Source organism: Crocuta crocuta, unplaced genomic scaffold, assembly GCF_008692635.1.
Source record: "Crocuta crocuta isolate KB4526 unplaced genomic scaffold, BGI_CrCroc_1.0 scaffold130, whole genome shotgun sequence".
In the NCBI taxonomy this organism is placed as follows: Eukaryota; Metazoa; Chordata; class Mammalia; order Carnivora; family Hyaenidae; genus Crocuta; species Crocuta crocuta.
In genome coordinates this window covers 5,170,671-5,294,228 of record NW_027527920.1, presented here as the reverse complement: position 1 = coordinate 5,294,228, position 123,558 = coordinate 5,170,671, and the positions used below count along the sequence as shown (strand labels likewise).

The 123,558-nt window shown below is 38.7% G+C and overlaps 1 protein-coding gene and 1 pseudogene across 3 annotated transcripts; one reads left to right on the top strand and one right to left on the bottom strand.

Annotated features, from left to right (window-relative positions):
* Nucleotides 1-8,394: 8,394 nt before the first annotated feature.
* Nucleotides 8,395-118,957, top strand: GLCE (glucuronic acid epimerase). Of its 3 annotated transcripts, none has more exons than XM_077746459.1 (4): nt 8,395-8,542; nt 107,602-108,198; nt 111,604-111,849; nt 117,452-118,957. In XM_077746459.1, the coding sequence occupies exons 2-4, from the start codon at nt 107,616-107,618 to the stop codon at nt 118,474-118,476; spliced, it is 1,854 nt and encodes a 617-aa protein (XP_077602585.1). In that variant the 5' UTR covers nt 8,395-8,542; nt 107,602-107,615; the 3' UTR covers nt 118,477-118,957. The 3 variants fall into 3 exon arrangements, with proteins under 3 accessions (XP_077602585.1, XP_077602592.1, XP_077602601.1); XM_077746466.1 differs by lacking the exon at nt 8,395-8,542 and adding an exon at nt 10,437-10,599; XM_077746475.1 differs by lacking the exon at nt 8,395-8,542 and adding an exon at nt 79,333-79,357.
* LOC144218653 (peptidyl-prolyl cis-trans isomerase A pseudogene) lies at nt 56,054-56,537 on the bottom strand (annotated as a pseudogene).
* Nucleotides 118,958-123,558: the final 4,601 nt, after the last annotated feature.

The window sequence follows — 123,558 nt, the reverse complement described above, 5'->3', positions numbered from 1 at the left end:
CCGCCCATAGTGACCACCCACTTGGAATATGCATGAGGTTGGTCCTTTCCTTGGCCCCTTTTTATGATCAAATCAGAGAATGGAATCGACTGATCTCAGAAAAACATCCTAACATGGCTCTTAGGATAAAGCTCCAAATCCTTTTCACAGCACGTAAGAACCTGCGTGGTATATAGACTCCTACTTAACTCTTTAGACTCTTTCTACACCTTGGAGGAAAGCCAGATTGAAACTTCATCAGACCTTTGGTTGAAATACCATGTCATCTTAGCATGCTTTTGCTTGTTCTATTTATCAATCCCTTCCATCCTGCTAACTCCTATGCCTGCTGTAAGTCTCCTTTTAAGAGTTGCTTCTTCTAGGAAGCCTTCCCTGACTCCTAGGAACCTAGTTAAGACTGGGATTAGGTTCCCTGATACATGATCTCACAGCACCCAATAGTTTTCACAGCACTTATCGTGATTGTGTTTGGTTGTTTCATGGAAGTATACTTCACTGAGTAGTCTTCACAGCTGTCTTATCTATTATTATGTACCAAGTACCTGGCAGAGTGCTGGGCTCATAGCAAATGTCTGTGGAATGTATATATGACCAATCGTAAGGACAGTGTCTCTAAGTCAAAACTCCATCAAGAGTTCCCTTACTATTTGGTAATAAAAAACTGATTAGTTCTGCTCTGCTGGGTGGTCACTTACTATTGAGGTCATCTCATCTTAGGCAGACTCTGTACTTGGATTCTGCCCTCACTGTCTCATACCTTGGCTCTCCCCACTTCAGTCTAACCTGGGAGATCCTCCTGGATTAATCTTTCCCAAATACCGGTTTGACCAGATCACTCTTCTACTTAAAAGCCTCTAAAGTAGAGTTGGCTACAGAATAAAGCTCAGACTTGGCCTGGCCTTCAAGCCTGTCTGTAATCTGATTCTGACCTATATTTCTGTGTCAGCTTACTTTCTAAAGAGAATTGTTTGTTCCACCAGATGCTTTTACTCTCTGCCTCTAAGCTTTTGTTTACATTATCTGTTCCATCCAGAAGCCCCACCCCCCCAATCTCTTCTGTTAGCAAACTTCTATCCATTCTGATAGTATAGATCATACCCCACTTTCCCTCTATAATAGCCCCTAGNTTGGTCCATGTGATCAATGAGTCCATGATAGACTCTAAGTATGACTTTAGGTAAAATATCATTAATGACCTTTGTCTCTTCTGATTGTTCTTCTAACCTGTTGATTTCATTCTGAATTAGGTGGAGTAGGTGACAGTAAGTTTCATGGGGTAGNAATATATTATTATTATTATTATTGGTCCATGTGATCAATGAGTCCATGATAGACTCTAAGTATGACTTTAGGTAAAATATCATTAATGACCTTTGTCTCTTCTGATTGTTCTTCTAACCTGTTGATTTCATTCTGAATTAGGTGGAGTAGGTGACAGTAAGTTTCATGGGGTAGCCCCAGAAACTCAAGGTTTACCTCCTATTATCTTAACAACTGCAGAGAAAACAAACTTCTCTTTCTTAAAAGTTCTAACAAAAGGCCCAGAGAAGGATGGGTCTTGTGCCCATCCTGCAAAGCTACTGCTGTGGTTCTCTGATTAACCAGGTCTGAGTCCCATGTCTACTCCACGGGTGGGGTCCACCTCATAGACCTGCAGGCATAAAGAATGACAATTGTGTGGCTCCCCAAAGGAAAACTGAGATGTGGTTACCAGAAGAAGGAAGAATGGGGGTCAGGCAGACAAATATAGCCTAGATTCATTCTACCCCTCCAAATGTGAGGGGTCTCTCCTGGTTCCAAATTCCTGTTGCTCTTTTTGTGTGCCCTATTCATTTATTTATTTCCCCATGGTCACTAGATGGTTGCCAGAGTCCCAAACACCATGACTCAATGCTAGTATTCCAAGCAGAAGGAAGAAGGGAGCCGTTGGAGAAAGGACTTTTCCAGAGAAAGGAAAGCTTCCTGAGAGGCCATCCAAGAAATTTGGATCACTTGGCAAGGAGGCAGGGAAAATGAATATCTGGCAAAGGGGAGTGGAATAGCTGAGGTTGGATTAGCCCAAACGTGTTTCATTCCTGGGGCTGAGCACATTGCTGAACAAAAATGGGGTTTTGTTAGAAGGAAGGAAGGAAGGAAGGAAGGGGTGAGGTCCTTGCCATTGGCTAGGTCACCAAGAGTGGCTGCCTGGATATATATATTTTTTTAATCAACTTATCTGCTAGTGATTGGGAACTTACTATATGCAAGGCATTGTATATATATATATTTTTTAACATTTGTTTATTATGGAAAGAAAGAGAAGGAGTGGGAGATGGGCAGAGAGAGGGAGACACAGAATCCGAAGCAGGCTCCAAGCTCTGAACTGTCAGCACAGAATCTGACTCAGGGCTCAAACTCATGAACCGTGAGATTGTGATCTGAGCCGAAGTCAGACGCTTAACTGACTGAGCCACCCAGGCCCTCCAAGGTGCTGTATATTTCTGATTCTCATCTAGTCCATTTGACATTTTCTGTTTAATGGCAGGAACTATGGCTTATACTTTGCATCTTCACAATGCCTTGCACTTAGTAGCTATTCAATCAAGCATTGGCTGATATTTAAAATTTGATGGTGAGGGGTTGAGAGAAGAGTATAGAATTCAGTCTTTCTGGGATCTTGTTTGAAGACTTAATTTTTGCCCTCACTGCTAATGGAAATGGAAGAGCACCACAACTGTGTTACAGTCATTTGTATTATGGAGATGCAAATGAATCTCAAATACTTCTTCTTGGCCATAAGTTCTCTCTTAGCCAGCTTGTAAATTACTTGACTTCGTATGTATCGCCCATCTATATAGTTCTTACACATGTAAGATGAATTTAGACAGGCAGTGTATGTAATTTGGCTAACTGGTCTCCTTCTTCTATGGCTTTTCCTCGTTTTTTAATAGGGAAATTGCTCTCCCCTTGAATCTTAATGCACAATGTTAAGACTTCAGAAACACAGTTTTTTATTCAGAAAGAATTTCAATCTTCTTGCTGTCAAACACACTCTGCTTTCACATGGGCACTTAATGGTGTCAGGATGTCAATTTAATTTTGACAGGGCCCCGATAGATGGGATTTTCAGCTCTTCGTACTCAGTTAACATGGATGGGCAAGAGGATGTTTGAGGGGTTTCTTTCCCCGTTTTCATGGAAACGTATACTTTCCCATAAGATTGGATAACAGTAGTATGTTTGTGAAGCACTCTGTGCTTTTGAGAGTGCAAAGTTTCCCTACTGTTCAAGACCTACTATTAGCTGCCTCCAAATGACACTACAGTTGGTGTTGTCACTGATTGCTGTGATGCTCAAAATAGTCTGAAGGCGCTGGGATCTTTGTTCCCACCAAGAAATGGTTTCTTCCACTTTCTTTTGGATCAACACCACTTGAATTGTAGATGTAGCAAGTATGGCTACAAATTCACTGTTCTTTACTTATTAGGTAACATTAGAGCAAGATGCTTGGCAGGATGTGAGTTTTTAGATTTTTGTCCGGGAATAGGAGAAGATCAAATGACTCTAACCTTCTTGTATTAGCTATCTATTGCTGCGTAACAAATGATGTCAAAAAATGAACTGGCTTAAAGCGATAGGCATGTATTATCTCACAGAGTCTCTGTATGGAATCTGGGAGAGGTGGGTGCTTCTGGCTGGGAGTCTCTTGAGGTTATATCAAGGTGTTAGCTGGGGCTGCAGGCATCTGAAGGCTTCACTGGGACTGGGGTTTCCAAAATGGCTCACTCAACATAGCTATTGGCTTGTGGCCCACGTTTCTTGCCATGTGAGCCTCTGTTTGAATGTCCTTATGGCATGGCAGCTGGCTTCCTCCAGAGTGAGCAGTTAAAGAGAGAGGCCACAGAGGAAGCTGCAATGCCTTTTACAACCTCATCTCAGAAGTCACACACTGTCATTTCTGCCATATTTTCAATGTTTATTTATTTTTGAGAGAGAGAGACAGAGCATGAGCTGGGGTGGGGTGAGGGTGGGGCAGAGAGAGAGGGAGACAAAATCCGAAGCAGGCTCCAGCGTTTGAGCTGTCAGCACAGAGCCCGATGTGGGGCTCGAACCCCCAAACCATGAGATCATGACCTGAGCTGAAGTCAGATGCTTAACAACATAGCCACCCAGTGCCCCTCTTCTACCATATTTTCTTTGTTAGGAGTGAATCATTAGGTCTAGCCCATACTCAGGGGGAGGGGAATTAGGCTCCACCTCTTGAAGGGAGGTGTATCAAAGAATTTGTAGACATGTTTAATTTATTTTGTATATATACTTTAAGTTTATTTTGAGAGAGAGGGTGCCTGCTCTCAAGTGAGAGCAACGGAGGAGCAGAGAGAGGGTGACAGAGAATCCCATGCGGGCTCTGCGCTGTCAGTGCAGACCCCAACATGGGACTCGATCTCATGCACTGTGAGATCATGACCTGATCGAGAGTCAGACATTTAACTGACTGAGCCACCCAGGCGCCCCTGTAGACATATTCTATAACCGCTACAACTTTCTTGATTTTCTCCCTTTGTGACTGAGTATCTAAAAAAAACAAACCAAACTCAGAGGTTTAGTACATGGTCAGCGAATGAACAGATAAATATGGCTCCTTTATTCTTGGGGCAATTTATACAGAGTTTCAGCCTCCAACCTAACCATATAGGTGCTCCCCCCAAAGCTCCACAGAGATGGAGTGGAAGTTGGGTCTGAGAGAGCCAGATTTCTTCTTCCAGCTTCTCAAACAATGCTGTCTTCTACGCCCCTCAAGAATATGCAGTAGCCAAGAGCTAGCTTTTCCCAGGGCACATTTAGAGAGTGGGATGCCAGTAAGGGTGGGCTCTGAACAGAGCCAGGGAGTGTTTGGTTGTACTCACCTGGGCTAATTATAGGTCAGATACAGGCAGCAGATGGTAAGAGCTGAGTGAGAAGCTAGCTGGTTCTGCTCTACTGCTGGTTGGCAGAGACCAGCCACAGATGGTAAGAGTGTTACTGGGAACAGACTCCGGTCCTGGGATCAGGCAAGCGCCAGAGCCCTGCTGGAATCACCTGCAGGAACACCCAGAGATGTGAGGAGTCATGGGCAGAATCCTAGGCTTGGATCTCAAACCCGGACACCACGGTGGTTGTGGCTCCTTGGCAGCTCTTAGTGTACAACACGAGGAAGGGAGCGCTCGGGACCAGATGGACAGGTTGAGAGACAGAGCGTGACTGTCAGGCCACAGAGCGAAGTGCCATGTCATAGAGACAGATGGTGAGAGGGGTGGCCCTCGCTGCAGTGGCTTAATGCCTTTTCAGTCCTCAACCTGCCCGTGTGTCCTTCACATAGGGCCTCTTCGAGAGCCTCTACTTCCAAAGCATCTGAATTTAGAAGTCAAATGTCTGTGTTCCAACCTGTAGTCCAGGCTAAGGGTGTTTCACAGCTTTTATCTTCTCTCACATTTAGAGAAGGGTGCCTGGGTCACTCAGTCTGCTAAGCATCCAACTTTGGCTCAGGTCATGATCTCGTAGTTCGTGGGTTCGAGCCCCGCATCGGGTTCTGTGCAGGCAGCTCAGAGCCTGGAGCCTGTTTCAGATTCTGTGTCTCCCTCTCTCTCTGTCCCTCCCCTGCTCATGCTCTGTCTCTCTCTGTTTCAAAAAAAAAAAAAAAAATAGAGAAACCCAGGTTTCTGATACACTAACTGATAAGGGAATCATATGATGGGATAAATTGTGCAACTGGGCATTGGGGAGAAGATACCACATAGCAAGAGAGTCAAGAAGAGTTTTCTTTCCAGAATATTCCTGCCATTAGAATACCAGTGCAAGAGAAGAGGGATTAGGAAACAGAAAACATACAGGTTTATAGTATACTTCAAGATATAGATGTACTATATAAGTCATTAGCCTCCTAAAGAAATTCAGAGGCTCTGTAGGTACCACCCTTAGGCACAGGGGGGAGGGGCCTGCCTTTAAGGGGGTCTGCTCTGGTGCCTTCTCCGGCTGCGTACCTACATACTGAACAGGAGTCAATCGGGCCAAAGGACTGTGTCCATTTGGAGCGGATTTCACCTCTTTGTATGTTTCTCCGGGTACCCAGAAGCCAAAAGTCCCTGCCCAAATGGCTGTGAGCCTACTTTCAGGGCCTGGGTGGGCTTCTCCCCTCAATCTTCTGATATATACTCCTGGACCTGTAGAGTGGCCAAGAAACGACAGTTTTGTAGAGGGAAAAGTGGACATGTGGGCTGGAGTATGGGGCTCAACTGGCTGTGGGCAGTAAAGTGGGAAGGCTGCTCTGTGTGGAAACCAGCTCTCTCTGTTCTTGTAGGGAGCTCTAAGTCCCAGAATTCTAGGTTCAAACCTAGTTTTTCAAGTTCTATTGGAAGTATATTTTCAAGGTAAAAGGACATACATGTATTTTAAACTTCACAGTTAGTTAGCTTGTTTTATAACTTTAATGTATTGATACATTTGATATGTGGGCCTTTGAATGTAGCCTTTTTGTGGACCCTACAAATTTTAGGGTTGGTTCTGGCTCCCCATTTAATAAGAAATCAAGTTAAATCAGCTTGGCCTGGTTTGGAAGGCCTTTTTTTTTTTTTTTGGCATTGTTCATTTATTTATTTTGATATGGGGGGAGGGACAGAGAGAGAGGGAGAGAGAAAATGCTAAGTAGGCTCTGCACTGTTATCTCAGCACCAGAGGCGGGGCTCGATCTCAGGAACTGTGAGATCATGACCTGAGCTGGATGTTCTACCAACTGAGCCAGCCAGGTGCCCTGCCAAGCTACTGTTTTAAGATCCAGCCTCATAGTCATGTAGTCATGCCTCTTCCCACTGGCCTCTTCAAAGTGCTTTTATCTGAGCCACTTATTAGCATTCAAAGTGTACAACTATGAGTGGCCGTTTTTCTTATTATGTTTAAGATATGGCTATAAGACAAGGAAACACCAATACATAGCCATTTTTCAGACCAGGAAAGGGGACACCCCCACCCCCCCAAAGTCAGAGGAGTAGCTAGGGAATCAGAAGAATGTAGTTAGGCATCAAAGGAGGAGATGGCCAGCATTGTCAAAAGCTGCAGAGAGGCCATTGAGAAAGGTGCTGCCAAACAGAACATTAGAAAAGAGGTCTTTTGTGACCATTGAGAGAACAGCAGATTGTGTGGGTGAAAGCAACATTGTGGTGGGAAAAATTAAGAGAAGAGAAAGTGGAGACAGCAAACATATTTTAAGGTCTCTGAAGAAATGTGATTCTGAGAAGAGATAGAGTACCTTTAGAGTGTGGAAGAGGCAGGGTGGTTTTGTTCTGTTCAAAAGTTGGAGGAGACTGAGTGTGCTTGTAGGAGAAAGGAGCCAGATTAGAGGGGGAAATTGATAATGGGGAAAGAAAGGATGGATGATTCAACAAAATCTGGGAATGGCTGAGATCCAGTACACAGGTGCAGGGGTTAACCTTGATGAGGAGAAAGGGCACTTCTTGCTATGGGTATGGGAAGGAGGTCAGGAAGATGAAGGCTACAGAACACGCATAATAATGGAGTGATTGGACTTATGGGTGCAGAGATTGGCTGTCATTGTAGAGAAAAGGCTAAGGAAGAAAGCGTGGATTTTCTGGGGCGGGTCCAGACTTCAAATATTCAAATGTCGCATTCTTCGTTCATTCCTTTCATTTATTCAGTGTCCTGTCTGTATAGACACTGGGGTCAACAGTGATAGAACTTTTCACGTAATTTTGGATTTTGTTATACTGGGATTCAAGTGAGATTTACTTTTTACTTTTCTAGAAGGCTTGAAGTAGAAATAAATGATCGAATCACAAGAGTCCTTTGTCAGACCAGATGTCCCAACTTGGGGTTTGGAAAACACGGGCATCTCAACAATGGCGCCCTGTTTGAGACTGAGAGGGAGGAGAGGCGAGATGGGGGGCTAAGGGGGTTTACACCCAGGTAACCCCAGGAGGGTGCGCTTTCAACCGGGAAGGTGAGACCCTTCCGCACTTCGGGCCGCGCTGTAACCAAGGGTAACGGCTTCTAAGCCTACACCGGTGTGAAGACCTGCTTCTTCCCCGAACCAGATGCGTCTACGGAGGCTGAGCCGGACCAGACAGAAGCCAGGCTTGCCATCCAAGACAGCGTCCAGTGATCTGCCACCGCCTCTGACTAGGTAAGGTCGCTGCTACTTTTGCCCCCAGTTAATTATGAGGGGCGGGGGAGGGGAGAAGCGGTGGGCGGGACGAGTCGCCTTTTCTATTTTACAATTGGTCCCAAAGGGCTCCGAGTCCCGCCTCCCGCGCCGCCGCTGATAGGCGCTCCGGGCTGTCACTCGGGCCGCCGCGGCCGCCCCTAGCCGTGGCTGGGATCTCGCGGGAAGAGCGGTGGGCACGGCTGTGGCTTGGTCTCCCGGCTGCGCGCGAAGCGGGAGGGCTCTCCTCACACAAGCGCTTCCTCGCGGAGAGGTTTGAGCTGCGGCAGCCGCAGGCCTGGGCCGCCCCTTCCCTGCCGCCGCCTTCTCCTCCTCAGGGCTCCTCGGTCCGCTCGCCCTCCGGCGCCCCCAGGTAAGGAAGCCCGGAGCGCGTCTCGGCTGCCGAGCGGTCGGGGAGCGGGGACTCGGAGCAGCCGGAGCGGGCGGGCTCCGNGGTCCTCTTACCGCGGTCGCAGGCTCTTTGGGTGCAGAGGATTCAGTTTAGCAGGTCCTAGGTCTCCGAAGGGGCAGATCATTAGGGGGTTTTCAGGGGTCCTTTGAGCGGGAGTGTTTCGCATCCCTGGGTGGAGAAGCAGCGTATTAGGGTTCCGGGGAGGGGGGTTCTGTTTATCCGGGTCTCCCGGCGAGAGGGCGATGTGTCGGCGTCCTGCAGGGGTCGGGCCGCCTTGGTGGGCTGCCGGGGGCGTAAGGGTGCTCGGCGGAGCCCGGTGTCTTTTCTCGGGTTTCTGTTTTGCCCAGAGGGGGGCGGTAACTTGGCATGTTCTCCGGTCTTTCCGGGGGGCGACCGGGCGGGTTAGCGGGTCTCCGCGGGGTGATCTCGAACGGAGGGCGCGGCTCAGCGGGCGCCTGGGTGGGCTCGGGGGGCTCCCCGGTGACGCCCCGAGCCGGCCCGCCGGACAAGTCTGTGGCCGGCCAGCATCCTGGAACGGGTCTCTTTCCTGGACGAGATGGTGCTCCGTGGGAAGATCGATCGGGGTCGTTTCTTAGTTGGAGAAACCGTGGGTTTGTTCTGCAGTTTGCTTTTTCCCTGCCCCGGGATCCCCGTGGGGGCGTGCTGGTCTCGCTGCCCCAGGAGCGTGAGAGTGGCCGCGCCTTAGGTGCGGTGTAGACTGTAGGTGGTTTTCGGAGGCGAGTGTCCTCAGGTGGAGCGCGCCCGGCGCGGAAGATGGGGAAGGCCGTGTGCTTTTGGCCTCACTTTCCTCGAGTCCGCTCTGCTGATCCTGCGTTATTAGATCTGTTCCTGAAGTCTTGCCTGCGTGCTCGGCAGAGTCCAGTAGTGCTGGGAAGTACGTGTGTCCCGGCTTCTCTCTGCCCTCCGAAAACCGTTCGTGGAGAGGGAGAGCTTTTAAGTTTGAGTTCCAAACACCGTATTGGAATTTGAAGTCCCAGAGCGAGAGCTCTGCGTCATTTGAGACCTGAAGGATGGCTGGCTCACAGGTCTTTTAGAGAATCCTGCTGAACGGTTTCAGTGTAAAGCTTGAGTCCGTCTGGACTCTAATGGAGAGTTCTTGGGAACTAGCCCAGTCTTTGGTGAAATTCAAATCAAATGGCCTGTATGTATGTGTATGTGTGCTTTTTTTTTTTTTTTAAATAAATGTATAGCTTGGAAAGTCTGTGCATCTGCTTGACATTTCTTCAGGTTAGATAGCTACTTCATCACAGAGGCCTGTAAATGAAGCCTGATGTGGCAGGCGGTGGAGCCCATATTCACAAGAATTATGTAATTTTGGGTAAACAGACAAATTTGACTTGGACAAAGCAAAGACTTTTGCCTGCCTTAGTCTTTTTCTTAGTGTCAGTTTTTTTTTTTTTAGATTGACATATCTTTTTATCTTGGAAGCAGAAAGATTAGGGGCAGTGTACTTAATCCTTGAGTTTTGCCATCATGTTTTAAAAAGGAGGGAATCCTGCATAGCAATATTTAACTCTTTGAAGAGTTTCCGATGTTTTGTTTGTTTGTTTGTTTTTTGCTTTAGTTCTAATTCAAACCCAAATGCCTCCTTGACTTTTATGGCTGTCAAAACTGATCAGTTGAGCAGGTATCTGGGTGGAACTATAGTTAAAAAACCCTAAGCAGACCATTTTTTCCCCCTTCATTATTTTTGATAAAGACAAATGATAAATTAAGCAGATTTCAGTAACTTTGAAAAAAGGGCAGCTTTCATGATTTCAAAGTAAACCTATTAATCAGTCAACAAATCTTTATCTGCTAGGTGTCACAGCATTGGAGGTACCGTGATGCCAGCTCACATATAACCCATGTGGAGCGAGAGACAGCAAATAAAATGAATACATAAAATAACTGAGATGCTGATAATGAAGAAACATTGGAGTTCAGCTCACTTTTTAAAATAACCTCTGAGTAATAATCTAATACATGTCTGTTGTCATAACCAGAAACCAAGTAAGGTATGATCTATCTTCCGAATTACTAAAGAAAGATTGAATTATCAGTAGAGTTTGAGTGTTAAATATATTTTGACTCTTCGAGGCTTAGCACCTTTTGTTATATAAGCATAAAGAAGTCTGTAAGGAGACACATCAAACTTTTAAGTATTTGGGGGATTCTCTTTTTAAGTGTTTGTTTGTTTATTTTTGAGAGAGAAAGAGAAAGAGATCCCAGTCTGTGCTGACTGCACAGAGCCCCATGCAGGGCCCAAACTCTCAAACCGAGATCATGACCTGAGTTGAAATCAAGAGTCAGACCCTTAACTGCCTGGGCCACCCACGTGCCCCTTTGGGCATTCTTTAATAAGAAAGCATTGCAGAGGCATGGAAGAGAGCTGTAAAAAGTATAATTTTATACTTTTGTTATTATTTGAATCTATTTCAATGAGTGGACATTAACAAGTGAAAATTAAAGAAATTAAAACCTTTTGGTCAACTATGCAAATTTTGAAATGTACAGTATTAATAAGGCATTTTGTCAGTGTTGCCACTCCCATTGTGTATACTAGCGAAGGAAAAAATGTATTTCAAGAATCTAAAATTATAGGGGGTGGGGAGCACAACAGAGTAAGCAGAGCATTACTGGGCTCTAAATAAAATGTTAACACATGTTAAAGATGTTGGATATTTAATGGTATAAAAATAAATTAGGTACGCCTGGGTGGCTCAGTTAAGCAGCCAACTCTGAATTTCGGCTCTGATCATGGTCTGATGGTTCATGAGTTTGAGCCCCACATGGGGCTCTGCGCTGACAGTGCCGAGCCTGCTTGGGATTCTCTCTCCTCTCTCTCTTTGCCCCTACCTATACCTGTCTCTCTTCCTCTTTCTCTCAAATAAATAAACTTAAAAAAATAAAACAATTTAAGGCCTTTCTTTTTTAAAATTTAATTATTTCCAAGTTTGAGAAGGGAAGTTTTTAAACTCCTTGGACAAGAATGCGTTGTATTCCTGTGGTGGGGATGGAGATGTTCATATTGTGGCACAGATTTCAGGAAGAGATTTCTTTTGTCGAACCTATGCACACATCTAATAGATTTGTTTCTCTTCTGAGGCCTATGAAACGAAAATAATTTTATGGTTCATTATTACTGTAATTTATTATTGCTATTTATATTTCATTACTATAATGGGTCACTGTTCAAAATTCTGGAATTATCAATGTAATACACTAAAGCAGTTTTTAGAAAGGAAATCATAAGAGATGATTTCCAATCTCCACTGTGCTACTAGCCATATGACCTTGGGTAATTTCTTAGCTCTTAGGGCCTTAGTTTCCATATATATAAAATTAAAGAGAAGTCCCGGTCAATAATCAGTGTAAATTCCAATTCCAAGGATTCTTTTGCATTAGTTTTGATGTTGCCTGTCAGCAGTATTCTGTTTACAGAAAGAAATGGATGCCTCAAGAAAGAGTAGCCGGTTCTCAGGATACAACTAGATCCATGTAATTTTTATATATGATACCTAATTTTAGAGACTTCTTTCTGTTTAAGATATATAGGAACTATTTAATTCCAGAATATACATTCATGAAGGTAAATGATTTTCTTTTAATGCTTTAGCTTTATCTCTTAAAGCATTATTTTTCTTTCATTTCTGATTTCTGGTTCTGTAATAGAGTATCTGTGTGATAAGGTAATGTACTTATTTAACTTTGGGTGTAGGATGAGGTCTCTGGTGGTTGACCCCCTTGAATCCATCCTTTACCCACCTGCCAAGGTGACTTCTGAAATGCAAATCTGTTCAATGCTTCTTTCTTCAAATGCATGCTTCTCCTTTACCTACAGCACACATTTAATTCTAACTCTTTATCGTTACTAGGCCTTTCATCATCTGGCTCATTTCCTGCTTTTCCCCCGCCGTAAATCTGAGGCTCCAACTGTACTAATCCAGTCAATTCACTGAAAGAGTCATACTGTTGCCTGACTCAGAGCCTTCTCATATATTCTCCCCACTGTTTAGAATGCCTTGCTTTTTCCTGCCTTGCTGACAAAGTCTACTGCTTTTCCAAGATACAACTTAAGCACTATCTGCTTTTTAAGTCTTCTGGTCGTCCCTCTTCCTTACCCCACCGAGTTATGCACTCTCTCTGTCTCGTTCATTCATTCTCTTACGTTCAGTAGTATGCTGTAATTATTTATGTCTGTCGCGGGGTCCTCCTGGACTCAAAGCCAAATTTATATTTGTCTTATATTTTATGCAGTTGGCTCTCATTACAGGGTTGAACTCTGGGCCATGATTGATCATTTTCATAATGTCCGAGTTAAGCCCAAATCTCAGTCTTGTCCTATTTTTCTAAACTTTGGGGTTTTCTGAATTATCTTATTCTCTTACCCCTATGACCACAAACTGATACTAGATCTATAGTTCTTATCCTCATATTTAAGAAGACTGCCGGTACTATAGGAGTTAAGGGTTCCTCCGTTAAACGTGCAGATTCGGCGGCAACCACTAATCCCTGTAACTAAAATTGGTAGGAAAGTTATAAACTGGTTTGGGTATTTCAGATCTTGATATCAGTGATGTGGTAGGTATTTTTTACCTCCCTGGCTGCTTTCTGTGTGGGACATGATTGTTGTCAGTGCAGGTGTGTCTTCATATTGTCTGTTTATTGGCTGAAGATTTAATACTTGCTCAGGGTCATTATCTACTAAGCAGCATGCTATAACTAGATTCAGGTCTGTTGGACTCCACGTTCTGTGCTTTTCCAAATACCATGCTGCTTTTTGAAGTGACTGCTTACTCAGCGTATTCAAATTATTCAAAGATATTTTATTCATTTTATAAATCGAAGAAATAGGTTGTCATGTTTATTCATTCAGTTTTTTCAAAAAAGCCAAAGTAGGGAGAATTTGAGATTGGACTTCTGAGATCATTTAATCCCGCCCTTCACATAGCATAGGAGGGAACTGACACAAGCAAGAGTAGTTGAATGACTTGCTCAAGATCACACAGCTGATTGGTTAAGATTTTCTTTGTTAAGCTAGCTGTGCACATAGGTGTAATAAAACCATTACTTGAAAGGAATGCTGGGTGCCTGTTTCCCCTGCATTCCCCCCCGCCCCCAAAAAAAAACCTGGAGTGGCTTTTAGAAAAAGTGATGTTGAGGATCTCAGAGTCTTAAGGACCCAGCTCAGAGAAAATAGGGACTTTGGATCATGACACATGGAGACGCCTCAGTGCCTTAACTCACGTAGTTCCCTAGTCTTTGTTTCTGTCCTCCCTCCTTTTTTCTTTTTAAAAATCTACCCTCAGTTTACTCATCTTATGCCTGAAGAAGTTGTTATTGGCATCAGCCTTACCAGTCACCATTTAAATACCATCCATTGGGCAACTATAGAGATACGAAAAAAGCAAAAAATCCAGTCCCTGCCCTGAAGAGGCTTGGGTTATTTGGGAGTGGGAGACAGTATGTATTTAATTGCAAGGCAGTAGGTGAAGATGTCATGAGTGAAACAGCTGTAGGAGCTCAGAAGATTAGATCAGGGTGGCTTGGGCTAGGGTTACAGAACTTTCTGTGTAAAAGACATTTGACTTAAGTTAATCTTTTAAAAATATTTACCTATTTATTTATTTAATGTTAATTTATTTTGAGAGAGAGAGAGTGCCAGTGTGCGGGAGAGGGGCAGAGAGCAAGGGAGAGAGAGAATCTCAAGCAGGCCCCGCGTTGTCAGCTCAGAGCCGGACTCGGAGCTCTAACTCTACGAACTGTGACATCACGACCTGAGCGGAAATCAAGAGTCACCAGCTCTAGCCACTGAGCCAGCCAGGTGCCCCGATTTAAGTTAATCTTTAAGTGAGGAGTTGGAGTAAAACTCCTTAAACTCTCATCGTTTTTGTTTTGTCTGTTTGTAATCTGACCCTTGCTCACCTCCCTGCAGTCACAGTTGGGCTTCTGTCTGTTTCAGGGGGCCTGGAACATGCTCTTCCACACATCCATGTCTCTCTCCCTTCCTTCAAGTCTTAGTTAAAATATCACCCCTTCTGGGGCGCCTGCGTGGCTCAGTCGGTTAAGCGTCCGACTTCGGCTCAGGTCGTGATCTTGCGGTTTGTGGGTTTGAGCCCCGCATCAGGCTCTGTGCTGACACCTAGCTGGAGTCAGGTGTCCAGCTGGAGCCTGTTTCAGATTCTGTGCCTCTCTCTCTCTCTCTCTCTGTCAGAAATAAATAAAACATTTAAAAAAATTAAAAAAAAATAACACCCCTTCTGTGAGGTCTGGACTGGCCACCTTGTTTAAAATTACTGCATCCCTTCCACACATTCTCTTCCTATTTCTCTTTCCTGCTTTGTTTCTTTATTTTGTTCTTTCTGCTATCCAGGGTACTCTATGTTTTTTATTGTCTTTCTACCCCTACTATACTAGAAGATCCATGAGGGCGGGGAGTTTTTCTCATTTTATTCGGTGCTGTCTCTCCAGCGCCCAGAACAGAACCTGTTACAAAGTAGGTGCTCAAATTTTTGTTCAATAGATAGGATAATTGAACTTCAAAGCAGGAATTTGAAAATGATTTAACTTTTCCTCCTTCCTTTGTTCCTCTTTCCTGGCTGGCTTAAGGAAGAGGAATTTTCCATTTTCTAAAAAAAGCTTATGGGACTTCAAGAAAGTCATATATAGTAAACTGTAGAAATTCTTAACAGCTTAATGAACTTCTGCATGTGTAAACATGTAGTCACCAAACCGAGCAGGATATAGCACACTTCCAGGACCTTAGGAACCTTCCTCATGTTCTCTCCTGGTCAGTATTTCCCAAAGGTAACCATTATTCAGACTTCTCTCATAACAGATTAGTTTTGTTTATTCCTGAACTTCATACAGATTGAATCAGCCTGGTTTCCTTTCTTCAGCATTATGTCTGTGAGATTCATCCATGTTTGTTTGGTTTTTTTTTAACAGTTGCTCATTCCTTTTTATTGCAGTATAGTATTCCGTTGGTTACATATACTTTTTCTATTCTTTTGATACATTTGGCCCATTTCCAGTTTGTAACTCTTAGGAACAAAGCTGCTGTGAACAACTTTGTACTGTGAACAACTTTGTACTGTCTTTTGGTGGCTATAACGTTAAAGTCCTTGGCTGAATAGTTAGGAGTTNATATATATATATATATATATATATATATATACACACATATATATGTATATAGAGAGAGAAAGAGAAAGATACACATAATTCTTAATCTTAGATGATCATGTTAGATGATCATTAAATGATTGAAAATAAATTAGTAACTAATCATGTACTGTGAGATTATCTCGAACTTGTTAAAAATGTTGGAGAACTGTTTCTGGTCCACACTTGTTTCTTATATCTGACATAAAACATAGCTTTATCCAGGCTTTACACAGTTCTCTTTCATCTGGGTTTGCCTTTTTTTAAGCCATATTCCTTATTACTTGCTCTCCCTCCTCCAGAAAATGGACAATAGGTCATTTTTTTCTGATATTTGGTTCTACTGTATATTTTTCAAACATCCTGTACACTTTGAAATCAGTTTTGCTAATGCATTCGTAATGTGGGTAAAAATGCTTTGAGTCTGTTTTTTTATTTTTGTCATGTATTAGTTATGTCAAGCAAAGGCTTTCTTTGATGGTCTTAAGTAATTCTAGAAATGGCTTTAGTTGGTGAATAATGCAAATAAGAGCTCCTACAATGATAGACGAGATCTTGAGAAATATTTTTCTAATTCTGGAAAAGTTCACAGTTTTCTTTTGAAATGATTTCTAGGCTGACTTGAAAGACTAATAGGAAACATGGTGGATGGGATACCTTGTAGGGATTGGGGTGAGAGAACACTCTAGGTAGGGAACTGCATTTGCACAGAGCGCAGAGAGCAAGCCAGCAGGGCAGATTTGAGGATCTGCAGGTCATTCAGGAAGGCTGGTGCAGTGGTTTTCAAACTCTAATGTGCATGCGAATCTTCTCACTTGCTTACAGGTGATGGAAAGGTTGCTGGCTCAACTTGCCCACAGTTGGGTTAGGATGTAGAAAGCAGTGAGAAGGAAGGAGTGGGGAGTGAAAGCAGGGACCATCCCATGAGTCTTAACCAGTGTAAGGAATTTGGCCTTAAGGCAGTGGTAACCCACTGAGGGGTGCAAAGAGTGATAGTAAACTTGTGAGTTAAGTGGGCAGTAGTGTTGGAAATAATTTTAGGGGTACGCTTCATCTTCATTTGCAACTATACAGATTAATGTCTGAGAAATGATAATTTATTCATCAATAACTACTTTTCCCAGTAGCAGACTCCGCTTATTTAAAGGAAAAGTTTGGTTATATTTATTAGTTTAGATGTTGTATGTTCATTTAAGCAGTTCTTTCTTCCAGGGATATTATTTATCCTAATAACTATCATTATAATTTAACTCATAATTACATTATTAATCTTGTTTGATGGGATTTAATTTTCATATTGTGTACCATATGATAGTCTGATATTTTCTTTTATTTTTTTATTTTTATGAAAAATTTTTTTTTAACATTTATTCATTTTTGAGAGAGAGCATACAAGCTGGGGAGAGGCAGAGAGAGACACACACAGAATTTGAAGCAGGCTCCAGGCTCTGAGCTGTCAGCACAGAGCCTGATGCAGGACTCGGACTCTCGAACTGCTAGATCATGACCTGAGCCAAAGTTGGACACTTAACCAGCTGAGCCACCCAGGTGCCCCTTCTTTTATTTTTTAATTGTATTGATTTAAAAATGAGCTAGCTGCTAGTGCTTCTTGTACTTATGGTAGTGCTTACTCTATGGTAAGAATGATTTTAAGATACACGGTAATTTGAGTTACTCTTTATTGGTTTCCCTAAATGTCATTAATTAGAAGGTTTTGACCTAATTTATTTCAACTTTTTTTTTTTTTTTTTTAAATTCAGTTGCTTAAATACTGTATCAATTTGGGGCTCCTGGGTGGCTGGGTTGGTTAAGCATCCAACTCTTGATTTCAGCTTGAAGTCGTGGTCTCACAATTTGTGAGATTGAGCCCCTCATTGGGCTCTCGCTGACAGCACGTTGCCTGCTTGGGATTCTCTGTCCCTGTCTCTGTCTCTGTCTCTCTCCATCTCCCTCTCCTTCTCCCTCCTCTCTCTCTACCTCTTCCCCCAGCCCCCTCTCTCAAAATAAATAAGCTTAAAAAACCAAAAATAAATAAATACTACATCAGTTTTTCAGTATTATAAATTTAAGAATAAAGGCATGTGTTTATGTTCTATAGGTTAATATTGTATTTTTCCCCGATTTTATAAGTTCTAGGTACTTATTTTAAAAACTTGGAGAAATACAAAAGACAAAAATTTAAGCTCAGCCCAAATGTAAACATTACTAACGTTATGTTGTACATTCTTTTTCTTCTTCTGATGAATACATTTATTCATAGTGTGCTGTTTATTCTCTACCAAGCATTATATCATGAAGATTTTCCTACTTTGTTAAAATGATTTCAAAACCTAAATTTTAATGATAGCACAGTGTTCTATTGAATGGGTATGTAGTGATTTAACCATTCCTAATTATTGAAAAACTTTTCCTCTGCTAATGACATTGAAGAAAATATTTGCATAAATTGTTCTACATACTTATTTTCTTAGGGCAGGAATAAAAATTTTTAGTCAAAAATAAGACCTTAAAAAAATTAGATATTGCTGTATTGCTTTCTCGAAAGGGTCTGCCAATTTATATGCCAGTATTCAGCTTTTCTAATTTGGTAAGCAGAAATGATCTTAACTTTAATTTGTGTTTTTTATTATATTTGAAGTTGAACATTCAGCATTGTAAATTGTTTTTAAAACAATTACATATTAAAATATTTTAAAAATATCTTTAAAAGAAAGTCTCATGCATTATTTTGTAAGGTAAAATATTTTAACTGGAATTAATAGACAATTTTTGAATAGTTTTTACAAAAACATACAAAATTCAAAGACCCAAAGAGTTGCCTGAGAGGCAACCAGTGTTAATCACTTTATTATATATACTTCCAGAGGTGTAATAGATCGTGTGTGTGTGTGTGTTTATATGTGTATGCCAGAACATTAGACGAATTATGGAGAACATTCATTAAAATACTGTCTAGTTCAGATGTGGTATTGTGTACTAAATTGTGTACTAAAAATTAGAAAGGGTCTAAAAATGATTAGTATCTGGCTACTAGCCCAGGAGGAAGAAAAGCAGGGTCTGGCAGCATTTGGCAGTAATTTTCTATAAGACAAGTGGCCTTAGCTCTTTTTATTATTGGATCGATTCTTTGACAATAGCACTTCTGTTTATTGTACCAGTTCTGTAGTACTGTTCCAAAAAGGAAAGCCAAGTTTTTGAAAATTAGACAGTTAATACCTGAAAGAAACTCTAAAGTACAAAACCTATTTGGAGATATTTAGGGGAAAGATACTTTATTTTTTTTAGGTATTTTAGGATTTCTTTGTTTGAGAGTTCAAGTTTTAGCAGAATTTTCATGACTTTGTTGCTTAACATTAGAAGTTTGAACTTGAATAATTACAAATAAAATTTTATCATTTTCCTAAACTCTTATTTACTTAATTCAGAAATCAATTATCCATGACAGAAATATATTTTTAAAAAGGGTTTCAACGGGCCACCTGGGTGGCTCAGTCAGTTAAGCGCCTGACTTTGGCTCAGGTCATGATCTCATGGTTCGTGGGTTTGAGCCCCGCGTCAGGCTCTCTGCTGACAGCCAACTCAGAGCCTGGAACCTGTTTCGGATTCTGTATCTCCCTCTCTCTTTGACCCTCCACTGCTCATGCTGTCTCTCTCTCTCTCTCAGAAATAAATTTAAAAAAAACATAAAAAAATAAAAATAAAAAGGGTTTCATGCTAATGGTACTATTTAGTGGTAATTGGTCTCATACATCAAAGATCTTGAGCTTGACTTGAATGTTACTGCTAAATATGTGATTCGAGCAGTAAGAATCAGGTTTTTAAAAAAAATTTTTTAAACATTTATTTATTTTTGAAAGAGAGAGACAGAGCACAAGTGGGATAGGGTAAGAAAGAGAGAGAGACACAGACTCTGAATCAGATTCCAGGCTCTGAGCTGTCAGCATAGAGCCGGGCGTGGGGTTTGAACGGATGAACTGCAAGATCGCGACCTGAGCCGAAGTCAGATGCTTAACCGAATGAGCCACCCAGGTGCCCCAGGAATCAGAATCTGAGGTTTTTGTTTTTTTTTAATGTTTTATTTATTTCTAGGAGAGAGAGAGAGAGACGGCGTGAGCAGGGGAGGGTCAGAGAGAGGGAGTCACAGACTGAAACAGGCTCCAGGCTCTGAGCCGGCAGTCAGCACAGAGCCCGATGCGGGACTCGAACCCACGAACCGCGAGATCATGACCTAAGCGAAAGTCGGATGCTTAACTGACTAAGCCACCCAGGCGCCCCAGAATCAGAGGTTTTAATTAGATTGTACAGAGCTTTAATGCTTTAAGCATAAAAATATTTGTTTTTAGGATAGATTTCTTTTAAGGCTCTTGTTTCCAAAAATAAAATTTGGGGATGGCTATTGTTTACTGAATACTAATTCTTTGTGTAGCCTAGGATAAGTAGGGGTATTATGAGAATTCCTATTTGTTGGAATCCATATCTTCTATTTCAGATTAATTATAAGGCTGTAAACGCTGCTAAAGGTGAGCACCTAATAGTGGTTGGTGTTATTTGAGGAATTTAAAGAACGAATTTATCAGAAGTGAGAAAAGATCTTAATTTTTAAAAAATGTTTAATTTTGAAGTAGTTATGTATTCCCAGGAGAATTGCAAAGCTAGTACAGAAGATTCCCCTACACCTTTTACTTAGTGTACCCTCATTGACATCTTTATATAACCATGATTATTAAAACCAAGAAATACATCCTGATTTTTAAAAGAAAATTCAACGAAAAATTTCTCTATCTACTATATGTAAAAGAGTGTTTTAGCTGCGGAAGTATATACAGTGTTGGAAAACAAGTAAAGGTTGCAGATAATAATAAACTGATGAACTAGGTGTCATTCCTGAACAAATTCTCAGATTAAAAAAAATTTTGTATATATGTTTATTTTTGAGAGAGAGTGCAAGCTGGGGAGGGCCAGGGAGAGAGAGGGGGGACAGGATCTGAAGTGGGTTCTGTGCTGACAGCAGCGAGTTGATGCAAGGCTCGAACTCACAAACCATGAGATCATGACCTGAGCCAAAGTCAGATGCTCAACTGACCGAACCACCCAGGCGCCCCAGATTCTCAGATTTTTGAACGCACGTGTTGTTGATACTTAAAGAAGAAGGTGCTGATCACTGGGAGCCAGCATGGGTTCCCAGAGAACAAGTCATGCCTCACGCTTCACTTCCTTTCTTACAGGATGAGTAAACTGGTAGGTACATCAGGAGGTACTCTGCCATCCATAGTAGATCTAGAATTATAGCTACATTTATTGGATTTTTAATTTTGTGCTGGGCCCTGGGTTAAATGGTTTTACATAGATTGCCTCATTTAGTTCTGTTTTACAAATGAGGTAAGGGACCCCCAAGGTTATACAGATAGTATTTGACAGCCTTTTATGATATCTTTATAGACAAGTTAGAGAACTGTAATCTGAATACTTGCATAGGTAGGTGGATTTGTGATTGATTAATGGGCTGATGTTAAAATTAAACTGTAGTTCATTCTTAGTGGTGTCCCTCAGGATGCTGCCTCCCCCCATGTCCTATTTAAAATGTTTATCCACGGGGCGCCTGGGTGGCCCAGTCGGTTGAGCGGCCAACTTCGGCTCAGGTCACGATCTCACCGTTTGTGGGTTTGAGCCCCGCGTTGGGCTCTGTGCTGACAGCTCGGAGCCTGGAGCCTGCTTCAGATTCTGTGTCTCCCTCTCTCTCTGTCCCTCCCCCACTCATGCTGTGTTTCTGTCTCAATAATAAATAAACATTAAAAGTAAATTTTTAAAGATGTTTATCCAGTGCTCTCAAAATTATGTGACAGAATCAGGATCCTCCCTTTACTAATTTCTAATAATGAGACACTACCTAAGAAAATATTTGTTGTAATAATTTTATATTTGATATGTCTAGTTCATAGGGACAAACAAAGCCTTATAATTGATTTTTTAAAAAAATCTGACCCAAATACAGTGTTGAAGACTTGGAGTGTTAACAGGTGGGATTTTTTTATATGTTTGTTTGAAGTAGGTGTATGCTTAGGTGGGTCTCTTTATTTGTCTGAAGTTGATGAGTCAGTGGTTTATTATACTGCCCCAAAGGTTCACACTCAACTTAAATAGCATTATTTTGAAGCAGATTGTCTAAAACAAAGTTGATTATCCTTCTATTCTGCCTTTAGCTGAGTTCTCAGTTCTATTTGCCACATTTTGAGGAGGATGCTAGTAGTATATTCGGAGGAGGGTGATCAGAATGAAGCAGTGTCTGAAACAGATACTTGCAAAATAATTGAAATATTTGAGATTTTCAGCCAGGAAAAAAGAAGACTTTAGTGGGGTATATGGGAATGCTTTTCAAATTGGTAATCGAATGATCTTTAATATTCTTCCTGACTCAGATCTGTGGTTCTGGTAAACACATGAAGGAATGGCATATGGAAGAAGGAGTAAACATATCTTTTGTATCCCCAGGGGATAGAACTAGGAACAGTGAATGGAAATTAGACAAAGGGACATGTTGGTACATAATGAAGGTATTCTTAACAATTGAAATGAAAAAGGGGGGACAATTTCTCATTATGGTGTTAAAAAGCATGTATTGAGTAATATTTAATGAAGTATTCTCTAAGGACTTTTTCAACTCTGATTTTTTTTAAAATTTTACTTTAAAGTAATCTCTATACCCAATATGGGGCTCAAACCTGCAGTCCTGAGAACAAGAGTCACATGTTCTACCAACTGAGCCACCAAGTACCCCCAATCTTTTTTTTCCATTTATTAATTGGTTATCATTCCCCATAGTAAAATTTTCACTTGGGTAAATCACTTATTCTCAGCACCTTACGGTCTTATATAGTATCAAGGGTTAGTAATAACAAGTTTAAACAACAGCAGAGCATTTTTCACTTGCTAGGTTGTTAAAGATTAAAAAGTTCAATAATACCCAACCATGGCAAGGATGTATAGAATTGCTCACTTATACACTCTAGGCAGGAATGTAAATTTGTGCAGTTTCTTTGAAAGGAAAAATTGGTTTTAGCTATTAAAATGGTTAAATTTTATTTTACTCTATTTTTTAAAAATTTTTAATGTTTTTTATTTATTTCTGAGAGAGAGAGCGTGAGCAGGGTAGAGTCAGAGAGAGAGGGAGACACAGAACCCAAAAGAGGCTCCAGGCTCTGAGCGAGCTGTCAGCACAGAGCCCGACACGGGGCTCGAACCCGCGTGAGATCATGACCTGAGCCGAAGTTGGATGCTTAACCGACTGAGCCACCCAGGCGCCCCTTATTTGTTTTATTTAAAATTGTTTTTAAAATCTTTATTTATTTTTGAGACAGAGAGAGTGAGAGAGTGAGTTGGGGAGGAACAGAGAGAGAGGGAGACATAGAGTCCAAAGCAGGTTCCAGGCTCTCAGCTGATGGCTGGGCTCAGACTCATGAACTGCGAGATCATGACCTAAACCAAAGTCAGACGTATAACTGACTGAGCCACCCAGGTGCCCCCTCAATAATTTTAAAGAATTTGTCTTTAAATATTTAAGCCCTAAATTATTATTATTATTATTATTATTATTTATTTTTTAAGAGAGAGCGAGCGAGCAAGCAAGCAAGTAGGGGAAGAACAGAGGGGAAGGGAGAGAGAATCCCAAGAGCCCAACACGGCATGGTCCCACGACCCTGAGATCATGACCTGAGCTGATCGGATATTTACTCGACCGAGCCACCCAGGCACCCCCTAAATGATTCTTAGTACAGGTTAAATAAATAATTGTACAGGCATACAGTGGGATGTCACACAGCCATCAAAAGAAAGAAAAAAGGCTCTGCATGAGTTCGTCTCTAATACATTATTGAGTGAAGAATGTAAGTTGCAGGACAATATTTACGGTATGCTGACGTTACCATAAAAAAGTAAGCTGTGAAAAAAACGTAAGTTGTGTGTAGGTGGGTATATATGCAAATACATATGCACATGTTAATAAACACATTTATGCTTCTATGTTAAAGACTCCTCTGGAAGGATACATAAGAAAATGAGAAGTAGTTTCTTCTGGAGAGGGGCTAGGAGATTGGAAGTCTGAGATCTCAGTAAGACATTGGTTTGCTTAAGTAACTTTACACTTTTATACTGCGTGTGTGTGTGTGTGTGTGTGTAGGTCGAGTGTATTGTAAAAATTTTTTTTAGTTTGAAGCAATTACAGATTCCTAGGAAGTTCTGAAGTTAGCACAGAGAGGTCCCATGTACCCTCATCCAATTCCCATCAGTGGTCACATCTCATATAACTATAGGGCAATATCAAACCCAGGAGATTGGCATTGCAACAACACACAGATTCTGTTCAGATTTCATCAGTTTTACATGTATTCATTTGGGTGTGTATATAATTCTTTGAAGTTTTATCACGTGTAGATTTGTGTAATCAATGTTACAACTGAGATACAGAACTGTCTTATCACCAAAAAGATCCTTGTGATCCTTTATAATCCTATTCATCCCCTTAACTTCTGGCAACCACTAGTCTGGACTCCATTTTTGAACTTTGCCATTTCCAGATGGTACATAAATGGAATCAAAAAGTGTGTAACCTTTGAGACTGACTTCTTTTACTCAGCATAATTCCCTTGAAATCCATCCAAGTTGTTGGATAATAATTCCTTTTTATTGCTGAACAAAATCCAATGGTATGGATGTACCAGAGTTTGTTTAATCTTCACCCATTGTTGGACGTTTGGGCAGTTGCTAATTTTGTCTATTACACATCACAGCTGTGACCAACATTTCTGTGTAAGAAATGAGGTTTCATTTCTCTGGCATAAATGTCTAGGCGGGTGAATTACTGGGCATTATGGTAAATATTTAAGAAAGTGTAAAGTATATTTTAAGAAGCTGTCAGCCCATTTTCCAGAGTGGTATACTGTTTTAGATTCCCACGAGCATTGTATGAGAGGCCTAGTTTTCTCTGTCTTCCTTGGCATGTGGTATTGTCACTACTTTTTACTTGAGGTGTTCTAATAGGGTTATATAGTGGTAACTCTTCATGGTATTAATTTGCATTTCCTTGATGACTCATGATGTTGAACATATATGTGCTATCTATATGCTCTTTGGTGAAATGTCTCCTGTTTTCTCATTTTTTAATTGAATTTTTTGTTTTACTTTTGAATTTTGAGGGTTCTTTATTTTAGGTAAGAATCCTTTGTTACCGAAGTGGTTTGCAAATTCTGTATTTGTTTCATCTAACTTGTCAAATTTACTGGCATAAAGCTTTCATGTTCTCCTATTGTCCTTCTAATACCTATAGAATCTATAAGTTGTCACTTCTTTCATTCCTGATATTGGTTGTGTCTTTCTCTGTTCCCCTCATCAGTCAGGCTAGATGTTTATTAATTTTATTGCTGTTCTCAGAGAAACCAGTGGATTCAGTTCTAGATCACTGCAATAAAGAGAATATTGCACTAAAGTGTGTCAGGTGAATTTTTTGGTTTCCCAGTGTGTATGAAAGTTACGTTTTCACTATACTGTAGTCTATTAAGTATATAGTAGCATTGTGTCTAAAAGAACAGTGTACATACCTTAATTTAAAAATACTTTATTGCGGGGTACCTGGGTGACTCAATCGGTTGAGCGTCCGACTTCAGCTCAGGTCATGATCTCACGGTTAGTGGGTTCGAGCCCCATGTCCGGCTCTGTGCTGACAACTCAGAGCCTGGAGCCTGTTTCAGATTCTGTGTCTCTCTCTCTGCCTCTCCCCCACTCATGCCGTGTTTCAATAATAATAAAGATTAAAAAATAAATAAAAATACTTTATTGCTAAGCTTGCTAACCATCATCTGAGCTTTCAGTGTTGCAATCACTAATCATAGATCACCATAACAAATAGAATAATAAAAAAAAGTTTGAAATATTGTGAGAATGACCAAAATGTGACACAAACATAAAGTGAGACAGTACTAGTGGAAAAATGGCACTGATGGATTTGCCTCATCACCACATTTTCACAAACCCTCAATTTGTAAAAAACACCATTATCTGTGGAGTGTAAAAAAGTGAGGCGCAATAAGAGGTATGCCTGTACGCGTAATGTTTGATGTGATTGTATTTAATTAAGTCTGTAATCCTGGTATTTGTTTTTCATTTGCCCTATCTGTTCTTTGTTCCTCTTTTCTGTCTTCTTTTGGATTAGTTGAACATTTTCTATGATTCTCTTTTATTACATTAGTTGCCTTTTTAGCTGTAACTGCCTGTTTGATTGTTTTAGTGGTTGCTTAGGGTTTATAGTATATAAATGTTTATAGTATACATCTTTAATTTCTCTACTTTCAAAGTTGATATCATTCTCTGTATAGTAATATGAACCATAGGAAAGTATACTTTCATTTCTCGTCTTAGTCTTTATTCTGTTGTGATACATTTTACTTTTACATGTATAAACCCTTAGTACATTGTTATTGTTAGTATTTTTATTTAAAGTCAGCTATCTTTTAAAGAGATTTTAATAATATATATGTCCCCTTGAAATGATCATTTCTGGTGTTCTTCATTCCTTTATGTATATCCGTATTAGTATCTGGATGTTCCTTTTGGATAAGTGATTTCCTTTAAAATTTAAAAAATGTAGGTCTGCTTGTGATGAATTCTTTCTACTTTTGAAAGTCTGAAAAAGTCTTTATTTTGCTTTCATATATGAAGAGAATTTTGCTGGGTATAGAATTCTGTGTTGACATTTTTTTCTTTCAGTGCTTTAAAGATGTTCCAGTGTTTTCTCACTGGCATTGTTTCTGTGAATATGATGTTGTCCTTATCCTCACTCTTCTATACATAACGTGTCTGTTTTTCCTCTGGCTGCTTTTAAGATTTTCTCTTTATCGTTAGTTTTGGGCAGTTTGATGACATGCCTTCATGTAGTTTTCTTAAATTTTTTTTTGTGGTTGGATTTTGTTGAGGTTGTTTATAAAGCCCTTTTTGATCTTTACTGTCGTCATAAATTTTACTTTTGTATATGTTATAAAAAGCTTAGCTAGGCTTATAATTTTCTTTGGAAAATTTCAGCCATTACTTCTGTAAAACTTTATATAAATTTTTTTAAGTTTATTTATTTTGAGCGAGAGTGGGCATGAGTGAGAGTAAGAGCGAGAGCGAGAGAGAGAGAGAGGAAGAGAGAGAGAGAGAAAGAAAGAGAGAATCCCAAGCAGGCTCTACAACATCAGCACAGAGCCTGATGTGGGGCTTAAGTCCATCAACTGTGATATCATGACCTGAGCTGCAGTTAGACACTCAACTGACTGAGCCACCCAGGCACCCCTATTTCTTCTTCTTCTTCTTTTTTTAATACTTTATTGTCAAGTTGGTCTCCATATAACACCCTGTTCTCATCCCCACAAGTGCCTTCCTCCATGCCCATCCCCCCATCCATTAGTCCTCAGTTTTTGTCAGCATTCAAGAATCTCTCATGGTNTTGCTACACATGGCCAGATTTCATTCTTTCTCGTTGCCATGTAGTATTCCATGGTATAGATAAACCACATCTTCTTGATCCATTCGTCCGTTGATGGACACTTAGGCTCTTTCCATGTTTTGGCTGTTGTTGAGAGTGCTGCTATGAACATTATAAAAAGCTTAGCTAGGCTTATAATTTTCTTTGGAAAATTTCAGTTCATAGGGGTACATGTACCCCTATGCATCAGCACTCCTGTATCCCTTGGGTAGATTCCTAGCAGTGCTATTGCTGGGTCATAGGGAAGTTCTTTTGTTCATTTTTTGAGGAACCTCCACACTGTTTTCCAGAGGGGCTGCACCAGTTTACATTCCCACCAACAGTGTAGGAGAGCAGGCACCCCTATTTCTATAAAGTTTTAAAATATACATTCTTCTTCCTTTTGGGGGACTCCAGTTACCTATAGGTTCAGCTGCTTATAGTTCACTTTTTAAAAAAAAAAATCTTTTTCTCTCTTTTTTTCTTATATAGCTTCTGTTGCTGGGCCTTCCAGTTCACTAATCTTTTGCATTGTCTACTCTGTGCTAATACTAATTTCCTCTAATGTATTTCATCCCAGTCATTGTAGTTTTCATCTCTAAAATGTCAATTAAAGGGGTGCCTGGGTGGCTCAGTTGATTGAGTGTACAACTTTGGCTCAGATCATGATCTTGCAGTTTGGGAGTTCTAGCCCCACATTGGGCTCACTGCTGTCAGACTGTCAGCACAGAGCCTGCTTCAGATCCTCTGTTCCCTTCTCTGTACCCCTCCCCTGCTCATGCTCTCCCCCAAATAAATACTAACAGAAAATTCCATTAAAAAATATCTTCTTTGTCCATTACTTTTTTACATGTGGAATATGGTTATAATGACTATTTTAATGTCCTTCCATGCTAATTCTAATTTTGTGTCTATTCTGATTCTTGTAAGAAGTAATTGTGGTAAAATTTGCATAACATAAAATCTAACCATATAAATATGTACAAATAAGTGAAATTTAATACATTAGCAGTGTTGTGCAACCATTACCACTGTTTCCAGAACATCTTATGACCTCAAAAGGGAACTTTGTACCCATTAAATCATTCCCCATTTCTTCCTATTCCCTTAGCAACCATTAATCTATTTTCTTGTCTCCGTGAATTTGCCAATTCTGGATATTTCAAGTAATGGAATCATGCAATATGTACTCTTTTATATCTTCTTTTGCTTAGCATATTTTCAGGGTTTATCCGTGTCATAGCATGTCTCACCCCTTTACTCCTTTTTATGGCTGAATAATATTTGTATGGATATAACACATTTTATCCATTCATTCATTGACGGGCATTTGGGTTGTCTCCACTTTTAGAGACATGTATTTCATGTATGAATGAAATTACTATGTAATGTGGAAATTAATTATATGATTAACTTTTTTTTTTTAAGGTTTTAAGTAATCTCTCCACCCTACGTGGAGCTCAAACTCATGATCCCAAGATCAAGAGCTACACACTCCACTGACCGAGCCAGCCACGTGCTCCCTGATTAACTTCTTGAGGGATTACTGTATTGTTTTCCATAGTGACTATAACATTTTATGAAAACTCCAACATCTTTGCTGTTATTTCTTGTTTTGTTTTTTTAAATTCTAGCAATTTGTCAATCCTAGTGGGTAGAAAGTGGCATTTCACTGTGGCTTAGATTTGCATTTTCCTAATGACTAGTGATGCAGAGAATCTCTTCATGTGCTTAATTGTCATTTGTGTATCTTCTTTGGAGAAATATCTAGTCAAGCCTTTTGCCCAGTTTTTAATTGGGTTTGTCTTTTTGTAGTTGAGCATAAACAATTTTTGTATATTCTGGGTACTTTTGTCAGACATATGATTTGCAAATATTTTCTCCCATTCTGTAGGTTTTCTTTTCACTCTTGATAATAATTTTTTTAAGTTTATTTTGAGAGAGAGAGAGGGAGAACGGGGTGGGGGGGGGGCCAGAGAGGAAGAGGGAGAGAGAGAATCCCAAGCAGGTTCTGGGCTGTCAGCACAAGCCCTATGTGGGGCTCAGTCTCATGAACCATGAGACCATGACCTGAGCTGAAATCAAGAGTTGGATGTTGAATCAACTGAGCCACCCAGGTGCACCTCTTGATATTTCTTGATGCACAGGGGCACCTGGGAGGCTCAGTTGGTTAAGTGCCTGGCCCTTGATTTCGACTCAGGTTATGATCTCACAGTTCGTGGGTTTGAACCCCATATGAAAGCTCTGTGCTGACAGTGCAGAGCCTGCTTAAGATTCTCTCTCTCTCTGGCCGTCCCCAACTGGTGTGCATGCTCTCTCTCTCCAAATAAATAAACTTAAAAAAATATTTTTTGATGCACAAAATTTTTAATTTTAGTAGAGTTCAGTTGATCTGTTTTTTCTTTTGTGGCTCATGCTTTTGGTGTCATCTAAGAAACCATTCCAAATCTGAGATTATGAAGATATGATTCTATATTTTCTTGGGAGTTTTATGGTTTTAGCTCTTATGTTTAAGTCTTTTCTCCATTTTAAGTTAATTTTTGTATATAGTATAATTATATATTACAGTATAATTTTTATATGTGGAGGGTCCAGATTCTTCTTTTTTATGTGGCTATGCTGTTACCCAGCACCATTTGTTGAAGAGACTTTTCTTTCCTTACTGGTGGTTTTGGCATTCTTGCCACCAAAATCAGTTTATCATAGCCTGAATGGGTTTACTTCTGGACTCTGAATTCTCTTATATTGATCTGTAGCTGTGTGTTTATGCCAGTACTTCATGATTACTGTAGCTTTTTGTAGTACATTTTGAAGTAGGGAAGTGTGAGTTCTTCAACTTTGTTTTGCTTTTTTCAAGATTAGTTTGGTTCTTTGGAATCCCTTGCAATTCTGTATGAATTTTAGGATCACTTTTCTCATTTCTGCAAAAACAACCATGGATATTTTGATTGTTATTGTATTGAGTCTGTAGATCGCTTTGAGGAATGTTGCCATCTTAATTAACAATTTTAAGTCTTCCTGCTTATGCACATGTGATGTCTTTGCATTTATTGAGGTCTTCTTTAATTTTTTTGCAGCAGTCTTTTGTCCATTACAGTGTACATGCCTTGTACTTCCTTGGTTAAATTTAATCCTAAGTGTGGTTTTTTTTTTAATTTTTTTAAAAAATGTTTTATTTATTTCTGAGAGAGAGAGAGAGACAGCATGAGCAGGGGAGGATCAGAGAGAGAGGGAGGTACAGAATCTGAAACAGGCTTCAGGCTCTGAGCTGGCAGTCAGCACAGAGCCCGACGTGGGGCTTGAACCCACGAACCATGAGATCATGACCTGAGCCGATGTCGGATGCTTAACCGACTGAGCCACCCAGGCACCCCTAAGTGTTTTGTTTTTTTTTTTAAGTTTATTTTGAGAGAAAGAGAGGGAGTGCACGTGAGTGCAAGTGGCAGGGCAGAAAAAGAGAGAATCCCAAGCATGCTCTGTGCTGTCTGCTGATGTGGGGGCTCGAACTCACAAACTGTGAGAGATATTCACCTGAGCCGAAACCAAGAGTTGGATGCTTAGCTGACAGCTACCTAGACTCCTCTATTCATAAGTGTTTTATTCTTTTTGATGCTATTGTAAGTGAAATTGTTTTCTTAATCGTCTTTTCAGATTGTTCATTGCTAATGCATAGAAATACAACTGACTTTTATTTAATACTATACTCTGCAACCTTACTAAATTTGTTTATTAGCTGTAATAATTTTTCTTGTAGAGTCTTTAAGATTTTCTATGTATAAGATCACGTCATCTGCAAATAGGGATAGTTTTACTTCTTTCTTTCCAGTTTGGTTGCCTTTTATATGTTTTGCCTTGCTTAATTGCTCTGGCTAGAACTTATGACACAGTGTTTGGTAGGAGAAAGCTTTTTTGTTTCTAGTTTGCTGAGCATTTTTTTTTTTTTAATTGTGAAAGGGTGTTAGATTTTGTCATGCCTTTTTTCCATTAATTGAGATGATCATGTTTTCTTTCATTATAGTAATAAGGTATATTACACTGATTTATTTTCATATGTTGAACTACTTTTGCAAGCCTGGAATAAGTACTACTTGCTCAAAGTCTTTTTAATATACTGCTGGATTAAGTTTATTAGTATTTTGTTAAAGACTGGCATCTCTGTTTAAAAAGGGATATACATCTGTAATTTTCTTATGGTATCTTTGGCTTTGTTATCATTGCCTTGATAACACTTGATTTAAAGTGTTCCTTCAAATTTTTTTGCAGGCGTTTGAGAAGGATTTGGTGTTGATTCTTTGTTGGGAGGCTTTTGATTACTGATACAGTCTCCTGTTAACAGATGTTAAGATTTTTCATTTATTTTTGAGTCAGTTTGGTAGATCATGTCTTAGGAATTTGTTCATTGCATCTAGACTATCTAATTTGTACTCAGTTGTTCGTAGTGTTCTTTTATGATCCTTTTTATTTCTTTAAGGTGTAGTAATGTCTCACATTGATTTCTAATTTTAGTTGTTTGAGTCTTCTCTCTTATTTTCTTAATCTAACTAAAAGTTTGTCATTTTGTTTATCTTTTCAAGGACCAACTTTTGGTTTCATTGGTTCTCTCCATTGTCTTTCTGTTCTCTGTTTAATTTACCTCTGGGACTCTAATCTTTATTATTTTCTTTCTTTTACTAGTTCTTCTTTTTCTAGTTCCTAAAGGTGTAACGTTAGATTATTGATTTGAAAACTTTTTTTTTTTTTTACGGTAGGTATTTACGATAAATGTAAGTTAGTTGTTTGAGCCTGTTTAAGAGTTTGTTTTTTAATTTCCACATATCTGTAAGGTTTCCTTCTGTTAATTGAATTCTAATATTATGTTACTGTGTGCTGAGAATATACTTTGTATGATTTCAGTCTTTTAAATTTAATGAGACTTATTTTTGTATTTAGCCTAACATATGGTTAATCCTGAATGTGTTCCATGTGGGTTTGAGGAAAATATTCCATTGCATTGTTTTGCTGTTAAGTGGAATGTTGTGTATATACATGTTAGGTCTAGTTGGCTTATAGTCTTCTTAAGTCTTCAGTTTCCTTACTGATTATCTGCCTGGTTTTTCTATTGAAAGTGAGATATTGAAGTATCCAGTTATTATTATAGACTGTTTTTCCCGTTAGTTCTATTAGTTTTTGCTTTATATATTTTGAGGATCTTTTGTTAGGTGCATATGTTTATATCTGATATATTTTCTCTTTTTTTAAAATATAATTTATTGTCAAATTGATTTCCCAGTGCTCATCCCAATAAGTGCCTTCCTCAATGCCCATATGTTTGATATAATTTCATACTGATTTACCTTTTGTCGATGTATAGTGCCCTTCTTTGTCTCTTATAACTATTTTTGACTTTGTCTGTTTTGTTTGATATAAATATAGCCACTTCAGCTCTCTTTTGGTTGGTTAGTTTGCATAGAGTATCTTTTTTCATTTTTTTTCTTTCAGCCTGTTTGTGTCTTTGGATCCAAAATGAGTCTCTTGTAGGTAACATATAATTGAATCATCTTTTAAAATCCATTCTACCAGTCTCTGCTTTTTAATGGAAGAATTAAACCATTTACATTTAAAGTAACTGTTCAGTGGTCTTCTTTTTAATAAAAATATATCCTTTTTGTTCCTCAGTTCCTCCATTACTGCCTTCTTTTGTGTTTAGTTTATTATACTGTTTTGATTCCCTCTCATTTCCTTTTCCTTCTTACTCTTTTAGAGAAGGATTCAGGGAAGCACTGGTGAAGGGAGAGTCAGATGGTGGTTAGAGCAAGAATCATTTTAACCAGTTGAGCTGGTGAAGAACATCCCAAGTAGAATATCCTGGAGGCATAGAAGGTACCCAGTGTTGGAGAAAGCAGAAATTGCAGTGCAGTTTTGGAATTTAAGTGCATTCCTGTTTGATATTGTTAAAGAACAAAAATTCAACTGAGTAAATTTGAGGGTCTAATTGGCTTTATTAAGCAATTTATGAATGGGCAACATCTCATCTAGCAAGTAGAGGGGATCCCAGAGGGTTTGTACAAAATGGAAGTTTTTTATAGGAAGGAAGGTAGGGCAAGAAAGTTAAGCAAAAGAAAAGAAAAGATTATTCCAGGCAAAGTCACCTTCCCTTAGGTGGAAGGACAAGGGGTATTATTAGATGGATTTTCTTCTCTGTCTTTGGGGGATAGAGAGGGCAAGTGACAGATGACCTCACTGGTGCTTATCAAAAACTTCCTGATTGACAGGTTAAGACTTCTGTTTCTGTGGGAGGCTGAAACTGCAGTGAGGTTAGGTATTAAAGTCCTCGTTTGGTTACTTGCCTTGGCCCAAGTAATGCCATTTTGGGCTTTTTGTTTTCTTCTTAACAGTGTCTTTGTAGACTTACTTCTTTTCAGTGGCACTTAGAATTAATAAGCATTCTCTGTATTTTGGCATCCAGAAATTTTTCATAAAAATGAATGTCAGCCCTAATACTAACATTAGTAGGACACTGGTTTAATATTTCCTGGGACTGATCCTGAACCATTAACAATGATTTTTATTGCAGCCTCCCAATCACTTCCTCAATTTAGTTGTAGCTGTGGGCAAACTGTGCAGAATAATGAATGACACCTCCCCCCCACCCTTGCAAACTCTGCCTCCCTCAAAGTCTTTCAAGAATATCCAAGTCAGAGAAAAATATTAATTATAAAAAATAAGCATAGAGTTCCATTTCCTTCCCATTATTCTATATATTTTTTCATTTTATATTAATATATCTAAATTACCTGCTAATGGAATAAGTTCCCTTAAAATCTTTTTAAAAATCCAAGAGCTCATTTTGGTTCTCACACACCTTTCATAATTCATCAACTAGATGTATTATCTCAATGTCTGTTTCGCTTTGGCTTCTTTCAGCTTTGAGAATCAGACAGTCCATTTCAAACAGCCTTATGCAGTAAGGCAGTTATTAGCATAACATAACTGGAAGACTAGGGGACAGTAGTATTCAGGGCAGTGTTGGTCAGTACCTTTGTGAAGACACCAAGAATTTAGATTCTTTGCATTGTTCTACTCTAGGCTCCATAACACTGGCCTTACGCCAAGGCAGGATTTTCTTTGTAGTTGTATGATGGTTGCCAGAAAAGAACCATATGTTCTACAAGGAAGAAAAGTCTGGCTTGTGTAGAGACTGCTTTTAGGCAACAAGCTTGAGCGATGGAAACCTGAGTAATGTAAAAGTGCCCACCCTCATCACCGAGCTGATACAAACAGGCAGTGCACATAGGCTCATGAAGTTGCCCACCTCGAAATAACCATAGATCNTAAAAAAAAAAAAAAAAAAAAAAAAAAAGGAAAATCCTGTCTGTTCCTATATCCTTTACTCTGCCCTATAAATGTGGCCCCTTGCACTGCCTTGTCTCAGTCTCCTTTGCTGTCTGCCCTACCTGCCCTTGCAGTGTAAATTTGTATATGTTTTATTCTGCCTTGGGTGAATGAATTCTTCATCTGTGCTCCTAGCCTCCACCAGATCAGAGCATCCCACATTTGGTGCTCCCTCCATCCGATCGAACACCCCACAGCTTCCTCTGAACAGAAAGGACAGACTTAACCAGAAGCTACAGAAAGCCTTTTTTTATATCTCATTGGCATGATTCCTCGTCATTTCTGAATCAATTTCTGGCAGCAAGGATAGGGATAAGCCCACCCTTGAGCTGAAGTCGGCTTTTCTGGTTGCTGCCACTTAGAGTTGTAGAATGGAGATTGGAACAGTCACAGTGTCTGCTTTGGTTGTGTCCTAGTGCTCTGAGGTTTCTTATCCATTCTTTTTCTATTATACTCTCATAATGAGCCTAAATAAGCTTGGTCATATTTTATTGATTTAATTGCTCTTGTTCAGAGTTTTCTATCATATAAAGCAACATAGCAATTATTAAGCATTCCTTTCTTTAAAAAGAGAATGTGGAAATAGCAAAAAGAGTAGAGATAGTTGGCAATTTTGAATCTGTTATCTCCTTGTAACCAATAAATTTTAACCTCTTTCACCTCCAGATAATTCACTTAGCTGCCATTTACATAGAGACTTCAGTGATTTGATTTGTATCTCCTTTCTTTCTCTCTTCAAAAATTGCCTGGAGCATTGTGATAAAGTGGACAGTGAGTTGGGTTATGATTAGGGTTCTAATTAATTCTAGCTTCACTGCTTTCCACTTATATGGGATCATGGGCAAATCATTTCAGCTCTGAGACCTTCAACAGTCTTCTTTGTAAGCTGAAGTATCTTCTCACTAAGTTCTTAGGGGAGTCAAAGTGATGTGAAAGAAATGTGGAAAGTATAGAGTGACACAATTTTAAATTGTCTTAATTTTTACGCTAATTAAAGAGTGGGTACATTTAAAGGTAGGAAACCTAAATAACAAAGGAGATTCTGGTCCTGAAAAGTAAACAATTGATCTTCGATTTGAAGTATTCAAGATCTATCAGTAGAAGAGAAGGATGTGTGTAGCTTTTTTGAAATTAGATGTTCAGTGAGTAAAAGACGTTTTATCAAAAGACAGCTATTTGAATGCTTGATTCTGTTAAGTGTATCCTAGTAGCAACTTTTCAGGTATTCCCTACAATTTTTTTAATTCAAAATTTTGCCCTGGTTTTTTGGGTAAAGCTGTTTTTAAAGATAGCAGGTGTAGAGTAAATATAAAATATAGTGCTTTACGTGGCTTGCAGAGTATGATGGATACATTTGCTTATTTATTCATTCCAGTTATTGACTTTTCTCATATGCACTTTGTTTTCCTTTCTTGGGACGTTATTCTTTTGAAGAAACCTACGGTTTCACGTAGAAATGTGGGTGGAGTTTGATTGTTATTGCCAAAGGAGATGTTGCGTTTCATTGCTGAGAACCTGATAAGCAAAAGTTCATATTTGGAGTTGAATGAAATGAAGATAATGGTGAGGAATTTGACTTTTAAAATACAACTTAATATATTCATCATGCCTTATGTTAATGTACATATGGAATATGAATGTGTTAATAAACTTTGTTAAATGTGGGTGCCTGGGTAGCTCAGTTGGTTAAGCGGCTGACTTCAGCTCATGTCATGATCTCACGGTTTGTGAGTTTGAGCCCTGCATAAGGGTCTATGTTGACAGCTAAGAGCCTGCAGCCTGCTTCTGATTCTGTGTCTTCCTCTCTCTATCCTTCCCCTGCTTGCGCTCTGTCTCCCTCTTTCATTCAAAAATAAATAAATGTTAAAAAATTAAAAAAAATAAACCATGTTAAATGTTTCTATATTTTATTGCAGTGAAATGTGAAACAAAACATACATACTTCTTGACTTGACATCATTTACCTTTTTGTTCTGACCTAGTTGCTGCTTGCTGTCTTTCATGCTGGGTTTGGGGCAGTCTCTTTTCTGAATGAGAAGACAGTTCTACAGTTTTGTCTTTTTCTTTTATATGGGAGATAAAATACAGGTTTTGAAAGGAGAAGGGAACTAACATATGTTGTGTTACTATGTACAAGCATACCAAGTGCCTAATATTTATGTCACTTTATTCTTCCTTCAACCTGGTGGGAGAGGATTAATGGTCCCCATTTTACAAAGAAAAACATTGAAATTTAGAGGCTAAGTGAACTCAGAATTACTCTGGAGAAATCGGTCCCACTCTCCCTCCCTGTCTCACTCTTCCCCTCATTACATTTTTCATGATTGCTTTCATGTAATTATTATATATATATATATTTTTTTTTTTGGAGGAAGATTAGATTCTTCTTGCAAATGAAGAAAAGCATAACCTGAGTGTATGAAGAATAAGAAAATGAGGGGCACCTGGGTAGCCCAGTTGGTTGAGCATCCAGCTTTGGCTCAGGTCGTTATCTGAAGGTTCATGAGTTAGAGCCCCGCTTTGACCTCTGTGCTGACAGCTCAGAGCCTGGAGCCTGCTTCAGAGTCTGTGTCTCCCTCTCTCTCTGCCCCTCCTCCCACTCGCACTCTGTCTCTATCAAAAATAAACATTAAAAAAGTTATTAAAGAATAAGAAAATGAGAACATGTATTCTACATTAAAGGACAGAATCTTAAAGGATTTTTTTTTAAACATTAATTCATTTTTAATGGTTAAACCAACTTAGCTATTCTCAAAAACACCACTTGGTCACAATGCATTATACTTTTCATGTATTGTTGGGTTTGATTTATGGAAATGTTAAGAATTCTTGTGTCTATATTCATGAGAGATTTGGTCTATAGTTTTCTTAGAATCTTTGTTTGGTTTTGATGTCAGGATAGTGCTAGCCTTGTAGAATGAGCTGAGAAGTATTTCCTCTTCAATTTTCAGGATGTTTTTTAGGTTTGGTATGTGTTCCTTATATATTTGGTAGAATTGACCAATGAAGCCAGGGGGCCTGGAGTTCTGTTTATGGAAAGATTTTAAACTACAGTTTCAGTTTGTTTAACTGATTGAGGATTTACTTTTTTTTTTTTAACTGAGCTTTGGTAGGTTGTCTTTTAAGGAATTTGTCTATTTCATCTGAATTGTTAAACTTACTGACCTAGAGTTGTTGATAACATTCCTTTATTCTCCTTTTAATGTCTGTAAATTCACTTTCTCATTTCTCATATTGATGTTTGCCTCTTTCCTTTTTTTCCCCCCTGATTAGTCTGGCTAGAGTTTTATCAGTTTTACTTAAAGAGCCAGCTTTTGCTTTCGTGGACTTAAAAATTAAAAACAAACTGTGTTTTAGAGCAATTTTAAGTTCCCAGCAAAGTTGAGTGGAAAGTACAGTTTTTCTATATACTTCCTGCTTCCCACACATGCACAACCTCTCCCACTACAGTATTCCTTACAGGAGGGGTTTATTTGTTACAGTCAATGAATCTATACATTGGCACATCATTATAACTCAAAGCTCATAGTTTACATTAGGATTCCCTCTTGGTGTTATATGTTCTGTGGGTTTGGATAAATGTTTAATAATGTGTATTCACCATTATAGCATTATATAGAGTAGTTTCACTGCCCTAAAAATCGTGTTCCACCTGTTCATTTCTCCCTCCCGATCTGGCAATCATTGATTTTTACTGACTAAGTAGTTTTACCTTTTCCGGAGTGTCCTATAGTATATAGCCTTTTCACATTGGCTTCCTTCACTTAGTAATATGCATTTACGTTTCCTCCATGTCTTTTCATGACTTGATCACTCTTTTTTAAGTCCTGAATAATACTCCATTGATGTTACACAGTTTATCCATTCAGCTACTGAAGGACGTCTTGGTTGCTTTCAAGTCTTGACAATTATAAGTAAGGTTTATATAAATATTCATGTCCAGGTTTTTGTGTAGAGATGTTTTCAACTCATTTGGGTCAATACCAGGGAGCCTGATTGCTGGATTGTGTAAGAATATGTTTCGTTTTATAAGAAACTGCCAAACTGTCCCTACCATTTTGCATTTTTTACTAATCTGGAAAAACTAGCCTTTGGTTTTACTGACTTTTTATCACCACTCTCCATCCCCTGTCATCCTCGTTTTCTGTTTTGTTTTCCTTTTTTTTTTATTATTATTATTTATTTCTGAGAGAGAGAGACAACCTGAGCAGTGGAGGGTCAGAGAGAGAGGGAGACACAGAATCTGAAACAGGCTCCAGGCTCTGAGCTGGCTGTCAGCACAGAGCCCGACACGGCACTCGAACCCACCAACCATGAGATCATGACCTGAGCTGAAGTTGGACGCTTAACCGACTGAGCCACCCAGGTGCCCCTGTTTTGTTTTCCTTATTCATTCCCCCGTCCTGATCTTCTGCTTACTTTTGTTTTTTGTTTTTAACAGAAAAAGAACACTTTATTTACGGTTTATGTTTAATTTGCTCTTTCTAATTTCTTAAGGTGAAGTTTAGGCCATTGATTTCAGACTTTCTTTTTTAAGATATAGACCATCATTTAGTTTCCAGATGTTTGGAGATTTTAAAGATGTTCTGATTTTAATTTCTAATTTAATTCCATTTTGATAATAGAATATATTTTGTATAATTTAAAATCCTAAAAACTTACTGAGAAGGTTTTATGGCTCAGAATGTAGTCTGTCTTGGGTAATGGTTCAGTGTATACTTGAATATATATTCTGTTGTTGGTGGTTGAATGTTGTATAAAATCAGTTAAATTGTTTGATAGTACTGTTCAAGTCTTCTATGTCCTTATTCATTTTCTATCTAGTTCTGTCAGGTTTTGAGACATGAGTGTTGAAATCATTGACAATGGATATATCTGTTCTTCATTGTAATTCTGTCAGTTTTTGCTTTATGTATTTTGAAGCTGTTTAGGGTTCTTCTATCTTCTTGATTAAATCGATTTCCTTTATCATTATGAAATGATTCTATTTATCTTTGATAATGGTCTTAGCTGTGAAATATACTTTCTCTCATATTAAGGTAGATATTTCAACTCTTTATTAGTGGTAGCCTGGTATATTTTTATAATTCTTTAATTTTAACCTTTATGTTTTTATATTTAAAGTGGGTTTCTTTTTAGATAGCATTTTATACAATCTGACAGTCACTTCCTTTCAATCAGGTGTTCAGACGATTTACATATATTACTGAACTTATATTTGCCATCTTGCTATTTGTTTCCTGTTTATCCCATCTCTTCTTTGTTTATTACATTTTCTCTCTACTACTGCTTACACTACTACTGTAACTCCTTTTATTTTTATCTTTTTCAGTGGTTGCTGTATGGTTATAATAAGCATCTTTAACTTACCACAGTCTTCTTACAAATAATAATCTATCACTTCATGTATAATGTGTGACTTTAAGCATGGTTCATTTTTTCCCTTAACCTGTCATTTTTCCAAATATTATATATTTTGCTTCTATATATTTTACAGTCTTCATGATAAATTATTATTTTTTTAAATTAAAGTAAAATATTTATTGACATATTTACCCATGTTAGTACTCTTCATTCCTTTGTATAGATTTATGTTTTTGTTTATGGTCAATTTTTCTTTTCTTTCTCAACATAATTTTTTAATGTTTATTTTTTGAGAGAGGGAGACAGAGGATCCAAAGTGGGCTCTGTGCTGACAGCACAGAGCCTGATATGCGGCTTGAACTCACAAACCATGAGATCATGATCTGAGCCGAAGTTGCATGCTTAACTGACTGAGCCACCCAAGCACCCCCTTCTCAACATTTTTTTATTGTGCGAGTCTGCTGGTGACAAATTCTCTAGGCTTTAATTTGTCTAAAAAAGTATTTTATCAACATTTCAGAAAGATCTTTTTTCTGGCTGCTGAATTTTGGTGTGTTGAGAGTCTCCAGGACTGCCTTCCGGTTTGGTGGTTCATTAGGAGAACTCTCAGAACTGGGCATATAGTTTACTATGATTTATTACAGTGAAAGGATGCAAAGCCAAATTAGCAAAGGGAAAAGGTGCATGACCAAAGTCTGGAGAAAACAAAACACAAGCTTCCAAGAGTCTTCTCCCAGTGGAGTCACACAGGAAATGTTTAATTCTCTTAACAGTGAATTTTGATAGGACATGAATAATGTTGTCTAACAGAGAAACCCATTAGAGACTCAGTGTCCAAAGTTTTTATGGAGAGTTTAGTGACATAAGGATCCTAGCATGCACCAAAGTACCAGACCCCCAGGAGGAAAGCAGGTGTTCAGCATAGATCATATTGTTTACACGAACACTGTAGGCACAGTAAACCACCTGTATTAGTGAATGTTTTCTAAGGAGAACAGTCTTGAGCTTGCTGAGCTAACTCTTCTGCATACTAAGTCCCCTTGTTTTTATCTTTTTTCTTTAAAGATTTTATATTGTTGTCTTTTGGCTTGTGTACCTTCCTAGCATTGTGGTGATTCTTCTCTTTGTTCCATTATATGTAATGTACCGTTTATTTTCTAGCTGCTTTTAAGGTTTTCGTCACTATTTTCAGTAATTGGCTTATGATGTGCTTTATGTGTATGTGTGAATGTGCGTTTGTGTTTATCCTCTGGGATTCCTTCGACCTCTTGGAACTGTGAGTTTGAGATATTCAACAAACTGAAAATTTCTCAGCCATTATTTTTTCCAACATTGCTCCACCTTTTTTGTTTTCATGCTTCAGTTTAAACATATATTAAACTGCTGATCTGTTCCTTGGGGAGGGGAATATCTTTGTTCCTGTTTTCCTTTTTTGAACAGTTTTATTCTCTGGTCCTCAGGTTTAAATACTAATCTTTCATTTGCAATGGCTAATCTATAAATCCCTCCCAATGACATTTTTATTTCAGATATTGTGTTTTTCATCTCCAAAAGTTGCATTTGATTCATTTTTATAGATTTCCTTGTCTCATTATATTCAGATTTTCTATTATGTCGTTGAGCAAGTATATTTATTATAGCTATTCTAAGATCTTCATCTCCTAATTTGATAGTCTCTTTTATTTCTGGTTTTGTTAATACTGACAATGGTTTTCTAGTTCATGGGTCACATTTTGCTTACTCATAAGCCTAATTTTTATGCTGTATTACATAATAGTTTTTGATTGTGGTCATCATTGTTGTATGTTGTTTGCTGGATTTTGTTGTATTACATTAAAGAATGTTGGGATTTTTATGGTAAATTGCTAAGTTACTTGCAGGTAAGTTTGGTCCTTTCATGGCTTATTTTTAAGCAGTTTCAGGGCAAACCCAGAATTGCCTTTACTGTAGGACTAATTTAACCTCATTTTTAAGGCATGACCCTTTAAGGGTCACTGTTGGCTTCTGTGTTCCACAAGATTTCTCCACTTTGCATAGGGGGAACTTTAACAATTTTTGGCCCTTTGTGAGTTCTGAGAATTTTTAATCTAACCACTTCCTGGTAATTTTCTTTCCTTAGGCTGATTCTGATTTTGCCTGACCTCTTGGGATTTCACTTTCTACATGTACAAATTGTATTCAGCCAAAGACCCAGTAGATTCCCCATGCAGTTTCTTGGATCTCTTTCTTTGTGTAGATCTTTCCTCTAAGCTAGTTGGTACTGCCACACAAAATTCTAGCCACCTTGGTCTCTCCAAACTTTGATCTGTGTCTTTTTAACTCAGCAGTAGTGCTGGATTCTTTTGGGGTTACCCTTCTCTGTCCCATTGCCTGGAAATTACCTCCAGGGAGAAAGCTAGAGGTTTCTCTCATTTATTGCCCTTTTAGAGCAGTAGTCTGGTAGCATAGTCTGTGTTGCCTTTGTTCAGTGCTTGAAAACAGTTCAAATTGGAAATCTCTCTATAAACACTAAACTTTTCCATTTACATTATAAACTTTTCCTTTTTCTAAGGCAGTTTCATTTCAGAATACGTGCAAAATGTCAAGCCTCTCTTTTTATTCAGAAGATAGTCATGATGAATGTGATCAGGATTTCAGACTTTAAATTCTGCTAAGATGCTTGTTAAAGCCGCAGAATCTTCCACTGTGCCTCGACTGACTGAATGCATGCATGCATGCATGCATGAATGAATGTATGAATGAATATATGTCGCACAGTATATATCTCACAGTATAAAGGGGCACCTTTAATAAAAAATTTAAGGAGGCATTCTCAGGTACCAGTCCTGCACTTCCCATTGCTTTCTTGAATATTGTGCTCTAGGTACGCGGCTTGTCTTACTCTATTTCAGGCTTTGCAAGCGATAATCCAGACAAAGATCCATTTTCTTTACTTAGTGTATTGGTCCCAAATCACTATTATCACATATTTCCTTTAGAGTAGTTACAAGTCTTTTTTTTTTTAACATACATAGTTAAATTATTTTAACTTCTCTCCAAACATTTACTTTCTTGAAGGAACTGGAAATAAAGTCTGATTAACATGTCAGTCCTTAGGTATTGGCTGAAATAGAAGAAAGAGAAGAGTATTTGTGGTAGCAAATACTGTTTCACAGAACCAAATCATCTGTAGTTAAGTCTTAACTATTATTAGGTTAGTCTGTCCTGGCTCTCGAAAGGAATGGCTCTCCCTACCTAGGCCAGGTTCTATTAATTCCTGTGTGCTATTGCCTACTGGGCTTGCAGCCATATTTGTAGTTTGCGAGTCCCAAGTATGCCTGACGTGGCTTCAGAAATGAATCTAGATTTCTACTAGGAGAACTTTTAAAAAAATGTTTGTTTATTTATTTTGAGAGAGAGCATGAACAGGGGAAGGGCAGAGAGAGGGAGAGAGAGACTCCCAAGCAGGCTCCGTGCTTTCAGCGCAGAGCTTGATGCAGGCTTGATTTCACATACAGTGAGATAATGACTTGAGCCGAAATCAAGAGTTGGATGCCCAGCCAACTGAGCTACCCAGGTGTTCCCTAGAAGAACTTTTAATATGGGCCAGAGACACACAGTTAGGTTCTGGTGATGGGAAGAGCAAAGCTTTTAATCTTACACAGAGTGTACTCTTTTCTGAGTTGACTCTTGACCCACTTTTGGATTGGTTTAGGTGTAGCTGGAATGATAAAGGAATCCCTGTCTCTCCTCATCTTAAAATATTAGCAGATACCAGGAAGAAGTCCAGATGAAATGAGTCATGGAACCTTTTTGTTGATCTAAATCTGAGTTAAGCTGTGGGGGAGAAGGGCAAAAAGAATTCATTCTTCCTATTTTCATTCCAGATTTCCTGGGTTATTCAGATAGGGACCTACTATGAGTTCTAGCCATAATTGATTTTTACCTGGAATGGCCCTGTGAAACATCTACCTCTGGTTAAATTGGTGTTAAGTATGTGTTTGATAGTTGAACTATTCTAAAACCTTGATCTTGTGTGCAGAGAATAATCATTAATCTCATGTTACTGCTTTGGATACTGAGTTTTCTTTACTTGATTTTTATTGATCCTTGGGCTTTTTTTCCTTTTTTTTTCCCTGTAAGAATGTTAGCACATTTGTATCATCTGCAAAACATTTTATAATAGGTTGGAATGTGAGAATACCCAATCCTGAAGGAAGATGCTTTTACAGTAAAGTTTTGTAGACTTGGGCAGTAGTACCTTTAATCACTGGGTGAGGTAATACGTTGTGACAGAAAACAGTAGACTTGGATTTGAAAGAATTTGGTTATAGTCCAGGTTGAACCACTTTAAATAGCTTTGTGCCCCTGAGCAAGGCAGTTAATCTCATTAAAACTCAAAGTTTTCCATCTGTAAGGTATGTGTAAAGTACGGAGGTGGGGCGGGGGAGTGAGCTAATATCTGCCTGCTTGTTGTACACATTAGTGTGAAGACCATCGTGGAGATGGGAAATGTGTAAAACATTATACAAATACAAATGTAAAAGTATAAAGTTATTTTAGCTCAGTCAAGTCCTTTTCTTTGAGAATCTGTAAGTCTAGTTTCATTTAAATATTTCTTTTACCACAGATAGTTTAGAAAAATGAAAATGTAGATTGGAGTACAGATGGAAAACCCATGGTATTATATTAGGCAAAGGTTATAAATTACCTATGAAGAAATTTATAAAATCTTTGGTTTTTGTACGAGTAAAATTTGAAATTTTTACTTAATGTCTCCTTTAATCCTAGACTTTGCGAAATCTTAACAGTTACATTATGTGAAATACTGTGTGTGGATTTTCTATGGAAAATTAGTTTTAAAAATCAGTCTGGATTCTCCTTGTTGTTGAAGATCATTCTGCACCACTCTTCCCCACATAATTAGTGTGTATCAGGGGAATGCAAACTAAAGTGAGCCCAGTATGAATATAATTAGGGAGTTAAAGCTGCCAGAACTTACATCACAATGATTGAAATCTGAATGTAATATTTTGGTACCTTTGAAATTTTTGAGATTATTTCCCTATATTAGAATGGATCTGCGAGAGAATCCCCTTTTTTGGTTCAGCCATTCATTAAGCAAAAATATTAATACAGTGTCTACTATTGTCAGGCACTCTTCTACAACAGTGTACAACACTACAAAAATTCGTGTTCGTATGGAGCTTACATTCTAGTGAAGGGAGACAGAAGATGACAGATGAAATACATTGTATGGCCGATAGTAATAAGTACTGTAGAGAACAATAAAGGGTGGAAAGGGGAGGAGGAATGTTGGGAGGCATGGGGATTGGAAAAGATCACCACTGGTAGGCAAGTGGATGGTTTGAAGCAGAGACCATCATTTAGGAGACTATTGCAATAATTTGTGCGTGCTTGGTAGCAGTGGAGATGGTGAGAAATGGTTGGATTCTATTTTAAAAGAAGCCAACAGTTTTGGATAAGAACTAAGCTGATGGGTAAGAACTAAGAGGGAGAGAGAAGCAAGGCTAACAGTAGATGTTTGGCCTGAGCTAGTAAAAGCTTATTGTTATCATTTACTAAGATGGAAGACTGTGGAAGAGGAGCAGGTTTTGTGGGTTAGGTCGTGGTGAGGTTAATTAGGAGTTTGGTTTTGAACATACTAAGAAATGTATATTGAATGTCCAAGTAAACAATGTTGAGTAGGCAGTTTAGATGTATTGGAGGACAGTTATGGAGAAAGAATAACAGTAAATAATTGGGGGAGTCATCAGTTTGTAGATAGTACTTAAAGTCCTCAGACTGGAGGAGACCATGTAGGGAGTGAATGTAGATAGAAGTACTGTACTATTCTGTACTCAATTCCAGAGTGTGGGTTTTTTCCCCCACACCAAGCAATTCTTGGATATCAGCTGGATGTCCTACAAGTTGATTCTCAACCGACGGAGCCACCCAGGCACCCTTCACCTACAAGTCGATTCTATCTGTCTGGAGGTAGCATCAGATTCCACAGATTAAGGGCTTAGTCCTACAAAATTACCTTCCCTTTCAGATGCCAGTTGCATGTCCGGGTTGCTAACCTGTGATTCTGANGTCCCCACCAACATTCTTGAGTTTGGTTAATTTATGCTAGAGTGACTAACAGAACTTAAAGAAACACTTTACTTACAGATTACTGGTTTATTATAAAAGGATCTAACTCAGGAACAGCCAGATGGAAGAAAATGCAGAAGGCAAGGTATGAAGAAGGGGTGCAAAGCTTTGGTGCCCTTGAGGAACACACCACTCTTTGCAGATGTCCTGTGTGTTCACCAACCTGGAAGCTCTCTGAAACCCCTCCTAGTCTGTGTATTATGGAGGCTTCATTACATAGGCACAATTGATTAAATCATTGGCTGTTGGTGATTGATTCAGCCTCCAGCCCCTTGCCTCTCTCGTTGTCCCAGATGTCAAGTGGGTGAGACTGAAGTTCCAACCCTCAGATTTTTGTGTTTGGTTCTCCTGGTAGCCAACTCCCTACTCTAGGTGCTTTCTAAAAGTCACCTCATTAACACAACAAAAGATACCTTTATCGTTCTTGTGTCTTAGGAAATTCCAAAGTTCCAGTTGTTTTAGGAGCTTTGTGCCAGAAATAGAGCATATATTTCTTATTATAAATTATAGCATCACATTAGAGAGAAGAGGTCCAAGGACAAGCCTAGAACATTATGTATTTAGTGGGTAGAGAATAGAGAAATTCTCTATTGCAAAGAGAATGTGAAACATGAAAACCAGGACAGTGGGGTGCCCTGTTTCTTTTTTTTTTTTTAATGTTTTACTTATTTCTGAGAGAGAGACAGCGTGAGCAAGGGAGGGTCAGAGAGAGAGGGAGACACAGAATCTGAAGCAGGCTCCAGGCTCTGAGCTGGCTGTCAGCACAGAGCCCGACGCGGGGCTCAAACCCACGAACTGAGATCATGACCTGAGCCGAAGTCGGACGCCCAACTGACTGAGCCACCCAGGCGCCCGTGGGGTGCCCTGTTTCTTAATGGAGGAGTTTTTGTTAGTATCAGCTGCTGGCCACACATAGAAGGACTGAGACTTAATCATTGTATTAGCAGTGTGGGAGTCATTATCGACTTTATTAAGGCCAAGTTAAACAAATAAGTGGAGAAAAAAGCCTGATTGACAGGGATTCAAAAGGAGATGAGAGGGTGAGTATTGACAACACTTTTGAATTTTATTATAAAAGGGGAGCTATGCACACATGGTGTGTGAGTTAAGGGAGGGGGTTTATTTTTATTTTTGTTTTTAAATATGGGATGGGAATGATCCAGTAGAGATGGAATATTTGACAATGCGGTAGAGAGAAGAGGTAATTGCTGGAGCAGTTTCCTTGTATAGGTGGAAAGGATTGGAGATCTAGTATACAGATGGAAAGATTGGCCCTGGCCAAGTCCTGTCTTAGAGCATGGACCATTTAGTCATAACAAGTGGTATTATTCCGTAATGAAATGATGTTCTGTAATCTAGTGGAGGTTGAGAGTTTACTAGTTTACTAGTATAGCTTTAGCATACAATACTAGAGACCTCTTCTCGTCTTATGCTACCTGTAAATGCTTGTACATTTTTGAAGTCGGAGGATTAATGATCATCTCTTCCCTCTATGTTCCTGGTTTAACAGATTACCTGTAGTTTCTCAAATTGACCACTTATATTTCATGCATGTAACTCACGTTCCTCTCTTTTAAAGAACTTCATTGCCTGTGCAATTCCAAAAATAAACCCTTTCTTATGTCCTCACTGTACTCTGCATATTTGTACTTCTGTCAGAGTGTTTAAAACCCTTTCTTAATGCTTACTTACATGTCTCTCCTCCATTACTAGATTGTTGATACCTTGGTCCTACTCATTATTCAACCCTTGGTTCCTTCAGTACAGTGTTTTTGCTCTTCGCTCTGTGCCTGCATAATAAATTACCTCAAAATTTACCAGCTCAGAACCACATTTACTATCTTACTGTGGGTCAAGAATATAGGAATGGCTTAGGTGGGTCTCTTAGAAGGCTACAATTGGTGTTTTGACTGGGCCTGCAGTCTCATCCAAAAGTTTACTTCCTAGCTCTCTCACATGGTTATTGGCAGGATTTATTTTCTCCTTGGACTATTATTGGTCAGAGACCTCCCTTGGTCCCTTGTGACATGGACCTTTCCGTTGAGTGTCTCCCTCGGAGCAGGAAAGGAGGAGGGCAAGAAAGAGTGCCCAGCAGAAGAGAATATTAACAAGAAGGACATCATAATATTTTAACCTAATCAAAGAAGTTATATCCCATCATTTTTGCCATTCTTTAGAAGGAAGTCACTAGGCCCAGCCCACACTCAGAGGGAATTACACAGTTGTGTGAGTACCACATGCAGGTATCATTGGAAGTCCATTTTAGAAGTCTTTCACCCAGTCCCCAGTCCCTCGTTCTTTGAAGTGCTTAACACGTCGAGTGGATCAGTCTTCTCGAGCAGCCTCATGATTGGTGGCATACATTTTTTTTCCTTAAATAGTTTATTGTCAAGTTGGTTTACATATAACACCCAGTGCTCATCCCAACAAGTGCCCTTCTCCATGCCCATCACTCCCCTTCCTCTCTCCCCCACCCCCCTCAGCCCTGTTTGTTCTCAGTATTCAAAAGTCTCTCATGGTTTGCCTCCCTCCCTCTCACCATTTTTCCCCTTCTTCTCCCGCATCATCCTCCGTTAACTTCCTCCTAATCCACCTAATGTGGATTAGGATTTTCACTTTTCACTGATGTTAACTCATTTCAAAAAAGCAAAGCATCAAGGGCACCGGAAACACGGGTTGGGAGAACTGCTGAGGAGCAGCTGTTGCTGGACAGCGTCAGGCTGAGTCCTCACCTTCAGCCAGCCCTCTTACAAATGTATGTCACCACCGCATGTACCCCAGTGTTCATAGCAGCACTCTCAACAATAGCCAAAACATGGAATTACCTCTGTGACCTAAACAAAACCAGGAATACTGTTGAGGAAAATCAGAATACATGTATATAATTTAATGGGAATTCAAGGAGTAGCCTAATAGCAGGTGGTGTTTTGAGATAATTCAAGCTTCCCAGTCACTCCCAGTCCATATACTATTTTATGACCTGAATAGACATAATGGTGTATCAAAATCTGAGCAATTGAAGTATAGCTAAATTTTATCCCTACTATAAATTAATCTTTCTTTACAAAAATAAGCTCTTAACAGGCTGGGAAAAGTATCAGATCATGGACTTGGATTTTTTGGGGGATGGGGGAGTTTAAAATTGAGGCAATTTAATCTTCAGAAGAGACCTAAGGAATCTCATCACAGATAGACTCATAACATGTTTGCTATTAGCAAGAACTTATCCAGTCTTACCTTATTACTGATGAAGCAATTGGCTACCCAGTCAGTGATGTACCCCAGCTGCTGTAGCAGGGCCAGTGCCAGATCTCCGGCCTCAGATTTCCTTCGGTGCACCATACTACACGCCACGCCGCTGATAATCATCCTGGAACCACTTAGGGGTCTTTAAGAATACTTATGCCTGCCCCATGCCCAGACATTCTGAGTTAACTGGTATGGGGTATAACTTGAGCACTGGGGATATTTGAAAGCTCCAAGTTTGGGAACCTGCTCCACAAGGAATTAGTGTGCTGAAGGACTTGGAACCAGAATGAAATCAATAGTACAGACTTCCGTCTGTTCTGATCCTTAATCATATATTTGGCTAGGCTTTATCTGTGCAGTAAGAAAAATTCTTTACATTGAGAAATAGCCAAGAGTTCTGCTGAACAAAGGCTTTCTTAATAAAGCTGTCTTTTTACTCACTGGTGTGTGTTCTATAAATGAGATAGCCTGTAAAAAAATTCTTCCTGATCATGAAATAGGAGAATGGTTCTTTGACACTGATCAGGCAAGGAGAAAGTCTTCTGCCATCTGTGTCGTGGCACGCTCTGCCGTTGTTTTAACTAGATAAAATTCTAATTACTGTTAAACAGATTGTTTATGAGGGTTTTTAAAAATATTTTAGAGCAAGTGTATAAATATAAAGAGGCAAAGAAATGGTTCCAGATTTAAAAACAAAAGGCTTTTCCTTTGAAGGTAAGTTAATCAGGATTTGACATACTGGTTCTTTAATAACACATTTCTGTATAAGCCCTTGGTACTGCATGTTGCAAGGAATGTGAAATTTGCAGTTTTATTAGAACCATTTAGTGGGGGAGTCATGTACTCTTTGGTAGGATGCTGACTGAACATTGTAACTAGAAAATAGAATTTGTGATTAGTGAACAACACATTTTGTTTTAAGGTATCCTTTCCTTTAAACAAGATATTTTCTTCATCATGACGGATATGAGCAGCATGAATGAAAGTTAATAGGAGACTGTGATCAGATTGGAACATTTAAAGATTTTAGATCTTTTATTGAAGTAGGGTCAGGGTGGTGGCAAGAGGACAGGGTGCTATAGAGAGGTTAATGGGGGTGTATTTTTTATAGCTTNAGAGAGTGAATCTTAAGCAAGCTCCATGCTCAGCACAGAGCCTAAAGTGGGGCTTGATCCCATGACCCTGGGATCATGACTTGAGCTAAAAGCAAGAGTCGGATGCTCGGGGCACCTGGGTAGCTCAGTTGGTTGAATGTTCGACTTTGAATCGGGTCCTGAGCTCACATTATGTGGGTTGAAGCCCCATGTCGGGCTCTATGCTGACAGCTCAGAACCTGGAGCCGGAGGTAGGATTCTTTTCCTTGTGGTTGTAAGGCTGACATCTCAGGTGCCTTGCTGGCTGTCATATGAGGACCCTTATCAGCCTCTAAAGATCACCCACATTCCTTGGCTTGTGGAATTGTTTCCTCTCTTTTCAGAGCCAGCAACAAGGGTCATCTGTTTGACACTTCCAGCATTTCCTCCTCCTCCTTCTGTCTCATCTCTCTGATTCCACCTTTTGTCTTCCTCTTCCACTTTTAAAGGACTCTTGTGATTGATTAGATTGGACCCACTTGGATAATTTAGGACAATTTCCCCATCTTAATGTACATACTCTTAATTATAACTGAAAGCTTTTTTTTTTTTTTCTTTGCCGTGTAAGGAAAGCTGTGCTGGGGGTAGGAGAGAAAGGAGCAGTGGCCCTTTGAAGAGCCATTCTGTCTGTCAGAAGAGGCTAGGTCACTGGAGTCAAGGAAACCAAATGTCAGTAGCTGTTGAAAGTCTTCATTTGTCCAACAAATAATTTTTGATTTCTTACATTGTGCCAGGCGTTGCAGTAGGCGCCAGGACTATTGTGACGAAAAGACGACACTTTCCCTGCCCTGCCCATATGTGTACAGCATGTCCTTGTAAAAACAAGCAAAACAGATACAGCAGTGCTTTATGAAGGATTCTTCGTGTATTTCTTGTTTTTTTTTTTTTTTTAAATATTTTATTTATTTCTAGGAGAGAGAGAGAGAGACAGCGTGAGCAGGGGAGGGTCAGAGAGAGAGGGAGTCACAGACTGAAACAGGCTCCAGGCTCTGAGCTGGCAGTCAGCACAAAGCCCGACGCGGGGCCCGAACCACGAACCGCGAGATCATGACCTAAGCGAAAGTCGGACGCTTAACCGACTAAGCCACCCAGGCGCCCCCGTGTATTTCTTGTTTATGTAAGTTCTTTGAAAGCAGGTCCTAGTGTCTCTTGCTGTGGTCCTTTCCTCATCCCACACCAGAGCAGTGTTTCCCTGATACTGTTCACAAAGGCTTACTTCGGTTTTCCTTTGCATTGTTGGGAACCTGACTTATCTCTCTTTTCTGATATTTTCTACTCCAGAAGCAGTGAGGAATTTTGAGTTCATCAATCCAGACTCACATGACAATTTAAGATTTAATCAGATACCTGCTGAAGAATTTTTTTAAAAGGCCTTAAGAATTCTCAGCTGCTCCATCTTTTCTGAGTTAAAACTCCAAAGTGCTAAAGGTAGCTTTACAGATGCTGTCATCATATAAATTGACACTTTTGCTTTTTTCCCCCCCTGGTTTCAACAGCCAGAAGTACTTACCCAATTAGGAGAAAATCAGCAGTGCTTTAAGTCCTATATTCATCAATAGACAGTGAAGAATTGCCAACCCAGAAGCACATTAAAATAAACTTCTCAATATGGCTTTTCCGTGGATGGATAGCCTTTTAAAATAATGAAAGAAAAATAAATAAATGAATAAGATATATTAAAATCGTGAAAGAGATTGTTTACTACTCCTAGAGCTCTGTCTTCTTCATGAACAACTTCCTGTTGTGCTCCCACTATGTGCTGAGTGTCCGTCTAATTTTTGTGAAAAACCACAGGATTCTTACCAATTGTTCAAAGACTTTTAAAGCCAGTTCTTAATTTTTTCAGTGATGGTTGGGGTTATTCTATGCTATATAATTTCCCAAAGCAGCGATGAGGAACTTTAGTAATGATGGATTGGAATAAACATTAAGTATGTGAGATTTATAGATAATATACCATTATTAATTTTAAACTTGATCATCACAGAACTTTTTATCAGAACTATTGGCAAGTGGTTAAAATATATTGTTACACAGGTTTGGACTACAGAGTGTAAATGTCATATGGGGCCTTAGGGCATCTTCATTTCTATCTGAGCTTTCCAACCTGAATTCCTTCGTGATTCTTTGGTAATTTAATATTATTTATGGATGATTTCTTATTCATATGACTCTTCATGTCTCCAAACAAGTAGCTAAGTATATTTATACAAAATTTCATTTCTGATAACAGAAATTTTGGAACAGTGGATAGAAAATTTATTTCATTTGTTTATGTTGAGATGGCTATTGTCCTATTAAGTTTAGGTGATATTGATATGGGTCAAGGAACGTGATAGCTACTTTTATTTAGACGTAGTTTAATGCACTGTAATCTTTTTTTTTTTAATTTTAAACGTTTTTATTTATTTTTGAGAGAGAGAGAGCGTGAGCAGGGGAGGGTCAGAGAGAGAGGGAGACACAATCCGAAGCAGGCTCCAGGCTTTGAGCTAGCTGTCAGCACAGAGCCGAACGCCGGGCTCTAACCCACGAACCATGAGATCATGACCTGAGTGAAGTTGGACACTTAACCGACCAAGCCACCCAGGCGCCCCAAATGCACTATAATCTTAAGTGTTAATAGATAACGTTGATTTCTGTGGGCTTTTTTTTTTTTTTTTTNTTTTTTGGGGGTTTTTTTTTTTTTTTTTTTTTTTATGCTTCAGTGTCTTGGAAAGTGTAGTATCCGTTTGGATTTAGTTCATACACAAAAATTATTAAATGGAAATTTGAAGAGGGCTGGAAGTATTAACAGTACAATAATGAAAATGACTGAAGTTCTCTTGATATTTGTAAAAAGGGGGGAACCCTCCGTGGTTTTGGACATTAACATAAAGGAGTGACTTAAATACTTGCTTTGCCACAGAGATGAAATTTACTGACTTACTGAAAGCTTTTGACAGGTACATTTGCATCTTTAGAAGTCAGACTTGAATTACTAAAGCAGCCTTTGTTTAGTAAATTGAACATTTACTGAGAAGATTACATGGAGGAATAAGCGGACTGATGTGCTGTAGGCGCTGTGTCAGTGGGTGTTAAAACTAAACTGGCCTCAGTGAACTATTACAGCGACTGCACACAAATGGCTTCAGTTTGAAAGGATATGGTTCCAGATGTAAGTCATATATATTTTTCCAAATGTGTTTCTGGGGAAAATTAACCGAAGTTCTTGAAGCAGGCCATTTCACTTCTAATTGAATGTAATATTAGGGAAACAAAAAGCCTTAAGGCAAAAACTGTTGCTCACAGAAGTTTTTTTGTTTTCCACTTGAAATTAGTGCAGTTGGAGATTGGCTTTTAAAGAAAAATCTCCAGTTCTTTTAAAACAAAGTATAAAGTAAAATTTATACTTTAAAATACTATATTTTTAAAATTTCATACTTTAAAATTGTTACATTTACTAGCACAATCAAGGACAATTGTATCCTTTAAAACAAGTAGTCAGTGAGTTTTATTTAAATAAAATAGTTGCCAGAATATGATTTTTAAAATAACACCTGAGATAAACCTAGGGATCAAATAGATTAAATAATAATAGAGGTGTTTTCCGGAAAGGTAGGACCTTTTTACTTAGATTTTTAAATTTAAACCAATTGTTGTAGTGTGTAGATTTGAATGTTTTGTGCTATGTGTATGTATGGTATATGGAAGCTTATAGTAGTACTAAATTAGTTGAGGTAAAACTCTTGCAGAAGAATAGAATTCTGAAATATTATGTTACTTGATTTGTGTCCTTTCTTCACCTTCTTATTCAAACAAAGCAATTTTCCCTGATAACAAAGGTGGAAACAAATGATTATGTTTTACTCTCTCATTTTTAAAATGTTCTCAATACATTGGAAGTAGAACTAATCACATTTTTTTCCCTTCCTGGAATTCTCTGGCTATAAATCAATATTCTTTTTTTTTTATAATTAACTTTTTTTTAGAGAGAGAGAGAACATTGAGCAGGGGAAAGGGAGAAAGGTGAGAGAGAGAGAGAGAGAGAGAGAGAATCTCAAAACAGGCTCCGCATTCAGCGCTGAGCCTGTTGTAGGTCTCCATCCCATGACCCTGGAATCATGACCTAAGCTGAAATCAAGAGTTGGTTGCTCAACTGACTGAGGCACCCAGGGGTCCCATAAATCAGTGTTCTCTTTAAAAAATTAAGGAAAGCTCTGGGGCGCCTGGGTGGCTTAGTCGGTTAAGCGTCCGACTTTTGCTTAGGTCATGATCTCACGGTTCGTGGGTTCGAGCCCCGCGTCGGGCTCTGTGCTGACTGCCAGCTCAGAGCCTGGAGTCTGTTTCAGTCTGTATCTCCCTCTCTCTCTGACCCTGCCCTGCTCACGCTGCCGCTCTCTCTCTCTCCTAGAAATAAATAAAACATTAAGAAAAAATTTTAAAAAAATTAAGGAAAGCTCTTTTATGATGTCATTAAGTGCATGCTAGGATTTACTCTTCAGTTAGGTGAGATTGTGATTGTTGGCAGATTAGACTCTTTTGCAGGTGATGCACTGACTAGAGGAACTGACTTCTAGGCTCTTGATCCCCTAGTGATTCTACATGTTAGGACTGAGCTGAGAAATTTGTCATTCGTTCTATCTTAAAAGTAGCCAGAATTAACAAGAGGATATTTACAGACTGTAAAATCCAAACTAAATATCCTGGAAAAATCCTCATGACTTAAAGCTTGCTGTTCGTTTAAGTATGAGAAATTAATTTTTTAAGTGAACATGCAGTACAATTTATTTTGTGAACAGAAGATGAATTTTAACGTGTATAGATTCATGTAGCTGTCATCACAACCTGTATCCAGACGGTTCTACTAGTTCATAAAACTCCCTCATGCTTTCCCTTTGTGGTTGTACTCTCCCTATGCCACCCATAACCCCTGGCAACCACTTTGTCATTTTAGTTTTGTCTTTTCAAATATGGCCACTAAATGGGATCATAGAGTATTTAGCTCTTTGACACTGTTACACATGCATTTACTCAGCATAGTGCCTTAAGATTTCACGTGAACTAAGTTGTTTTGTATATCATTATTTCATTATTTTTATTGCTGAGTAGTAGCTAATTGTATTGATGTACCACTTTGCCTTAATTCATTGAAGGACTTTGAGTTGTTTCAAGTTTGTAGCTATTTTGAATAGAGATGTTATAAACATTTGTGTGCAGGCTTTTATGAATGTGAGTTTTCATTTCTCTTGGGTAAATACATAGTGGTGGGATTGTTGGTAATTGTATAATTTAACTTCACAAGAAACTGCCAGTTTCTAAATTGGTTGTGCCACTTTGTAGTCCCATCAGCAGTGTGTGATAGTTCTCGCTGTTCTGCCTGTTTGCCAGCGCTTGGTATGACCATAAACTTCACTCTGCAGTCCACCTAAACTTGGACAGGAGTAAGGAAAATATGGGACCTGTAGAACTGCAGCAAGAGCCCAAGGATTACAGGATATTTCAAACAGGTAGGGGTGAAAGGGTCCTCTCCTGAGTGACTGGAAGGAATGTCTGGGAGTTAAGGTAAAACGTAAGTGAGATTGATTAGATTTGTCCACGGTCAACAGTGGTGATCTTGCTGGTCCTGCCATTCCCGGACCCAAAGCGCTCCGTGGCTTCCACGATACTCATGCCCTCTTTCACCTTGCCAAAGACCTCATGCTTGCCGTCCAACCACTCAGTCTTGGCAGTGCAGATGAGAAACTGGGAACCGTTTGTGGTGGGTCCAGCATTTGCCATGGACAGGATGCCAGGACCTGGATGCTTCAGGATGAAATTCTCATCATCACATTTCTCTCCATAGATGGACTTGTCGCCAGTGCCATTATGGTGTGTGAAGTCACCACCCTGGCATGTAAATCTTGTGAAAGCGGGAACCTTTATAACCACATCCTTTCTTCCCAGTGCTCAGGGTACAGAAGTTTTCTCCTGTCTTTAGAACTTTGCAAACAGCTCAAAGGACACAGGGCTGGAGGGCTCACCATCCGCAGTGATATCGAAGAATGAAGAACACAGCAGGGTTGACCATGACTGGGCAAGTGCAGGGAGCTCTGGGGCTGCGGGGGCTGCAAGCAGTCATTCTTTTTAATTATGGCCATTCTAATATATTTGGAATGATATCTGATAATGGTTTTAAATTTCATTTTCCTAATAGTTAATGATGTCAAGCATTTTGTTATGGGTTTTTTGTTTGTTTTTTGCTATACATGTATTCTCTTTGGGGTCTGTCCATGTCTTTTGCCCATCTTTTAAAGTAATAGAAACTTTGGGGATAATTTTAGATTTATAGAAAAGTTGCAAAGATAATACAGAGAATCTTCTGTATTTCCCTCACCCACCTTCCTGTAATGATAACATCTTACAAAACCAAAATGAAGTACATTTATCAAAATGAAGAAGTCAAATTTGGTACCTTATTGTTAACCAAATTCCAAATTCTAAGCTCAGATTTTGCCAGATTTTTCCACTAGTCTCCTTTTTCTGTTCCAAGGATTCCACATTGCATTTGTTATGCCTCCTTAGTCTCCTATGGACTCTGGCAGTTTCTCAGTCTTTCCTTGTTTTCATGACCTTAATAGTTTTGAGTACTAATACTAGTCAGGTATTTTGGAGAATGTCCCTCAATTTGTGTTTATCTGATGTTGCCTTGTGATTAGACCAAGGCAGTGGCTTTAGGGAAGAATATCAAAGGTACGATAGTGAAGTTCCCTTCTCATCACATCATATTAGGAAGTATCTGATAATATCACTTGACTAAGGTAGTGTTTGCTAGGTTTCTCCACTCTAAACTTATTTTTTGTCTTTCCATCATCTGTTCTTTAGAAGTGAGTCACTAATTCTAGCCTGCACTCAAGGGGCTGTTTTGTATGGACGAGGGTCTGTCTACCTATATTATTAGGAATTCTTCCATAAGGAAGTTTGTCCCTTTCATTCATGCAGTCATTCAGTCATTTATGTCATTATGTACACTTATTTTATACATTGGCTTATAATCCAAACTATGTTATTTATTTTGTTGCTACAATTATTTCGTTGTTGACCCCTGTGCCCCTTTGGCATGTTTTGAGCACTGGCTTGATTTCTGGCATTACAAGGTGCTCTAAATTCATCCTGTATTGTCCCCACCCAACTCCTAGAATCAGTTATTTCTCTGAGCTCTGGTTTCTGGTATTGGAGAATGGTGTTTAGAGACCAGTGTCTTGACTTCTAGGTGTACTCCTTGCTGTTGGGGTGTCACTCTTTCTAGGCCTTTTCAGAGGATGGAGGTAGGAATTCTACATCTGTATACTAATTGACACTTCTGTACACATCTTTGTTTCTGTCTTTATCCATTTGTATTACACATTAAGCAGTATATATGTTAGGTTCATACCAATATCTGTGACACTGATCCAGTACCATAGGGTTCATTCTAGCTTTCTCATTTTAGCTTATCTGTAACTTCTCTGAGAACGAGAAACCTGGCCTATTATTCGTTCTACCCCAGTATACATGTAAAAATCAAATTCAGAATTAACCAGTACTCCCATGAGAAATAAATTTACCAACTAGACTACAGTGTTTATGTATAGGCCCTTTTGTATTTAGTGTTAAAGTTTCCACTTAAAACATTGTTTTCCAAAGTTACTTAAATCAGCTCATTTTCCTCCTAAGCTCTTCAGTGGGGTTTTGCCATTCGTTTGCAGTACTGTCCGACTGCATTCTATCTTGAAATTTCCTTAACATCTTTGTTGATTTTTAAAAATTTGCATACATTAAAGTTCGCCTTTTGCAATGTACAGTTCTGTGGGTTTGGGCAAATGCACAGGGTCATTATCCACTTATCCCAGTACCATACAGTTTCATCACTCTGAATATTCTTCTGTTAAAAGGTTCTTGATCTAGTTACAACTTGTGTATGTGTGGATATGGAGGACAGAAGCGTTCCTCACACCAGCATGCAATTCTCAGACATCAGGCTGGGCGACCTACAATTCAACTAAATTCTGACACCGTCTATCCAGAGATAGCATCAGATTCCACAGGTTAAGGACTCTGCCCACCCCACACCTCCGTGCACACACCTGTTGCAAGTCCAGGTTGACACCAGTGATTCTGACCCACCAGCTATAGATCAGAGGCTCCAATGACCCGCTCCTATGGGTTTGATTAATTTGCTAGAGCAGCTCACAGAACCCAAAGAAATATTTTACTTACTAGATTATTGGTTTATTAAAAAATATAACTCTGGAACAGCCAGATGGAGGAGATGCCTAGAGCAAGATATGGGAAAAGGGCGGAAAGCTTCTATGCCCTTTAGGAGCACACCACTCTCTCCAAATGCTCTTGTACTCGCCAATCTAGAAGTTCTTTGAAACCCTTCCTGTTGTGTTTTTATGGAGGCTTCATTACATAGGTATGATTAATTAGGTCATTGGCCCTTAGCAGTTGATTCAGCCTCCAGACCCTATCCCTTTCCTCGAGTTCCGGAGGTGGGGGGTGGAACTGAAATTTCCAACCCCCTGATCACATGGTTGGTTCTTTGGAAATCAGCCTCTGTCCTTCTTAGTTACTTTATATAAGTCACCTCATTAACATAAACCCAGTTGTGATGGAAAGGGGCCTGTTATGAATAACAAGAGACCAAATACAACAAAGGAGGTTCCTGTTGCTCTTACTGGCTCAGGAAGTTGCAAGGGTTTTTGGAACAGTGAACCAGGAACCATGGATGAAGCCAAAATACATTCGAGAGATATACTTTGGTCATCTGAATGGCCAAATGTTTGTATTTCTTATAAAACGCAAAATTGCACTAAGTTCTGACACCATCTGCCCGGAGATAATAGCAGACTTTGCAGGTTAAGGGCTCAGTCCCGTAGGACTGCCCAGCCCACAACTCCGTTCACACACCTGCTTTGTAAGTCACTCATTCCCGCATCCTCCATTCCCTGACAATCACTAATCTCTTTTCTTTTCATATTGTTTTGCCTTTTCCAGTGTGGCGTATAAATGCAGTCATGTAACTTTTTGATCTGACTTCTTTCACTTAGCAAAGTGCATTTAAAATTTTCCATGTCACATGAATCAGATGGTTCACTCCTTTTTATTGCTGCAGCCTATTCTGTTGTGTGCATTTACCACAGTTGTTTTATCCATTCATCTTGTTGAAACAACTTTCTAGGCCCAAGATAGAGCTGCTCCAGGTGCCACATCAGCAACCCTGTGAAAGCTCCTCTTGACCAGAAACCCGGTATCTCTAGTCAGCCAATCCATAAACACCAGGCCACCTCTGGGCCTTCTCACCCTACATGAGGTTGACTGTGTGGCCCTAGCCAGGCAGATATTTTCTATTTTTCTCTTCCTTGTTCTTTATTCTTTATTCTATAAAAGCTTCCTGCCTTCTGCCCCATTTTTCAGTTGTTGGAAGGGAGACTGTCTATCTCATAAAGTGTTGTATCACCTAAATTATTTCCTTTAATCGTTTTCTTTTTAAACAACCCATTGAAGGACATATTGGTTCCTTCAGTTTTTGGTGATTGTGAGTAAAGCTTCCATTAAACAATTGTTAGTACAGATTTTTGTGTGAATATGCTTTCAGTTGACTTGAGTAAATGTCTAGGTGTTTGATTGCTGGGTTGTATAAGTATAAATTTAACTTTGTAAGAAATCACCAAACTGTTTTTCAAAGTGGTTGTGCCATTTTTCATTCCCACCAGCAGTGCGTGTGAGTTCCTATTGTTCTCCATTTTTGGCAGCATTTTGTGTTAGTGTTTTTATTTTAACCATTCTGATCAGTGTGTTTTTTGTTCATATTTAAATTGGATTGTTTCCTTACTGCTGCATTTTGAGAGTTCTTTATTATTCTGGGCACAAATTCTTTGTTGCATGTGCAATTTACAAACATTATCTTCCTGTGTGTATAGCTTGTGTTTATATTATGTTAAAAAATTTTCTAGAGCCAAAGTTTTAAATTTTGATAAAGTCCGATTTATCCCTTCTTGCTTAATGGGTTGTATTTTGTCATCATGTCTGACAATCTTTACCTAGCCTTAGGTCACAAAAATTTTGTCCTGTTTTTTTTTTTTGGTGGGGGGGGAAGGTAAAAAGTTTTATAGTATTATATTTTACATTTAGGTTTATGATCCATTTCAGTTAATTTCTATATGAAGTAAGAGGTTTAGGTAAAAATTAATTCTTTGTTTTACATTTGGATGCCCAGTTGGTCCAGCACAGTGTGTCCTTTTCTTGTATTATTTTTGCACCTTTATCAAAATCAGGCGTGTTTGTGCGGAGCTGTGTGTGGACACTATTCTGATCCATTGGATTGCATGGTTCCTCCAACTTTTTTCTTTTATTAAATTTGTTTTTAATAGTTTTGGCTATTTTAGATTTTTTTTTTTGTCTTTCCATATTAGTTTTAAAATCAGCTTATCTACAACAACAAAAAATCCTGGGATTTTGATTGGAATTGCATTAAATCTGTAGACCAATTTGGGAGAGAATTGACATCTTTACTATTTTGAGTCTTCCAGTCTGTGAACTCAGTATATCCTTTTATTTACTTGCATCTTCTTTGACTTACTTCATTGGCATTTTGTAGCATACAGGTCCTGTTCATGTTTTATCAGCTTTTAAGTATTTTGTATCTAATAAACTTGTATTTTAAGTACTTAATAAAATATTAAGTATTTTGTTTCTATGAAACTATTTTAAATAGCANTTAGTTCCAGGAGGGGTTTGTTTGTTTGTTTGTTTGTTTGTATTCCTTGGAATTTTCTAGGTAGACAGTAATGTCTTTTGCAAATAGGGACAGTTTTTCTTTCTTGCTAGTCTTCTCAGTCTAGAGTTAGTCTGTTTTTCAAATATTTGGTAGATTTCATTAGTGAAGACATCTGGGCCTGGAGAATTTCTTTTTTTTGAAAGTTATTAAGTACAAATTCAATTTATCTAATAGTTAAAGCCTGTGCAGCCTATCCATGTCATTGTATGTGAATGTTAGTAGTTTGTGGTTTCAGGGAGTTATGTGCATAGAGTTGCTCACAGTATTTCCTTGTTCTTCTATAAATGTTTGTATGGTCTATTGCAAAATCTCCCCATTTGTACTTGTACTGGTACTGAGAATTTATGTCTTCTCCCTTTTTGTCTTTGTCATTCTTGCTTGTATTGATCTTTCAAAGAGCCAGTTTAGGTTTTATTGATTTTTTTATATTAATTTCTTTTCAATTTCAATTTCATTGATTCCTGCTCTTTATTATCTCCTTCCTTCTACTTGTTAGTTTGCTCTTCTAGTCTCTTAAACTGAGAGCTTAGATTGTTTAGATTTTCTTTTTTCTAATGTATTTTGATGCTATAACTTATCCTCTAAGGACTGCGTTAGCTGCATCCCACAAATTTTTTTACATCTTACTTTTGTTGAATTCAAAATATTTTCTGTTTCACCTCTGACCCATGGATTACTTACAAGTGTGTTTTGAAATTTCCTCCTCTTGGGAGAATATCTTGTTATCTTTCTGTTATTGATATTTAATCTAATTTTATTTATTACAGATAACATCCTTTGTATGATTTTAATTTTTTAATTTTGTAAAGGTTTGTTTTGTGATCCAGTGTATTACTTTTCTGTTGCTGCTTTCAGAAATTACTGCAAACAGTGGCTTAAACAGGACAAGTTTATTGTCTTACAGTTCTGAAGCAAGTTTCACTGGGCTAAATGCCAGGTGTCAGCAAGACTGTCATTTTTTTCTGAAAGCCCTGTGGGATAATTTGTTTCCCTGTTCTTTCCACCTTCTAAAGGTGCTCACTTTTCCTTGGCTTATGGCCCCTTTCAGGAGTGGCTCACTACTTAATGGTATTGTATTTAAAGAATGCTTCTTTCTACTATTTTTTCTGATTTTCTCGTAATTGACGTGTTTGGATCTTTTACATTTAATGTAATTATTGATATGTTTGAATTCACATCTACCATTTTCTTATTCTTTCTTTCCATTGGTTACCCTGCTTTTATTTATCAATTTTCCCTTTCCTGCCTTCTTTTAGAGTGTTTGGTGTGTGTGCGTGCATACATGTGCGTGTGTGTGTGTGTGTTCTGGTTAGGTATTCCGTGATAATTCATTGATTGTTTTTAATTATATCTTTCTATAGTTTGTTTTTAGTGATTCCTCTGGAAGTTACAATGTGCTTAACTTTTCACACACTACTTAGCATCGAGATTTTGCTACTTTATGTGGCACATAGAAACTGGACCATCATACAGTCCCTTTACTATACCCCCCACTTTATGCTGTAGTTGTGTTATATACTGTATGTATGACATACATTGAAAGCTCCACCACAGAGTGTTATACTTCGTGCTTTCAACTGTCAAACATATTTAAAGAACTCAGGAGGATAAGAATAGTCTATTATATTTAATTCAATGTTTAGCAGTTATATTGCTCTTCCTTACTGATGTTTCAAAATTTCCTTATGGTGTTATTTACCATCTGTTGGAAGAATTTCCTTTAGCAATTCTTTTAAAGCACTCCTGCTGTCAAAACATTCTCTAAGTTTTCCTTCATCTAAGAATGTCTTTATTTGACTTTCATCTCTGAAGGATATTTTTGCTGGTTATGGAATTCTGGGTGGACAGTTCTTTTCTTTCAGCACTTTAAAAATGTTCTACTTCCTTCTGGTCTGCATGATTTCTGAAAATAGATTCGCAGTCGTTTGAACACTTCCCCCCTCTAAGTAATGTTAAATTTTTCTGGCTGCTTTCAAGACTTTTTGTCTAAAGTTTTCTATATGTGGCTGCTCATGGACTTCTTGGTGTTTATTCTGTTTGGGGAGTTTGCTGAGCTTCTTGAAACCCTAAGTTTTTGTCTTTCAACAAATTCAAGAAATATTGTAGTCCTCTCTTATTGGGATTTTTTAAAAGTTTATTTATTTTTGAGAGTGTGTGCATAGGCAAGGAATGGGGGTTAGAAATGGAGAGAGAGAATGCCAGGCAGAGCCCAACACAGGGCTTGCTCTCACGAACTGTGGTATCATGACCTGAGCTGAAATCAAGAGTCAGACACTTAACCGTCTGAGCCACTGAGGCACGCTTTGTGTTGTTGGGATTCTAGTGTCACAAATGTGAGATCTGAGGCAGTCTTCCCTTTTTTTAAAAATCTTTTTCTCTACTGTTCACAGAGGGTAATTTCTGTTCATCTGTATTCATTGACTACATCTTTTGTCATTGCTTTTCTACTGTTGAGCTCATCTAGTGAGCTTTTAATTTTGGCTATTGATATTTTTTCACTTATGAGATTTGAATTTGGTTCTCTTTTTATATCTTCTGTTTCTTTTTTGAGACTTCCTATTTTTCCATTTGTTTCAAGAATGTTTGCTTTTACTTGGTGAAGCATTCTATGATGGGTTGCTCTAATATCTTCTGTATCTTCCTCAGTTCTAGCATCTGTGTTTTCTTGGTGTAGGCATCGTTTCCCATACAAGTTGAGGTTTTTCCTGGTTCTTCATTTGCCAAGTAATTTTGGACTATATCCTGGACGGTTTGACTCTTATGTTATGAGACTTTGGGTCTTGTTCATTTCCTGTGCAGAAATGTTGACATATTTGTTTTAGTAGGCAAATAGCCCAGTTAAGACTACAAGTTCCTGTGGGTTGTGGCTACAACATTAGTTTGATTTTCAAAGCCTTTGCCATGCTCTTTGGATCTGTCCCACATGTGCACCACACATGGGTCAGTCTGGAACTTGGGTAGTGGTCTATATCATAGTTAGGTCGCAAAGTCTATGCTTGTTTGGGTCAGATCTGCACGTGTGCTGCTTGAGGTGAGCCTGGGAGATCATAAACAACTTTGAAGCATTGCTTTTCTAAACTCCTCCTTCTCTGGGTTCTCCCAGTCATTTCTGATTCTTCAGGACTCCCCTTTTCTCTGACCAGAAAGGTGGAGCTTTATTTTTTCTTCTCTAATGTGCAGTCCCTACAGCTGTGCCCATATCCAGGGCCAAGTGGCAGAACAACAGAGAAAGCAACAGGGAACCACCACATCCTCTTTGGACCACAGCTCCTCTAATCAGAGGGAGGTTTTCCCTTCCTCAGAGTTTTAGGGTCCCAGTGGGCCTCCATTGCCATAACTGCTACAGGAAGTGGAGCTTGAGGGAATGGGGGAGGGATTTCCTCACTTTTTTTTTGAGTTAGAAGATCCTTTTTCCTTTCCTAGAGCCAGCACCACAGAGCTTCTGTCTATACTGATGCCCACTTCTAGTTTTGGGGTTGTATTCAGTTCAGGCTGGAGGATACTCAAACTGGAGGGTTACATACTGGAAAATGTTGTTTCAGTGGTACTTCAAGTTCTGGTCTTCTTACCCAATCTTTGTGCTCCTGTTTAGTTTTCAGAGTTCTAAGGTAGCTGTTCCAAAGGGTACCTGGGTGGTTTAGTTGGTTAAGTGTCCAACTTCAGCTCAGGTCATGATCTCACAGTTTGTGAGTTTGAGCCCCATGTTGGGCTCTGTGCTGACAGCTCAGGGCCTGGAGCCTGCTCCACATTCTGTGTCTCCCTCTCTCTCTACCCCTTCCCTACTCACACTCTGTGTCTTTCTCTTTCAAAAGTAAAATAATAATAATAATAATAATAAAGTTGTTTATGTATTCTATCCAGGTCTTGTTACTACCTTCACTCAGAGAGATAGGTTGGAGTATCATAACTCATTTTATTGAACTAGAAGCTGACTTAAAAGCTTTAAATTTTGTTTCTCTAGGAATTTGACAGAAAATTGAAGTTTTGATCAAATGTATTTTGAGTTTGAAACCAGACATATAATAGAGTTTAGATTCTTTTGTTTAATTAAGGTAAGGTTGCTTGGGAAAATTAATCAAACCCGCACTATACATTTTGAAATTTATTTCATGTGTGTTCTCTATTAACATATTTTTTCAGTCTACCTGAGATTCCAAACTCAAAGCATTTTCATGTTTTTTTTTTTTAACCGTGTAAATAATTGATGTTACACTTCTAGATTTAAGAGTACATAATAACTTCTAGGAGTAAGGGAACAGGTGATTATTTGTTTACTGAGCATATTGTATATTGATAATTGAATCTGTTTGCCTGGTGGCAGGACTCAGCAAACTGTGGTCTACAGGCCACTCACCTATTTTGGTAAATAAAATCTTACTGGAACACAGTCACACGCATTCATTACGTGTTGTCTGTGGCTGTCTTAGCGCAGCAGTGGCAGAGTTCATGAGTTTCAGCAGTGTCCTAATCGCCTGCAAGCCTAAAATCTAGCCCTTTAAGAAGAGTTGGTTGACCTTTGGCTTAGAAAACTGAATCAGAGCATCTCAGCCTGCTATGTAATTATATGTGAGAGGATAGACAACTTTAGTTATTGGTAAGTGTTGTCGTGTATAAAAACTAATTAGAGGTTATTTTTTTAGAAAGGGGTGTTAATTTTCTGAAGTAATTGATTTTAAAAATAATTCTGTAAGCAGTTAAATTTTGCTTAGATTTTTAAAAAATTGAAATTTATGAAAGGTCAAGCTACTTCCTGCTCTGAAAGAAAAAAAGGTACACAAATGTTTTAAATTCTGTTTTCCTTCTTAGTAGATTTAAACAGAACTAGTAACATTTTGGAAGTAATCATTACGTGTTTTAATATCTGTCCTAGTAACGGAAGTATTTTAGAGTATATAAATTTTTAAATGAAATAAAACTGATTCTGATATAAAATTGTGTTTTAGTGGTTAAAGTTGGAATTACATTTCTCTGAAATTTATACTGGATCACTTATACCTGTTTGTGATTCCTAAAATTATGAGTATTTTTAAAACGTAAGATAGAAGGAGAAATTAAAATTTGGGCCTACACAGTTTATAAAATGTTTTCCAGGCTGCTTAGGAATTTCTTGGTGAAAGAAAGACGTATATATTTTTTAATGTTTATTTTATTATTTTTGAGAGAGAGAGAATGCGTGGACAGGAGGGAGGGGTGGGGGAGGGACAGAAGATCCAAAGCAGGCTTTATGCAGAGAGCCCGATGTGAGGCTTGAACTCTTGAACTATGAGATCATGATCTGAGCCGAAGTTAGACACTTAACTGACTGAGTCACCCAGGTACCCCAGAAAAGCATTTTTTTCCTTATAGATGGACATATATATAAATTTGAATTTCCAAGCAATATCAAACAAAGGAATGTTCCTCTTCTGGAAACAAAAATCTGAAAAATAAATTCTTTTGTTGCTATTTTCTAGGTAATGTTAACAAAACATTTTTCTAAAATCTTTATATCATAAGAAGTCTTTGATTTGAAAAATAGTCTCTTTTATAACATGCATAAAGCTGAGATACATTTGGTTTTCTAATAGACTTGTGTGAGGTATCTTTGTTTATGTTCTTACAAAGTGAATTTTAAACATTTAAAAATTTACTTTTTAAAGGGAGGAATCTAGAATTTTATCTGAAAGAATGTATTTTGCATTATTTTATATCATTTTATACTTAAATCAGTATAGACTTAGAATTAGCATACCTATATATTTGAATTATGAAAGATGGATAAAATTAAGCAACAGAAGAATTGATAGGACTCTTGGTAGCTTGAATATGTGAATGAGGTGATCGTAGTATTATGCATGTTTAGTTGTGATCTAAATTGAATGGGTTTTGGAAAGTACCTATCTGATTCATAGACTGAGACTTATGAATAAGAATTCCCTTTTAAATGATGGATGATATAAGAAGGTACTGCTAAAGCTTTTTGCCTCTCAAAATCATGTCTAAAGAGGTCTTTTTAAAAAAATTTTTTAATGTTTATTGATTTTTTGAGAGAGAGACAACATTAGCAGGGCAGAGAGAGGGAGACATAGAATCTGAAGCAGGCTCTAGGCTCTGAGCTGTCCACACACAGCCTGATATGGGGCTCGAACTCACCAACCATGAGATCATGACCTGAGCTGAAGTTGGAAGCTTAACCCACTGAGCCACCCAGGTGCCCCTTGAGATGTCTTTTTTTAAACTTCTCCGATTTATGTTTTGTCATAGTCCTTCCATACAAGCTTAGATTTTTCTAGGTCAACGTAGAATATTTCATTTTAAAAATCAAATACTGAGCCATTGTTAATTTGACAGTATGACTGCAATTAGATACATGTGTTGAAGACAGAGATAGAATTTCTTCTTTACATTGAATATGCTGCATGTTTTTTAGAGCATATATGTCTGGATAAGAAAGGTTGGGTGGACAAGTTAGGAATTTTTTCTGAATGTTAATATCTGAGTCCATTTGGGCTTCTATAACAAAATAATGTAAACTGGGTAGCTAATAAACTATAGAAATTTATTTCTCACAGTCCTGGAAGCTAGGACGTTCAAGATCTGTGCTAGCAGATTTAGTTTCTAGTGAGGACTTTCTTTCTGGTCCATAGACCTCTGCCTTTTCCCTCTGTTCTCCTCACATAATGGAAGGGGTAAGGAGGCTCTCTTGGACCACTTGTCTAAAGGCACTCATCTCATTCACAAGGGCTCTGCCCACATAACCTAATCACCTCCCAAACGTCCCTCCACCAAGTATCATCACATTGAGGGATAGGATTTCAACATGAATTTCCAGGAGATGCAAACATTCAGATTTTTAATTTTGTAGATCCTGATCAGTGTCATCATGTATAGCCTTTAGAGCAATAAAGTAATTTGGAAATAAACCTTTAAGGTTTATCATTACAGTAGATAATGCAAAAAATGTTACTTTATTTGATCATTATGGGATTTTCTTCAACTTGTTATTTTAGAATAATTTTAGATGTAAAAATAAGTTCTAAAGATAGTATATAGCTTTTGTATATTTTTCACTCAGCTTTCCCTAATGTTAACATCTTATGTAACCTTGGTACAATGATCAAAATTAAGTAATCAACATAGCCTACTAAACTGTGGACTTTATTGGATTTCAGCAGTATTTCCACAGATGTTCTTTTTCCAGGATCCCACATTGCATTTATTTGTCATATTTCCTTTATCTCCTCTAATCCTTTGACAGTTCCTCAGTCTTTCCTTATCTTTCAGTCATACTTTGGAAGATGATTAGTCAGGTACTTTGTAGAATGTCATTCAGTTTGGTTTTCTCTGGTGTTGTCTCGTTGTTAAAGTTAACTTCTAGATTTTGGAAAAGAATATAAAGAGGGGTGTACAAAGAGAATTCAAAGAATCAGAGAGGTGATGTGTCCTTTTCAGCATATATCAGAGATTATGTGATGTCAACATGTCTCTTTACTGGTGATGTTATTAACCTTTATCACCTGATTAGGAGGTGTCTGCCTTATTTCTCCACTGTACAGTGACTGCTTTTTCCTTAATAAATATTTTGGTGAAAATACTTTGAAGTTACACAAATATCCTGTTTCTTTTTGGGTTTATGGCCACTAATTTTGGCGTTGATTGGTGGATCTTGCCTGAAGCAATTACTAGTCTGATTTTTGTTTTATTTATTTCTTCTTTTTTTTTTAAATGTTTATTTATTTCTAGGAGACAGAGAGAGAGAGACAGCGTGAGCAGGGGAGGGTCAGAGAGAGAGGGAGTCACAGACTGAAATAGGCTCCAGGCTCTGAGCTGGCAGTCAGCACAGAGCCTGACGCGGGGCTCGAACCCACGAACCATGAGATCATGACCTAAGCGAAAGTTGGACGCTTAACCAACTAAGCCACCTAGGCACCCCTGTTTTATTTATTTCTGAGAGAGAGACAGAGACAGCGTGAGCAGGCAAAGGTCAGAGAGAGAGAGAGGGAGACACAGAATCCGAAACAGGCTCCAGGCTCTGAGCTGGCAGTCAGCACAGAGCCCAGTGCAGGCCTTGAACCCGCGAACTGTGAGATCATGACCTGAGCTCAAGACCTGAGCTAAAGTCGGAGGCTTAACCGACTGAGCCACCCAGGCGCCCCTAGTCTGATTTTTTTTTTTAAGTTCACTTATTTATATTGAGAGAGAGAAAAAGAGAAGATGTGAGCGCAATGTGAATGGGGGAGGGGCAGAGAGAGAAGGAGAGGCAGAATCCCAAACAGGCCTCAGGCCTCATCTCTGTCAGCATAGAGTCCGACATGGGGCGTGGTCTCACCAGTCATGAGCAAAAATCAAGAGCCCTAAACAACTAAGAGCCACAGGTGCCCCTGATTTATCTTAAGTAGGCATGGAGCTTGAACAAACCGTGAGATCAAGATTTGAGCTGAGATCAAGTGTTGGATGGTTAACTGGGGCACACAGGTGCCCCTATTTTGATGTTTTGATGGTGATTTTCTATTCCACTTCTTTCTTCTACTTTTATTAATTATAATTCTTCTGTAAGAAAAAGTTTTCCTTCCCCACATTAACTTATTTTGTTTAATCATTTATATCTATACACAGTCATGGATTTTTATTTTATTCTCTGGATTAGAATCAGTACTAGTGTTTATTTCTTTTGTTACATTGTTTCAGTTGTGGCCACTGGGAGCCCTTTGAAGTTTGGGGCTTTGTCCTGTCGACACCTCTTTCTCTCCCGCAGGCCCCCCACCCCCCAGCCATTTCTTATCTCTACAAGATGCTCTAGGCTGTCTTCTGTTTTTCCTGCCCCAGGCCTGAAATGGCTCACATCCCCAAGGAGCCCAGGTCTATCTCATTGGAAAATAGTATTTAAAAACCAACATTTGGGTGCTAGGTGTGCTCATTGCTGCTGAGGCATTAACTGCTTCTAGGCCTTTCAGACCTAGAAAATGCGTGCATGTATACTAACCCACACATGTACACACATCTATGTTTATTTCTTTATGTACTATCTGTATGTATATAAAACACTATTTGATGCTGATACTTCCAACTCCAAGCTCGCACCATAGGGATTATTCTAGCATTTCCTTTTGCTTATTTGTAATTTATTTTGCCCACAGTGAGAAGCATGACTCTCATTATCTGCAGTTTAATTATGTATTTGCTATCCATGTATGTAGTAGTTTCAGAATTGCTCAGCCATATACTTCTGAGAAACAAATTTACTAAATAGAATACAGTGTTGTGTACAGTTCTTTTTATCTTTATTCTCACAGAATCTAGCCCAAATGCTCTTTTCCAAAGCTAGGTCAGGTCTTTTCTCCCGTATCCCCTTCATTCGGCTTTGTCATTCATTTGTAATTCAGTTAGGTCCAGTTTTTCACAGTTTGTTTCCATCTTTAGTTTCCCTGACACTCTGGTGTGTTTTTAAAAAAATTTGTCTTCAATAAAATTCACTCCTTGTGTTGTACAGCTCTATGGAAGAATCATATACCTCCCCATAAGAGTTCCATCATCCACAGAATGTTCTTCTGTTGCCCTTTTATAATCAATCCTTTTTCCCAGCCCCATTCCCAAACCTAGCAAGCACTTAATGTGTTTTCCATGCTTTTAGTTAGTTAGCTTTTTCCAGAATGTCATATAAATGGGATCATATAATATGTAGCCTCTTAGGACTGGCTTCTTTCACTTAACAAAATGCATTTGATATTCATCTCTTGTTATGCCCAGATCTCCGTATCCTCACCGACCAGAGATCACCAGGGAGACCGAGTCACGCACGCAAAGGCAAAGGGCTTTATTACGAGCTCGAGCTCGGGCTCACAGACTTCACCAGTGCTGTGGATCCGTGCTGAGAGCCCCGAACAAGGGCAGAGTAGGGTTTTTATGGGGTTTGAGATGGGGGAGTTACAAAAGTTGTGACATGGGAACAGTGATCCAGTCATAATTATACAACATCATTGACAGCGGGTTTGACCATACACATTGTCTAGAGTATTCGTTACTTTTGGTGGGATCCAATTACAACATTTAGAGTACCTTTAAATTCAACCAATCACAGAGCGAGCCTAGGGTCTTATTCGGTGACTAACAGGTTAACTTTAACATTAGGTGACAGGGTCCTATCTATAGTTTCTATCTCCAGGCCTCTCCCTTAACAATGTGGAGGGTGGTCGCTGGCCTTTCCTGATTGGGTGTTGCAAGAGTGGTTACTCCTGCCTTGGGCAATGTGTAACTACCTGATAGTTTCGGGGAAGCTGAAACTCAGGCCTTCTAGTTTAGAGGGCAAACTTAAAGCCTGTCATAGAGTCAGTTTGGTTTAGACGTTTAGACTTGTGGCCTTATACTATCTGTTGCAGAAATCACTAGTTTCTTTCTTTTTATTGCTTAGTAGCATTCCCTTGCATTACCAGAAGGGCTTATCCATGTTCCTGTTGAGGGACCTCTCGGTTGTCTCCAGTTTTGGGCCATTGCAAATAAAGCTACATTTACATGAGAGTGGTTTTTGTTTTTCTTTTCACTTGGTAAATACCTAGAAGTGGGATTATGGACTTTATTGTAACTGTATATTCAACTTCCTTAGAAACTGACCAGGTTCTTTCCAAGCAGCTATCCAGTTTTGCATTCCCACCAGCAGAGGATGTGAGTTCCTGCTGCTCCGATTGCAACCTTATCAGCACGTTGTATTGTCAGTCCATTTTTGTCTTGTGTCTGTTCTAATATCTGCGTAGCGGTTTTAATTTGCGTTTCCCAAATGACTAATAATGTTAATATGCCGCCCATGTTTGTGAATGGGTAGCTGGTCCCATGTGTTTCTCTTGATTTTCTCCTTTTATGATCAACCAGGTGGATAGTCTTTTGCAACATAGTTTTCTATTTTTATAATAAATACACATTTCCATTATGAGTTTTGGCTTTCTGAACTTTTTACTGTGGAACAAATGTAAATTTTTGTGTAGCTGAGTATTTGAATGATAATTTCACTGTTGTCTAAAGCTGGATTGTTTTATAAGAATCTCATAGATTACGTCTGTGACTATATAGACATGCAAGACAGGGTACAACGTAATAAATTCTGCGAGTGCTAAAGGTTGGCTTTGGATTGACAAATGTCACTGTAGGAAAAGAAATCTTAGGTCTTTGGCCAGATTTTTTCCCCTTTGACTATCAAATGAACAAACAAACCTGATACTTCCTTGGGATGTCTGTCATAACCCCTTTGTTATGTTCTTATGACTAATCATTTAATACTAGGTGAAAGAGATTAGGAATGAATGTTTTTAAATTTGCCCCAATTTACATAAACATTTAAATTGACAGCTTAAAAATAACTTGTGGCTTCATTGAGCTGAATGAATAAAAATGTGTGGAATACTCGTCACCTACGTTCTTGCATTTCAAAGACTACTGCTGAAAAAAGCTGTAATTCAGTAAATGAGTTTCTTAGTTTAAATTTAGCTTCTAATAGAATGAAGTAAAAAATATAAAGTTTTAGTGAGTGATTTTTACCCTATTGGAGCTTTATATTTACTGTTTCTGTTTTGCAAAGGCCTATATTTAATCTATTAGACTAATATGCAGGGATGCCAGGTTATTTAAATAGATTTTTCTGTTTGCTGTATAAAGTCCTTTTAAGAATACATAAAATGTATGCTTAAGTGGGGAAAATACTGTATAAGCCTTAAACGATAATATTGCTGTCAATCACTTGGTTAATTATGAGGATTCTTTTGATATGGATTTTATGAGTTATCCCCAGTTTCAGCAGGAGAAGGCCATTTTAACCAGTATTTTATTTACATGTTCAAATTATGAAAATAATGTTATTATTAGGACTCATCACAAATGGGAAGATGACTTTTTTTGTCTGCTTTAGAATGAGCCTTTTAAAAAGTATATTTTGAGAGAGAAAAAGAGCACAACCCAGAGAGGGGCAGAGAGAGACTCCCAAGCTGTCAGTATGGAGCCCCGTGTGAGACTCGATCCCACCAACTGTGAGATCATGACCTGAGCCAAAATCAAGAGTTGGATACTCAACTGACTGAACCACCCAGCATCACTAGAATGAGCCTGTCTCTTTAAATATTGTTTGATAGTGTGATTACATTATTAATAATTCTAGTGGCTGAACCCAGGGTGGTGGTGGTTAGTATGATCATGACAGTCTAAATTTAAACCAGCAATTTTTAAAATTAATTTGAGAGAGCATGCATGAGCACACATGAGCAGGGGAGGGGCAGAGAGAGAGGGAGAGAGAGCATCCCAAATAGGCTTCGTGTTGGAGGCTCAAACCACTGAGCCACTCAGGTGCCCATAAGCCAGCAACTTTTAAATTTGAAAATGCAAACCTTTCTATAGTGGTTGCTCTCGTCACTGAATATAACTTACATTGACCTGCCTTTTCAGACTTTGTAAATAAGTTCTGGATAAGAAAAAGTAGCCTTGTGAAAGACAGGAAAAAGTGCTATGTGTTTATGTTATAAATATATTTTATTTCCATCTTCCAGTTTCCATGGAACAGCAGGGAAAAAAGAGGAAGAAGGGGAGGTTGTTTTCTAATATTTTGATAGTAGCTTCTTCCTCTTTACAGATTAGGAAGGTGAACTTTGTGACTTCAGTTGAGTATGCTTTAGAGCCCAGGAACTGGCAGCCACAAGCAGCTGTGCATGTATGACAGTTGACACTATCAGTTTTAGCATCCATCACCATTTCAGGAGCCTGGGTGATTCAGTTGGTTGAGCCTTTGACTTTGCCGCAGTTCATGATCTTGCAGTTTGTGGGTTCAAGCTTAGGATTCTCTTCCTGTCTCTCTGTCTTCCCCTTACTCTCACTTTCTCTTTCAAGATAAGTAAAAAAAGAGAGAGAGAGAAATCACCATTTCTGAATTTGGGGAATTGAGGAAGTGTGGATCTTCACTTTTTAAAAAAAAATTTTAATGCTTATTTATTTTTGAGAAAGAGAGACAGAACACAAGCAGAGAAGGAGCAGAGAGAGAGACACACAGAATCTGAAGGAGGCTCTAGGCTCAGAGCTGTCAGCGCAGATCTCGATATGGGACTTAAACCTACAAACCGTGAGATTATGAAGTCAGACGCTGAAGTCGGTCTGAGCTGAAGTCAGACGCTTATCCTACTGAGCCACCGAGTAGGAACCGAGGTGCCTCCAACAACTTCTTTTTTTTAATGTTTATTTATTTTAAGAGAGAGAGAGTGGGCGCAGAAAGGGGAGGGGCAGAGAGAGAGAGGGAGAGAAAGAATCCCAGGCAGGCTCTGTGATGTCAGCACAGAACTCACAAACTGTGAGATCATGACCTGAAGCTGAAATCAAGTCAGTAGCTTAACCAACTAAGCCACCCAGGCACCCCTGTAGTTTGACTTCTTCTGAGCAGCTGTTTTTTAGTTGACTCCAAATCAGGTGCTTTAATTTACATGTTATTTAACTTAGTCCTCACAGTTAGCCTACATGGTATGTATGATTACCCACATTTTAACAAATAAAGAAAATGTATCCAGGGTAACATAGCTATAGTGGCAGAGTCAGATTTTGAACCTTGGTTTTTGAGCTGAAAGTCTATGCTTATCCATTATATTGCCTCTCCTAAAAAGAGGAAAATAATGAAAATTTCTAGAAAATCTCTCTAAACATTTAAGTCTCTGGGAGAGAAACTAATACTTAGGTAAGACTGGGCTTACCTCAGCCTTGGTAGTGTTTTCTTCAAACTTAATTAAGGGACTTCACTTTTGGAAGACATATTTTATACATGTTATATGAGGGAACTGCCAGCAGAATACATATTAGTGCTAAAGATATGATTCAGTCTCCAGTTTATGTCTCAAAAAGGATTCCAGTGATGTTACAGATAACCTTCTTGAAGATAAAAATCATGCATGAATCAGAAATAATACATGTATGAATTGCTTAGTAGTAAAAAAAAAATTCTTTTCAAAACTTTACAAAAACAAACTGTTGTATAGCTTGCAAATAATGCTTTAGACTGGTCAGTATTTTCATTTTATAGCAGATCAATAAATTCCATTTGTGCAGTGATTAAGCTGTCTTTATCTTAATGGTATTTTACCCTGTAGTGGTGTTACACTGTCAAAATTAACGACTATATGTAGAATTGTTGTCAGTTGGAAGTTTTTCTTAACATTTTCATTGTATTAGTGATCTTATTGTACATTTAATGTAAATCCATCTATAGGCCAGTCATTATGTAGTATTTATTTCTAGCATATTAAAATTCTCAAATCAGTAAGTATAGAAAATATTTCAAATATGATAAAATTGTACGGGAACTTGTTTTAGTGTATATAATCAAACTACAGACCTTTTGTTAAGAGTGCTAAATATATAGTTGACATTTGACATTTGGTAAGGAGAAAGTCCAGAATTCCTTATTTCTTTTGTTAATATTTTAGGGCAGAGTATATTATAATATTGAGTAGGATGATGTAAAAGCATTACCTGAGTCTGTTTGTTTACTTATTATTTACTTCTTTGTTTCGGTGTTACATGAAGATTAATACAGGCGGAGGTTGAAAAGGAAGGTACACTCTTAGAAATCAGCACAGTTGAGTTCTAAAGTTGGTATAGTTGATACTAATTGTGACTTTGGACAGAGCATTAAACTTCTCCAGATCTTAAATTCTTTTGTCTGTACAGTAATTAGACTGTGGGTTCTTCTTTAAAATTAAAAAAATTTTTTTTAATGTTTACTTAGTTTTTGAGAGAGAGAGAGACAGAGAGTGAGGGTGAGCCTGGGAGGGGCCGGGAGGGAGGGAGACTCAGAATCTGAAGCAGGCTCCAGGCTCTGAGCTGTCAGCCCAGAACCTGATGCGGGGCTTGAACTCACGAACCGTGAGATCGTGATCTGAGCCGGAGTTGGATGCTTAACCGACTGAGCCACCCAGGTGCCCCTAGACTGTGGTTTCTAAGATTAAGCCCACATCTGTGATTCTTAGGCCAGAAATTTTGTCTGTACTAAAGCTAATATAAATGGTATAGTTGGTCTACTTTTCTTTTCTGGTTCCAACCAATAAATAGGGATTTTTGTTTTGTTTTTGTTTTCAGAATGAGCAGCCCAGCACAACTATGCTGGTGAATTTAAGTGCTTATAATACTCTATATACTTACAGTAATACAGTACACGTTAAAAAAAATAGGCTTCTTGCCACTAGAAATAAAAGACTATAAAATTAGCCAAATATATTTTAAGCTTTTTTTTTTTCTTCCATTTTTGCAGGAAGGAGGTAGGGAAGGGTTAGATTATTTGGACCTCTCTATGCTTAGCATAATGTGGAGTAAGCCCTTAGTACTGGGAACGCCTGAAGTACACTAGGCGTCTTTGCATTAGCTCTCATGGAATTCCCTGTCTTCTTATTCAAGATGTGTGTTCTTTACCACAGAGTCCAGCATCTACATATGGTCTGATATTCTAAATAATTTGGTTGTTAAAATGGTTATAAGGCTTTAAATAGTAGTTTTAATGTCTTTATGTCCAAGTGCTTAGTAGGTGTTCAGTAAACACTTGTTTGGATAATCATGTATAAGGAATAATAATGTTTTGTGGAATGATAAAGGTTTTGAAACTTTGGTAGACATTAGGTTGAAACTATATGAACAACTTCCTGTGAAGTTTAAAATTTTGAACTTTGACTTTTTTAATTATTAAAAATTCTTTCACTTTTTTTAAAGCGGTGGATTATGGTGAATTTACTAACATTTATTGAGTACTTCCTTCGTGCCTGGCATTGATCACAACCCTTTACATGCATTAACTCATTAATCCTACTCTATGAAGTAGTTTCTTTCTTTCTTTCTTTCTTTCTTTCTTTCTTTCTTTCTCTCTCTCTCTCTCTCTTTCTTTCTTTCCTTCCTTTCTCTCTCTCTCTTTCTTTCTTTCTTTCTTTCTTTCTTTCTTTCTTTCTTTCTTTCTTTCTCTCTCTCTCTCTCTCTTTCTTTCTTTCCTTCCTTTCTCTCTCTCTCTTTCTTTCTTTCTTTCTTTCCTTCCTTTCTCTCTCTCTTTCTTTCTTTCTTTCTTTCTTTCTTTCTTTCTTTTCTTTCTTTCTTTCTTTCTTTCATCTATGTTGAGACAGCATGTGAGAGTGGGAGAAGGGGCAGAGAGAGGAGAGAGAGAGAGAGTCCAAGCAGGCTCCATGCTGTCAGTGCTGAGCCCTATGCAGCAAGACTTGATCTCACGATCTCACGAATCAGGAGATCATGACCTGAGCTGAAATCGATAGTTGGTTGCTTAACCAACAGAACCACCCAGGCGCCCCTGAAGTAGTTACTCTTTAAGCCCGTATGGTGTATGAGGAAACTGATATGTTAAATAGTTAAATAACTTTATTAAAATACAGAGTTAATAAGTGACAGGCCAGGATTCAAACCCAGAAGGAACAATTAGAAGCATACATACTTAATTACTATGCTAGACAGCTTCCCAGTGTTATATATGTGAAGTTTCAGAATTTTGTTGGACTTCAGGCTTTAAATTCATCAAACCTCACACACCCCCATTTCAGTTTTTTGTTATAGTGATTAGACTATCTTGTGATCATGACATTTTCTGTTGCTAAACTTCTTATCTTTAGATAAGTTGGATAAGAATTAGGTCTTTGACACAAGTAACACTTTCCTTCCAAACTATTAACATTTTAGAACTGTTTTGTGAGTAATAAACTTGATTTTGGCAAAATGCCAAACACTGCTATTGTTGGAACTGTCAAACTAGATAGAATTTTGAATACTGTATTAAGATAAATAGACATTGAACAGAATATTTTTATAAAGATCTCATAAATCTGGTCTGTATAAATCCTGTCTGTCTCCAAATGTATAATGCAGAAGATAGGAAAATCTGAGGCAATAATATAGCCAATCAGTCCCTTTAAATGTAGCATTTTTTCTTTATCCATAGTTTTTATTGCACAACAGTATAGAAATAATGGTCTTCAAAGTAAGGCTAAATTGCCAAGCAGGAAAGTTTATACTTCAAGGAATCCCAACTCCTTAGTAAAAATACAAACATGGCTGCATGGAAACTTTATAAGGCCTTCATGTTCATGTGTCTTCCTAGTCTGTAAATCAGGACTTTAAATATAGATTTCCTGTCTTCAGCCAGAGTAAGCGTGCCAACTAATGAGTATATTCTTGAATGCATGTCAATAGGAAAAAAAATACACACACCTCTCATATAAAATTATTCCTTACTTAAATCAATGATGATTGATTGTTTAAATGTAATTTGAGTTGGTAGACCATGTGTGACCAAGAAATAAATTTGTTTTGCTAAATTCATTAAAAGTATTGAGAATATTTGTTACTTCCCCCAGGCCTTGGTTATCCCGACTAGCCTAATTTGTATGTTCGACAATAAGGGTATCCAATTAATCATTAAGGGTCCCCTATTTATATCTAAATGTATCTTGGAGAGAAAATATCAGCATTAGTGAAGTGTTAGTGAAGCTCTGGAACAACACATCTCACTAGTCCTGAATATTAAATGCTCGTTCTAGAGCTGATACTAGACTAGGTATGTCCTAGGAAATTTCTGAAAACACAGCCAGTGGATACCTTAATCAGGGCAGCCAGCAGCTTATTTTTTCTAGGACATTTAAGAAAATGGGATAATTCTTTCTTTTCTTCTTTCCTTTCCTCCCTTCCCCTTCCCCAGCCTCCTAACCTCTTCCCCCCTTTCCACAAAGACTTTGGGCCAAACATAAGTCTTGTAAGAAGCAATCTTCTATGAAGAATGCAGAATGCAGACAATAAAAGTTAGAGCCAAAATTAATAAAGTAGAAAACAAAAATACAGAAGGGAGAGAATCAACACAATCACTACTTAAAAAAAATTTTTTTAAATGTTTTATTTCTTTTTTTTTTTTTAATATTTTTTTATTTATTTCTAGGAGAGAGAGAGAGACAGCGTGAGCAGGGGAGGGTCAGAGAGAGAGGGAGACACAGACTCTGAAACAGGCTCCAGGCTCTGAGCTGGCAGTCAGCACAGAGCCCGATGCAGGGCTCAAACCCATGAACCATGAGATCATGACCTGAGCCGAAGTTGGATGCTCAACTGACTGAAGGACCCAGGTGCCCCTTGACTGATGTATTTTATAATTGGAAGTTGGTACCTCTTAATCCTCTTCACCTATTTTGCCCTCCCCCCCTCCTCTCTCCCCTCTGGCAACCACCCATTTGTTTTCTGTATCTATAAGTCTGATTTTGTTTTGTTATCTTTGCTCATTTAATTTTTTAGATTGTACATATAAGTGAAATAATATTTGTCTTTGACACATTTCACTTCATATGATATTTTCTAGGTCTATCCATGTTGTCACAGTGAAAAGATTTAATTCTTTGTTTATGGCTGAATAATACTCCACTTTATGTGTATACCACATCTTTTTTATTCCTTCATGTATCAGTGGACATTTAGGTTGCTTCCATATCTTGGCTATTATAAATAATGCTGCAGTGAACATAGTACTGCATGTGTCTTTTTGAATTTTTATTTTCATTTTGGGTGGGAAATACCCAGCAGTGGAATTGCTGGATCTTACAGTATTTTGACTTTTAAATTTTTGAGAAACCTCCATACTGTTTTCCAAACTGACTACACCAGTTCACATTTCCACCAGCAGGGAATGAGGGCCTCTTTTCTCTACATCCTCATGGACACTTGTTACTCTTGTTTTTGTTTCTGATTTTGTTTTTGTTTGTTTATTTTTTTAATTAGCCATTCAGACACCTGTGAAGTGATATTTTATTGTGGTTTTGATTTGCATTTTCCTGGTGATTAGCATTTTTTTATATGTCTGTGGGCCGTCTGTATGTCTTCTTTGGAAATAGGTCTATTCAGGTCCTTTGCCCGGTTTTTAATCAGATTGTTCGCTTTTTTCATATGGATTCTTTATATATTTTGGATTTAACCCCTTATTAGAATACTTTGCAAATATCTTCTTCCATTCAGTAGGTTGCCTTTACGGTTTGTCGATGCTTTCCATAACTCTGCAAAAGCTTTTTAGTTTGTGGTAGCCCCAGTTTATTTTTGCTTTTGTTGCCCTAGCTTGAAGAACAGATGCAAAAAAATATTAGTAAGACTGATGTTCAGGAGTTTATTGTCAGTATTTTCTTTTAGGAGTTTTATGGTTTTGGGTCTACATTTAGGTCTTTAATCCATTTGAGTTTATTGCTGTATATGATGTAAGAAAGTGGTCCAGTTTCGTTCTTTTGCTTGTACCTGTCCAGTTTTCCCAACACCATTTATTGAAAAGATTGTCTTTTCCCCATTGTATATTCTTGCCTCCTTTGTTGAAGATTAATTGACCACGTAAGCATGAGTTTGTTTCTGGGCTCTCAGTTCTGTCCCATTGATTTATGTGTCTGTTTTTGTGCCAGTATTGTACTGTTTTGATTACTATAGTTTTATAGTATAGTTTGAAATGTGGGTGTGAGACCTCCAGCTTTTTTGTTTCTCAAGATTGCTTTGCTGTTTGGGTTTTTTGTTTTTTGTGGTTCCATAACAATATTTAGGATTATTTGTTATAGTTCTGTGAAAAATTCTATTGGAATTTGGATAGGAATTGCATTGAATTTGTAGATTGCTTTGAGTAGTATGGACATTTTAACAATACTAATTCTTCCAATCCATGAACATGGTTTATCTTTCCATTTGTTTGCATCATTTTTAAAGTTTTTTAAAATGTTGATTTATTTTGAGAGAGAGAGAGACAGAGCGTGAGCAGGAGAGGAGCAGAGAGAGAGATGGAACACAGAATCTGAAGCATGTTCCAGGCTCCGAGCTGTCAGCACAGAGCCTTATGAGGGGCTGGAACTCACAAACCACAAGATTATGACCTGAGCCGAAGTTGGATGCTTGACCAACTGAGCCATCCAGGCGCCCCTATTTGTGTCATTTTTAATGTCTTTCATCAGTGTCTTATAGTTTTCAGAGTGTAGGCCTTCCTCCTCCTTGGTTAAATTTATTGCTAGGTATTGTATCTTTCTGATGCAAGTATAAATAGGATTGTTCTGATGATTTGTTATTAATGTCTAGAACACAATGTGTTTCTGTATATTTTGTATCATGCAACTTTTCTGAATTTACGTATTAGCTTTTTATTTTTTTGGTGGAGTCTTTAGGGTTTTCTATATACAGTATCATGTCATTTGCAGGTAGTGAAAGTTTTACTTCTTTACCAATTTGGTGGATGCCTTTTATATCTTTTACTTGTCTGATTGCTGTGGCTAGGACTTCCATTATTAGGTTGAATAAAAGTGGCAAGAATAGGCATCCTTGTCTTGGTTTTGATCTTTAAGGAAAAGCTTTCAGCTTTCTTACATTGAGTATAGTATTAGCTGTAGGTTTGTCATATATAGCCTTTATTACGTTGAGTTATGTTCCCTTTATACCTACTTTGTTGAAAATTTTTGTCATGAATGGGTGCTGAATTTTGTCAGATGGGTGTTTTGCATCTATTGAGATGATTATATGGTTTTTATCCTTCATTTGTTAACATGGTGTATCGCATTGATTGATTTGTAGGTACTGAACCATCTTGCAACTCTGGAATAAATCCCACTTGATGGTGGTGAATGAGCTTTTTAGTGTATTGTTGCGTTTGGTTTGCTAATACCTTGTTGAGGATTTTTGCATCTCTGTTTATCAGGAATATTGACCTATAATTTTCTTTTCTTTTCTTTTCTTTTCTTTTCTTTTCTTTTCTTTTCTTTTCTTTTCTTTTTTGATGTGGTATTTTTGGTTTTGGTGCCAGGGTAATGCTGGCCTCATAGAATGAATTTGGTAGCATTTCTTTCTCTTTCATTTTTTAAAGAATAGTTTGAAAAAGAGAGGCATTTATTCTTTAAATGTTTGGTATAATTCACCTGTGAGGCCACCTGGTCCTGGACTTTTGTTTATTTCAATTTCATAACCAGTAATCTCAGATTTTCTGTTTCTTCGCGATTCCGTCTGGGAAGATTGTATGTTTATCATTATGTAATGCCTTTATTTGGCTTTTGTTACAGTGTTTGTTTGAAAGTCTGTTTTGTCTCATGTAAGTATTACTCCCCCAGCTTTTTCTTTTCTTTTCTTTTCTTTTCTTTTCTTTTCTTTTCTTTTCTTTTCTTTTCTTTTCTTTTCTTTTCTTTTCTTTTCTTTCTTTTCTTTTCTTTTCTTTTCTTTTCTTTTCTTTTCTTTGCATGGAGTATACATTAAAATTAAGAAATTCTATTCACTGAGGCACCTGGGTGGTTGGTTATCTGTCCCAACTTTATTTCAGCTCTCATCTTGATCCTTAGGATCATGAGTTCAAGCCCCACAGTGGGCTCTCTGCTACGTGTGAAGCCTACTTTAAAAAAAAAAAAAAGTAATTCTGTTCACTAAAATACAGTTAAGAGTGAAAAGGCAGACCACAGAGTGGGAAAAAGGTATTTGCCCTTGGAAAAAAATGCAATATTGCAGAATACTCAGCCAGAATATATTAAAAACTCCTATACCGCAGTAGGAAGACAGATAACCTATTAGAAAAATGGGCAAAACACTTACATGGTCAGTTCACAGCAGAAAGTCTTCAGAAAGCAGACAGACATATTAAAAGATCCTCAATCTCATTAGTCATTTGCAGTGTACAGATTAAACTTGTGATGTGACACCGCTGCCAATCCTACAGGATGGCTAGAATTCAAGGACTGATGCTCTCAAATGTGATGAGGATGTATTGGATTTGCAACTCATTTTCCACAGCTGGTAGGACGATACATTGCTTTAACCACTCTGGTTAATACTTTTTTTTTTTTTTCTCTCACTAAAGCTGAACTTAATCATACTTGTACCACATGACCTTACAATTTTACTCTTAGGTATATATCCAACAGAAATTATAACATATGTTCTCCGAAACACACATGTAAGAGTGTTCACAGAACAGTATCCATACAGCCCCAGACTGGAATCCATCCAAATATTCAGAACCAGCATACTGGATAACCAAATGGAATACCATACAGCAGTGAGAATAAGTGAGCTATTGTAGTACCAGGCACACGGATGGGCCTCAGGAACATAATGTTCGGGAGAAAAAGCCAGTCACAAAAGACTACACATTGTGATTCCAGATATATAAAGTTTAAAAACAAGCAAAACTGATTTATTGTGTTAGAAGTCAGGAGAATTATTACTTTGGGGGAAAGATGTGACAGGGAAATAATAGGGGATCTTCTGTGTAGCTGGTTAAGGAAGTTCTATTCCGATAGTTTGCTATAAGCATTTAATAAAATCATGACTAGATAAATTTTATCAAATGCTTTTATTTGATAAAAGCTATTGACATGGTATGATTTTCCTCTTTTTTTCTTCTAATTTGAATTCTGAATGTTAAACCAGACTTGTGTTCTTGTACTATATTTCTTGATCTGGGTATTGGTTACAGAGGTGCATTAACTTCATGAAAATTAAGCAATACACTAGTATATTACACTGTGATAAAAGCTTTATTTAATATTTTTAATTGGGGCACCTGGGTGGCTCATTCGGTTAAGCGTCTGACTTTGGCTCAGGTCATGATCTCACAGTTCGTGGGTTCGAGCCCCGCATCGGGCTCTGTGCTGACAGCCAGCTCAGAGCCTGGAGCCTGTTTCAGATTCTGTGCCTCCCTCTCTCTCTGACCCTCCCCTGCTCATGCTGTCTCTCTTTCTCTCTCACAAATAAATAAAACCTGAAAAAATAAATAAATAAAAAATTAAAAAAATAAAATTTTTAATTTAAAAAATGAAATAGCACTTGGAGAGTTAGCCAGAAATGTACATGTTCAGTTTATAAGGTAAGAAGAGATAAAAAAAATTTGCATTTCCATGGAAGATTATCCTTCTCAGTCATGCTTGAGTTTGAACGTAGTTTGTAGGAGCACGTCAATGGCTCAGTCGGTTAAGTATCAGACTTCGGCTCAGGTTATGATCTCAGGGTTTGTGGGTTCCAGCCCCACGTTGGACTCTGTGCTGATAGCTTGGAGCCTAGAATCTGCTTTGGATTCTGTGTGCCTGCCTCTCTCTGCCCCTCTCCTCTTGTTCTCCCCCCCTTTTCAAAAATGGATAAACATTAAAAAAAAATAGAATGTACTTTGTAGAATAATAACATTTTATGAGGTAGTTTAGTAATTAACACATGCCTCCATGAAGTCAGCTACAAATACAAGTGAGGCTTTTTAAGTTGTAGCAAAACAATGGCATAATAATCAAATGGAACTTATTAATGGTAAGAATTGACTTCTCAACTTCACTTCTTTCTTAGTTGTGGTTTTTCACATACTGGGTAAAAGTCAGTCCAGGATAATGATCTCTGACAGAAGGGAAATGAATGGGGGTGAGCCTGCACAGTGTTTCTAAGCCACAGTGTCAATAGAGGGACGCTAAACAGCCCAGGAGTCACAGGATTGGGTTTGGGGTTTAGAGATGATAAGCTAAAATTTTAGGGCAAAATACTGGAAAGGAAAGAACTATAGAAATGGAGAACTCCAGGGACCTGGAGAGTGTGCCTTCAAGTCTTTGGCTGTCAATCTGTGTATACATGTAAAGTAACTGCTCAGCACTAGGGAGAGAACAACTGGAGGGAGGTGGAGGAAGAGCCCTCAGAGATCACAGAGTAAGCTGGCCACAGTAGCCAGAGTGGGAGGCCTCCTCATAGGCATGGGGTAAAGTCTTAAGGACACTGCTCTAGACCAGAAGCTACAGTAGTAGCCCTTCCTTATCCTTGGTTTTATTTTCTGTGGTTTCAGTTACCCGTGGTCACTTGTGGTCCAAAAGCAGGTGGTTCTCTGATTTATCATCAGAAGGTCAGTAGTAACCTAATGCTACATCACAGTGCCTGTGTCAGTCACCTCACTTAGTCTCATCACATAGGCATTTTATCATCTAGCATCATCACAAGAAGTGTGAGTATAGTACGATAAGGTATTTTCGTACCTTAGAGAGACTACATTCCTGTAACCTTTATTACAGGATATAGTCACAATTGTCCTATTTTATTATTGTTAATTTTTTACTGGGCCTAATTTATAGATTAAAGTTTACTAGAAGTATATGTGTTTAGGAGAAAGCATATATAGGTTTCAATACTAAGTGCAATTTCAGGCGTCTACTGGGTGTCTTAGAAAGTATCTCCCACAGATGAAGGGGGACTATTGTACTCTGGTCCCATGTAACAAAATTTAAAAAGTAAACCTTGAAACTATCAAACTGTTTCCAAACCATTAAACTACACCCAGATCAAATCTCAAAAACATAGGAATTCGGAAAAATCCATACCATATGATTAAGCAGTCCCACTTCTGGGTATTTATCTAAAGTAATTGAAATCAGGACTTTGAAGAGAGATTTGCACTTCTGCGTTCATTTAAGTATTATTCACAGGTGCCAAGAGGTGGAAGCAACCCAGGTGTCTGTCCATCAGTAGATGAATGAATAAAGAGAATGATGATATGTGTGTACAATAGAATATTATTTGGCCTTTAAGGAGGAATTCTGTCATGCAGCAACATAAATGAACCTGAGGACATTATGCAAAGTGATAGAAGCCAGTCCCAGAAAGACATATTACTGCATGATTCCTCTTATATGAGGTATCTAAAAGTAGTCAAACTCATAAAAACAGGAAGTAGAGTAGTGATTGCCAGGGGCTGGAGCTCGGGGAAAATGGGGAATTGCTATTTAATGGGTGTAATGTTTCAGTGATGGAAGTTGAAAAAATTCTAGAAATCTGCTGTACGACAACATTGTGCTTATGTTGTATTATATGCTTAAAAGTTTGTTGTGGCTAAAATAAATTGCATGAATTCATTTGTGAACTCGTATTTTCTATAAATACCATTTTCTGCTTTTAAAGAACACCCATATAGTGAAGATGAAGCATGAAAGATAAACGTATCCATAACAAATCTGAAAAAAATTCATTACCCAACAATTCTTAATGTCTTGCATTCTATTACAAAATTACCAGACACGCAAAGCAGAAAATATGACCCATAACCAGAACAGAAATCAACCCATAGGAAGAAGGAAAGAGGACGCGTATGATGAAATTAGCAGACAAGGACATTCAGGCAGTGATTATAACTGTACTCCATATGTTCAAGGAGTAGAGGAAAACAAACATGTCAGTGTGAGAAGTGGGAGTTGTTTTTTAAAAGAGAGACCCAAATAGAACTTCCGGAGATGAAAAATAAAATTTCCGAGGTGGAAAATACAGCAGATGAGATTAACAGAGTAGACATTGCAGGAGAAAAAGTTTAGTTAAAACCTGAAAACATAGCAATAGCAACTATCTAAAATGAAATACCAGCAGAAAAAAATAATTGGAAAAAAACACATCAGTGAGCTGTGGAAAAACGTTAAGCAATTTAACACAAATATAACAAGTTTTAGAAGGAGATGGGGAGACAGAAAAAAATATTTCAAAAAATAGTAGGCAAATATTTACCAAGTTTGATGAAAACTATAAATACACAGATTATAGAAGTTCACAAATTTCTAAGCAGAAGGACCAGGCACAATAATTAAATTGTTGAAACCAGTGACAAAAATCTTGAAAGAAATCTTAAAAGCAGCCAGAGGAAAATATACCACCTTAAATAACAGATGAACAAATAAAATAAAAACCACTACAGACTTGTCAGAAGCTGTGCATGCAGAAATGACATCGTTGAAGTGGAAGAAGAAAAACAAAAACTCAACCTGGAACTCTGTACCTGGCAAAAAGGATGTTTCCAAATTGAAGGCAAAATAGAGTTTTTTAGGTAAACAGAGCTGAGAGAATTTGTCACCAGCAGGCTTCTACTTTAAGAAATGTTAAGAGTAGTTCTTCAGGCGGAAAGAAAATGATATTACATGGAAATTTGCATCCACAAAAAGAAATGAAGAGTATAGGAAATGGTAGATACGTGTGTGGATATAAAAGTCTTTTCCCCCTTATAAATTCTTAAAGTTAATTGTGTAAAACAAGAATAACAACACATCATGGTGTTTATAAGTAGAGGTTAAAAACAAAAAGAGGTAGAGCTAAAAATGGTAAGAGCTAAAATGAAATCATAAATACTCACTGAAAGATGGCAGTACAGAAAGAAAAAAGAGGACAAAGATGAGACAAATAGAGGGCGCCTGGTGGCTCAGTCAGTTAGGCATCCAACTCTTGGTTTCAGCTCAGATAAGGTCCTGCGTGGGTTTGAGCCCCACATTGAGCTCTGCATAATCATGCAGAGCCTGCTTGGGATTCTCTCTCTGTCTCTGTCTCTGTCTCTCTCTCTCTCTACCTCTACCTCTCTCTCTCTTCCCCTTCCCCACTTGCAGTGTCTTTGTCTGTCTCTAAATAAATAAACTTAACCAAGAAATGCAGAAAAAAAGATGAGACTAAATAGGGAAATAGCAAAACAGAGTTAAATCCATCCATATGGGTGATCGCATTAAATGGTCTACATGCTCCATGGAGTTAAAAGAGATTACCTGATTAGATGGACTCAATTACATGCTGTCTGTAAGAAAGCCATTTTGAATAGAAAGATACTGATTAAAAGTAAAGAGATAGGAAAAATATACCATGTAGACAGTAATCCCAAGAAAGCTGGAGTTCCTATATTAATATTGGATAATGTAGATTTCAGAACAAGAAATATGAAAATTATTTCATAATGTAAAAGGAGTCAGTTCGTCAAAAGAGTATAACAGTCCTAGGTCTGTAGGCATCTAATGGCAGGAGTTTAAAATAGGTGAAGGAAAAGCAGTACAACGGAAAGGAGAAGTAGACAAAAGCCCAATTATAGTTGCAAACTTCAGCAGTCTCAGTAATACATGTTTGAACTATCGTCTACCACGAGAGACATGATTTATCGCTGTTTTTGTTTTAATGTTTTCTTTGATTTGAGATTTGCTGTCTTGTTAACCAAAAAGATTATGCCTACCAAACCTGATTATCAGAATAGTATTAAGGTGCAGATTCTATATAATTATCCACAACCAGGGAACCTGTAAAAATCATTACTTATTGAGACTTCTGAATTGCTAGGCGTATTAGTTTTCTATTTCTGTTATAACAAATTACCACTCGTGGCTTAAAATAACACAAATTTATTAATTATCATATAGTTCTGGACATCAGAAGTCCAAAGTGGATTTCACTGGACTAAAATCAAGGTATCGGCAGAACTGCATTCCTCTTGAGGCTCTAGGAAGTATCTATTACTTGCATTTCTAGCTTCTAGAGACTGCATTCTGTGGCTCAGGGCTTCTTTCTAAAGTAAAAAAGCTTGTATTTCAGACGGAATACTTGATATATAGATAATTCAAACAAGACAGTGAAAGTAAATTTTTGAAAAAGGAAACAAATGGTCAAGAATTCAGATCCACTTTGCAGTTCTGACAAAAATCAGTTTTTTCCTAGTGCTCTATTTGGGTGTGGATAAGTGGACGGAGAGACAGATTTTATTATACTTTAGATTTTGAAGACAAAATATCTAAATGGTTCCAACCAGATGGGTTTTGTTTTTGCTACCCACCGTTTCTTTTCCAGTCATTCCTAAAAAATCATGCATGCATTAAGTGAATCTGTGGAGTATTCGTTGAGCTCTTGAAACTCAGAGCAAGTGCCCCCATTTCATATTTATGTTACTAGTGTTCTCTGTTCTTTAGCTCTTGAAAGACCTTTTCAATGTCTTTATATATGCCTTCTGAGCTTTTCTTATTTAGGATATATTGGTGTTTCTGTATTTCATACAAACTTTTGAATGGAATGAAACAGGCTATTGTCTGAGTGATCATAGTTCCCTTTTATTTGCATAAAAATAACATAATTCTAATTATTCAAGCTAGAGGACAGCTTCCCATATGTGTCTAGTATGTGGGTATATCAAGCCAATAGTATCAATCTGGTAGGAGAGTATGGTTGAATAGTCATTAATGCTTTATTAACAGTCAGTAGCTGATCCAGGTGTAATATTATATTCTAAATAATCAGTGATATTTCAGAGCACCTGGATGGCCCAATTAAGTGTCCAACTTCAGCTCAGGTCATGATCTCACCGCTCGTGATTTAGAGCCCTGGATCTGGCTCTGTGCTGACAAGCTCAGAGCCCAGAACTTGCTTCACATTCTGTGTCTCTCTCTGTCTCTCTCTGCCCCTCCCCAGCTTGTTCTTTCTTTCTCTCTCTCTCTCTCTCAAATACACATTTTAAAAAAAGATGCTAAAAGTAATCAATGATATTTCTAGGCAGTAGCACCTTAGAGGAGGTAACATAATATTGTGCTATATTACAAAATGTTTTTCCAGGTAAAGATTTTGATTCATTACTTGGTACTTTGGGATTGGTGTGAGTGCATGAATGAAAACTGTGTGTTTGTGTGCGTGTGTAAACTCATGTGCCCATTTTCCTTCCTTCCTCTTGGGCTTACTTGTGAAAGTAGAAATTGCTCAGTTGTACTTTTATTCTGCCAGTCGTCTTAAAGATTTCAAAATCATTTTTAAATTAACGTGTTGCCTTTTACATGTCATTGTTGCAGAGTTTGGGATCCTTTACACTTCCCAAACTGGTTACTTCTCCTTACACAAATAAATAACTCTCAGAATTTTAGGAGGAGATAGCAAAGTAGAATTTGAGGTGGGAATTATAGTCATAGGAATTTACCCAAATGTATTTCAGGAATAATTAGGCTATTACATGGAAAGAAAACAAAACCAGTATCGTCCTAGGCACTTTGGCAGGGAGAAGAATCTGTTCACACATGGTTTTTCCCCTCAAGGAGTTGTCTGTCTTTTTCTTCCTCCCTCCCTCCCTCCCTCCCTTCCTTCCTAACTTTATTTTCTGATGTAAGTGCAACAGCAAAGGTATATAAGAAATTCATCCTTAGAGAGTTACAAGCTTTAGTCTGAAATCATAGATGACTTGAGAGCGCTCCTGTTTTGATGGAGGATATGCTGCAGTAGACATTAAGGAATGAGGCAGAGAATATACAAATGAGAAATAGTTTTCTAACAACGTGAAGAAATAACATATTTGACATTATTAAAGATTGTAGAATATCCATACTGGGACATTTTAGGGTAATTCTCATTTTCCTGGAGAGACCGTATGAAGAATAGTGGCTTAGAATTTTATGAATCCTCTTAAGGAGTTCTTATAGAAAAGTATGTCCAGGCTGGACTTCTTTCTCTTCAGGGTGCTCTGTAACCTCAAAGAGTGTAGGTCTAGAGTATATGAAAAGCATGTAAAAGACCCCATATGACCCCCAGAAGTCTTGAAACCCTCCTTAGCTACTTTTTGTGACAAATGTGACAAATGTGGAGAATAAGAAATAAAAGTTTCATTGACCTTGCTTGTTCTGTCTTATAAAGTCCCCTTGTTTCATTTCTGCATTCAGACTGTGTAAATTTGTACCAAGAAACTGCCAGAAGAATTTAATTTTCAGTCAGGAAGTAGTTGTCAGTAACAAACGTGAACACCTTTTCCCTTCCCTACCCTGGGCGGTAAATAGTAGGGGGGTGGAAAACATCAATCCATATTATGTCTTCAAATTGAGTGTATAATACTAAGCTTTTAAAATTCACTCTGACTCTGGGGCACCTGGGTGGCTGAGTCTCTTAAGCATCCAACTCTTAATTTCTTGATTTCACCTCGGCTCATGATCTTACAGTTCATAGGTTTGAGCCCTGCATCAGGCTCTGTGATGTCAGCGTGGAGCCTGCTTGGAAATTCTCTCTCTCTCTCTCTCTCTCTCTCTCTCTCTCTCTCTCTCTCCCTCCTTCTCCTCCTNTCTCTCTCTCTCCTCTTTTCTCTCTCTCCTCTTCTCTCTCTCCTCTCTCTCTCTCTCTCCCCTCTCTCTCTCTCTCCTCTCTCTCTCTCTGCTCCCACCCTGCTCTTTCTCTCTCAGAACATACATACATACTTACATAAATTCACTCTGCTTCCTAGAGACAGAGTTTGGCACTAACAGTGACCTCTATCCTTATTACAAATGTGCATCACAGGGGACGCTAGAAGACCTATATTGAGGTGTTGGGGGGCCATCGCTACTTTATGATTGGCTGAAGAGCAAAGGGAAAGTTTGTGTATCATCTTCATTTCTCATTCTTGAATCAGTATTTGCCACCCTTTGAAACCTAAAGCTCATAAGATGTTGGATAATACTTTAAATTCTGTTCTGAAGGAGTAATATTTTAGAAACATAAAACAATGTGTGCAGTATACAGTAGGCTTTGTTGTCAGAAGAAAAATATATGTACATTTCTATGAAATATGCATAATAAACATATACATATGTGAAGAAAAGGATTTTGATTTGGGGAAAAATATTCTAGAAGACATAATTTTCTTTGTGAAATATTCATAATTCAGGTTTCACTGTCATGAATGATACCAGTGCCAAGATCTGAGGCTTTATATAAATGTCAGTGAAAAGTTAGCTTCAACCCTTAGAAAATGTACAGAAATGTATTTCTGTGCATTAAGAAATACTATTTTGGGTAAATTTCATTTCTACTTCAGCCACTTTATGTATTTAGGTAAATGGATTTCTTTTTGCTAATTTACATTCATCTCAGATTTTAAAACCACCAGAAAGTATCCATACCCTTTGCTCAGCATGCAGTAAGATCTTAAGTAGGAGTTAAATGAAAGTTCCTACAGTGCTAAAGTTAATTCGATTTGGTAACCTTCCTATTTGCTTAGGAAATTGTACATTTGGGAAATCTTAGCTTAAATTTTACTTAATTCACATTTATTGCTGATAAAATGTACTTTCCTTGCTAACATATCATTCTGTTTGTTTCTTGATTGCTGTTCTTATCAACTTTCATGAGATAATAAAAATAACAAACTTAGAGATGTTCTTTTCAGGGGGAGAGACATGTATTTATCTCATTGCTTAATTGGGAAAATGGTGACTTACCATACAATAGATGTTTAACAAATACATGTTGATTAAATGAACTGATACAGATAGATGAAGCTTTTATACAGATAGATGAAGCTTATTCTTAAAAAAGAGGTATCACTTCATCCATTGGCATTTTTCTTTGCCTGCTATGCGGGGGGAACCAAATCAAGTGTTCATTTAATCTTACAACTACTTTATAAAGTAGAAGGTATTATCTCAGCTTTACAGATGAGAGAATTGAGATTACCTGGTCCAAATTGTCCAGATTACCACTATTGAAATTTTAGGAGTATCAGGCTCAAAAACTCATTCCCCCCCCAATACAGTTTTTCCTTTTGTTTATGGCTTTATTTTATAAGTTACTTCTGTATATTCATAGCATTAATTACTCAAAAGAAATGCATTTATTCTTTTTTAAAAATCTTTTTTTTAATGTTTATTTGGGAGAGAAAGAGACAGCATGATGGGGGAGCTGTGTGTGGGGGGGGAGAATATCCCAAGCAGAGCAAAAAGTCTGATGTGAGGCTCAATCTCATGAACTGTGAGATCACGACCTGAGCTAAAATTAAGAGTCAAACACTTAACTGCCACCCAGACACCCTTTGAAATGCATTTATTCTTGACTTATTTTATAAATTACAAGTTTTAAAATGAAAATTTATTGGGGCGCCTGGGTGGCTTAGTCGGTTAAGCGTCCGACTTTTGCTTAGGTCATGATCTCGCGGTTCGTGGGTTCGAGCCCCACATCGGGCTCTGTGCTGACAGCTTGGAGCCTGGAGCCTGCTTCAGATTCTGCGTCTCCCTCTCTCTCTGACCCTCCCCTGCTCACGCTGTCTCTCTCTCTCTCCTAGAAATAAAATAAATAAATAAAAAAAATAAAATGAAAATTTATTGAGATATAATTTACATGCAATAAAATATACTCCTTTTAAGCTTTTTTAAAATGTTGATTTATTTTTGAGAGAGAGGAGATACAGAGCCGAGAGTGGGGGAAGGGCAGAGAGAGAGGGAGACGCAGAATCTGAAGCAGGCTCCAGGCTCCAAGCTGTCAGCACAGAGCCCGATGTGGGGCTCGAACCCACAAACTGCTCATGACCTGAGCTGAAGTTGGATGCTTAACTGACCAAGCCACCCAGGTGCCCCAGAAATGCACTCCTTTTAAAGTATACAGTTAGATGAGTTTTGACAGATGTATACAGCCACAGCGTACACTGTACCAGAACAATAAAGATCTAGAACATTTCCATTACCCCTCCCCTCAAAGTTCCTAGTGCCCCTTAATCCCTTCTTACCACTACTGATCTGATTTTTATCCCTGTAATTTTGTCTTTTTCCAGAATGTCATATAAATGGAATCATGTATTAAGTAACCTTTTGTGTCTGGCTTCTTTCACTTAGTAAGATGCTTTTAAAGAATCATCCATGGAACACCTGGATGACTCAGTTGGTTAAGCATCTGACTCTGGATTTCGGCTCATGATCTCATGGTTTGTGAGTTCAAGCCCCATATCTAGCTCTGTGCTGACAGTTTGGAGCCTGCTTGGGATTCTCTCTGCGCTGCCCCTCCCCTGCTCTTTCTCTTTCTTTCAAAATAAATAAACTTTAAAAAAATAAAGATTCATTCATGTTGTTGCAGGTATCAGGTATTCATTTATTACTGAGTTGTATTCCATTATATGGGTGAACAACAGTTTATTTATCCAGTCACCAGCTGAGAGACATTTGGGTTTCCAGTTTTAGAATGTTATGAATAAATGCTATAAACATTCATGTTCATAACCTGTTTAGTTTTAAAATTTCTGTGTTACTATGACATTATCTTGTGTGACGTGGCTTTCTCTTGATGATTACTTCATAGGTTACTTAGTCGGAGATAACATAAAATAGGAGATACCTCATTGGAGGGCCCTGAGCCCTCTATTAGAAATTAGGGGATGAGGGGCACCTGGGTGGCTCAGTCCGTTAAGTGTCTGACTTCAGCTCAAGTCATGATCTCACAGTTTGTGGGTTTGAGCCCCACATTGGGCTCTGTGCTGACCGCTCAGAGCCTGGAGCCTGTTTCGGATTCTGTGTCTCCCTCTTTCTCTCTGCCTCTCCCCCACTCATGCTCTGTTTCTCTCTGTCTCAATAAAAAATTTAAAAACCTAAAAATAAAAAGAAATTAAGGGATGAAGAAAGTTGACTGTTTTCAAAATTTGAAGGGTACTCTGATATTTGGGACATATTCTTTTTAATGTAGCATGCTGTAGTAGTATAAAGATAAATAATATGAAATGAAATATAATGAAAATATAGTAAAATGGCAAATTGATTACCAGTCCTTTAATCTGGTTTCACTTCCATCTGTGTATCTCTTATTAGACTTTGGGCAAATTGTGACTTTGAACAAATTAGTAATCACTCTGCAAGAAGGAAGATGGAACTAAGGTTTCCACATCGTTTAGATGTGTACGTTAGCTCGTGTCGTCCTCAAGACACCCTAGGAGGTACCTGGGAGGTGTGTCAGTGCTAGTCCTGTTGCACTGATGAGGAAACAGTGATCCACAGGGATGACATGACCGACAGCAGACGCAGAGCCAGTAAGTAGGTGAGTCAAACAGTTGACTCCATATCAGTTTCCTTATCTGGAAAATGACGATAATACCCTTTTTGTAGTTGTGAGAATTAAATGTGAATATTAATAAGGACTCAGAACTGTCAGTCTCTTCCTCTCCTTCCCTTTTTAAAAAAAATTTAATTTTTTTTTTTTGAGAGAGAGAGAGACAGAGAATGAGTGGGAGAGGAGAAGAGAGAGAGGGAGACACAGAATCTGAAGCAGGATTCAGGCTCTCAGCTGTCCGCACAGAGCTGGACGTGGGGCTCGAACCCATGAATCGTGAGATCATGACCTGAGCTGAAGTCAGACACCTAACCAATTGAGCCATCCAGGCGGCCCTCTCCTTCCCTTCTTATAAAGATCCCTCTTTCCCTGTCTTCTGCCCTGCACTTCTGTAAACTGTTTATTCAGAGAAATCTAAAATATGGGTGCTAATCTTACAGGGTCTTTTTAATTGCAAAAGATTATATAATATCAGAAGGCCAGTCTTTTGGATGTTTCTTTTTATTATAAACATTAGAAAAACACTAACTCAGTTAGTAAATAGAATTCACAGTCTAGCCCAACATCCTGGCAGATTGTTCTTACATGATCCCTTTAGCACATTCCCTCAATGATTTTTTCCACAGGGACAATATTCTGCATCACTTGTGAAGTAGCTCAAAACTGCATTCTGGGGGCACCTGGGTGGCCAGCTCAGTTAGTTGAGCATCTAATCAACTTGAGTTGAGTTGATCTCACAAGTTGAGTTGATCTTGATCCCAGGGTCATGATCCCAGGGTCATGGGATTGAGGCTCCATGCATGGAGCCTGCTTAGGATATTCTCCCCTGCCCCCCACTCCCTCCCTCCCTCCCTCTCTCTCCTCACCCTCTCTGTCTCCCTCTCCCCTCTCTCCCCCTCTACCTCCCTGTCTCTCCCCCCTCTCCCTCCCTCTCTCTCTCCCTCCCTCTCTCCCCCTTACTCTCTCCCCCACCTTCCTCTCTCTTTCCTTCTTTCTCCCCTTCTTGCATGTTCTCTCTCTCTCTAATTATATGTATATAATTGTTATATAACTGCATTCTACTACTTCTGTAGACAATTACCTCAATAATTAATCACATTTAAAAACCACCTGGGGTCAGTGTCCACATGATTTCGTCCACATACTTTCTGCATGGCCAAGACTCTGTCTTTATACTTTGTAATTGTTTAAATTCGCTAAAAGCAAGCAACTTGATGAACTTTTCCCCTTCTGTCATTCCTGTTTTGCAGGATTGCATCAAACTTGATAAAAAGTTATCAGCAGCTATTCTATAGAACTTCTTAGGTTAGTTCCACCAATTTGTACTGTAAAATCCCCCTATGCATGAACCATGCAGAGTAAACACATCATTAGGTTTTCTTTCTCTTGCTTTCCTAATGAGGAGAGAAATGTTACACAGCTGGAGAAGCCTGGGACTTCTTTCTGATCTGATTTATTTACATAACATATGCTGAGTTTGACACATTGCTCAGAAGCAGCAGTTTTTTTAGTTAAATATTATACAGTACTTCAAAGAACATTTTAGCTACACTATAACTGTTCAGCTTTTCTGGATACAAAAGATGCTCTTTGCTCCTTAAAAAACATTACTGCCCTAGTTCTTTATATTATTGCTTTCAGTGTTAGGGAGAATTAGGCTGAATACATTTAGAACCTCTTTTCAGAAACAATTTTTAGTTTCAGAAGTTGCTGCATAGTGCCAGTAGTTTAAGATGTCTGCACAAACTAAGGGCAAATTATTCTACTCTTCATCTAGTTGGTGAGAAAGTAAATAGTGATTTGGAGGCAGATAATACGCTCTTGAGGTGTGATATGAAGAACCGAACACTTTGAAGCCAGATAAATCTAGGTTTAAATCCCACTGTGTGCTTGCTAATAGTTTGTCTTCAGTAGAGTTTTTCCAGCTATATGCAGGTGATAACAAGAACTCCTCCCTAGGGTTTGATTTCAGTAACTGAGGTATGTATAGCACCTGGCATATAGTAAAATGCTCTTTAAATGTTTCCCTGTAGCCTTTTCCCTACCCCCTCAAAAATCAGCAAACTTCCTTTATCATTCAAATATAGTTTGGTGTTTGTTTGTGTTTTAAGCCTAAGGATGATCCATGAAGGTTTGAAGATAGGTGAGGTGGCATGGCGGACCTACCCATCAGTAATCACTAGTGGTAATTCTTAGCACAAGCTGTAGACTGTGGGAAGACTAGGTTGCCATGTAGGTTACACAAGCCAGTAGGTTAGATTGAAAATATATACAACCGTAAACACTGTGACTAGTTATATGCCATCAGTGTGTCTGATTAAGGCACTTCCCAATTTAATATTTGTGGCTTACTTCTTATAAGTGGGTAAGACTTTCTGCTGAGAGAGATGCTCTTTTGCCCTTTTTCTGCCTTTCCTCCTCTTTCTGGGCTACCACACAGCCATGATGGCCAATAAAACTTAACATTTCTACTTTTCTGTACTCTATAACTTCTTATATTAATGCTAGTTATGCTTCTTATATACTGCCACCTTGGGGTTTTTACGGCACCAGAACGTTATTCTCAGAGCCTCAAATTACCAGAACGGTATTCTCAGAGCCTCAAATTAACATGGACTGATGAAACTGTTACTAAGCTCTGTTCCGATTTCTCTAGAGAAAGGTTTTGCTTGGACAAGTTATCCTAGTACATCATAGTAATTATTAGCCAAGTTGAGGTATCGTAATGCATTTGTAAGCTGTTGCTGGATTTGTGGGGGAAATGGGGATCCTATTTTCATGGGCTTAATTATTCTAATCCATGTGGAGAGCAGGTAGCTTTATTGGATGATACATACATGAATATTCATAATTGTGACTCATTTCTATTCTGATATTAATATGTCATGTAATTATACTGTTAGATTTGAAGAAAATTCAAAATTCTGGTAGTTTCATTTAGAAATACTATTAAATTTTTAGAATAACTTTTCCTAAAATTTTATTTTACCGATGCAAATAATTGATTGAAGATCAAATTTCAACTCTGTCTAGAATAAGATCTATTGATGGCCGAGTTCAATTCACAATCAGGTGATTGAAATTAGAATATAAATTAGATATTAATTTATATTCTAGTATATATTCATTAATTTATATAACTAGTAAATAGCTCAGAAATACCTTATGACCTGTGAGAGCACAGGATTTGGAGTCAGACAGACAAACTTGAGTTCAGATTTCAAGTGAGCCATCAAATAGTCACGTAACTGAGGGTAAATTATTTAACGTCACAAGACCCATTTGTTTCACCATCTGTAAAATAATAAAGACCACAGTGTTTCAGTGTGTTTAAGTTCGCATCTTTCTTGGCTTTGTCCTTGTCCTCTTTAGTGAATCTCTTGTGGGCTATGATACACTAGGCCCGTCATCTAAAATGTGAATCATGTAATATAGGCAGGCATCCCTCATTTTGCATTTTGCTTTATTGTGCTTTGCATATTTTGCAGTTTTGTGTTTTTTGTTTGTTTTTCACAAATTGGAGGTTTGTGGCAACCCTGTGTCCAATAAGTCTGTGGGTCCCAGCAGCATTTGCTCACTTCTTGTCTCTGTGTCACATTTTGGTAACTCTTGCAATATTTTAAATGTTGTCAGTTTATTATGGCAATCTGTGATCTTTGGTCTTATTATTATAATTGTTTTGGGGCTCTGTGAACCCTGCCCATATAAGACAGCAAACTTAATCAGTAAATGTTGCATGTGTTCTGGCTGTTCTATGGACTAGCCATTCTTTCTTCTTCTCCTTGGGCCTCCCTATTCCCTAAGACACAACAGTATCAAAATTAGGTCAGTTAAAACCTTGCAGTGGCCTCTAAGTGTTCAAGTGAAAGTAAGAGTCACACATCTCTCATTTAATAGAAAGCTGGAAATGATTAAGCTCAGTAAGGAAGACCTATTGAAGGCAGAGATAGGCTAAAAGCTAGACCTCTTGTGCCAAGCAGTTAGCCAAGTAATGAATGCAAAGGAAAAGTTCTTAAAGGAAGTAAACAGTGCTACTCCAATGAATATAGGAGTGATAAGAAAGTGAAAGAGCCTTATTGCTGATATGGAGAAAGTTTTAGTGGTCTGAAAAAAAGATAAACCAGCCACAACATTTCCTTAAGCCAAAGCCTAATCCAGAGAAAGACCCTTCAATTCTACATAGGCTGATTAGTGAGGAGGCTGCAGCAGAAAAGTGTGGGCAGCCTAGTAGAGGTTGGTTCATGAGGTACCAGAAAGGTCTCCATAACATAAAAGTGCAAGGTGAAGCAGCAGGTGCTGATACAGAAGCTGCAGCAAGTTATCCAGAATATTAGCTAAGATAATTAATGAAGTTGGCTATCCTAAACAATAGGTTTTCCATGTAGACGAAACAGCCTTATTTATATTAGAAGAAGATGCCATCTGAGACTTTCATAGCTAGAGAGGAAAAGTCAGTGCTTGGCTTCAAAGCTTCAAGGGACAGGCTGGCTGACTGGTCAGGGGATGATGCAGCTGAAGTTGAAGGTGACCTGAAGTTGAAGCCAGTGGTCATTTGCCATTATGAAAACCCTAGAGCCCTTAAGAATTAAGCTAAACATACTCCACCTGTGCTCCATGTTGAACAGTAAAGCCTGGATGACAGCACATCTGTTTACAACACAATTTACTGAATTTTATATTTAAGCCCACTGTTGAGACCTACTACTTGCGGGGAAAAAGATGCCTTTCAAAATATAACTTCATTGACAGTGGCACCTGGTCACCCAAGAGCTCTGATGGAAGTGTACAACGAGATTAACATTGTTTTCATGCTTGCTAACACAACTATTCTACAGCCCATGGGTCAAGGGGTAATTTCAACTTGTACATCTTATTATTTTAAGAAATACATTTCAAAAGGCTATAGCTGCCGTAGTGATTCCTCTGATGAGCTGGACAGAGTAAATTGTAAGACTTCTGGAAAGAATTTAGCATTCTAAATGCCATTAAGAGCATTCATGATTTTTGGGAAAAGTTCAAAATACCAACACTAACAGAAGTTTGGAAGTAGTGGATTCCAGTGCACGTGGAGGACTTTGAGGGGTTCTGGGCTTCCGTGGAGGAAGTAACTACAGACGTGGTAGAAATAGTGGATCCTGAAGATGGGACTGAATGGCCGCAGTCTCATGATAGAACTTAACAGATGCGGAGTCGCTTCTTACGGGTGAGCAAAGAAGGTGGTTTCTCGAGATGGAATATACTTCTGGGTAAAGAAGCCGTGAAGACTGTTGAAATGACAACAAAAGATTTAGAGTATGACATAAAGTTAATTGATAGAGCAGCGGCAGGGTTTGAGGGGAATGACTCCAACTTGGAAAGGAGTTCTCCTGTGGGGAAAAGGCTATAACACAACATCACAGGCTACAGAGAAATCATTCGTGAAAGGAAGAGTTAGTCGATGGAGTAGACTTCACTGTTGTCTTACTTTAAGAAATTGTTACAGCCACCCTACCCTTGAGCACCCACCACCCTGATCAGCCAGCAGCCATCAACAACAAGGCAAGACCACCAGCACAAGTATGACTCACTGAAAGCTTATATGATAGCACTTTTTAGCAATATTTTTTAAAGTAAGATATGTACATTGTTTTTTTTTTAGACATAATGCTATTGCACACTTAATAGGCTGTGTTATAGTCTATCTAGCATATTAGTCTATTAAACAGTGTACTCTATTAAACAAACTTCTATGCACTGGGAAATAAAAAACTTATTTGACTTGCTGTATTTTGATACTTGCTTTATTGCAGTGTTCTGGAGCCTAACCTGCAATCTCTCAAGGGGATGCCTGTGTACTGCTTACCCCCTACTCAGTTTCTTTGGGATGTGTGCCTAGAAATATAATCTTATTTGAAGCATTGTGAGCCAGTCGAATCAAAGATTATTTTTAACTTTGATGTTTTTAAAAAAACAGGATAGCAAAGTCATCTTCTCATTTTGTACCTTAGTATGAGAATACTGTTTTACATTACTGGAAGAGTCCTGACTACCAAAAATATTAGGCATTTCTCTTTTGTGTTAGAGCGGTCACAGAGTGCTTAACCATGTGACTGTGTAGTTTAAGTCTTGGTCTCTCAAGCAGTAAACAGATGGAACATTTCTAACAGGAGTAATTAAATTGTAAATCTATTTTAAAGAGCTGGCCAGTATACAGCATCACAGTCCATATTCTGTTGTCTCGGTTACATTCATTTTTATTTGGATTATGATTTCAGAATACCCAAATATGAGAAAGAAAACACAGTTGTCTGTCATTTTTTAAAATTGCATACATAACAATATTTGTTCATTCAGCAAGTCTTTATTGAATGCCTACTGTGAACCGGACATATTTCGAGGCACTGGGGATCCAGCAGTGACCAGGAGAAGCAAATCCCAGCCCTCGTGGAGCCTAGATTCCAGTGGACTGGAGATGGATAATAAGCTTATTAATATGTATGATATCAAGGGTGATCCATACTATTAAGAAGAATAAAGCTGAGTAAAGACCTAGAGAATGTTGGGTAAGAAGTGCTGTTTAGGTGAGGTGGGCAGGGAAGCCCTCCCTGATAAATTAACACGTAAGTAGTGACCTGAAGAAGGAAGGGAGTAAGCAAGCCAAGTGATGCCTGGGGAATCTGCCAGGCAGAGGGCATGCCAAGCTCAGGCACCTGGTTTGGAGTATGCTTAGTTGTCAGTGTTGTAGTCATTCCACCTTAAAGCTCTCCTTAACACCTTAAAAAATTCAGGGAGAATTACAGGCCGCTGCCTCTGTGTTTCAGAGCAGATCCTATGTAACTTTTTTCAGTTGGTATCTCAGCATTATTTTTTTTTGTGCACGTATTCCCCAGTAATCTGGCTTTTAGGGACAGAAATAGTGCCTTAGCTGCCACATAGTAGGTGCTTAACAGATGCTGATTGAGCAAGTCAGTTAGTTTATATATTGCACGACTACTTTTCTTCCTCTTTACTTGGTACCAAAGAATTGTAAGAAATACCAGTTGTTAGATATGTGAGTAACTAAGAGAAAATAATGATCAAGCAAGCCTTGGTCTGCATTATTCAGGGGAAAAAAATTTCCTTCAGTGAAATCTACAAGTTTATTTAAATGGTCTTTTCCGAAATATGACCTTCATATTGTAAAAACTCATGATGATATCCATGATTTAATGTTTACTGAGTGACTTGGTTACTTGAACTATTCAGTTAGAAAAATGAATTTGATTTCAGTAAAGTATCACACAAGAGTTCTTAGGATTGCAAATCATTTTAGAAGAGAACAGTTTGCTTTCCCAAAGGAAAATTAAGTTATATTTTTTTCTCTAATTTTTAACCATTTCTGCAAAGAAATTATTCCAGTTTCTTTATGATACTTAATGTTATTTTCTGTTTTAAGTCATCCAGTTTTTACTGGACGTTTCTAATGAAATAAATCTTTAGGGCCCACAGTAAATGAGGTTTCAAGGTTTTTGAATTTATTGATTTAAAAAAATGTTTTTTAACTTCAAAGGCTAATCTGGCTTATAGATGTGGCAAAAGCTTTAAAGTAAGTTGGAAGCTTATCAGCAGTCAGCAGAAAACTCTGGTTTGGGCTGTGACAGGTACTGTTGTTACTGCACTAGCAAAATGTCAGTGCAGTCTGCTTTCTGAAATTTTAAAGTTTCTGGTTAGTTTTCTATAATTTGAGCAACATTATGATGAAATCATCATGTTTACCTTTAGGTAAATCTATTTAGTAGCTGACTGTGCATGTCAATACTCTGTTTTCTTTTTTTCCATTTTCCTTCTTTCTCCCATATTTCCTCCCCTCCCCTGAAAAAACATGATTGCCTATTTTGAAAACTATATATTTATAGACATCATTAAACTTAAAATTTAGATTTACTTTCATAAAGTGACTTTTTTCAATTTTAATGCTTTAAAAAACCCAGTAAATATACTCGTGGGAAATGAGAAAATAAAGACCTATGTATGCACTGTTTACCAAAGTGAGATCAGTCTATGTGTGCGGTTTGTGACCTCCTTTTGTCAATTAACAGTTTCTATATCCTTCTGTCTTTACTTGTTATCAAGTCCACGGTCTCCTTTCCCAGTGGAGGGACCACGTGTCACGTCTGGTTGTCACAGTATCTGGATGAGTCACCATTAATGAGACTGATCCCTTCATTGCAGAGCCTCAACTTTTTCTTCTTACTACTAGAAAATAATGTATTTGGTGTTACCTTGCACACTATGAATCACTAGGTTCCTATCAAACATATACCTGAATATAATACTTGTCTAAATTAGTAAATTTCATGAGGGATCACATAATGCTAATTTCCTGATATTTTTAGAAAATTTCTTCTACATCATTAGCCGCTCTTTTTCTGTAACAATTTTCATATGGGTCTATTGGCTTCTTCTCTTTCAAGGCCAGGTAGATAAATAAATTCTTTCATTTAGTTACCAGTTTGCACCAGCTCAGTCAGAAGATGACATCAGGGCTTTTTTTCTGACTTTCTCCTCTTTGAGTATCATTGTAGGCTCAGATTTTTCTTATTTCAGTGTGTTTCAGTTAACATCAATCATAATTCTCACAACTTTGACTAATGGGGAAAGGGACCTTTCAGGGTGATTCTTGTCTTGTGTCTTTTTGCTATGATACTATTATTTTTTAATTACAGAAATGTTCAAACAAATGAAAGTATAGAGAATGATGTAGTGAACCTTCAATATATCTTTTAGCCTCAACAATTGTCAGTGTTTCTAATCTCATTTTATCTTTCTCCTACTGCCTTTTTTTTTTTTTTAATCCCCTGGGTTATGAGCCCATTTTATTAAGTTTTCTTTATTTTCTGGCATGACAAGGCCCTAGACCTGGAATCATCCATTTCTCTAAGAAGCCCACATTGCTTTTGTTACAGAATGGTATCAGATAATCAAAATCTGGGCATAAATGTTGTTGAAACCTTTCTTTTTTTTTTTTATTTTCCCCCCAAACCTTTTTATTTTCATTTTTTATTTTCCCATCATGAGTCTCATTATAATGGTAGCCTAGTTCCATAGGCAAGTTTACTCTCATTTAAGTCATAGAGGAAGGGCACTTCTCAAAGATGGGACAAAAAAATCTTTGTTTATTTTAATTGGTTTAAATGTTAGACCTGAGAAGTGATTCAAATGTTGACACGTAAGTGTTTTTAACAAAGAGATAAACACCATTTAATGTGTTGGTTTGCTTGTACTATATATAATATAAGGAAATTCTTTGTAAATATATGACTTCTGAAGGTTCATTGAATTCTTTGGTTTTTTAGCATTCAATACATTTTCTAATAATAATGCAGATGATAAGAGCTTCTGGCTCTTAAATCTGTGTATGATAGGGCACCTGGGTGGCTCAGTCGGTTAGGTGTTCAACTTCGGCTCAGGCCATGATCTCACAGTCCATGGGTTCGAACCCCACGTCAGGCTCTGTGCTGACAGCTGGGAGTCTGGAGCCTGCTTCAGATTCTGTGTCTCCCTCTCTCTGTTCCACTCCCCCACTTGCTCTCTCTCTCTGTCTCTCAAAATAAAAAATAATAAATACTTAAAAATAAATCTTACTGGAATAAAATGTATAGAAATAAGAATGAAGAAACCAATAACAATAAATAGGAAGACTACCAAAGAGTGATAATTGAAGAGATTTTTGGATCTCTGTTCAAGTGCTAGAAGGCTCTCATTTCTCCATACCGCTCTCATCCCTGCACTTAGACTATTGATAGCAGGCATGAACACCAGGCAAAACATCAACAGATTTTCTTCAAAGAAATTGGGGAAAGCTAAGCCTTCTGGAGTACAAGTTATATCTCCAGAACAAAAGAAAAAAGCCATCTGTATTCTGATATTTAGAAGGCCAGCTGGCTCCCACCCATGCATCCTAAAGGAACACTGCCAGTCAGCCCGTACCTACCCCACACAGAGCCCTCCTCAGGAGTGCAGTCTAGCCAGAAATCAAACCATCTTCACAACGATAGAGGAAATCTGTGTTGGCTAAAATGAATCATTCAAATGTAAATATGAATGAGTAACCAAAGATCGCCAGGCATGTGAGAAAAACTGATGGCATGAAAGGGAGACTAAAATAACCAAAAAAATTGCCACTGGAGAAAATAGAGCTAATCAGAGAGAACAAGAAAGAAATGCTAATATACTCAGGGCTGCAGGAAGAGAACTACACCCATTAAACAAAAATAAGAGAACACAAGCTTTCAGATTGAAAGGGCACAACAAGTGCTGAAATAGTGAATCAAATATCATAATGTAATACTTTCTTGGGAAGCTGCAGTATTTTAGGGATAAAAGATTCAGAGGAAAGTCACGTACAGAGTGACAAGTATCAAACTGAAATCAAACCTCTCATCAGTAATTCTTTAAAAAAAATTTTTTTAAGTTCATTTCTTTATTTTGAGAGAGAGTGAGCAAGGGAGGGGTAGACAGGGTGAGAGAGAACCCAAGAAGGCTCTGCACTCCCAACGCAGAGCCCGACGCTGAGATCATGACCTGAGCCCAAACCAAGAGTTGGACACCCAACCAACTGAGCCACTCAGGCGCCACTCTCATCAGCAATTCTTAATGCTTTAAGACAATAAAACATTGCCTACAACTTTTCGGACGAAAATAATGTGTAACCAGGGATTCTATACCTTGCCAAACTGTAAATCAAAGGTGAGAGCAGACTGAAGTTGATTTTAGACATAAAAGAACTCAAAGGTACCTTCTCTTGGAAATAAATGAGTGAGGGTGCCTGGCTGGCACAGTTGGTAGAGCATGTGACTCTTGATCTTGAGGTCATGAATTCAAGTGATAGATAAGATAGATAGATAGATAGATAGAGAATTACACATTCACCATTAGCTTTCTTTTTTAAAAAAAAATATTTATTTTTGAGAGAGACAGAGCACAAGAAAGAGAGGGGAGGAGAGAGCGGGGACAGAGGGTCTGAAGCAGGCTCCCTGCTGACAGCAAAGAGCCAGATGCAGGGCTCAGACCCACAGAACCGTAATATCATGACCTGAGCCAAAGTCAGATGCTTATTAACTCACTGAGCCACCCAGGCACCCCTCACCATCAGCTTTCTTAAAAAATGGAAAATTATTTTGTGTAATTTTTCATTAAACATTTTCTTCTTGGGGTTTGATTTTTTTTAAAATCTCATTGCTGCCAAAAGAGCTTATTGAAAGAAAAGGGATGAATAATCACAAACAGTAAAATATGTAGTTGTGGATATACACCATAAAATGAATTATAGAGCTACTGTAGCAAAAATAAGGAGACTAATACCATAATATTCCATAGTTCCCAGTGACCTCAGCAACAGGCAACCCAGAACTACTTCATTACAGTCATAACTGGCAAGTACATTATATGGAGAGGCAACAGCATCAGATTATTTTCCCATTGTGACTAGAGGGATATGATCTGGCTTACACTTAAAAGCATTATTCTGGGGCACCTGGGTGGCTCAGCCAGTTAGGCGTCTGACTTTTGATTTTGGCTTCCGTCATGATCTCACTGTTCTTGAGTTCAAGCCCTACATCGGGCTCTGTGCTGACAGTGTGGAGCCTGCTTGGGATTCCCTCTCTGCCCCTCCCCTACTTGCTTTATCTCTGTGACTCTCAAAATAAATAAACTTAAAAAATAAAAGCATCATTCAAATGGCTATGTTGGGAATAGACGGGGTAGAATAGTGTAGAGCAAGGATAGAAATAAGGAGACCAGTTTGAACATCATCATAGGATTCTAAGTGAAAGATAGCCAGTGGCTCTGATGTGGTAGTAATGATGGAGTTGGTTAAAAGAGGTCAGAGTCTGGGTATAATTTGAAGGTAGAGCCAACAGCATTTCCTAATTGGATATGGGGTGAGTAAGAATGGAGTAGAGGTTTCTGATCTGAGCATTAGGAAAAGAGAAACATGGGTGGGAAGGATTGGGAGTTAAGTTTTGGGTGTTTCAAAAGCCCATTTGATCAGTAAAGATCTCAGCTACTTGGATTGGTACTTATATATGTCTGCGATTCTGAAGAAAGTTCTGGCTTAGAGATGGAATTTTAGAAGTAGCATATAACGTGTATTTGAAGCCACGAGGTTGGGTGAGGTCGCCTAGGAGTGAACAGCGATCAAGAAGACATAGGAGGAGGACTGAGACCCTAAGGCACGCTAACACTTACGGTCCACGGAGATGAGAACGAACGGCCGGAGATGGCTGAGGAGGAGCAGCCAGTGACGTACAAGAAAGTCCGTGAGAGGATGGTGCCCTGGAAGCCACAAGGAGAAAGTGTTTCCAGTAGGAAGGAGTCTTTTGACTGTTCACGCTGCCGAGAGAGCGCGTAGGATGGGCACTGAAAATTCACTCGGGTTTGGCAGCATGGATCTTGGCGTTTACCTTTACAAGAGCCACTGTTTTTTCCAACAGCTACTAACTTGTTCAGACAAAAATAATGTATTAAGTTATTTGGGCCCAGGGACTTAATAAATGGAACTGTTAGGTATTTCTTTTGGCCTGGGGATTTTGAAACAAGTACTAAGATACCAAAAGAGCCACAAACAAAGTTTGAAGATCTCTGCTTTAGAGGGTCATGCTAACTAAGAATTTTAAGAGGGGGAAGCTCCTCTTGCCTTTTGTCTCTGCGGAAAAGTTTGAGTTAGCAGTTTTAAATCTGGTTAGATTACTGCAGTGAATAAAATTGTCCTCATGTGGTTCAATATTAAAAAAAATAATAAAACCTTATCCTATGAAATGTCTGCAGTACATCTTTGCATGAATTTTTCTTCTTGCCTCCATAGGTATGGTCTGAAATATGCGTTGCTTGGCAGCTCGGGTCAACTATAAGACTTTGATTATCATCTGCACACTCTTCACTTTGGTCACGGTACTTTTGTGGAATAAATGCTCCAGCGATAAAGCGATCCAGTTTCCACGGCACTTGAGTAGTGGCTTCCGAGTGGATGGACTAGAAAAAAGAGCAGCAGCATCTGAGAGTAACAACTATGTGAACCACATGGCCAAACAGTCTGAGGAGGCATTCCCTCAGGAGCAGCAGAAAGCACCCCCTGTTGTTGGGAGCTTCAACGGCAATGGGGGAAGCAAGGTGTTAGGGCTCAAATACGAAGAAATTGACTGTCTCATAAATGATGAACACACAATTAAAGGGAGAAGAGAGGGGAATGAAGTCTTTCTTCCATTCACTTGGGTAGAGAAGTATTTTGACGTATATGGAAAGGTGGTTCAGTACGATGGCTATGATCGGTTTGAATTCTCTCATAGCTATTCCAAAGTCTATGCCCAGAGAGCCCCTTATCACCCCGATGGTGTGTTTATGTCCTTTGAAGGCTACAATGTGGAAGTCCGAGACAGAGTCAAGTGCATAAGTGGGGTTGAAGGTGGGTATCTGTCTGCCCCACTGCCTTTTTTAAAAATCTTGATTGTGTTGAGGAATAAGAAATTGTAGGTGTGAGTTATATAGCAAGTACATAACGTAGCTTACTTTCAAGAGACCATTCATCACTCTGACTTAGCAAGGAGGACCAGGTCAAGTCTGAACCTGGGGCAATGTTCTGGATGATGTGATTGGAGAGCTGCAAGATCATGCCTGATCAAATAGGATTATTCCACTAACCTGCCTCAGAATCTAAAATTATCACCAGTAAGGTAAAGGCACAGCATCTCCAAAAATTTTGCATTAAAATCAGTTACTGCTTTATGAGAGGAAAGCAGTGGACGGATGTACCAATGCAGTCTTAACTGCCAGATTAGTCCTCTCTGGATGGAGGTTTAAAGTCCTCAGAATAAGACAACACAGAGACACCCTTTTCTCCGAACTTTTATAGTACATGCCTATAGTCAATTGTGTATTGTCTTTAAAACCTGAAGCAATAGGAGTTCGTTATGAGTATAATTAGTACATTTTGGAATTTGTATTTCAAGCCTAAGATTGATCAGAAAGCCTAATTGAATTTGACTTTAAAATACATCATTTAACTGGAGGAAAGAACTTAGTGTGTTTTAAGATTGCTTTGCTTAGTTTAAATTTTTATTTTCCTCATTCTATAAAAGTGATTTTAATTTCATAATATTTTAAGTTTTTTATAATATCTTTACCAAATGTTCAGAAGATGGAAGGGCCAAATTCACTTATATTCATACCACTTCAAGATAATTATTACATTTTGTTTATTTTCTGGAGGTCTTTCTACCTAGGCCTATGTTTTAACATAGTTGTAATGATACTTACTATGTACAGTGACCAGGATGGTAATGTTTTCTTAGAGATTTCAGAGATCTCCATCGCCAAACCTTTTCATGTAAATTATGTAAAATGTATAAAATTAATAGATGTTTGAGTGCTAAAGAAAAAGTAAAAAGCACGCATAACCGCTGTTAATATTTTGATGTTTTCCCAATCTTTTTGTTGTTTTTTTTAAATAAATTGAGATCATACTCTGTAGTCAATTTTGTATTCTCCTTTATTCATCTAAAATATATTGGTTATTCCCCCTTGTTATTAAATATTTACTGAATATTTTAATGACTAATATTCATAGTAAGAATATGCCATGATACATGTAATGTATTCAGCCTTTCTCTTTAGTTGGCTGCTTAGGTCATTTCCAGTTTTGTTGCTTTTACACATAATGGTATAGCTATTCATGGTTCATCCTTTGCTATTTTAATTATATTCTAAGAGTAGTTTCCTAGGAAATAAACTGTCATTCAAATAATAGAAATTGATGTACTTTGTTAAACTGCTCTCCAAAAAGGTTGAACTACTTGTGTTTCCAGGAGCACAGTGTGAGGCCACTCTGGTCACCCAGCTCTGCTGGCTTTTTGTATTTACTGTTTTTCTTTAAGGAACATTGTTCTTTTAATCTATTATTTACAAAGGATCTCCTGATTTGCTTTCTGTAACCGTTAGTGAGGTCAGATATTTTTTCATATGCTTTAAATCATTATAAAATGATCTTCATGTTGTTTCCCCCTTTCTCTAATGTCCTCAAGTGGGCTTATTAAACATTTGTGTGAACTTTTTTTTTTTTAAATGTTTTATTTCTAGGAGAGAGACAGAGAGAGACATCGTGAGCAGGGGAGGGTCAGAGAGAGAGGGAGTCACAGACTGAAACAGGCTCCAGGCTCTGAGCTGGCAGTCAGCACAGAGCCCGATGCGGGGCTTGAACCCACGAACCCCTAGATCATGACCTAAGTGAAAGTCGGATGCTTAACCGACTAAGCCACCCAGGCGCCCCAAGAACTTTTAAATACATAGTAAGGTTAATAATACTTTGTTGCATTTTTTAAAGATATTTTCTTCAATTTGGTTATCTTTCATTTTACTTATGATTTGTTAGTTTTAGAAGTTTTTAGTTTATTTACCAGACTTACAGATTTTTTCGTTTTTACTTTTATCTTAGAAAGTAATTGTCACATTATGATCAGCTGTTCATCTGTATTTTCTCTATTAGTTTTATTAGGGTTTTGGTTTTTTACATTCAGCTTTTTAGACCAGCTAAATTGATTTATATTTTGTAAATGGTATAAGGCTAGGGTATAATTTCAGATTGTTTCCCTCACACGTATTGCATAATCTCTTTTCCCCACTGATTCATGATGCAGCCTTTGTCATTGTATTAAAAGCTTATCTGTAACCTAGGTTTCTTAGCCCTCACAATTCCTAATTCCTTAAACTGTTTTGAAACTACGTCACACATATGGTTTTGTAGGTTGTTAGTTTCTGTTGTGTCCATGTGATGTTTATTAATTTACTTAGGAACTACAGAAAGGAATTTATTTCTAAACACACAGACCATGATGCAGCAATACGGTATTCTGTGCAGTGTGGCATTATAGTATTCCCCTTGCAGAATTACTAAATTAAACACTAATAACAGACATTTAAAAGCTTGGCTTACAACTTTACAAGAGATAATCCATTAATTATATCAAAAATCTCTTGTTAGATATACAACCTTAATTCATTTAAAAAACACGCCTTGTTCTCAGGAATCACATTTTGACATAAAGGATAAGAAGAAGAATTGCTAACTGTGTTTATACTTTAAGTTGCCTGCTATACCTGGCTTCTTAAGCAAATACTTTAACTATCAGATGATATAGTTGTTAGACCACCTCTTAACATTGGAGAGAGAGAGAGGAGTAAGTAATTAACTTGAATGTTAAGTACAAACATTTAAGAAAATTTCAGAATTAATATTTGAGGATAAACCTGTGGTAACATTATCTACATGTATTCAAATTGCACACAATTTGAATGTATGAAATGGGACACTTATAGCTAAGTGAAATGTCAGGGTTTTTTTTTTCTAATTTTTAAAAAAATGTTTTGTTTATTTATTTGAGAGAGACAGTGTGAGCAGGTTAGGGCCAGAGAGAGAGGGAGACATGGAATCAGAAGCGGGCTCCAGGCTCTGAGCTAGCTGTCAGCACAGGGCCTGACTCAGGGCTTGAGCCCACGAACCATGAGATCGTGACCTGAGCCGAAGTCGGATACTTAGCCGACTGAGCCACCCAGGCACCCCAAGTGAAACGTCAGTTCTTAAAGGATAATCTACCACATTGCATTTCTGTCAAATACTGAACAAGAATGAATAAACCTTAATTTTGTTATTCGTATCTGAGTACCTCAGTACTAGTTTTTAAATAATTCTGAAAACCGTATAATACGAAAGCTTAAAAGCTGCCGATAACCCTATAGCATGTCCCAGAGGAAAAGCAGTGGAATACACTTGGAAATGTCCAGATGTGGTTATTTATTTTGGTTCTCTATTTTGTAGGTGTACCTTTATCTACCCAGTGGGGACCTCAAGGCTATTTCTACCCAATCCAGATAGCACAGTATGGGTTGAGTCATTACAGCAAGAACCTAACTGAGAAGCCCCCTCATGTAGAGGTGTATGAAACAGCAGAAGACCGAGACAGAAACAGCAAGCCGAGTGACTGGACTGTGCCAAAGGGCTGCTTTATGGCCAGTGTGGCTGATAAGTCTAGATTCACCAATGTTAAGCAGTTCATTGCTCCAGGTAAGTGATGACTATTACGTGTGTCTGCTAATTTTATGTTGATTTATGGTACCTGATACTCCTTTAAAATTGCTTTTATGGTTTTAAAAAGCACATTAGCAGACGCTTTATATTCTATCTATATAAAGAAACAAATGGAGTCACCCAAGTGAAATCCTTAGAAAAAGAACAGCTAAAAATTCAAGGTTATTAAAAAAAAAAATTACTGTGTAAAAAGCCAAGCCGTAGATTGAATATTAAGATCCAGGTTACTACAGGTGTCTCCTTCCGGGGATCTGTGTCCCTCAGGAGTGACCCTCCCTGGTTTATTGTAGCATTTCAGGGCAGTATTTATTCCTTAACTCCTAAATTATTTTGCACGAAGGGAGAAATTTGTCTTTATAGAGAGCCATCCTTTCCTTTGTCTGTTTTTTACCAGCGGCTTTTGATTTTTTTCAAAATATTATGGCATTAGCAACCAGGCCTGCTTCTCATATTGAGTTTTGTTAATGCACTAGATTGTCTCAAACTTCATATAAAACCATTTCATTAATAAAGTCATTTATAAAATCAAATTAACTGTATGCAACATTTCCCCTTTTAGTAAGACAGTCTCATTAATTAGGATGTAATGTATTTTTCTCCTCTAATCAATATCCATGAGAATTAATGAGTCGATTACTTAAAAAGACAATGAAATAATTTCAGTTAGCACCTCAGGCTTAATCCTCTGTGGGGGAAATGTTGTCGGGAACAGAACGGATTCCCTCCTCCCACCAACCTTGCAGTCGGTAAATAAAATAAGAGAAAAGGTTATAAGACCTCTTCTGTATTCTCTCCTTGTCCTTTATTGATGACTCTGTAATTCACAGACCTTGAAAGCCACAATACAAACCTACTCATTCTAGATGGCCTTAAGTAATGGATTTATGAGCGCTTAATGCAGTGCAAATAGTGGGTGACCTTTAGTTTTTATTGTGACTAGAACTTCTTTTCTTCTGTGGTATTCTGTGATATTCCAGGACATAGAGCATCTCTGCTTACTGTAAAACAACAGGCTTGACTGGTGGAGATGTTTGAGAATATTTAGCTTGTGACCCCAAAGAGGTTATTGTAGCAGAAAATGATTACACTAAGCCAAAGGACCTAGAGAGCTTATTTTTGCACGAATTAATAACATTGTCTAAATGAGGGTGAGAAACATCTCTCATCTTGATCTCCTTGAATGTCGAGAAGTTTTCTAGAACAGTCTTTTGAAGTCCATTCTATTTAGAGCAGGAGATTTCATTGCGCACTTTGGATGCCCTGAGTAACCCAAAAGAGAAGTCCCCCCATACTGCGTGAGGGTTCACTCACGTCAGCTCTTCATTCTGCAGCCCGTAGCTAGAGATACAGCTGCTTCCTGAGGTAGTTTTAAGTATATGGGGCTGAGAACTCTGGGACAGGCCCTCTGTCAGTATAGCACAAGCTTCTCACAGTTGGAGCTCCTTGTCGGTAGAGTGCACCGGCTGGGACCAGGGCCCGCGTTTTGCTGTCTTGGGCACGCGTGGAGGTGTATTTGATCCAAGCTCTGTGGGCAGGCGGGTTGGAGTTACGTGGGAGTTGTTGCTCGGCACGGGAAAAGGAAACCAAAGCGGTGAGACTATCGTATTTGAAGCACAGGATGGGGAGATGAGGCTTCTCAGAGGGTACAGGCCTCATGGGGGATAAATTCAGAGAGTCACTGTTGAGAAGAAATTGGAACTTGCATATAGAAGCATTGGCCTCAGTGAGGTCAGTCTCTGGAGGACCAGGGGCTGAATGCTCTTGGCCTTTCAGTTTTTCTTTTGGGGACTTTACTTTTTTTCCCCTGGAAGGAATTAAAGCCCTTTAGAGGAAAGAACCAGTACATGGCAGTACATCGTATTTTTTTATTGTTTTGTTTATTGAATAACGTTTGTTCCTCTTCGTAATTTTAAAATTGAATGACTTGAAACTGTATACTTGTCATACTCCATTAAATTAGCTTTCCCTTTCCTGATGCACTTTCTTCACTTCATTTTCATGACCTCACTTTCTCCCCTCTCTCTGTGTAGCCATTCTTTCTCAGACTTCTTGTGAGCTTCTCCTGTTCTGTCAGGCCCTTATCTCTCGGTATTCCTCAAGGTTCTGAGTAGGGAAGACCTCTTCTCACTGAGCTTAGTAAACCTGTGGTTAAAATGAATGAATGATAATGATTTGTGTTGTATGTGAAAACATTGAATGTTTATCATCCTTTGTTGCTCTAAAGGACACATATACCAAGAACAAACACTTATAGTAACTCCCAGTTTAACTGCTCAGAGAGAGGAGTCGTCATGGATTTCAAAAAAATGGGAAACCCGACACTTTGTATTAATAGTTTGATAGCAGGCATCTCCAGTTAGCATAAGACCTTGAGGAGAGCTCAGACCTTGCCTGCTGCATTTCCAGAGTGGTTGCCACAACCACACTCACATCCCTTTTGCTACCATTTGGATCCTTCCGACTGGTGTTGACAGGTTATGTAACTACACTCTATATCTATAGAACGGGAATTAAAAGACTTGGAAGATTGTTGTGAAAACTACCGTTGTTTGATTTATGTTGGGAATTGGGACTTCTTTTCTTTGCCTGTGTGGCTCAGTAGCCCCCTTTGGTGGCGATGAGGTTTTAGGAAAATAGTCATTTTTTGAAAGGTTACATCCCATAATATCATTCATTACGGAGTTCTTTGAACTAATCTGTTACAGTGAAACATCAGGTAATTGCAGCCATATCATTTCTTTGACTTATATTAATAAAGTAAAAATTAGATGGGGATTCTGGGAAGAAAGTAGGTAATTCTTCAGCTTCCTCCTATTTGGACTTCTTACATTTTAAAAAATATTTTATTTCTTATTTTTGAGAGAGAGAGTGAGAGTGCAAGCAGGAGAGTGGGAGAGAGACAGGGAGACACAGAATGATGCAGGCTCCAGGCTCTGAGCTGTCAGCACAGAGCCCGATGCGGGACTCAAACCCACGAACCGTGAGATTATGATGGTGATCTGAGCTGAAGTCAGCCACTTAACCAACTGAGCCCCCCTCCCTCCCATTTGGGCTTCTAAAGATGGATCACTGTTAGTCTGTTTCATGAGAATGAATTGGTCATGATTAGTACTATTGTCTTATTAATGAGGCATTACCCTAAGACTGAAAAAATAAACACTCAAGATAGTCTTCTCTGCTGAATATAATTTAAACTTGAGTGATTCATCAGTCAATTCAGGAATGCTGCAGTGTTTCAGGAATGCTGTATTGAGCATCAGATCCCATTTTACCACAGATTTAGGAAAACAACTATAAAGAGAGAGATTGGATTGCATGTTGACATTTTTCTAGATAAAATGGATCTTTATTAGAAATATGCTTCTGAAATCACCTTTCAAAAATTCACTCAAAGCATCATTTGACATGTAAGTCTATCAAGATGTTCGCATTCCGTATACAATTTCCATGATTGTCTGTTCCAGCAAATGAAATAATTAAGAGCCTTGATCAATTATGTCCACACTGGTAGAGTCCAGTGTTGGGTGTTTTTTTTTTTTTTTAAACGTTTTATTTATTTCTAGGAGAGAGAGAGAGAGAGACCGCGTGAGCAGGGGAGGGTCAGAGAGAGAGGGAGTCACAGACTCTGAAACAGGCTCCAGGCTCTGGGCTGGCAGTCAGCACAGAGCCCGACGCGGGGCTCCAACCCACGAACCGCGAGATCATGACCTAAGCGAAAGTCGGACGCTTAACCGACTAAGCCACCCAGGCGCCCCCAGTGTTGGGTGAGTTTAACAACCAGCTCACCATGCTAAGAGTCTCCAGGCTAAGTACACTGGGTACCCTGTCATCAGTGCACATTTCGTCTTTGCCCCTGGTGATCCACGGAAGATTTCCTCAAAGGACTCCTCAGAGCAGATCGGATTCTGTAGCTATTTTGAGAGAAATAACTCTTCCAGTGATTATGCTCATGAGAATGCCATTTCCAGTATCATTTCTTTTTCATAGTCTTTGAACTTGGGTCCAGGAATCTTGGTTTCTGGTCCCTCCTCTGCCACGGATTACCATTTGGCTCTGGGCAGCCCTTAACCTTGCAAAGCCACCATATCTTCGTCCCTGAAATGGAAGTAGTAATTCCTGCTCTCCCGGCCTCACGTTATCATAAGGATCATGTGAGAAAACACATGTGAATGTAAATTCATATTTACCTTTAAGGTCATATATAAAATATGTGCTACATATATTGGTAGTGGTGGTGGGGCTGCTGCTGCTGTTTGGTTTTAATACACTCTGTTGTTTTTCTCGGTAGATAAAACAGTAGACCAGCAGTATTCAGAAAGTCAGCTTTTTGGGAGTCAGCTGTACGGTACCATAGCTATGCAAGAGAAATGTCCTATTTGATCATTTGCCAGAGGAAACAGCTGTTACTGTTTTATCAGCCTCTGAAGGCCAGTGGCTTCAGAGTAATAATAATCATAATCACTATCAGTTTTTACTTTGTTCCAAGCCACTGTCTTTTTTTTTCTCCAAATCCTCACAATTACCTTGCAAAGTAATATTTGACATGTGAAGAAACTTAGGTTCAAAGAGCTATATCATCTTGAACATCTCAGAGCTAGTAAGTGGTAGAGGAACAGTTCAAACAAGGTTTTGTGGGGTTTTAATTCTGTGCTTCCCCCTCGACCTTCTCCCAGTGTCCCTCACTTTTTGTTGGCTACATGAACCCATTGCTTAATTTTCAGAAATTTTATTCACGACTCCTGCAAATATCTGAAAATCTATCATTTTCAGCATCAATTAGCAGTAATTAAGAGTGTGTATTGTAGAGGGGAGGCTGGCCGGCTCAGGTGGCAGAGTGTGCAGCTCTTGATTTCTGGGTCGTGACTTTGAGCACCAAGTTGGGTGTAGAGATTACTTAAAAATAAACTTGGAAAAAAAAAAAGTGTGTATTGTGAAGCCAGACTAGGCAACCTGGGTTCAACATTTTGTCCGTCAGGCAAGTTACTTAACTTTCCTGTGTCTCAATCTGTGAACCATAAAGTAAGAGTAATAATAGCACTACTCTTGTTACGAGGATTAAGTGAGTTGACTTAGAACATAGTAAATACTTACTATTAATTAGATAAAAAAAGTTTTAATTCACGTGCAGCCATTCTTCTAACCTTTCACAATACTATGTGCTAAGCCTATTTTGGCTGTTTTTTATCTCTTTACAGAACAGGTATATTAGAAAAGCCATTGATGACTGATCAGCCAGCATTTGATCTAGAAAAGGCAGTTTGATTAACAGTATACCTTACCATTTGCTCTTTGCCCTCTAACGTAAACCGGACAGGCCTGATAACTCACGGGCCACCAAGGATGGGCTCCTGGATTCTCTCATTTGTTCATGGTTACTTTAGTAAAGCGATGATGATGACGATGATACTTGCGTTAGTAAAATGATAATGATGATGATGATGATATGGTTAACCAAAATATTGAGGTGCTGATTTTGTGTGGTTAGTGGTTATCAAGGGTGAGTTGCCGTTTATTTTTAATACAAAGCACTTTCATCCTTGGCAGTCTTTGTTGGTATATTTCCCCCCCGCCCCCGCAGAAACCAGTGAAGGTGTATCCTTGCAGCTGGGGAACACAAAAGATTTTATTATTTCATTTGACCTCAAGTTCTTGACAAATGGAAGTGTGTCCGTGGTTCTCGAGACCACAGAAAAGAATCAACTCTTCACTGTACATTATGTCTCAAATACCCAGCTAATTGCATTTAAAGAAAGAGACATATTCTATGGCATTGGGCCTAGAACTTCCTGGAGCACGGTCACAAGGGACCTGGTCACTGACCTCAGGAAAGGAGTGGGGCTTTCCAACACAAAAGCTGTCAAGCCAACCAAAATCATGCCCAAAAAGGTGGTTAAGTTGATTGCAAAAGGGAAAGGATTCCTTGACAACATTACCATCTCTACCACTGCCCACATGGCTGCATTCTTCGCCGCCAGCGATTGGCTGGTAAGGAACCAGGATGAGAAAGGGGGCTGGCCGATCATGGTGACCCGTAAGCTAGGGGAAGGGTTCAAGTCTTTAGAGCCTGGCTGGTACTCTGCCATGGCCCAAGGGCAAGCCATTTCTACATTAGTCAGGGCCTATCTGTTAACAAAAGACCATTTATTCCTCAGTTCAGCTTTAAGGGCAACAGCCCCTTACAAGTTTCTGTCAGAACAGCACGGAGTTAGGGCCGTGTTTATGAATAAACACGACTGGTATGAAGAATATCCCACCACACCTAGCTCTTTCGTCTTAAATGGCTTTATGTATTCTTTAATTGGTCTCTATGACTTAAAAGAAACTGCAGGGGAGAAGCTAGGGAAAGAAGCGAGGTCCTTGTATGAGCGTGGTATGGAGTCCCTTAAAGCCATGCTCCCCTTGTATGACACTGGCTCGGGCACCATCTATGACCTCCGCCACTTCATGCTTGGCATCGCCCCCAACCTGGCCCGCTGGGACTACCACACCACCCACATCAACCAGCTGCAGCTCCTCAGCACCATCGACGAGTCCCCAATCTTCAAAGAATTTGTCAAGAGGTGGAAAAGCTACCTTAAAGGCAGCAGGGCAAAGCACAACTAGAGCTTAGAACCAAATCATCTTTCAGCCTCTGTCATTCACAGCCGTGGGCTCTGTGTCCACAGAGCATAGGCACATTTTAAAAGGCTGTATACTAGGTTTTTGTGGATTACCTTCAAGTGATACATGAAACCAGTCTTCGGAGATCATTGCGTTCTCTGGGTTGGGTGTTTTGAAACCGAGGTGGCCCTTGGAGCAGAAAAATGTTTAGTCAACGGCTGAACAAAGATGTGTAACTTTGCCGTGCTTATCGCCCTCTCTGCAGTTGCACAGGTAGTCCAACCCCTCTGGGCTTGGGAGAGACGCTGGTGCGTAGCTGTTCCTGGCCAACTGTCTAGCGCTTACCTGGAAACTTAGTATGGGTCTCTCTTAAAATGTGACTATGTATGTTTATGTTGGAAGCAACCTTTAAAAACTTACGTGCTGTAATCCCGTAAATGTGTACTCGCAGCCTGAATAGTGGACTGTGTGCAACTTTTCAAAATGGTGTTTCTTTTCTATAGATTAATTTCTGGGCAAACTTTGTTGTGTTCATTGAATTTTGTTATATATGGAGAATATTTTGAATGTATGGTTTTCTTGAAACGTGTAAATTAAAAACACAACCAGTGTTCGGGCTTCACAGTTATATAATTTAAGCACAACTAAAACGAAACTTGTTGACTGCACAAGAAATCACAAAAATATTACCTGTTTTATGAAACTTGATCTACAATCAGTAAAGATGTGATAATCAGTCTCTCCCTGCCCGCCCCCACTGTGATGATTTCCTTTTGTCACTGTCTGGAATTCTGTATTTCACTTCAGACTACACTTGAGAGTTTTCTCTATTTTGAGCGGACGTTTTTGGGACACTTTGGAAATTTTATTTCAGGAGCTAGTCCACTCCCACTTCCCTTTCAGGATTTTTTTCACTCTGTAAAGAAACATACTCTGTCAGATATTACAAGAATCGTAGCGGGTTTTTTCCCTACTGTTAGGTCATTCTTGGTTGTCAACTTTCCAGACCATTGACTCTGCACATCAGCGTTTTTCTTTTGCAATTTTAATTTTAAATTATCTCAGCTCTTGGGTAGAAGTGATTGATGCTACCGCATTCGCTGTGCGTATATAACCCGACCTTTATTTTGGTTTTCCATCCCACCGTACCTCACATAAATAGGTTCACAGCCCTCACACCCTGGGCAGTGTCTGCTAGAGGGCATCAGGCACTGTCAGTATCAAGCGAGGTTGATTTTGCTGTTTTTGTTTTAAGTATGTGACAAACACCAAATCGCTGCTGTAACTTACACAGATTGAAATATGAGACCCCATGCTTTCAGGAGACTGAATCTGACAAACACATTGCAGTCTGAGTCTGTCTGCGGCCCGTATGAGCTGCACCTCGAGAGCCACGTGGGCACCTGCCCACATACTGCGTCTTCAGTTGAACTCAGAGCCAACACTACTTAGAAATCAGAAAGTATATACATGTGTATGAGTGTAATATATGTGCAGAATATTTATATCAGTGGCAAAGGGAGCAGGAGCAGAGAAAGCGATACAGATGTACACTGAAGACGATATTACACCGGCCACAGGAAAGTAAAGCTTCAGCTCCCAGGTCATGTGGCTGCAACTCTGCTTTGCCCACAACAGAACCATTGTGGGTTATTAAGTTTCCCCCTAGCTTCTGACCTGTGTAGTTCTACATTAGATGTCTCAGCGAGAATATCTGGACTCCTTTTTTTTTTTTTTTTTTTAATTTCTGTGCTCAAAAATAAACTTTCTCCAGTCTGGAAACCCTTTTCACTTATTTGTTATTATCTCAAGCGGTCCAGACTGCTGCCTTGTGTTTGCATATACTAGTACTTCAGACCAAGGGAATCCGCAAAAACAGCATGGTACTGCTTCCGTGACAAATACCAGTGCCTTAACGACGTGGCTGTCCTTTTCCACTGAAAAAGGAAAGACGTTTTGATCTAGAAATGGCATTGCTGTTTCATGGCTGTTGGTTTCACACTGCCTTCCACGTTGCAACAGCAACTTGATTTTTCTTGTGATCCCAGAATTTTCTAAGAGGATGCGTTGAACCTGCGGCAGCACCGCCAGTGTAGACCACTGGTTCTCAAACTTCAGGTGCCTCAGAATCACCTGGGAGCTTCCTGAAATTCAGATGCCGGATACTCCCTAAATCTGCCTGTGAAGCCTGAGAATCTGCGTTTTTAACGAGCATTTGGGTAATTCTCACGCAGGTGACCTGCGGGGCAGGCGCGGAGGGACACTGCCCAAGGCCATCGATTGCATTTTCATCCCGAAACACCTACAGAGTTTTCTAGGGTTTTAAATCATGCGAAATGTTTACTTAATTCTGAGCTTAGAAGAATGGGGAAGGTACTTTAGTTGTGTTTTCTTTCTTTTGATTTGTCTTTGTTTCAAGGTAATGGTATTGGTTTTTCGCATTTATCTTGAGTTTAGCTTTGATGTTAAATTAAATCTTGCCACTTTGGTTGTAAAACCAGCCAAAAGTTTCCAGATAAAGGTCAAGTTTGACCCTTTAGGATTATTGTACATAAAGGCTTCATCCAAAAACCACCCAGTGTCTGTGAACAAATACAGAAGTGAGACGCAAGCACAACTCTCCAGGTGTGGCGGGCCTTTTCTTTGTCGGCGTGCACACTTTCACCGCAAGCTGCTATTTTCATGCTCGTTGTACTTGTTTTTCTTGTTTCTCCTCCACTGTCCATGTGGGTTAAATGCCATGTGTTAAATATGCAATAAAGTGTTTACCAGATGCCCTTCTGAAGGGCGGTCCTTTGTAAAGCTGTACAGACTTTGCAATTTAAGCACAACGTGCACATGTTAGTTTTCTACACGGCAAAACTGGATTTTTTGCAGATGGAAAGGTATTTTGTTTCTATACAAAGTAAATGGATTGTTTGTGCTTAATGTAAAGCTGCTTTATAAAATTGTAAAATAAAGTTTTTATCTTAAAAGAAATATCTCTGGAGATTTCTTCCTTCTTGAATCTAAGATTTTTTTTGAGTCCAGCAAGTAGATTTCTGATGATTTTCTGTTCATCTGGTGACAACTAGGCAGTAAATGCTCATTAAAGGTGTATCAGGCCCTTTAAGACAAAATGGGGAAGGGCCTGTCCCATGGGCCTTAACCCTAGGAGGTTTAATGTACAAGGGGACACAGTGTCCTCAGAACAGTCTCAGAAACGTAAGTTGCCAGATTGCGTGGTTAGTGAAGAAAGGTGTCGTGGAGGAGACCGCGCCTACACAGGGGCTTCTGTTCCAGGTGCCGGGTAAGAGAGGAATGGGTACCAGGAGCAAAACCAAGCTGCCCTCTGTCATGCTGATTCAGGCTGGTAACCATTTTTGTCCGACTCAGATTTATTTGAAAGTTTGTCCTTCCTGTATTTTCTGCCCTTGCCTCTTCTCCAGAACAGTAAGCGTTATTTAATCTCTTCCCCCCTTCTCAGTAATGATACACACTCCCAAATATGTGTAAAACCAGAGACCGGTCCCATTGATGTTATGTTTCATTGCACCTTATCTTTTGGGTTATAAACATTGCACACCATTTGTGTGATGGAATTCCAGTGGATCGCCAAGCAACTCTTCTAGCTGATGGCTGCACATATTTTGTCAGGCTACTAGTCAGTGTCCTTGGCACTTTTTTCTCTCTCTCCTCCTCAGTTGGGAAACGGCCGTAGGTTGCAAGCTGTTTTTGGTCTGGATGAAGGCTCAGGCTGCTCTTGCTTTGATTTGCTATCTAGAGCCAAACTGTTCATACATTGGCCATTCTGCTTTGGCACACTAAACCTCTTCTGTTTGCCTCCCCATTGCCCTTGAGAGGGGACAGACCCTCCATGCCACCGAGGACTTATCCCAGAGTCTGAGGAGCTCCTGTGACCTGAGGATGCCTTCTTTTCCATAGGAGCCTGACAGACTCTTAGACCAGGGGTGAGTTGAGTCCCTCAGGCTGGGCCAATGGATGTCTTCCCCAGGAATCTGCAGTTGGGATAGGTTAGAAAACTGAAGCAGATAACGTAGTGAAAAGCAGAGATGAAGACAGAATCTTGTCAGTGCTTCGGGCCCTGGATCCCATGTGTTTCTGAGGCCAGCTCTGTTCTCCGTTTCCGTGAGAAGCCACTGTATCCTTAGGATGCCTTCCTTATTTATGTGTGTTTAAGTTGGCTCGATTTGATTTCTGGTACCTAAAATAATAAGCCCTAATTAATAACATAGTGTCTGCATCCCAGAGAAATGTATAATGTAAAGTCTACATTGCATACATTTTCCTCCAGTCTCGACCACAGTGTTTGCCAGGGCTGCCATGATAAAATACCACAGACTTCGTGGCTCAAGCAACGGAAGTTTATTTTCTCACAACTCTGGAGGCTAAAAGTCCAAAATTGAGGTGTCAGTAGGTTTGGTTTCTTCTGAGGCCTCTTTCCTTGGCTCGTAGATGGCTGCCTTGCTGTGTCCCTACATGGCCACCCCTCTGTGTGTTGTCTGTCCCATTCCTATAAGGACACCAATCATATTGAAGTAGGGTCCCATTCATATGACCTCTCTACCTTAATTACCTTTTTTCGGGTCTTATCTCCAAATACAGCCACAGTCTGAGGTTCTAGGGGTTCAAAATGGATTCGACGGGGAGCGGGGGACACAATCAGCTCCTAACAACCACCTTCACTTTTTTTTTAATGTTTTATTTTTGAGAGAGCGAGCGAGTGAGCAGGGGAGGGGCAGAGAGAGAGGGAGACACAGAATCCAAAGCAGCATCCAGGCTCCCAGCTGTCAACAGAGACCCCGATGCGGGGCTCGAACCCACAAACCGTGAGATCACGACCTGAGCTGAAGTCAGATGCTTAACCGACTGAGCCATCCAGGTGCCCCTTACCATTCTTTAATCTTCAGTGTGGAGAAACAACTAGCCAGGAGTGCCATTTAATTCGTTAATAACCCGCCTAAAGACCAACACTCCCACAACGTTGGGGAACATTAGATAGGCAGAAATCTACACTTGAGACTCCAGGGACAGGGCTCCTGGGCTTGGCCATTGTTAGCGTAAGGAACTTGCTCTACCCCATGG

Excerpts from the sequence above, each read along its gene's own strand:
- GLCE (XM_077746459.1), top strand. The coding sequence starts at position 107,616 with ATGCGTTGCTTGGCAGCTCGGGTCAACTATAAGACTTTGATTATCATC. Across the intron at positions 108,199-111,603 it reads GTGCATAAGTGGGGTTGAAG|GTGTACCTTTATCTACCCAG; the intron begins GTGGGTATCTGT and ends TCTATTTTGTAG. Across the intron at positions 111,850-117,451 it reads TAAGCAGTTCATTGCTCCAG|AAACCAGTGAAGGTGTATCC; the intron begins GTAAGTGATGAC and ends CCGCCCCCGCAG.